Source organism: Syngnathus acus, chromosome 21 (genome assembly GCF_901709675.1).
Source record: "Syngnathus acus chromosome 21, fSynAcu1.2, whole genome shotgun sequence".
Classification (NCBI taxonomy): domain Eukaryota; kingdom Metazoa; phylum Chordata; class Actinopteri; order Syngnathiformes; family Syngnathidae; genus Syngnathus; species Syngnathus acus.
The window spans coordinates 10,039,013-10,156,070 of record NC_051105.1 but is presented as its reverse complement, the minus strand read 5'-3'; the positions used below and the strand labels follow the sequence as shown (position 1 = coordinate 10,156,070).

General features: G+C 42.0%; 8 protein-coding genes and 1 long non-coding RNA gene across 9 annotated transcripts; 6 read left to right on the top strand and 3 right to left on the bottom strand.

The window, feature by feature from the left end:
- Positions 1 to 27,108: 27,108 nt before the first annotated feature.
- lnpa (limb and neural patterns a) lies at positions 27,109 to 32,903 on the bottom strand. Its single transcript, XM_037240480.1, has 13 exons — positions 32,640 to 32,903; positions 32,083 to 32,168; positions 31,964 to 32,005; positions 30,993 to 31,180; positions 30,853 to 30,911; positions 30,730 to 30,770; positions 30,096 to 30,179; positions 29,947 to 29,998; positions 29,653 to 29,862; positions 28,608 to 28,713; positions 28,406 to 28,476; positions 27,966 to 28,121; positions 27,109 to 27,825 (listed from the first exon to the last, which is right to left on the bottom strand). The coding sequence occupies exons 2-13, from the start codon at positions 32,107 to 32,109 to the stop codon at positions 27,686 to 27,688; spliced, it is 1,176 nt and encodes a 391-aa protein (XP_037096375.1). The 5' UTR covers positions 32,110 to 32,168; positions 32,640 to 32,903; the 3' UTR covers positions 27,109 to 27,685.
- A 5,447-nt stretch (positions 32,904 to 38,350) lies between these two features.
- On the bottom strand, positions 38,351 to 40,559 carry evx2 (even-skipped homeobox 2). The gene is made up of 3 exons (XM_037240470.1): positions 39,998 to 40,559; positions 39,645 to 39,880; positions 38,351 to 38,995 (listed from the first exon to the last, which is right to left on the bottom strand). The coding sequence occupies exons 1-3, from the start codon at positions 40,389 to 40,391 to the stop codon at positions 38,375 to 38,377; spliced, it is 1,251 nt and encodes a 416-aa protein (XP_037096365.1). The 5' UTR covers positions 40,392 to 40,559; the 3' UTR covers positions 38,351 to 38,374.
- A 6,551-nt stretch (positions 40,560 to 47,110) lies between these two features.
- On the top strand, positions 47,111 to 50,242 carry hoxd12a (homeobox D12a). The gene is made up of 2 exons (XM_037240526.1): positions 47,111 to 47,713; positions 48,789 to 50,242. Exons 1-2 carry the CDS (start codon positions 47,161 to 47,163, stop codon positions 49,028 to 49,030), a joined length of 795 nt encoding a protein of 264 aa, XP_037096421.1. The 5' UTR covers positions 47,111 to 47,160; the 3' UTR covers positions 49,031 to 50,242.
- A 2,775-nt stretch (positions 50,243 to 53,017) lies between these two features.
- On the top strand, positions 53,018 to 56,371 carry hoxd11a (homeobox D11a). The gene is made up of 2 exons (XM_037240527.1): positions 53,018 to 53,964; positions 55,710 to 56,371. The coding sequence occupies exons 1-2, from the start codon at positions 53,418 to 53,420 to the stop codon at positions 55,943 to 55,945; spliced, it is 783 nt and encodes a 260-aa protein (XP_037096422.1). The 5' UTR covers positions 53,018 to 53,417; the 3' UTR covers positions 55,946 to 56,371.
- Positions 56,372 to 56,901: 530 nt separating this feature from the next.
- Positions 56,902 to 61,781, top strand: hoxd10a (homeobox D10a). Its single transcript, XM_037240518.1, has 2 exons — positions 56,902 to 59,107; positions 61,375 to 61,781. The coding sequence occupies exons 1-2, from the start codon at positions 58,450 to 58,452 to the stop codon at positions 61,647 to 61,649; spliced, it is 933 nt and encodes a 310-aa protein (XP_037096413.1). The 5' UTR covers positions 56,902 to 58,449; the 3' UTR covers positions 61,650 to 61,781.
- A 2,166-nt stretch (positions 61,782 to 63,947) lies between these two features.
- Positions 63,948 to 65,408, top strand: hoxd9a (homeobox D9a). Its single transcript, XM_037240524.1, has 2 exons — positions 63,948 to 64,572; positions 64,905 to 65,408. The coding sequence occupies exons 1-2, from the start codon at positions 63,978 to 63,980 to the stop codon at positions 65,147 to 65,149; spliced, it is 840 nt and encodes a 279-aa protein (XP_037096419.1). The 5' UTR covers positions 63,948 to 63,977; the 3' UTR covers positions 65,150 to 65,408.
- Positions 65,409 to 71,616: 6,208 nt separating this feature from the next.
- Positions 71,617 to 82,921, top strand: hoxd4a (homeobox D4a). The gene is made up of 4 exons (XM_037240530.1): positions 71,617 to 75,569; positions 75,810 to 79,329; positions 81,505 to 81,564; positions 82,876 to 82,921. The coding sequence occupies exons 1-2, from the start codon at positions 75,161 to 75,163 to the stop codon at positions 76,106 to 76,108; spliced, it is 708 nt and encodes a 235-aa protein (XP_037096425.1). The 5' UTR covers positions 71,617 to 75,160; the 3' UTR covers positions 76,109 to 79,329; positions 81,505 to 81,564; positions 82,876 to 82,921.
- On the bottom strand, positions 79,873 to 81,091 carry LOC119115722. The gene is made up of 2 exons (XR_005096189.1): positions 80,999 to 81,091; positions 79,873 to 80,148 (listed from the first exon to the last, which is right to left on the bottom strand). It is a non-coding gene; the product is annotated as an uncharacterized LOC119115722 (long non-coding RNA).
- Positions 82,922 to 82,970: 49 nt separating the features above from the next.
- Positions 82,971 to 85,912, top strand: hoxd3a (homeobox D3a). Its single transcript, XM_037240472.1, has 2 exons — positions 82,971 to 83,493; positions 84,368 to 85,912. Exons 1-2 carry the CDS (start codon positions 83,001 to 83,003, stop codon positions 85,108 to 85,110), a joined length of 1,236 nt encoding a protein of 411 aa, XP_037096367.1. The 5' UTR covers positions 82,971 to 83,000; the 3' UTR covers positions 85,111 to 85,912.
- The last annotated feature ends 31,146 nt before the right edge of the window (positions 85,913 to 117,058 follow it).

Sequence of the window (117,058 nt, the reverse complement as noted above, 5' to 3'; positions counted from 1 at the left end):
CATAAGATGACAAAAAAAAAAAAAAGATTTCTTGCGGTTTCTTGCGGCAAAAGCTACATCTAAGCACTACTATTATCACTCCCTCTTTGTCCGCATTTTGTTTTGAAAGACTTTTATAAAATAACGCCGGCGTTACGTCACCGAGGTTAAAATAGGTTGAAGGTGTGAACTCTTGCGTAAATGTTATCACAGTTGTAAAAGTTAAATGACACCGCCGTGTAATGATCAGTCGGCGGCGGACCGCTGACATTATCAGGAAGGAAGCGACATTCCATTACAAAGGTTCCTCGGCTTGAAACAGCAGTAAAGTGACTTTCCATTCTCCCTTATTTCCAATCCCGCCACCCGAACGCGACTTTGCCAAATCAAACCGACGCGACGTGCGAGCGGCTTTATGCAGATTAATTGAAAGTCTTTGTGGCGCGATTTCAGTTGAGTACAGTTTGACTAACATCTTAACCTACTTAGTGCAATTAGTGCTTCATTAGAGGGGCTAACTAACTATTGCTTCTCTCCATAATGATGTGCAAGAGTGTAGACATAAAAGTACATAATCAATGGTTTCCAATTACTCCGTGAGCGCAACCACTATTTCAAATAAACTGGATAATAATATAATAATATAGAGCCATTACAGCGTCCAAGGTAGCAGAACCATTTAATTGCAGCGCCGTTCTTCTCAGCTCTGAGATTTTTTCACACTAATGAAGTGTCATACAAAGAGGCTGTATTGATTTTTTTTTCCAGCGCACAGCCTCCACCACAAATATGTAATTATCCTTTTTATATCTGGCAGGGGATTAAAGTAATCTATAGCATCTAGCCTTTGTGCCTCGCTGACAGCGTGCAGCTTTTACCCTTTTCAAAAAAAAAAAAAAAATAAAATATGCAGCTTCTGATGAATGAACTTTCAACAAAACGCTGCTTCTGTTCTTTATTGTTTTGTCTGAAAAGCCGCAGTCTGAAGACATCACGCCGCATGTCCGGCCGCCCGAGCCTTCAGTACACAATCATGGCATTTCAAGCCCCGTCATCCGTGAGCCGACCCCCCCCGTTAGCGCCTAGCCGAGGCTCGGCAATCAAAGGAAAACACGTGGCGTTTCTTTGCGGATCTTTTCCGAGCTCGATAGGATTCATCACAGCTGGTTAATAAGGTTAATTTAATCCAATAATGTGGCCATGAAAATCACTACTTCCTCCAGAGCGCCGCACAAAAGCACCCCGCTGTTCCCTGTCAAACATCCTCGGGCTCCACATAATAACGAGGCAGTCCATTTCAAGTCGGAGCCCGGCTACGCCTCTCATCTCTCGCTCGCCTCATCCGCCCCTCCCTTCCTCCGGCCGTCTCCAGACCTGAGATGGACGAGCAACCTTAAGACTACCCCACGCTGGGCTGCCCTTCACGATAATAAAAAGCCATTACCTTGACCACTGACACAAGGCCAAGTGTGAGGGTCAGAGTGATATTTATTGATGAAACTCTGAGCTCCCAATCTGCTGCACTCAGTGCGCATCATACAGCTGTCAGCACAGACAGGGATCAGGCAGCATGATGGCCCTCGACATGGCCCATCTATAATTTATGAACTACACAGAAAACAACCGGGAGACAACAGAGAAGCCCCGGCTGCCCGGGGATTACCCGGCAGCCCGGCTAAAGACACCAGAGCGAGCGGCAAGCGTCCCAGGGCCGCTGACCAACGGCGAGAAGCCTGCCTGGCTGGCTGGCTGGCTGGCTGGCTGGCTGGCTGGCTGGCGTTCCATATTCACGAGGGGGTCCCTGCCTCTCTCTCGGGAGGACGCCGGTGTGAATAATATAATAGACAGTGTTTACAGGAGGGATGTAAAGCGAGCGAGCGAGTGAGAGCGCTGGTGCATCACACAGCCCAGCGCACTTCAGCTGAGCCCAGTAAATGAGCAAACAAGAGGGGTCGACAGATGAAAACTTTCACACTTATTTCACCCCGGCGACCCCGAAACGGGCAGGATTCGCTTCGTTCATCGTTGTTTGTTATTTAAGCAAAAATCGGTTCTTGTGTTTGCATGGGCGAGAGCCAAGCAGCTACCAGTATGAAAAGGGATATCTATTAATATTTAAATATATTTATATATTTATTTATTTTTAATTGCTTACATTCTGAAACTCTTTTTTTTGCCTAAGTGACAAAGTGCGCCCCTACGACGATGCATAAAGGGTCGCCTGAATTTGGATTAAGCAAATAAACTGGAAAAGGGAGTTACACAAATATGTAAAAAAATAATTTCAATTACATTAATATATTTCAAGACTAACATTTGTTGCCTATCCTGCTTTCCAAAAGTATTTCTTAAATTTATTTCTGAATTATTGCTCTAAAATTTTCTTTTTTGGGGACAAGGACATGATATTTTTTTTAATTAAAAAAACATTCTACAGTTCATTAATATAGATATTTGATTTCCTGGGCATTGATTTGACAAAACCACCAAAATCTACATTTTAGGACTAAAATGTAAGTTACTATATTTTTAAATTGGTTGTGTTGGTGGTCATTTTTAAGGTGGTACTTGATGTGAAAAGTTTGAGAATCTCATTATTTAATTCACCGCGTCAACTACGTGCCCACTCGGTTGCATTACCGTCTGACATCCAGCAATGCAAAACATTTGTTTTCAGTTCAACTTTAATAACTGTCACTTCTCAAAAAAAAAAAAAAAAGTGGACTTTGCATTGTTATGCGTTTTCACTTTCTATTGTGAACCCCGCTTGACAGTTCTTTGTGGAAACCTTTAATTGCAAATTCACCTCTGCTCCATTTTTTAACACAGGGGCATTCTGTCTCCATTCTTGAATTCCCACTCAGATCAAATGCAATCCTTCATCAGCCAATTTCCCTGACACTTTATTTTACCCCCCCAACCAAATTCATCTTTACACACAGCAGACAGACACACGTCGTTTCTGATCAATAAATAACCATATAATTGAATACGGCTGCATCCCAAATGAAGCCCTCATTTACCAAGCTTCAGTAAACAGGCTCCATTCTTCGCTGACATTTCACAATTCGGGCCAGCGGGTGCACCGAGCCTCCGTAGCCCACTTAGGCTCCCTTTTCAATATGGAACTACTATACCGCCACCCAATAAATTATCCCGAGTCATCACGCATTTATTTGGATCCGCCGTCATAATTCAAAGCGTGGCACGCGATGCATTTTCTCAAAATACGTGGTAATTCCTCGCCGCCGAGCAAAGTTAGGATTCATTTATAGTCGAGTGACAGTATAATGCGGGGACGTCAAAATGCATTTAACTGTTCAACGTCTTGGGATTCCGTTTGAGATCCAATTGAGATTTAACTGATGGTGAAAAATATACAGTCAGGTGTGTTTACCTCACCTTTAAGGAATGTGTTATGGTTCCAATTAATCTGTTCTTCCTGTCACTAAAGCCGGTGTTGATGTCAAAACTGTCACGACGCTCCGGGCACTGTTTTCCCCGAGAATGGCATTTAATTTCGCAAGCGGTACTTTCGTCACCGTAGTCATTTAAAACGGTTTTATTTGGAGACTTAAGATAAATACGCATCAAATGTCTCTGTTGCTTTGGCCGCTAAACGATCATCCACGCATTCAATTATATTACGCGTTCCCCCAGAGAGCGAAGTGGATGCGAAATTACATTACCGTGGACATAATGCTATCATTTAGCATAGTTAGCATTGTAAATGGACTCCGATGTAAAACAGCAGAGGCCTTATTGGAGCATTTTAGTGGTGTGATGCCCAACAGACACACTTAAACAATTCTCATGGAAATATTTTATATAGTTGAGGTTTGTTAAATATTAAAGTGATTTAAACATGAGACATTATCAGACTGTAGCGCTACAGCGCTACCGTTGCTAGCCAAAGGTGGGTCTCACTGCTCACTGTCTGAGATAAGGAAGGGCAGGCAGGAGGGATTTTTCCCCCCCCCCTTTCTTGTACAAGGATTTTTTTTTTTGTGCGCGCAGTTATGGTCCATCATTATTAAATGTCTCTCACTGGATGGGAGAAGCGCTTTATCAAAAACAGCCATTCATCAGGCGGCGAGCAAGACAGCTCACATCTGACCTCTGCGGCAATAATGCCGCATCAAGTAGGCCAACTACCTAGTTTAGTGGCAGAGCAGGGAGCAGGGGCCGGCTCCAAGATTAAGTGCGCTGTTTCAGGTTTTCATTCCCAGGGGCTCGGCCGGCTGATGTTGTATTGATTGCAAAAGTTTACCAGTAAGTATCACAAACAACAATAGCCAGGTCAACGATCGGTGATGCCTGAACCACTATTCCCGCCGGCGAGGCAGGAAGGGAGGGAGGGGCGGGGCTACATGTTGAGGACTAAAGCGCTGGCATCATCATAGCTGTGTGTACGGTGCACGGAGGGCTCGCGTGAGCCGGGGGAAGCCAAGTGCACTACTGACATTTAGGAAAAGCGATATGTCAGTGTGAAATGAGCAGGCGTGAGATAATTGCGAGCCGTTGCATTATAAAAGGCTGCATCGACAACCTGTCCGAAGGGCTGGATCGTGCCCCTTTCATATGCTACATTAAACGCTTTGCTAATTCTTTCAACGGGAAAGCGGAAACAGTCTTTGAAATTATAAAGACAAGTAATATTATTAATGTGAGTCAGCAGCCTGTTTTGCTCATTTCTTTCTATTTACCCAAACGCAAACAGAGTTGAGATTATTTTCCGAGGGCCGCAACACTATCCATACATGAAAGTTGCGAGTGAAACAAGATTCACCCTGAGGCCATTTACGGCAGGCTTGAATGATGGCGCATCCTTGGCCCCGCACGGAGGACAGCACACAACGCTCCATCACGGCGCTACCGCACCATTAGCCGGCAACAGCTAGCCGCGCCAAAGCCCGCCTACACCGCTGCCCCTGAAGCTAATCGTGTGATTTGATGCAATGACAAGGTAATGACACAGATTGGTGGCGTGTTGGATGGCGGAGCCGGTAGACACGGGAGGATGGCGAGGCCCAGAGATGCAACATTAGCAAAAAGGTTAAGGTGGGTACCCAAGTACTCTCACAAGTGAAATCAGGATGAATGGGACTGCTGAGGGCTTCTTTTATGTCCTTGAGTAACTATATCTCACTTAATGAGGGACATTAGCCGCCATAAAACTACTCAGAAGTACAAGCCGTTAATTAATGCATCCGCATTACTACTGAATGAGAAAAACTGAGTTGTTGGACCCATTGGACCAAATATTAAAGATGCAATCTGTGGGCCTGAAATATTCAATGCCAAGCAACACCATAGTGTGCTACTAAAATTCCAAAGACGTTACTGGGGGAAACTTTGAATGAAAGACACTTTTAATTCAGGGTGGTGTTAAATACAATACTGTATAGTAAAAAATATATATATATATACACTATATATATATATATATATATATATACATATATATGATCATTTCTATCTTTCATCCAGTTTTGTCTACTGAAAAACTGATAGCTTAATGCTAACATATAGTGTGATACGCCATAGACAGGCTAAAGAAATAAAAAAAAAATAACTGCTACCAAATATTTATTCTTATTATCCATTTTTTCTGTAAAAATATCTTTTTAGATGGCACCACCACAGCTTAAAATGCCTCACACTAACCTGTCGTTATATGGACCGACTATAATCCTGGCTGTAATGTGTCCTCGTTAGCAAAGCACTGCTGGCCCACACCAGTCGCAACACCAGCAAGGCCTCAGGCACCACTGGAATTAATTATAGACAAAAGTGATGGTGTTTGCAATTGTCATGCCAAATTTATCACTCGCCACTTAACGCGCCTCATCTGAACTGATGCACACTCGCTGAATTGCCCCAGGGCATCTTATTCTTCCTCAGAGGGGTGGGGTGGATTCATTCCAGTGTGTGTATGTGTGTGTGTACGGAGGGGTCTACATCTGCTGGGGGCCTGGCCAAATCCTGGGCTGGAGGCGGTGTGTTAACAATGCCCCGAGCAAATACAGCGCGGAGAAGTCTATGACAAATGGTAACACCCCCTCCCTTGTTCTCAACTGGGTTCGCGAGGTCTCCGGGGGGAAGTAGAAAGCCGATCTTGACAACTTTAATTCTGACATTTTTGTGATGATAATCCCTGATATGTTGGGATGAGATGTCTGTGGTTATTTGCCGCACACCAAAGTACGGCTGAATCGAAATCTTACTGACATTTGTCAATAGGACAGACTGCATAATATAAAATGTATGGTAATGTAGTACAATATTATGTACGTCAGGTTTATAATGATGTTTATTTATAAATTACGTGTGGTAACATTTATATTGCGCAAGGGTTTAAATGCCAAACTATTATATATTATTATATAAACTATTATACTACTGTAAACTACTTCAAATTAGTTTTTGATTCTTGTTATTATAATTTATTAATCCATCTACAATTAAATTCAGTTGCGTTTTTTTCCAAAGTATTATATAAAACATGTTTTGACATGTTCACATTCCTCAGTGGATCACCCTGAGTGAAATCTAAATTTACGATTACTCTTATTCAATGTTAATTTTTGCTCTTGCTGTTGTTACAATTACCGTATATTTCAGACGACAAGGTGCACTTAAATCCTTTAATTTTTTGAAAAATATAATTAGCTGCGCCTTATATTGAAGTGAAGATGAATAAAGTTTGACTCATTTGCTGCGCTGGTTTGTTTCGTGGACTAAAAACTTGTAGTCCGAAAAAGTAAATATGAATAAGATAACTAAGCAATACTCATCTGCTTATTTTGATACAAATCATTGCAATACATCAAGTCATGTCATCCAACATTTTTCTAATGTTTTGATTTTCCTCCAGAAATAACAGCAAAGGTGCCATTTCCGACGGGTTCTTTTTAATGCTGCTGTTGATTTCCAAAAGTGTCCCACATGCGCACTTGAGCATAAGCCACTATTATCTTTCTGCTTGTGTAGCTAGAAAGCAAACAGCTCAGCTCAATAATAATGCATCTCAACAACAGAATAATGGCGGCGCCGGAGGACTCCTGCTTCCCTTTAAACAAATTTGCAGGTGCTTCCCGTTCAACGTACACATCGGCAACAACCTTGTATCCACAAGTGCATAATGCCTCATCAGCACTGATCGGTTATCAATTAAAGCAAAAAGCATCTCGTTATATTAACGAATGGCTTCAGCCTGTAATGGCCCCGGTCTTATTGACGTGCCAAGCTGAGGGAGAGCAGAGCGCCTTTCGCAGCCGTGGAGAAAACTAAACAGGCAAAAAGGGAAGCTGAAGGACACGGCGGGCAAACGGGCGAGCTTACTCTCAGAGGGACTGCATTCATTGCGCCAATTGTCATGCAAGCCTTGTTGTAAGTAATAATGTGGCCTTTAATGACGGAATGATGGACCTGCCAAACACTGCTTATGCCTTTCTGCTGTCCCCGCCGCCGCCGCTTCTCACGTACCCATCTGGGACAAATTAGCATATCCTCATCAATTCACAGGCCACTTTAACATAATCCATATTTGTTGGATAAATTCTGCAGCAAGCAGCGGTCATATGACACTATGACACACTTCCAAGGGCCTGAGTCGTGGAAAGCATGCTTGGCCAGCTGAGCAATTCAGGAATGTAAAATAGCGAGGCATGGCGCCCCCCCTACTCCTTCCCCCTCCCCCACCTGAAGGGGACAAATCCCTTTTGGCCAGACATCTCCAGACTGTTACCTGGCTATTCCTCCACAACAGCACTTTGGTTTTTAGTCTAAGCATTCTGAAGAAAAAAAAAGAAAAGCCGATCTGCTGTCATGACTGACTTCACTTATCAGAATCTAATATTGTATTTTGATTTACATTTGTATTGCTCGCAATCAAACACTTGTCCGTTTTGTACTCATTACATATAATTATCTGTTTATTTTACGGCAGGTTATATGAATAGTTGCAAAAGCTTGCATCACCGCTTCCCGATTCAAATTGTTTGTTGAAATGGCGAGTCGTAAATGGAGTCGAGGGGAATATACTCCTGATTGCTTGTGTATGGCTCAACTAATGAGACGTTCCTCAAGAGCTACACAATCTTTATTTAAATGACTTTTCCCCAGGACAAATATCGTGACATTTATTCGTCCGGTCATGTGTCGCAAACGGTTTATGACAAAATAAAGCAAAAGTTGAATCAATCAGCGAAGCCAATATGGCCAAAACAAATATTAATCCTTGTTAAACATTTTATTGATGGAGTAGTTGGAATTCTAGCGTGTCCTTATAGATCCTTCAGCCACTGAAAGCCTTCATCACACTGACGCCTTCTGAGATATAATCGCGCAGAATTGTTTTTTTTTCTTCCATTTCAGGCCATCCTGTCAAGGAGAAAGTAAAGCTCTCGGGATCATGGCAGGCAGCAGTCACACAGCTCGCAGTGGGCCTGATGCTTCTCAACGAGGCTGGATTCTACAAAACGCGGTTAAATACAAATCCTCGCGGTAGCCGAGGATGCGGGAGGCCGCTGCATGAATTCATCAAGGCGTGCTGACTTCTTGTATGTAAACACAAACGTCTGGTATGTTGATCTGGAATCTGGCTTGATATAGTTTCTTGAGCTACAAGGATTCACAGGCCAGCCAAGTCACAGACAAAAATACTATCTGACCTCACGTTCCATTTTTGTTGTTTGAAAATGGAAAAACTAGATTTGCATACAATTATTCGATTAATCGGAAGATTAATCGGAAGAATAATCGGCTGTGAAAATTTGGTTAATTTAGAGGGGCACATTGATTTCAGAGTTTAATTTGTTACATGACCAAAGTCGTAAGTCAATTTACTTGTATATGAAATCAATATTTTGAAACATGGCCGATTCGTCGAATGTGATTGTCCAGGCTTGAGGATTCTTTTTTTTTTTTTCGGTAGTTGCCTGCAATTGTGCATATTTTGTGTTTGTCTGTTCACCTTGTTCAATAAATAGCTGAAAAATAACAACAATCGTGGTTCTCATTTTTTTTTCTCGACGGCACTATTGGGCTTGTATAAATAAAAGAATAAATGTATAAATTAATTTATCAAGCGTTGGCTAGCAACTTTAAAAATTAAAAAAAAAAAAAAAAAAAGAGTCCAAAAATTGATGGTGCTGGAAAATAGTCCTTCCACATCATCAGCTCGTTTGAACTCCATCAACTATGACCAAGCAGCGGGTTCACATGGACTCCAACATGGAACACATGTCCGCCCGCAACACAACGAGGGGCGAAGTAACGACTCCCAAACATCCCGATGATGGAGGGGCAGGTGTCACGCGAGCGCTGCGAATATAACACAACGTTCAGCTGTGCGCCAAAACCTCACAAAGGGCTGTAAAGCGCCGCTTGATCGCCCAAGCAAAATCAATAGGACATTACTGTGTCAATCTATCTAGATTTAGGAAAATGTTTGTCTTCAGCTCTCATTTAAGGAAGAATTAAATCAGCGAGCCTTTCAAGCAACACACACACAGGCACATTTGCGTGTTTTGGGAGCAAGTCCAAGCCTTTGCCCTTGTAAACACAAAGCCCTCATGTGACTCGGAGAGAGGCCTCAGTTGGGCAGACAGCAGAGGGACTTAACAAAGCTAATTAGAAGAGGCTGACATGTTCAAGTGAGCTGCTGCTCGCGCGTCAGCTCCATCACATATGTTTCCTTTGTGGCGGCTCAAGTGGCTCCTTTGTTTGGGGAATTGATAGCGTTTCGCTCCACCATCCCTTTGGGCGGAGGCACTGACCTACGGAGGCCCCGGCAGTGAGACGAGGCTCTTTCTCGCCTGCCCGTTGCCGGCCCGCCGACGGCTCCAGCTGTCCCGTTCCTTCTCAAATCGTACCGGACGCGCGGCAAGATGGGCAACACCTGTATAAAGAGTGAACCCCCCCCCCCCCCCCCTTCCTCCCCCCTTTGCCCAGACACCTCCGAGCAGCCTGCCCACCTGCTTCCGAGCTCTCTGGGCCCTGCGGCTTAAACGCTCATTTTGTGCCTCTCAGCACGGGACTTATTGATATAAATAGCTGTGCACAAAGTGCAGACTCTGTTTTCTCTTGGTCTGATGCAGAGGGTGTGTGCGAGTGTGTGTGTGTGTGTGTGTGTGTGTGTGTGTGTGTGTGTGTGTGTGTGTGTGTGTGTGTGATTATACTCTATGGAGGCCTCTTTCAGGTGGGGATGAAATATGAGCAGTTTGGACACTGGTTAAATGTCAATCTCTGCTAGACTTACTGAAAATGATTATTGTACATTTCACACAGATTGAAAGGGACAACAATACTCCGGCGCTGGTCTTAAACAAGGATTCGATAACTAATATGTCGCCGCAATATGCTGCGCATTAAGCATTACAGATGCTACAATAGATTTAATGATGACCTTACCATTTGTCTTGATTTAGCGTGTCCTTCCTCTCTGCCCAAGGCAAGGTTTGTCCTTGAATAAGATCTCCAATAGAAGCTCTTAAAAAAAAAAAAAAAGCAAAGAAATGCATGTTAATCGTAATTTGACAAATAACACTTCACTCAGATGAATTATTTGTGTTTACTAGACGTAAACGGCACGGTGGCACATTTAAACCCGAAACAAAGTTTGGGGGGGAAAATAAAGTCCATCTCTTTCATTCACCTCGGCCTGCTTGGCAACAGATTAATTGTCACCCATTAAGATGACAAGACAATTTGTGGAGTAGCTGAGTGTAAATAAATACGCTGAGGAGAAGATAATACATCAGGCTGCTGACCGGGCTTTTCCATTACAGCAGCACATTTGTTTCCATACACGGTAGAAGCGAGCGAGCGGGCGAATGGCGCCTTTCCTTCATGAGGTACAAGCGTAACTATCTTGAGGAAAATAAGGACTCCGTGACATTAACTTTCATTACAAAAGTCATCTCGCCTGCCAGACGAGAAAGGGGGGGCCTGCTCACTTTGCAGGAGAAGACGTAATACAGAACCTCGCGCAGGTAACAATCGTCTTGTCTCCATTATAGCGCGATAAAACTGCAGCAATAATAAGACCCTCACGGCTCCAGACGCTAGCACGGTAAAACTTCAGCCTGCATTGATTTTCCAGCAAAACATAACCATTACAAATATTATACAGCGTGAGTTTTGGGTGAGACTTAAGATATATTCTGAATCCATATGGATTCTCCAAGTGTGGTTTGCAAAACACTTAATACCACAAAAGCAAGTACGGTACCAAAACAATCACTAAATTCGATTTGAATAATGTTAGAGTGGATTAGTGAAGAGAAGAATATATTTGAAAGTATTTTTTCGGGGTTAACTTCCACAAATCTAGACACTATAACAATATCCACAAGCATATATTCTTTATCCTAAGCAAAGAATGACTAAGGAGCATTTCTGGGCTGTACTGCCCCCTGGAGGCCAATGCATACACACCACAAGGATCACCACAATGTCCATTGAACTGAAGCAAAAATTGCAGTAAAAGTTATTTACATTCAATTATGTATCATGTTACAGTAGTTTAAAGTAATATTAACTGTAATTTTTTAAAAAAAACATCTTTTTGATGAAAAAAAAGGTATTTCTGGGTAAAAAGCTCCTCCTCAATATAAAAGTTTGAGAACCGCAGCACTAAAACGATTTCCAGGGGGTGATGAAGGGAAGGAAAGAAAAGCACACCCAGTGCGGCCGCATTGATTCGGCAGTAATTGATCTGATGGGTCCTTGTGATAATTGACAATTATCCCTGATTACCAGACAGGGGCTTAAAATCCGTTGAAGAAAATGACCGGCATTACGCGACGCTGTACGACAGGCTGAACAAAGATAAATCAATAAAGCTCAGAAAGAACAAGGAGACAAGACTCACATATGGTGCTCTGTCAATAAAGGCCACGCAGTTCATAGTCAACATAATCCAACGCACAACAAGAGGCTGTAATGAGCGCGCTAATCATTTAAGATTAGAACACAAGCCAGTTTGTTGCAAATGGAAGCCAGGGCAATCATCCGCCGCAAAAGTGCCACGTCTGCACGCGTGTCCCTGAGTGTCTATATTTCTCCATTACTACATTGACCCCCGGCTGATTGCTCCTCTTGATTCCATCAGACAGATGCAACTCATTGCGGCTTAATAAATATAAAGGCCCCGGGGATCTCAGCTAAACAGTTCTATTAAGTTGAAAACATGTCGGCCAATATATAAGCAGCCTGACCCCGGGCAGAAAGGTCAAGTGTGACACGCGTGTTTACCCGGAGAAAACAAAAAGCAGGTCTCGTTTTATCCGACGTGGTCGTACGTGAGCGATGGATAGCGAAAAGCGCTAATCTGCCTCTACAATGTTTAATAAGCACATCAAAAGATGGAGGCGGAAAAATTTCCATGCTTGCCGAGCATATTAAAGAGTCACGGCATTAAACAGCATTGATGAACTGTTTGCTTATGCCGTAATAATTAACTTACATTACATTACTTTGTGTGATTACTTTCTTAATTGGCTGAATTATGCATCAATTTAATATCTAATAAGCAGTCTCAGACAGTGTTGAGACACAAATTGCACGTAGTTTCCCCAGCTTTAATTAAACACTCCAGAATAAATGAAACGATGTGGGATGGATGTCTGGCGGTGATTTCCTGGGTGCTTAAATATGCTATTTATTACGAAGGCGTATAAAAATTCACTTTCTCCTCAGGAAAGCAAACCACAAGATGCTAATTCTGGGGATGCAAGTTGCGTTTTACAGAAACGGAGACTAATAAATTTGCTGCGTGGGACTCGTTATTATATAATACAAATACATTACTATGCCATTTTTCAAGTTTCAAATTTGGTGTGCAGAGCAAAACAAGGCCCCTGAAGATTAGTTTAATTACATAGCACAGCGTGATTTTTGTTGTTGTTATTATGTTGAGTTGAGGAATGAGTGTGCTGGCACAATAAGTGAGGGTTCTTTGCAAGTATTCAAATTACTCAATTAAACACAGCGATTAAATATGGCCAACTTGGGCAAGTGCTGAAAGAGAGACCTTGTCATGAATATCAATTTTAGTGGGATGATTAACCGTATGTTTGTATTATTTTTTGCTTGGCGTGCAGATACTGTACATGGCACTTCAATACTAGCCAGTCATAAAGCAATTTACTATTCTGTCCAAAACATGTACGAAAACAACATTGTGTGGCATTTTTCTTTTCACAATATGTGTCAGTTAAAAATAAAAATAGTAATATCAAAAAACAGTAAATTGTATAATGTAAAGAGATGAGCATTGATTGATTGATTGATACATCTTTATTTCAAACATATTTAAAACATGAAAAATAGGGAAAAAAATAAATAAAACAATTAACACTTTAAAGTGTCATATCTAAGTCCATGAAAAAAACAAATAAACAAAAAAACTGAAAAAGAAAGAAAATATTTATTGGCCTGTGAAAATTATTTTATTTGTTGAAAATGTTGTTGACTTTAAAAAAGGGTGGCTGGAACACGGTTCGCAAACAACGCAAATCTGGCAGAATCGTTAAGTTCGCTTCTGAAATGATCAAGAATGGACGGAAATTGACGGCAGCTTGAGGATGCTTCGCAGACCTCGTGATCACTTCCGTCTGTCACTTCCATTTTACTTTTTTATGTCTGACCTGACTTGTCATGTCCACTATCGTTCCTCTAATTTTTCTGGCATGCGGTTGTGGGAACGCGTTAATTCTTTACTCGCCCTCCCATCAACGAGACATCACTTCACCGACTTGATATTATACGAGCTGGTGTACGGGATCTTCATAACACAGTCAATTCTGCATCTCATTTGACTAACCGCATTAAAAACAAGCACTTGAGGATTTGCGACTCTACAAGATCGGCTACTGAATAATCGCATGATGAATATTTGAAATGTTTTCTTGTTACCTTGAAGTATTCGACATGTGTCAGGATTAGTTAACCCGGGCGCACTTAATAATGTTTCAGGACTAATCAACGAACGAAACGCCGAAAGCAAAGCCAGAAGGCACCTCTGGTGAATTTTCACACATAACATACAAATTCATTTCGAAAGAGTTAGCCTCAAAGCGGGAAGACGGTCATTTATCATAGCGCGAGCCATGAATCAAGTCACACGGTAAAAATCGAACATCGATTCACCTTATTCCCTTGTTCTTCCATCTGAGCCACATAATGATCATTAAACTGACCACAGCGTGTCCAAAAAATGGATTTAGAATACACTGAGCTCAGCTTGAAACAAGACTGGAGGTGGCGCAGATGCGACTTTAACCCAAAAAAAAAAACAATTATTTTGTGTTATCTCAGTACCGAGACAGGACGGGCTCCGGACCTCTTGGCTCGAGCCCATCTCGATGCCACGTGCACGTGGTCCTAGCCTAGATGAGCGTGCTTTAATGGGACTGCTTAGCCCCATCATGACCCAATGAGTGCTGGCTGTGGAGCGGACGTGCTGGGGTGGATGTGTTCCCAGCAGGGAGAGCGTGTCTTATGAAGGTCACAACTGCGGCAGTCGGGGCGAACTCTGGAGAGGATAACAAGCCACATGGTTGCGACCCGCTTAAGCTCAAAGCCGGAATCCCCCAAACACACAAAAATAAAAAAAAATCTGCCACTTCCAATTACAAAGCAGGGTCAACGTCATCAAGATGGATTCTAATTGAGAAGCGGAGTATTTTGAAAAGCAATTCGGAGCGTGGCGCAAAATGGAAAATTAGCCTCGATGGAATTTGAGTCCAGAGAGTGTGTGTGTTGTGTGTGTGACGGTGACAGCGTCGGCTAGCATTGCGCTCGCCTAATGGACAATGTAGCATTAATTCAGCTTCAGATGAACAGGCAGGGCGGCCGAATCACAAATGAGGAGGGGGCCCAAGGTGTATGAATTATGCATATTACATTACCATAACCCGACTACACACTACACAGCTAAACAATGGCGTGTAAATTGGACTTCGGCCGAGATATTGAACAATTTCCGACATGCTTCCAGCTCTACCTTGCTCGTGAAATTGTATTTCGCTTTCCCCCCGTACGAGATTTGTACGTGCGGCCGTAACGCTATGTAAACAAGTCAGCGATAATTGAAAAGAAAGTCTCTTGACTGCTTTCCTTTCGAGCTATCATTCAAAGAGAAAGAAGGGAATTTGCTTCAATGGAAAGCCAGGAATTACTTTTTCCATTGATTTTCCTTCAGACATTAAAGGCACATAAATGAAACGGAGCAATTTCCTTTGGCGGCTGGTGAAATTGTGCTCAAGCAAAACATGTCAGAAACTATTATATGTAATCATGCTGCACTTATTAATCCCGAGGAAATCCGATGAATGAAATTTCACCGCTACGCTACGATGCAGTTTTTTAGTTTCGCCGGCGACACATTCACACTTGCAATCAATGGACCTGCAACATTTATTTACAAAAATTTGTACGCTAACCAAATATGAAAACAGAGCAATGCGCTCAAATGTTGTACACAAGCAGTATGGTGAAGGGAATTATACAAGAGGGATGATGGATATTTTTTAAATTTTGGTTTCTTTACGCAATTGTTCAAATGCCATGTTTTTATAATGATGGAAAAATTGACATTTATGTATATATTTGGGAGGATGTTTCAAAACTGAAAAAAGAGTGATTGCATAAGTCTGCACACACTCTTATAACTGTGATCTGATTGTATTCTGAACGAAATCAGTCAAACTACTTTTCATGTGAGTCACAAAATGGCTGCTGATTAACCCCCCCAAAAAACTTCAAATGTTCTGGTCTGCTTTTCCTGTTTTTTGCTTCCTTTGAGAATCCTTACAATGTCTTTTTTTTTTTATCACAAAAACCTGACATTTGAGCAGGGATTAAGTAGACTTTAGTGGCATATATACATGAATGTTTTTTTCTTGTACAAAGTTCAAGGTATTGACCTTTTGTTTTTCTGCATCCAGCAGTACTTTGGAAGAACAAGAACACTTCTTCGACACCACTTAAAAGTAAAAGCGGCTCCCTAAAACAAGATGACGGCATAAAAGTATTCCTTTGTATTTTTTCCTTGGCAATACATTTAATGCTGAAAGTGCAACTCTTATTTGGAGATGATATCTACAGCTCGGCTAGCGCCTCACTATAAAACAGTAAGCGGCGTCGCTAACCGCCTCTCGTAATCATTAGCTAGCATCTTATTGCCACTGTGGCTTTTAAAGCCTCCTCGGAAAACAGCAGATCTTTTATTAAAACTTTAGGAGTGCCTCACCCAGCCCTTCTTTTCCAGCGAAGGTTGGTTAGGGGGGGCAAAGGAGGAGTGGGACAAATTAGTGTTGACAGTAGACACTTAAAGCAGGAAAATCACAGGCCCACTGGGAGGCGGGAGCCACATGGGGCTCGGCGCTTGTGTAAAGCACACTCCAGATTTCACTTGAGATGCAGTCACCTTTTAACAGAGCGGGGGGGAATGTCAAAAGAGCCTCTTGAATGAGCCAATAAAGCCACTAAAAGGGGAGGATTAACCAGCTGATATCAAGGACAGCGGTTTGTTTGGGAAGCGGACGCCCCCTTTTCAACACACTGGGCGGAGGAGGAACATTTGCTTTTCTAAGCACGCCACTGCCCCGGCCAAAATTGTATTGACGTCTTAATTCCTATTGTGCTCGCAGCAGTGTTATCCAAATGCCGCTCGTGTTAACATGGAAGTGACGAGCTGAATTGCTTTCTCCCGACCTCGGCTTTTGACGGAGCAGGAGCCCCCCTTTGGCCTCCTTTGCTATGGTTGCCTTTATGGCCCATTCATCCGAGCGCGCCGCCGGTCCAAGTGAAACGCCGGCGCGCAATATGAAACACTTAATTACAAGACATCAGGGGCTTTCAATCTCCTCTTAATTTCCCAGCAGCTGTGATGAAAAAGCCTTTATCCAATTAAAGTGTCAAAACACGACCCGACAATGTCACGGCCTACTCGCGAGCCCGTCGACGGCAGATAAAAGGCAAGGCTTAAAATAGATGTATGTGAGCTAATGGACGCCATTGGATTTTGACTCGCAAGCCTGGGCAGGGCACTTTTGCCTTGTTATTTTGGTACCTGGTTTCTTTAAGAAAATTAAATCAATGAAAATTTAATTTTGCTCAATTTTTCTTCAAAAAAACCCCAAAAACATTTCATATTCAAACCACATATTTATTTTACTTTCCTTCCACGGAGATGATAAAAATGGTTAAAACTCAAGCAAAAATGCTGGAGAGTACTTTTGTCAAATCTCCATAAACAGGACACAATTTCAAATATGCAAATCTTACAAATCAACAACAAAGGGTCACGCCATATAAAATCTTGCCAAGGTGCCACATCAAGTCCACGGTATTATTTGCTCCTGATGCATTCTCAACGTGTCCTGGTGTAGTTACAAGGCATTCAAGGTGAAACTTTGATCTAGCAAGAGAGATTTATTCAGCGCTGTCAGCTACTAAGAATTGTTAGTTTATCAGCGCCGGGCGTCACGTGACGTCCGACGGCTTCCCATGTAAGTTATCGTAGCGTCGAGACGGCAGCAGGTAGTTTTCGGAACGCTTTATTTTGTCGTCTGATGTAGTGCTGCCTCGGTTACGGCGACGCTAAACCCCTGGTGATAAATCAAACAAGAGGCGGCTGCCTCTGATAACTCAATAAGCACCTGGACTCCTCCTAACATCTCACACCTGCACTTCTCCGAAGAGCGTCTTGCTTCTCGGGCTGCACTTGGGGGCTTGATGCACCTGCCTGGTGGATTCCAGAAGCAAAGGCAGCTGGGAGAGGAGCGTCATGCATGCTTAATTAGGACGAAGGTAAACTAGGCACAGTGTCGAGGATTGGATCGTAAAAAAATCGTGCATTTGTTTGGCAATGCAGAATTATTATTTTTTTCATATTATTAACTTGATTTAATGAGCATATTTAACAAGAGGTTGGTGAGAAAGAGGTTTTTTTTTGGTCAATATAGTACACTCGAGCCAATCGATGACATATATTCCGAGGAGCCAGTGTCAAGTGTTTAGTTTAAAAAAAATAAATAAATCATATCCTGATTCTTAAAACCCAAAGGCATTTATTAAATGATAGAAAGGAAGGGATTCCTGATTTTCCAACATCAGCATTTTTGTTAAAGCGTTTTATTTGCAGCTTTTGCTAAGCGGCTGGTTTCGGCGCATGTTTTAAATCTATACTAGTGATTTTGCAAGTCTTTGCCACTGTAGTAGTTGATAATTGAAAAAAGGCTGTGGATAAACTCCAAAGTTGAAAGAGCACATTTTACTGGAATTAAAGAAAAATGGTGAGAGGCAACTTTTTTTTTTAGTTTAAAATAAATCCTGGACGTTTGTATTTTTTGGTCCTATTTTAAATCCATCAAGCAGGAGGATAATGTGTTATAGGCCTTTCAAAATAAAGCTCTTCTGCTTCATTTTTGGCAGATGAGAGTGATGCTCAACAAATGTGGCCATAACATAACACTATTTTTTTTTGTTGTTAACAGTTCAACCTTGGTGAAGGACTACCCGCTTTACATCCAATTGTGAGTCGAGGTCTTCCATTGCCAAGGAGGCTCCAAAGCCCATAACAAAGTAAGAAGCGGCATGAGAACTCAAAAATGTCCTTCTATAATGAAAGTATTCACGGAAAGATGAAATTTGAGCGCTGACTAAATGTGTAGCTCCGGGCAAAATCAACAGCGTCTGACCCCTTGACAGCTAACAACAAGCCAAACTTTTGCCGCTTCTCTTTTTCAGTCAGCACTGAGGGAATGAATTGCATCGATTGCTGGCGATTATTAACTAGACTGAGATAAGCCCTCTCCTTATTATGCAGATTACCGAGGCTCCCCGCTCCAGCATGTTGTACAGATGCACGGGAGCAGATGCTCTTACAGATGGCGGGTACACGGATCCATCATTGTCTCCACTTCAATTGTTTGAGGGACAACAGAACTGCATCAAAGCGCGATCCGACTGCAATGAATGAAAGGAAAACAATCAGGCAAATTTATACACCCGAGGCCGCCGAATGGAAAGGAGCGTGAAGCCGAAGTTGCTTCATCCATACGAGCGTGGTGTGGCCCAGTCATGTATACTGCGCCCAAATCTGTTGGATGCAGCGCCGTGCGCCAGACATATGTTGCTCGTTCGTTAACAACTGCAAATTAATTCTGTATTAATTCAAATGCAAGAGTGAATGGTGAAATTAACAATGTTGGTCAACCCCCACTCTTTACTTTCTTTTTCTTTTTTAAATTAACAGCTGGAGTTTGGAGTTTTTCACATGTCCTGAGTGTTGTTAGTCACCTAAATGTTGAACAGAGGCTGTGATTTACCGAAGTCAAATTCCTTGTTTGGCACGCTCAAACATGGCGAATAAAAACTCTTGAATCTTGAATATATATATATATTTTTTTCCCCCTCAATTTTTTTTTTTTTTTTTTTCAACTGATGCTTACGACAGGATGGACATGTTAAACTACACTCCAGAGAAATTACACACCCGCTTTACAAAACGAGAAGGTCACACGCAGACTTGTAAATCACGATGGAAGTCGAGCACTTGCAAGAGGGAACAATGCACAAATCTGGTGGACAAGATAAGAAGCTGAGGAGGCTAAATGCTAAACGTACAGTACGCAAGACAAAGGTTTTTTTTTTTTTTTGCTTTCAGGCAGCAGGAACAATCGCAACACCGGCTCGCTTTGGCTTTTGCTGCATTTATTTAGCTTGAAGTCAACCATTGATTACAAGGCGTCAACTCCCTGAGCAACACAATAAATATTTCTCTTGCCGTATTGAAATCAAAAATTCTATTCTCGGGTCATGTGTCATGGGTGGATACATTGAGCTCTTGTCAGAGCACAAAGCTCCCCTCAGAAGTCCACGTTGGCCTGTCTGTTGTTAGGACCCGGCGGGTCCACATGGGGCCGCGTTTGATTGGAAAGCCCAAAGGGAGGCGTTCCACCAGTCACTAGGGCATTGTTAGTGCCTGCAAAATGGCCAGAGAAGAATGACTGATTATGCAACCACGGCCAGGGTTACTAATAGGAATTCTATTTGAATTGCTAACATAACAGATGTTTGCTGGGCACCTCCGTGGAGCACGCAGACGCAGTTATGCTAATTCGCCAGCGTTTCCCCTCAAGTTAGCTCGCAGTCATTAGAGCACACAACTAGCTGGGATCCCTCTGTCAAACTAATAATTGGCCATTATTGATATTAATTAACATCTTTGCTCTCTATGTCCTTTTTGACCCACTATCTGTTAGTACATCCGGTTACTGGGGCCTATTAGGGCAATAAAAACCACAGGACTCTGTGGTAGTGGCAAGCCATTTATCAGAAAGAGAACATAAAGCCAATTAGGAAAGGGAGCAGACAGTTGTCTTCATTCTGCACTGACTACTTCTTGATCTCCATTATAAATTGCTAATAGGACAGAGAGCAGTTTGCAAGGGAAGATGAGGAAGGGGTTGTTACCGTTGCGCACTCCTCCACCCCCCCCCGTGATGACGGGAGAGAGACCGGTCAAGGTATCCTCGTTTGATGAGGCTAAACCATTAGCTGCTGCCGTTTTTGGTCTTTTGTGATTCGGGAGGCGTAGCTTCAAAGATATCGTAATGGGCAAAGATGACCAAAAACGTAAGTAAAATGTGCCTCCAAATCAGTTTGGGTGTTTTTTTTTTTTTTTGTAATTAAGTGAGTCGACCTAAGAAAAAGGTTTGTAAATATGGCGGCCATTTTGCTAGCATGTACGCAATTTTGAAGCCATGTTACGTAAACAATTCCGTAAATATATTCTAACAAACTACTTTTATATGAAGCTTACTAACTGTTTTAGCTAGCATACTTGATACATGATAGCATAGCAGTATAAAGTCATTAAAATACAATAATAAATGTCAGTGGATAAATCACATTATCACATAATTTAGGTCTAAATTTAATGAGTTCAACTTCAATCATTTTGAATCCGTTCACACAATCCAGCTTCCAACGGATCATGTTCGACCTTCAAGGTTGTAGCGTATCTCTAGTGAAACGCAGGTCAATTGCATCGATTGTTCTAAAACAACGCTATTTCAGCAAGCGGCTCAAATGTCGGTGGTTCATCTTCTAAAAGTAATAGCCGCCGCTCTGCTTGCTATTATGATGCAATGAGCATCGGAAACACCGTACAGCGCGGCTTTATGGGCTCAGATCAAGAAATCCTAATAGGTGTATATTGACTGCTTTATTTTCCACAAAAGTCCAAGGGGACTAGCGCTCGCTGGAAAATATATCAAAGAGGCTATCAACAACACACAGGTCTTGGGTGTAAAAAATCAATAGTGAGCCATAGATGGCTTGAGTTTTCACACTTCTCTCTCGTCATTTAAAAAAAAACGACTATTATAGGCGCTATGATGCCCGTGAGATTGTTGTACGTTTTTGTGCTCTTATTTCATACCGACCTAACGTGAGCTGACGTTGGCGAATACGTATTATTTGTTGGTGGTAGTTTTATACAACAAAGAGTCGAGACGCGAAACTGGTAGCCAATTGTAACCTCAGCAAATTACAACTTTGGTTAGTACTCCCTAAATCCAGACGCTCCCGCGATGGCGAGGGTTTATGACGAGAGGTATCGCAGCAGTACCGTAAACGAGCAACTACTTAACAACCTGGATTCCAGTGTAAAGGCTTTTTCCCAAGTGAATTACACCAAAACCTAATTACCACTTTCATCATCAATCATGAGCATTATTTATTCAGTGAAATGAATTTCTAATTAATAACTGATGAGCATTATGGCCTTGAAGACTGTAAAGCAATTCATTATTGCTGGCAATGGGGAATATTCCAGTAAAGCACTATCTGGCACAGAGTTGCAGTACCAACAGGCTAATAATGTCTACCAAAATGAAGCTTTCGTTTATTTTTGTATATTTACTGAGATAATTACGTTCATTAATGCTGTTTCAGGTATGTCATGTTGTTAGCGGTTTCCTAAACCTCATCTTTCTTTTTCTTTTTTTGTGATTTTGGAGATTGTTTTACTTTGCAGACTACAGGAGGGCCCAGAGAGTTGTTAAGGCCTAAATATAGCGATAAATCCTGCACACTATACACTGGCTTTGACTTTTATGTGACGAGCATCACACGTTAAAACATCAAGGACACTAGCAAGATTGCCACTTGGATGGTTTGTGAAGAAATTTCTCCTTGCAACCTAAAAAAAAGTGAACTGAGTGGATTGTCTGCTACATGTCAGTCTTACAGGTAAAATTCAGCATTTTTGGCATTCGAATTTTTTTAATATAAGTGTGACTGTGTGACGTCATTTAGCATTGATTTGACAATTTATACAAATTTGCACGAACAACATCTTGTCAAGGTTTAAAAATGATAACAAATCTAGCTGGTGCTTATCTATACACAGCTAAATGACAACAATACAGAATAAAACAAAAATTTAGCCCAAGTGATGGGCGCTTTCATTTTTTTTTTAGCAATACAGGACAGCACTGTCTGAAGTTAGCATCTGCAAATGACATAACGCTAGCATCCACCTGTGCTCTACTTCCAGGGGCTGTCGTCCCCAAAGAGAGCGCTTATTCCTTAAATAATAAAAGTCCATAAAAGGAAATTCATTAAATAATAAAAGTCCATAAAAGGAAATGCGGTCCAAAATTAAGTGCGATATGAAACGTCCCTTCTTACCTGCTCCAGTCGTCGTTTATGTTGTCGCACCTGGGCCATCTTTGCTGTTGCTTGACAGATCGTGACGTCACGCAAACGGAAGCGAATACCTTAACTTCTTTTATTGATTTATTTTGGGTATCGCTGATTTAACCATTCGTTTGTTTGTTTATTATTTACTTTTATTCTTTATGTTTTATATTATGAATAAACATGAATAATCTATTCAAGAGCTTGCAAAATATTTCGTTTTTTTCTATCCTTTCTTTGGATTGGATCGATTACAGCTCTCATATATGTGATATTCTGACGTGTGTATTGTGAAATGTTCAGACAAAGTTGAATACACAATTAAAAGTTTGTTTTTAATTATTTTTAATTAAATTAATAATTTAAAAGCAGCCATATTTTGCAATAATGGTTATAATGTGTCCGTTGATAATATCATCAAATTATTATATTTCATCTTTTTTTTTGTTTTTTAGGTCTTAGACAAACTAAATTGAGTTAGCCAGAGAAGAAAAGAAGTCCTCCAAAGTCAGCGGGTTAGCTTAATATGCATTATTTCTCCCTTTTTTTTTTATGGTGGCAGCTCACCACCAAAGCATACCGCGTGTCATCATTCAGCAAAGATGTGGCCCATCCTATCAGCGTCCTTGTGTGCACATCTTCAACGTTATACACACGCACGCACACAAAACGCTCTCATCTCTCCATGTGCTAAAGTGTTGTGATTGATTTGTGTTACAGGCTCCCCTCTCTTTTCCCTCCCCTTTCCATTTAAGTGAAATAATGTATGGAAGCAATCTGCCAAGAGACATTTTGGAAAATCTATTTGAAATCATTTCAGCTGAAGCCCGGGCACTTTGTCTTCTTATGGCGAGAGGAGCAACGTATAATTGTCTGCAGTCTAGTAAAAACACAGTATAACTGCCATCACACTTGACTGAGCTTATGGCCCGCTCGTCCCGTGGCCTCTAGAAGATAGAGCAGTTAATGTTGCCTTTTATTTTAGAGGATATGTCACTTGTATGCCAGATTTATACCATGATACAGCAATTTTGTACAAACAGATGGATAATGGTGTCACTGACGGAAAAAAAAATCTCTCTCTCTCTCTCTCTCTATATATATATATATATATATACACCGGGAGTTTTTTATTTTTTTTACATTGAGTTTAGAACATATTGAGCAGCTCCCTCTGCCTTTTCTCTCTTTATCTCTTTAATCTCACCCATATTAGATTTGATTATTTTTGTTTGAGAGAGCAAAATGTGCTTGTAATGGCTCCCTAATAGCAAATGGCGGGGATACAAATCCAGGAAAGGCTGTTGTGCGGCGCTTCCATGAGCACCGCTGATTTATCGAGGTCTTTATGACAGAAAGGAAAATGATGTGCTGCAGGTATAAATCAGGTGAGGAGTAGGAAATTGAACTTAGATATCATCTTGTCAGATGCTTAATGCTCTTCCTCCTGTCACATTCGATAGGACCAATTTGGAGAATCCTGCAGAGGTAAAAAGAAGACAATTAACGATGACAGAGTGGTAATAGATGGAGCCATAAAATGAACCTGCTGCCTGCGGGATGCTTTGTATGATTTCCACATGAGCACCGGATCGCAACTCTTCTCTTCCTTATCCCGCTTGCTTGTGCAACTCTACACAGGACGCGGAACCGGAATGGGGAAGCTCGACTTGTGTCTTCTGCCAGCCAATCAATGGAGGCGGCTAATAATAATAATAATAATAATAATAATAATAATGACAAAGCTTAAGTAGAATGACAGAAATTAATTTTACTTTTGCATTCACTAAGCCAAATCTGGACAACTAACAAATCAGGCATTTCTAAAATATGGCCTGGGGGCCATTCGTGGCCCACCTTCCATTCCTTTTAGCGGCCCACTCACATTTGTCTCGGTCGCCATCACTATTTTGATTTTTTTCTAAACAAAATAAAAATGCTTAGCAGAGTAGTTGCCCATATTTTATGAATTAAAAGTGAAACAAATATTTTTTTTCTTTATGCAGTCTATGAAGAAAAAATGTGGACACTTCGTAACACCAAGCCTAAACTCCAAAATGAATCGAAACAATGTTGCTTTTACAAATCTCTAAAATGTGAACACACTCGAACAACTCATTTCAGGCAGCAACGCGTCGAGATTAGTTTGCGAAACGAGAGCATCCTCGCAGTTCAGTACATAATTACAATGCGGTGACATATTGTTTACAGTAATAATTGTCAAACAGAGACGTCATCGCTCTTGCATCGTAATGACCTCGAGACAGGCCAGACAATAACAATGTGCTCTGATCCCTAAATGTCATTCTGCTATCTAAACACTGTTTCATCATGCGTTTGTTATTTGACCAATAGATTTTTTTTTCCAAACCAATCAAATCTGCGCATCAAACATTCAAATGGCTTGACTTTCTCGAGCTAATTTCTCGGAAGAGGCTGATGACCTTTCGCGTCTTTTTTTCCAGTGGCAATGGAGGAGCGAGCACCAGTCAGCACAATAATGGGCCCGGCTGCTCGGAACCATTACCCCTTCAGTGCTCATCAAGGCCAGCTCTTGTGTACTCTAATGTGATTTTAATGCCGCTCTCAAGGAGATGCTGCTCTTATTACGGTGTAATGATGCTGTTGTCGAGAGCCCGTCGTTACGTCTGATACCGTCGGCTCGCTAACTGCGTCTGTGACACTCATCTCGGCATTTAGCAACACCGCCTCCATCATGGCTTTTGTTGTTTGCTACTTAATGATTGGGAGAATCAAGGCAAATCTTTAAAAGGCTCCTTTGCTTGATATGATTTTTTTTTTTGTATTCAGTACAGTAGATAGAGCATAACGATAAAGGTCTCTGCTGAGATGAGGGGGGAATTTTTGAAGCGCTCTCACTCGGGGGCAGCAAATGGAAAAGTGACAAGCTTGGTGCACTTGTCTGTTTTACTTATTCGAGGGGCCTCTGTTTCATATTCCACTTCACACGGCAGGCTTATTTTCCTCCGGGGTTCAGGAGGGCACGCTCTTTCATTTCTTCAGAAAATTGTTTCGCAGGATTTCAATCTTTGGCTGCAACTTATGACAGAACACAATATCAAGAACGCTTATGTTTCTTATCTGCCATTTTTTCTGGGTATAAATAAAAGATAAGTATAAATTTGACTCAAGTGGCCTCGATGGCGCGTGTGAGAGATGGGAATGAAATGGAACTATGAACCTTGGGACAGTTCCACTGCGGCTTTTCATTGCTTGTACAAAATTACCTCGGCACCGGGGCTTCGTATTTCATCAGTCATTTGATTCCAGTGTGAGAATGTTCGCGTTGACGTGACAGAAATGTTGATTCAAGAAGTTTTGAGTGCATCTTTTTTTTAATCATCTCACAATCACAGATGATTTGAATATCCTTCATTTCTAATGACTTCATGTCCAGAGCATTACGACCACCTATGATCCAACACAAGAGCTGTATCAAATATTCTGCCTCTACAAAGATTCTAAATGTTTTTAAGTAGTTTTAAATATATATTTCGCCTCATTATGCGCATGATGACATTTTTGTAATATTGTTTTTAGTTGAAAACTGATTTTTGGATTGAGGCACGAACATCTTCACCCTAAGACAAATGTAACACCAAGTCCAAAACAGACAATAATTTCGGTCACTGTCACAGAGCACTAAAGAAGACACGCATGCACATGTGCAGCCTGCGCATGGCGGAACAAGCTCCCAGTGGTGTGAAAACATCCAAACATTGTCCTATTGATGTCCCATTTTTTTCACCCCCGTTCAACTCTTGTCAGAGGTCAACCCCAAACAGCATGCGGTGGAATCAGGCGTTACTGTGGATGTCACATTGATGCATTACAAGGCCCCGGAGGTCACGTCTCTGTAAACATACATTATCAAAACCCATAGAAGATGCGGCGCGTTGACCTCTCCCGTAGTTTACAGTGCGTGTTGAGGGAAAGCGGGTCAGGCGGTGGCAGCAGAGCAACTTTGGAGCTGCAATGACTTTCTGGTTGCAAATGAAGAGGGTCAAGCAATCAAGAGTGGTCGGGCTCCATGTCAATGCTATTATGCTACGCTGTCTGAAATGATCAATGAGCAAAAATAAAATGATCACAAGATAAAATTGGCCAGCTAATGAAAATGGACTGTTTAAACATTGGCGGTGGGGAACCTAAACAGGTCGGCAATTTGTAACGCCTGACACACATGCGGAATACACAAGAGTTGATGTGATCACGGCCATTTAATCTTTCTCGGAGCCAAAAAGTCTTGGTAGCAAGAAGCGCCTCAATATGGTAAACTATGACGAGTTCCACAACTAAATGACTCGGTAATCTGTGAGATTGTTGGTTTTTTTCCACATGGGCCTTTGTTAGAATGCATTTTGAGAAGAATGCTTAAAACCTCCACATGTTCTCAAAAATTTATTTTCATATTATTTACACTTAAACTGACACATTCACAGCAAACACACATCCATTCACTTGAGTGAAAACATTTAAAGAGATTGTCAAAATGTAAATAGGTTACATCACAAAATACACAAGAGGAAGCCATTTAAAATGTAAAAGGCACGTCCAGCGGGTGCGCAGTACCAACGATAGTCTCCCTTCCCTCTTTGTGGAAATAAATACATATTGCTAGTGCTTTCTATTGTACCGTCGCGTGTAAACATGTTGGTTGCACCACTTTGCTACAAAGTCAACATGGCTAAGGCACAGCAGTAAATAGACTTTATAAATAAAAATGCATTCCAGAAACTGTTTTCTATTAAGACATGACATCAATGACAGAGGTAAACATGTATAAATCCAGCTTGACAAAACTACAGAGGATCCGACAACTGCTTGGTGAGGAGTTTCCTACCACACGCGCTACGATAAAAAGGCTCGCCAAAGCAAAAGGCCGAATACAGTCAAACCCGACGGGTACGACAGCCTTTCCTCGGTTTCGACAAAGTTCCAGATGATGTGAAATGCGCTTTCTTTACTCCACATCCATGGCAGACAAATCCTGCTCTCCATCTGATTTCTCAGAGGGCTCCTCTTGTGACTTGGGAGTGCTTTCGGGCTCTGACTCAGGACTGGACCCCGGCGGGGTCGGGGGGGTTGCATGTTGTATGTCCCCTGCTCATGAAACATTTGCAGAAAAAGTATCTTTTAGAATTTATCCATTGTGGCAAATTCGTATTATGATATTACAATGTCTGAATTTAATTGTTTTACCCGTGATTTTGGTTTGAGTCATATGTGCATTGCATCGTTACCTTTAAGAGGTTGTGGGGAGTCTTCATCGGCAGTGGATGATGAGGAGGGTGCCTCCGAAGACATCTTGAGCTCACCAGTGACCTCGGGAAGTCTGGGTGCTTGAGGTCTGCTCTTCCTTGCAGGGTTGAGGAAATAACAATATGCGCATCGGAAGGCTGAGACAAATAAAACAACACGTGAATGTCATCTCACAAACAGACAGATACATGAATATGAGCCAATTTAGTGGGGTTTTTTTTTTAAAGGCCTGAGATGCATAAACGCACAAGATTGATGCGCAGCGTTGGTTTGCATATTCAATCTTGGTGCGAATTTGCTCGCAGGGGTCGGCGGTGGTGGAAGCGTTTAAAAGCCGCATGATATACTGCGCTGCCAAGTTCTAGAGGGCAAATGGAGGCACAACATTTGAGGGGGAGACTGACGAAGAGCTCAGGCTTACCGACGTATTCAAATTCCTCTTTTAACGCCATGCCATTGTGGGACACACACTGCTGGCATATCAGAGCGAATCTGAGGGAGGAATAGAAGAAATAAAGAAAAAGTCAGTAATAGAAAACAGTCCAAAAAATAGTTTATAAATAACACAAGAAAAAAATAATAACGTATGTAATGCCAACATATACAACATTTATGACATTTACCTGTTTTGTGGGCCATCTCCAACAAGGTACTCCAGGACTCTGTCCATAGCCCCCCTGTTTCTTGGTAGTACTGGTCTGGCCAGGGGCGGGCCCGGCGGGTGCATCCCTTTACAAACAAACCATTTATGCCATCACGGACATCAAACGTGAGCTTCGGAAAAGAAGACGAAACATTTTGCAAAACTCCTTGCCGTTAATGACTCGCATCTCCCTCGCAACGCACGTCCGGATCGCCCACGGCGTCGGAGAGTAGTAATTAATATAATCTAACATCAAGAGCAATCATAGGAAGATGACTGGTCATTTCGGTGAGACTTGGCAGCATCTCAGTACCCCGCTGCTTATTAATTCGTCGACATATGGAAACTCTGCGGCGACTCTGTGTATCAAATTGCTTTTCACTTTCAATTTTCGGCAGAAGCAGGTGATAGCGAGTGGTGTAAAGCGTTTGTGAGGTTGTTGCCGATGCCAAAGGCAATTTTGCCAAGAAGACATTTAACTGAGATTCCGTCGCCATTGCCCAGAGAACAAACGGCGCTCCGGCTAATTAATCATAGTTAATGTAATCCTGCTTCGTGCATTGCTCACAGTTGGCATTCCACATGGCAATTACGGCTCGCGGCTCCCTCTAGGAGCACATTTCCTTTACTGTTTGCACCCATTTGCTTCTTCCATTGAGTGTTTATAGGCCAGAAATAATTTATATTGAATAGTCAGCGCCTCTATACGGGATACACAGATGTCTCCTGCACAGGACAACTGTTCTATAGAAAGTTTTATTTTTGTTTAATCTTTAAAAAAGAAAAAAAAAAAAAAAAAAAAAAAAAGCAGCCAACTAATGAGCCACCACTTTCTACACACAAAAGCACTTTTTAAAATTTCAGTTTGTATGAGAAATGTTTACTCTGAGTAATGATTTAAGACAGTAAGATATGGAACCTGAGCAACTGGGGAGTGAGAACCAGGAAGAGTAAATCGGGCTTTAATCGACCACATTATGATGTGGTTTCCATCCCCCCCTCCCTCACCCATGGAGGTAACTCACCAAATCCTGGAGCAGGTGTTCCAGGGGTCATGGTCTTTCTCATCAAGCTCTCCTGAGCAGCCGCGGCCGACAGGAACCTCTCTGGGGGTCCTCCCGGAGCCGAGTGGGACGATCGTCCAGGCCCGCTGGAAAGAGGTGGGCGGCCCGCTACGCCGCTGGCGGGATTGGCCGCCGCCGGGGTTTTTGGGATGACATTGCGCTGGCGGAGCTCTGACAAAAAGGAGAAGGTCTCTGAGGTTAAGCGAAGGAGAGAAGCGCAGCAGAGGAAAGTGAGTTGTTATTACTCGTTATTACCTTGGCCTGCTTTTGGCGTCATCTGGGGTCCGAGTGGAGTCGATTCAAGTTCCTTTGTAAAAAAGAAAAAAAAAACTGTCAGTTGGGCGCATGAAACAATTCGACCCCTATTAGGATTGACTTTGCTCAAAACAAAATAGTTTGCTCACAATTCTCCGCTTGGAATCGGGATCAAATCTTTCCAGAATCATCTTTGCATTCTTATATGTCTCTGTTTCCATAACTTCTGCAAGCTGAAATGAGAAGTGCACGGTGAAAAATGCTGTATACTCATTTAATGATCATCTAATATCTAATTATCTAGCTGTAATAAACTGCACCTACCGTGACATTAGAAGTGACGCAAAGCGCATATCTTCATTTACAGCAAATACCAAACATTTCTACATGTTTACACGTAATATGAAGAATAATTACATTCACTACTTCGATAATGGAGATGGTGAAAATCCATCAGCCCTAATTATTGAAAGTTATTAGACCCGACAGAGGATGACAAGTCATTTCTCAGATTTATTTCGTTGCGGCACCGCATGCTATTAATTACTGTGACATTAGCGGAGTAGTTTACTGGGTTAAGTCCAATGCAATGCCATCTGCACACAACCCTTGATTAACAAATACAAAGCACTGATAGGATCGATAAGAGTGATAATGAAAGGTTCCGACATGAGAAGTTGTTCAAGTCATTCAAAAGCGCTGCGATGTGAAATGCGCGTGTCTTTGAGAAGGTTAAAAAAAGACAATAAACAACAATATAGAGCAGCTCAATTGATAACTTACTATTTTCTTCTTTTGCACTTTAAGCGTCTCCAGTTTTTCATCTGAAAGAAAAAAAAAAGAGGAATCAATAGATCTAATTTCATGTAAAATGTACCAAGGAATAAAAAAAGAAAATTCTCATACTATTCTTTTCAAATCTTCGTGAGAATATTATTATCAGGAGTTTTCGAAGCAACCACACTCTGAAAAACAAATAGGAAGACGTTGATTGGCTTGGCGTCAGCGACATTTCATTCAAGGTTGATTGTGTGTACTATACTTACAATAAAGGAAAGATAACAAAGGGAAGAGCGAGAATAAAGCGCCCCATGAGCTGTTCTGGTAGGTACCAGCAGTACACCACTGCGCAGGTGATGAGGTAGAGAACCGCAGAGTACATAAGCAGTCGGCCAAGCCAGATCTTCAGCTGCCTTTGGTATTTTTCACCGTGCTCCTCATAAAGATGAATGTCCTGGAAGAAGACAATGCTGATTTTAAGTAAAAAAAATAATATATCGAAGAATATTTTTGGGATTAATTCTCATTGTCTTTATTTACCGAATAGTTTAAATGAGGTCATGGGTATTAATTTTATTGCCAAAGCCAAGCTGACTTATTCGACATTGTGTTATAAGACATCAACTGAAGCCAGCGTCTTTTATAGACCCACACGGTATTCCTTCGTGCACGCCTTTAAAGTTTCGGTTATCCAATCCACAAATAGCTAATGGCATAAATGTACTCCACTCTAACATGTGCGTCTGTCACTCTCGAACTAGCATATGACATCCTCCCAATCTGATGTTGTAACAGGACGAGAACGTTGTGTAACAATGGACCGCAAATTAAAAAACAACAACTAAATAATCTTTTTGCAGTAGGAGATAGGATGTTTTTCTAAGGAGATGTTTTGCTGCTACTTGACCTGAGCAATGTCAAGTGCTCCAAGGAGAGAGGGCTGAAAATAGCCTCCCAGCTTAACTGTAGTGGCGCACTAAAGCCCCGTCAGTCCTCAAACGAGGAAGTCTTTTCGATACACAAGGATTTATTCGGACTACATGTCTATTACTCATTTCAGCTTTCTTTTGACAGCACCTGAAGCTTTACAATTGTCATAAAAACTGTCACACCTGATCGCTTGCGTGGATCCCACTGAGCCAATTATACGATACACTGAATCTTAAAGTATATGTGGAAAATAAGTAATGCATTCTATACAATTAAAATGCATCGTGATGCTTTTTTTTAAGGATACCTTGTCTAGTCCCTCCAAAATCTCCACAGTGGAAGGTTTGGCCTGCAAGGGAGAATAAAATGAATTAATTTCAGTGGGTAAAATGAACTTAAAACATTCAGTTTGAAACAAAAACACACCCTCCACCGAGAGATGGCAGCCCCCATAGTGGTGAAAGGAGATTGGACCCTCTTTAGAAATGTTTTCACTGTTTGACGTCTTCCACCTGTGGAAAAAAAGCGGCAATGTTTCACTCAACAAGAAATGGGGAAGCTTAAAGCCAGTCACTCGAAATGAATAGCTTCGAACTCCTTAACGCCTGAAAATAGTCGAAAGGTACAACTTTCAACAGGAGCCCCCCTGGCTAGCGTCTTGCTAACGACGGCTAGCATAAAAAGTGCACATCGCGTGTGGCGTTTCACTTATTTTCCAAAGCAGGACATCAAGTACATTGCTCCTACGGTAAACCTCGAATAAGACGTCAGTTGTGCTCTTAAATAACTTTAATCCACTTTTCCAACAAGTGTTAGCTGCTCGAGCTAACTTTGGCTAGCGAGCGAGTCAATGCTAACATAACGTGTTTCGTTGATGCTACATCTTCCAAGCTATTCAACCGCCGGACACCTTGTAATGGGAGCAAACATGTAGCAGCCGAATTGAGGGATTAAAAAAAAAAAAAAAAAAAAAAAGTACATACCTTGCGTGGATCTGACTGGTTGGACTTTCCTGTGTCTTGTACTGACTCGACAGCTCTCCTGGTTTAGATGGTGTCAAACTTAGGGGGCGTGTCCCGTTTCAACACCCCAAAACATCGAACATTTGTTCTGTGATGGAGTTAGATCAACTAAACACAACCAGAAGCACTGACCTACATTTACAATCTTAACATTGTTGAGCAACTTTGTCCATTTTGCATAGCATGTCAAATCCATAAACAAATATTGAGCCCACTCAAGTTGTAGTATGGGGCATGTGTACCCACAACAAAGACATGTCTGCCGAGTGGCGATTGGTGATATTACAACTTAAAGTAACAGTTAACCTTACATGTTCAAATCAAATTTTTAAAATGACAAACATGATCGGATTAAGGTATAGTATTTACAAGAAATGCTTTTTTGAAACATTTCGTTTCAATTCAATAGTTTGTGCAACGTTTTGCATGGCACTGTGATAAATCTGTTGTTTGAGTTCTTCATTATTCTTTATTTGAATATACTGTATATTCAGTATGTCAGTGTGTATTAAGAATACACCACATCTGTTACAGTTAATGACACACTATGTCGCTTTTTTTTTTTTTGCTTCAAAGATGTCGGCAGTTCCATAAGAAATTGCCTGTTCATGTCTTTTCAAATCGCCAAGCATAACACTACATAATTTATATGTACCAAAAAAAAAAGAAAATCTAAAGCATATAGACCTCATCTCAGGAATATTAATTTGTTGCACCACCATAACCATATGCACAGCAAAGAAACTCTGGAAGAATTAATCGTTAACCCAATAAAAGCAATTTCCAAAGATAATTGAGAACACGTTTCGATACATATGCATGAAAAAATCCCGTGCGCAACACGCTCGCAGCCTCCAGTAATTGATTGAGGGGATGACCCGTTATATTAAATGTTATTTGAGAACCATCAAAAGGCACAAAATTGCAATTTGCCCAGCTTGTATCAGAATTAAAAGCCCATTCATCATGATTATGACTTGATAAGCTAATTTAACCGTTTCGCTCCGTCTTAATGAGCTATAGTTGAATTAATGCCATGTAATATATGAAGGTAACATTTGAACAGAAGCAATGATTTGAGACAAACAGAGCAGAAACTACTTTAGGAGCGTAATGGCGGCATAAATCTCATTAAGCTCTCGTCTTCCGCTCACGTTTGGGGAACATTTGAAAGCATTAAATGAGATCTTATAGGTGTTGGAAGCTACCTGATCGTCTGAGGCTGTAACAGCTGCGCCGTGTGATGCAAATATTGCACCAAATGAGAGGAAAATACGATCGGCTTTACTTGGCTTTGGATGGAATAATAAGGAAGAAGACAACTAAATTGGTCCTCATTTACCATCTGTATTTATGAACTCATTTGTTTTGAAGTCTCTTTAACAGCATTTTGAAGAATAATCTACTGATGTGTGTTTTCTTAACAGCAAAAGATCGGCTTAAAGCCACTTTCACACTTAGTGACGTTGTGATCTATTTTCTCTTAACCCTGCTGAAGAAAAAACAGTCTTAAACTTTACACGTGGATAAAGGTACAAACAATTCTGCAGTTGAAGAACTTTTCACAGGCCAAAATACACGTTTCTTAAGACAGAATAGAGTGAATCAAAAACATGAATACACGGCGCTATTGTCTCTAGCCTGTCTATGGTGTTTTGCATTGTGTGCTAGCATTAAGCTATAGAGCTATTTTTTCTACAGCAAAGTTTGAAAGTTTGGTTTGATGGGAAACTTCAATTAGGGGTGGCAATAAAAACATCGTAGTCGGTTTTGTTTTTTGTTTTTTTAAATATATGTATATAATTCTGGTCTATCTGCCAAACCTCTGCTTTTGGAAGCGAGCTGAGTTGTGCAAGGTACGCGCTTAAAACTGCAGCGTTGGAATTTTTGGGGCCGGGGTCTCAAAAATTGCACTGACCTGCTACTACTGTTTTGGTTTGGTTGTGTTTTGGCTTTGTTTTGGAATTTTAAGCGTGTATCCAGTGGATGAGTTTGGAAACAAGCCAACACATTTTTTAGTGCATAATTAATGAAGAAAATATGATCTAGTGGGGCACTGCCCCTCCTGTCCCCCATACAGCCACTATGTGGCATGCCGACTTCCACAGGTGTCAACTTCCATTTCCGAAAAAGGAACCACAGTCATATTTAATTTTTGGCCACAATAACACTTGCTCATGTTGCGGTTCCACCTTCAACGCGTTTTGGCCCCGCTTGCTCCCTGTAGTTTACCCTCCACTCCATACCCCCCTCCCTCTTTTTTTTTTTTTGTCCTCCCGCAGCAGCTGTCACCCCGCATTACTCGCAGTCAGCTAAATGAAACATTATTCTAAACATATGCATCGTAATCAGTCCGGTCACACTTACAAGAACACGCGTTAATAAGGCAATCAATCACAGTGGAACAAGCGAGTTGTGCAGTAACAGCTCATAAACAGTGTGTAATGAAGAATTGGAGGTGAGCGTGACACGGCGCTGATCAGATAATCAATGTCAAAGACACGATGAATGTCAGTAAACGCACTTTTCATGTGCTTTCTATAAAATCCCCTCAATTTACAACAAGCCGTTCAATTACCCTGAAAATACAGGCAATTACGTGGCGGCCTGATTGGACAGTAGGGGCCGCATCATCGATCCTCGCCTCTCTATATCTCGGCTGTGTGGACATTTAATTTGGGTTTTCTATTAGCACCCAAATAAAGCCGAATATAGCAGAATATTAAACAAGCAAGAGATTTATCCCCGTGGCAAAAAAAACATTCAGTGAAGGTGACAGGCACTCCACGTTGTTATGACGCCCCCCCCCCCCCCCCCCACTTCTCGGTGGATGCAGAACTAATGGCGTTATTGTGGCCAGTGTTGCCCCCCTCTCCAATCTATCATAATGCAAGGCTCGCTTTAAAGCGCCAGGAAACACGGCGATACATCACGCCCATGTTCGCAGCCCCCTAATCTTGCTTCTTTAATGGCCACGTTTGAAAAAAAAATATATTTTTCAAATCCCCGGGGGCCATTCTGGTGCATGTTGTGCGTATATTTGAACCCAGTGCAATTAACGACAGGATCAGCCAGTTTCATTTAGAGGTAATGTACGAATAATGGTAAATGATAGTGCTGGAGTGACCTCTCATAGAAGCCCCCCCCCCAAGCCCCCCAACATTTGCATGCATTTTTAATTAACAGCGCGATGGAACTGTGTCACAACATGCAAACACACCGAGAGCTGTAAATAAAATATTTTATGCAGTCTATCGTAAAGACGTGGAAGTGTGTCAACATTTTCTATTTATTTTTCCCCCAAGAACAAACACGATCAATAAATAACAGGATTTACATTTCATATTGCACTTTTTTTTTTCCAAGTTAAAATATTTAAATCCATACAGTCAGTTATTTTAAATACAATGATAGTTAGACCCCAGAAAGTAAAAAGGTCGATATTATAGTCAGTGCTCGTTTACCAATCCTTGACTGGACTGTGAAAGTAAAAAATATAATACAAATAAAAATAACAAATTATCGAGTCTTTTTGTAATTTTGCACAAAAATGCTGATTTTCGGGGACAATTGGTGTGGTTGGCTCACATCCAGTGTTTTCAACATTAACAACATTCAGAAAGTCACACATAAAAAAACAAAAAACATCCACATTAAGGAAGCATTTCTCTTCCTCAATAACTTAACCATTCGCAAAATAGTCCATAATTTACAATTCACATGTTTTCAAATCAATAAATCGATGATGTCCCACATATAGGAACGAAGATGAATTTGTCGCAATTGTGTGAGTGTGCTGAGGATCTCCCCGATATGAAAAAGTGTGTTTGATGCCTCGTCTGTAAATAAACAATGAATCGTTTGGTTTCCATTTTTGCAAAAACAACCGTGGGGCTTCCTTTCTGCTTGTATTTTGGCCATCATATTTGCAAGCCTTCATCGGTGACTTATTAACCATATATACAGAGTTTCCTTTGTCTTCGCCTTGGCTCTTTTGTATGTCTAATGACTTCCCTGCGCGGGTTGTTAGGACTTGACAGCGGGTCTCCAAACGAGCCCGTTGCCTCGCAGCCGCCTATTCAAAAAGAAGCTCCCATCTAGGGTGCATGATTGGCAATTTTTGTCATCATGCTCGCATTATTAAGAGAGGAATTGACAAGAAAGAGGCGATGCAAAATGACGCGCCTGCCTGCAAGCTGATTAGGAGGGTCCCCGCAGAGCAGAGGTGCCGCTGCTGCCGCTGCTGCAAACATGCTGCCTGCTGCCAAACATCGCCGCCTACCCGCGTCCGCCTTTTGTGTAGTCGAGAAAGATGTTTTGGACAGTTATGGAAAATGCAGAATTGTCGAAGTATTGCAAAAACAGCATCACGGTTCCGATGCAACTGGTGAGTTGGCAAATAGGTTGGATCGATATAAAATAATATCGGACTGTGAATGAAGTCTCTAAATGAAAAGGCTTGACAGTTGATGGCTTATAGACATTTGTCTTTTTTTTTTCAACGTAAAATAAACAACAGCCGTAGTTGACCATAAAATGTGCGTGTTAATTTGCAGTTTGTACCATTTTGGGGAATTTTATAAATGCAAAAAGGGGTCAAAAACGATTGTAACGAAAGACACAAAAATATGTGTTTTTTGAATTTGAATTTTAAAATATATTGGCCCTAAAATACAAGGTGGCTCAAATTTAATGACATTAAGAGATTAATACAAAAATGGTCTTAAACATATATTAAATCATTACCCAAAATGGACTTTAAATTTTGCAAAGTTAAATCTTACTAAATGGCCAAAAAGTGTCACATAATGCAAAGAGACAGGAACATTTAGAAAACTGCATCGAAATGTATTTAATACAACGATTGAGTCTTAGTATTATTTTCTGATTGGTCGAAATTTTGAAATAAAATCTAACATTGTGTAAAAATGACTCTTAACTGGGGGATGTTGTCACCTGCAAGAATGACTGACACCATCTATTGGGGGCTTTTTAGGTGTGACAAAAAAATAGTGGCAAGCTATTATTTTTTTCTTAAGGTTTGATCCCGGAAGTGTCTTTAAATGACTGCGATTGGTCCGTTATAAAATGCTTTGGAACAACTTCTACACTTGATCAGACTCAAAAAATTAGATGAAATGAAAAAAAATGAGCCTGTGTGACTTAAGCTGGGCAAAGAATCAAATATCGGTTTCGACTGAGGAAATGTAGATTTTGAAAACTATTCAGAGTTTAGACTGTGTGTCTTTTTTAAGGTTTGCATCTTAAAATCATTGTTAATTGGCTGAAATTGGTCCATTAGGGGAAAAAAGCTTTTTAACGACATGCAGGTTTAATAAATTAGACGTTCAGTGCAATGAATCTGTTGAATTTGAACTTAAAAATATTGGAAGGTTTTTTTTAAGAATTGTTGGGATCTAGACATTGGCTCTGCTTCAAATTTTAAAAATAGGGGGCATCACTTAATTGGTAATTTGTGGAGTTTTGGGGGAGTGGAAATTGTTCTGGGTTTTTTTACGTTTAGAAAGTGAATTTGCCATTATTGTAATTGCCTAACGTTGGTCGTTTAGCTTTTTAACGAGTTCCAGGAACGATCATCCGATTTTCAAAACAATCAAATAAACAGAAGGTGTCGATGTGTTGAAAATAAAGCTGCGGTGGGGTTGGGGGGGGGGGGCATTGAGGGCTGCTGACAGTTATCTGTTGAGTGACGTCTCTTCTCGTTGGTCCGGCGAGGGCACGGAGGTTTTGCTCAGCACAGCCGCCGAGTAGGGCAAAAATCCACTCTCGGACCTCTGTCCCGAGGCCGTGCACGTGAAATCGGCGCCGGCTCCGGCGGCCCTGGAGCCGAGCGCACCGGCCGCCTGGCTGCTGTGGCAGCTGAGACACGAGCAGGGCGCGCCGGCCGACGGAGCGCCGACAGCCGCCGCGGCAGCCGCTGCAGCTGCCGCCGCCGACGCGGCCGCCGAGCTGTTGAGGCCCGCCGGCGACTGGTAAAGTCCCGGGTGGCGGAAGCTGCACAGGAGCTCCGGCCGGGAGTAGGGATGCGAGAGGGCGCGGAAGGTGTCGAGGGGCCGGATGGAGGTGGCGAAGGGTGATGAAGCGGCGCTCGAGGCGGCTGCGGCCGCCGCTGCCGCCGTCACACCGACGTGCGGGTAGTAGTGCAGGGGCATGTGCGAGTGGAACGGGTAAGGGAGGCTCCCCGTGGCCGCTGCGTGGGTCATCATGTAGGTGTAGAAGCTGGGGTCCGCCGGGTGGGGCCACGACATGGCCAACCGTTGACGCTTATCCTTCATGCGGCGGTTCTGGAACCACACCTGCCACCAAGAACCACCAAATCTTAGGTTACTTCTCTTCACATTTTTTTTATAAACCATCGTGAATTGTCTATTTTTAAATAACACACCGCCCAGAAATTGTTTGTGTAAAAAATATGGACATGTTATTTTTAAATTCAGCAAGAAATGACAGTTTTTGCTAACTAAATAATAACAATGATAATAATAATAATAATAATAATAATAATATATTTCTTAATTTTGTTTATAAAATCATGATGAATCGACTATAAAGCATGCAAAAAGAATAATGGCAAAATGCAGGAATACAATGCGTGCAACAATTTTTTTTTATTTCATTCTATATTTGTCTATTAATGCAACCCTTAAAAATATCTTCAAGGAATACCACGCACTCTATACATTAATTTGTACATTGTTTTTGTGATAATGATTAATTGACATAAAAACTGCAACCAGGTAGATAACAATTACTTTTGACTTGGAAATTCATCTCGAATTTACTGTTCATGCAATAGGCCTTTTTCCAAAAGGAAAAACAAATTACTGCCTAAACGCGGGGATAGTCACAACGTATTTGGTGATTCATTAAAGTAAAAAAAAAATCAGCAAAGTCAACAGAAAAAAATAATTGCAGCAATTTCTTCATGCACGTGATTTGCTTTACCTTGATGGTGGTTTCAGGGAGATTGAGAGCGGCGGCCAGTTCGCATCTTCTCGGCCTAGAGACGTAATTTTCCCGGTAAAACTCCTTCTCCAGCCGGCCAATTTGCTCCCTGGTGAAGGCTGTGCGGTACCTCCTGACTTGATCAGCGTTAGAGTTGTTGGACGTCCCCGAGGAGTTTCCGTTTAAACCAGACAAGGAGCTCGAACTTGTGTTAGACGAGCCAGAATCGGAATAACCTGAAAAAAAAGAAGAAAATATTGATTTGCATGTTGGGCCAATTTCACAGCCTTATTGTTATCATTAAATGAAAACGTGACAATTTTCACACTCATTTTAAATTATTGTCTTCCTACCTTTGTTGTTTTCCTTATGCTGACTTGGCGAGCGATGCGTGGGGCAGCCCACTTCCACATCACTGTTGATGTCCGATTCCTGGGACACTTCCGAGTAAAGGCTCATCTTTTTCCGGCTCTCCGACGACGAAATGTCCGCCGAGGGACTGTGCTCGTTGCCCTGGTGTGACCCGAAGAGGCTGTCGATCTCGAACTTGCCTTTACTCGGCATGTCCACGAGGCTCCCGTGCAGGGACGCCGACGTGATTCTCGGGCTGAGGCGTCCTCCGTGCTGTGAGTTTTCCAGGGCCTCCAGCACGGAATTGCCGGCCGAATCGGCGAGCCTCTTGGCGGCCACCGGACTGTGCAGACCCCTCTCCATCAGTATCATCTCCTTTCTTATCCTCTCCATCATCAAAGCGTGTGGGGAGGAGGAGGAGGAGGAGAATGAGGAGGAGGGAGAAAAGTGGTCCTGCGTGGGGCTGGCTGCGGGAGCTCAATCCGCGTGCAAGTGTCTCTGCGATGTCTCTAAAGCTTTTTATAAGCAACACGCAATAAATGGAAGAAATGGAGGAGAGGGCGCTCAAAATGTTCCTGGCATCCTCCCCGTGGACGCCGACAATATGTCATTTATGCCCCCCCCCTAAAAAAATTTTTCTCTGTGCAGACTGACGCGGCTCCAATGATCATTTATTGTAACAGGTTTATAAGCAAATGAATAGGAGAGGGCTGTCAGTTGATGATGGAGGCGGCCTTCGGTCAGACGAATAATATCCAAGAGGAGAGCACGAGAGAAGAGGAGTGAGTGAGGAGGAGGAGTGAGGGCGCCCCTCACAGCTCTTTGGCCTCCCGGCTGCTCACACTGACAGTCTGATTAATAAAATGAGCGCTACAACATTTCCCCCCTTCATTTAGGAATATTATTATGCTTTGATTCTCTATTGTTTCCCTCCCCTCGCAGCTCCGTCGGCCCTCCCCTCCTCTTGCGAGCCTTTATTGCCCCCCCTAGTTTATTTAGCTTCATTTTTTGGGGCTGTGCCAGTTTCTTGCATCTAAGTTTTATGCTAATTTTGTTCCTGTAAATCGTCTTTTTTTAAGCCTTTTTAACGTCCTTACGTGTTATTGCACATTTTGACAACAAATGTGACAATCCTCGCAGCATTTTTTTTTAAATCTCATTTTACATAAACTGTAATTGAATATTTTAAATATCGCTGGTTCATCCTGCGGTCGCGTCTTGCAGTGTTTATACAGTAGTTGCCTTCTAAGGCATCGTAAAGAACTCTTGTTTCTCCCAAAGAATGTGAGGGAATCATTACAGTCGCCTCGGCGTGCTCTGGCGTCCCCTGCCGGATTTGAAACACCTTGTAAGCGTTTCAGATAAGCATATCATGGAGGGGAGGGGGTTCCGTGACAATGTTAAGTACAATTATCTTTCTAGTTCTTTGCAGCTGCTTTTGAATAATAAAAAAATAGGACTTTACCGTTGTTTCATAATAATGTGCAAAATATGTACATGTCTGATTTTTTAATTGAATCAATGTACAGAAAAGTATCTTAGCAGACATCAAAGCAAACTAAGAGTCCACACTTCTACTCAAATAATGTTTAAACTGTAGTTAACTATCTAAGAAAAGTATTGAGAAAGTGTTGAGTAACTTTTAAGCACCTAATAATGTGCATTTATGTTAATTTCGGTGTGAGCAGAGGAGGCGAGCAGAGCAAGATAGACTAGATGTGGACTTATTGCCATCTAGTGACCATTAAAAGAATTGCAAGCTTGAAACGCGTTGGAACGTGTTGGTCATCAAATTCATGAGTTAATATTTGCAAAAAAATAAAAAACTATGCATTATGTAACTTGTCTTCATTTGAAAATGTTGAAAGGAAATTGCACATCGTTATATTTTATTGTTTACATTTCACACAACTTTATTGGGATTGAGGTTTGCGTCATATAATAATAACATGAAGACTGTTTCGTTTCGTTTTTTAAGACACTGCGGGAGTAGGTCTTGATTTTTTTTTTCAAAACATTATTTACAATTGCTTTCTTGCAGGGCGTCTGTGGTCCTGATTGCTAGCGTTAGCTTGCCATCTAGTGTACATTTGTTGCAATTACAGTTACCATCCAATAAATACACCAGCAGCCTGAAGTGTTGTTTCAAAGAATTGTCCCAAGTTACAATTAGTAATCCCAAATGGAACATTGTTGTTGTTGTTGTTGTTGTTGTTTCAACTAAGAGTTAAAACATGCTCGACGGCGTGTTGAGTCTTACAAATATTCCACCACGCCCAAGTACATAATGTATGGAGAGAGCGACAGACAGACGGACGGACAGACGGGCAGACTGACAGACAGACAGACGGATAAACTTGTCGAGCTGCATAGCTGGATAGAAGAATAAACGGATAAATGGCCAGATATGGCCAGATAGAATGATGGATAGAATGATTTCACTTTGCCATGGCTATTATGCAGCTTTCTTCTGGATTGACTATTAAAAGTGTGAATTACTAGCACCTTTGATGGAATACAGTTCAGGGGATACTAAACTGTTATTAATTTAATATGCGCAGAAGCTACTTATGCACTGTGCGGAATACAAAAGAATAGCGGCGAGAGAATTGCAGATTGCCTATTGGTTGTAATAATCAAGTGCTGACAGGGCAGTATGGGAGCCAGTTAGTAATTTGTGCTAGCGGGAGCACAGAGAGGCTTCTTCTTTTTCTTCCTCTTTTTATTCATGCAGTTGCTCACTCACCAGAGTTGTGGACAATAATAATGTGTGCATGCACATAATCCATCCATCCATTTTCTGAACCGCTTAGTCCCCACGGGGGTCGCGGTCGTGCTGGAGCCTTTCCCAGCCGTCATTGGGCAGTAGGCGGGGGACACCCTGAACCGGTTGCCAGCCAATCGCAGGGCACACAGAGACAAACAACCATTTGCACTCGCACTCACACCTAGGGACAATTTGGAGTCTTCAATCGACCTACCAAGCATGTTTTTGGGACGTGGGAGGAAACCGAAGTGCCCGGAGAAAACCCACGCGGGCCCGGGGAGAACATGCAAACTCCGCACAGGGAGGGCCGGAGGTGGAATCGAACCCGCACCCTCCTAACTGTGAGGCGGACGCGCTACCCAGTGCGTCACCGAGCCGCCTGCATGCACATAATATGTACTACTACTACTAATAATAATATATATATATATGACCAAGGTAATTGGGTCAATTATTTCACCCAAACTGGGATGTTTTTAACCCAACATTTTTAAGGATTTATGAAACGGTTTTTGTTCGTCTTACTTTGGCTTAGCTGAATCCCTGATTTAAAAAGCTAAAACATTCTACTAGTTGGGATCATTCAATGGCCATTATAACATTATCACAACTCATTTTTAAGACACCGCAGAAGGGACTAATAATTATTCAAGAGGTATTTTGAACTATTTAGACTAAAAAAAATAAAAGAAAAATAGTTTTACATTAATAGCGCATTTGGTTGCAGTTTTGCACCCATTAGTGCTTCCACCAATAGCGCCAGTGCGAACAAAATGGTTCCTGCATTAATTCTAAACTATCTGAAGAATACTATTGCGTTTCTCATGAACGACAAACGAAAGAACGTCGATGTGCAGAGGTGTGCCACAGTGTAGTAGCGGGATTTTAGATTGTTTTCTTTCTATGATAACTATTTATCCTTTAACACAATCAAATTGAATCAGGACGATGTGATTCAAAACAATTCAATAGCTTTATTGAAAAAAAAAAAAGCTTTGTAAAACTCAATCTATGAGCTAGAATAAAGCCAAAAAGGGTAAATATATTATTTAGTGTTATCTTGCTTTAAATAAAACTAATATTTTGTAGAACAGGCCGGAGCAAGAAAATAAAATACAATTACGCAATTAGATTGTGGTCCACTGCTATATTCGTACAAATATGTGTTTAAGGAATGTAGATCGTAATATCTTTAATCGTAACGGGACGCCTTGAAAGGAAAATAATCAGAATGATATCAAGTAACGCAGCTCTTTGTTCTGCAACAAAATGTCCGGAGTCGTTAGCTTACCGTATTTGGCTGTACGTATATGGTCATACTGTCACAATATCACGTGCTTGCTTAAAAAAAAAAAGTTTCGCTTCTTTGTTTATATCTTCCCAGTAATTCAGGTCAATGTAATCCTCAAAGGAATAATCGGGACAATTCTGATCTTCATGTATTGTTGATTTTTTTTGTATGCGTGTTTTTCCCCCCATTTCGTTTATCAAAAAACGTAAAAAAATAAACACTTGGGGAAGTTTTGACTGAAGATAAGTGAAGCTACCATTCTAACTATTTGCTCGATTTTGAACGAATAAGGAGTGCGCGCATGTGTGTATAGATTTTTAACAATACTTTGGACTTTACAGTCTGTTGACAGCGTGAATCTCATTTAAATGCGTCACCCTTGTAAGGTTAGCCCTTTAAACAAGCCTCAAGTTGGCATTTGTAAACATTTGCAGCCCCCCCACACACACAAGTCTGTAAAAACTCTCTGTAAACCCTTACAATCATATTAAACCCATACAAAAGTTAGTTATGAGGAGGCTAATGTCATTGTTCCATACACAGCAAAAGATTATTTGACAACGATTGGCGCCAACGGGGACACTTGAAGAGTCTGCCACTTTGAGTATGTGTGTGTGTGCGTGTGCGTGTGTGTTGTAGACAGACGTGCAGAGCAGCAGAGAACTTGAACGAGAGAAGCAGCATGCATGCAGCACAGGCGGCAAGTTTATTACCAAGGACAATAGTGCAGGGGAGAGTTCCCTTGGCAGGAAACGACATTGCAGCGAAGCGCTTCACACAAAGAGCCGTAAAACAACACAACACTTCTTTACGTGTTTTCCAGCAAATTTACCTTCATTTAAAAAGACCTTTCCTTAATCCAAACTGTTTTTTTCTTCCGTTTGATTGTGAATTCCCCTGATGCTAAAACATCAAATAACATATTTCTTTTCAAGAAGAGTATTTTTGTCGTGTAATGTTTAAGCCTGTCCAGGGTCGCACGAGACGTTAATTTATTCTCATTGAAAAACAACGTGTGCATCTGTTTTTCTTATTGACCTCCCCCACCCCCCCTCTGCATTTCTTGGCCCTATCAAGACTTTTATGCCTTTAACCGGAATGTTGATTGAAAAAGACTAATTTAGCTTCGCATATTGGTGATTTTAAAAAAAATGAATAGGCTGATTATGTAGTTGTTTGCTTTGTTTACAAGTATTTCCCCTTGTTTTGTGACTGCAACACTCCGCATGCGCGTCTTGTTTTGTATTCTCGATTTGCACAAACAAGCATAGAGTTACACACATTTTTCTTGACTTTATTTCAAATAGGACAAGAACAATCAAGTCCAGTGTGTCCGGAGCAAATTACGCAACGTTCCTGGTTTACAGTGAAGCAAAGCAACACATTTTCTGCGCTAAATTCTTCATTTATTCTGGTTGTGCGTCATGCAAGCATCGAAATGGTGCGTGACAAGCGAAAGGCTGGAAGCGGAGTATTGCTGCAGAATAACTTCATTGTTGGGGACTCAGGGTGCACAACTACAGAGATGAAAATCATGATAAGAATAGGCAGAAACTGTCTTAAGATGGCACAAACCATATTTTATAATGAGGTCGACACTCTAAATTAATAAAAAGACAACAACATTACTGGTGTGTTCCAATTGCTCGGACGTTTTGGATTTAGTTTGAATTATTTTAGATCCAATCACTGGACAAAATGCGTATGTATTAGTTTTCAATGTGCCTTTTTAACTGAACCTAAGTATTGTAGATGTCGTTTTAGGTTGATTATTATTTTTTTACTAAATGAAATAGTATTCAGGCGCCAATTGATAATCTTGATATTCGTACAAGACAATTGCGTGGTATTAAGGAAGGATGATGCCTCGTGGGGGATTCGGCATTAATAAAGATTTTTGTGGAATGCAGTTTTGTCTAAAAACAAATGAATACGCAGGTTTAAGGGAAATGTATTAATGTGGGATATGCGCAAAGTTACTTTTATTTCCTTTTAGCTTTTAAAATGATGTATGCGTGACCTTTAGATTGCTTTTCGTGGCGAGAATTCACACATCACGTGTGTGGTTTTGTGGAAAAAAATGTTTGGAGGGTTCGGAATGACTTTTGATGTCATTGAAGCCTATTTAAAAATACACAATTGAGTATTACGCCCAAATTAAACATGCGAAGTATGTAACTAAGTATATATGTAGGTCCCACTCCAAAAAGAAAAACCTCACGGTGCTTTGCACGCGGTTTTAAGGAAAAATATGGAGATTTGGAATTATTTTTTTTAGCAATCGTATGATGTAGTTTGAAAAACTGCGTACAAAGAACGACTCACGAAGTGCTTCTCATACGTGGTTTTAGGAAATAATGTAGAAAATCCAGTCGTACACTTTACATTAAAACACACAAATAATCAAGTCATATGAATTCTTGAACAAGTGAAAAGCTCGACGTGGAACATACTAAATATGGAAGGCGTGAGTCAAAATGTGTTATTTTGACCTTTGCATATTTTTCTGTATTTTCTTAAAACTGCTGGGTCACAAAAAACACAATTTGGATATAAGAAAATGACCGATCCGCTCCTTGTGTCAATCTGATCCAATTTTCTGGATCATTTTGTACCAAACAATATTTTTTTTATATACAAACCAAACCAAAATGTAGTTGTTTTGTCAAAACAAGCCAAAATTGGATGCATATAACTTCTGTCCAATTTCGACCTATATCGGAATTTTGTTTGTTTTGTTTTACCCAGCTGGTTTGAGGGACATTCGCTTTTTTTTTTTGAGCGGCCAAAAAAGACGTCCTCGTGTGCATCTCCCAAAGTAAAAGCTCTTGCTCCTGTCATAGAAGCTTTACGGTCATTTTATGGCCATAAATCAATTGAAAGGTGAAAATGGATGAATTCAGGCACGCACGCACACACTCACACGCACACAACGAGCATCGTGGACTGATCCGTCTCGCTCTATTTGGAGCGTCCGCGCAGGGTGGGGCCCCCGTGCGCACTTTGCATATCACGTGAGCACCCGTTGACAAATCACCAATTAGCTAGCCGTTAGTCTTGAGAAGTTGCTAAGGCGCTTCGGGAGCAGCGTGCGCGCGGCCAGCTCCATGGCAATGTGCGAACGGAACCCTCTGAGCCCACCGGGCTATGTCGGACCTCTGCTCAATTTGGCCCCGACCCCCGAGACGCTGTACTTGTCCAACTTGCGGGGCGCCAGCGGCGGGGCGCACCACATGCCCCCGCTACACCACCACCATCACCACCACCATCACCTCCCTTACAACAGGAGGGCAGAGCTGTGCACGCTCCCGTGGTCAAGTTCGTGCGCGTCCGGGTCGCCCGCGCAGAGCCGCGCCTTCGGAACCTATTGCCCGACGTTTCGCTCCAACTCGACCGCGCCCGGAACCAACAACAACGGGGATTCGGCCAAGTCTCCCTTGCAGGATGAGTCGGCTGCGCGGTGCCCGCCTGGTTCAGACCACAAGGTGCCGCAGTCGGGGGTACCTCACGAGGTTTACGCCGAGGAGCTGCGGGGATACTTGGACGGGCACAGTTCGGCTGCTGGCCATCTGGAGCAGGAGTGCGCGCGACGACTGCATGTAAACAGCAAGCAGCAAGACCCAGCTCGGCCTTCGTCCACTCTCACGTGTTTTGCCGAAGGTCAAGTAGCCCCCTTTTTATCGTTATTTTTTAAAATTATTATTATTTTTATTTTCATGATTGTTTTTGTTGTTAAAGAAACTCACTGTTGAAAATATCCTGCACTCATGTCTATTTGTAACATTTTATGGCTGGTTTTATATCTGTCGATTATTATCAACGACTGTTCAGCTTCAGCAAATAGTGGATCACTCAATCTGTCCAGGACCCTTTTCAAGATCAAATTCAAGCACTTTTCAAACACTACCAAGGTCATGGACAGACACAGATAGAAACATCAATACACTGGGTTCATTTTAACTGCTTAAAACTTAAAACTATTGTCTGACTCCTTGTTTCTAATACACAGCTGTTAGAAATGTATCAGTTGCAGCAGTCATACAAATGCATTTTTATAGACACGTTTTGAAAAAAATGTCAAATTAAATTTGGGTGAAGTGGAGCAATTGCTGATTTGAATAGCCGTCACCATGTCTTTTTGATATGCACACTGTAATTTCTTAAATTATATATATTTTTAATAGAAAACCTTCCAAAAATGGTATTCAAATACATTTGATCGTGTATCTTAAACTCCACCATTCGCTCTCAACTAAATCATGTATTTGTGTTTATATAGTTGCTATAATAGCACGGAATGCAAAGACTTCCCATGTTTTCTCATTGCATAGATCCAAACAACATAATAAGTCACATCTGCAAGTCTGCGTCATAAGAAATCTAAAACACAGACGAGAATGGTTTATACCGCTACCCGCAAACAATAGAAAATCACGCCTTTATAAACATTACGGTATATCGATAATATCGCGGCTTTAAAGCGGAAAGAAAGGCGGTATTACGCATGTCTTTGTTATCGTAATATGTAGATCGACACAGTCATGTGATCTTATTTCAGATCGATAAATATGAAATAGTTCAAATTAAAAAATATGCTGCCTTTCTGACACCCACGTGTCACTCGACTTCCATAGATGGATGGATGTATTTCATGCAACATGAAGGCTTTATCAGAAGCTTTTCGCGTCCGCAGCTACGCTGTTAATTGTGCGTGTATGCGTGGGCGTGCGTGCAGGTGGTCCCTGGTGCTCGTCCCAGCAGGTGAGGAACAGAAAGAAGAGGAAGCCTTACTCCAAGCCTCAGCTGGCTGAGCTGGAGAGCGAGTTCCTTCTCAACGAATTCATCAACAGGCAGAAGCGCAAAGAGCTATCGGACAGATTGGATCTGAGCGACCAGCAAGTGAAAATTTGGTTCCAGAACCGCAGGATGAAGAAGAAGAGACTCATGATGCGGGAGCAGGTCTTTGCTCCTTACTAAGTGGACTAAAAAAAAAGAAAAAAAGCCAAGAAAAAGAAGGAAAGACAAGAAAAGAAAGAAGACGCTCCTGGCTTGTGGACCACCACGGCAGCGCCACGTCACGTCTCGACTGGCTGGCGTGGGCTTTTATTTATAAACGTGTGAAATGCTTGCAATCCCCATCACGGCAAGCATTTCACACTTGGCGTTGGCTGCTTTGGAGGCGGCCCAAGATCCACATGTGCGTTTTTCACTCTCTGTCTTATGTGTCGAGAAGCTCAAGTTCACGTTGACGCCCATTTAATTATACATATTATACATACGCATGCTTGTCTATTATTTGATTTGATACATTTCATTGTAAATAAATGCGCCTTTATTTCCAAAAACACGCGTTGTGGATGTCAACATTGCTGGAATGTGAATTATTTCGAAGTCTGTATACATATAGCTAAACTAGCCGAGTCATGTTTCAACATTTTTAGAAAACAATTAAATAACAACAAACGAGCGGAGTCGATTTGCCTTGTGACTTAGAATCCCCTCAAACATTAAGAGATTTTTTTTTTGCAAGCAAATCATTGTTTTAGCGATGCCGTAAGCGTAATAGCATAGTTGCTTACGTCATATTTCAACGTTTACGGAAACCGAGAAGGGATTGGGCGACATATTTAGCAAGCCCGCGCGCTGCTATTTTTTTTTCTTTTGACACTAAAATAAAATGAATGTCAAATATGTTATCAGGTTTACCATAAAAAAATAATGTTGCCTTATTTTCCACCCTCTGTTTCCAAACACATTGAAATGTGCTATTGGGCTAACACATGTGACAGTAAGTTTTCCAATTATGCTATTAAGCAAAAATGCTTGCTAAATCTTGTTCTCAGTTTCTGGAAAAATTTAACTATGACTCATGATAATGATTGTGGTAGCAAGTTAAAAAAAAGACTTAGGAAATTGTGCTATTATGCTACAGAATATGGTCGCATTTTTAAGTGTATTTAAACCGTGATTTCTGATGGAAATGCATTCTTAGTATTTGTCCATGACATGTAGAAATAAAATTGAATGTTATATTTAGGCATACCATTTTTTAAAGAAATACCTCATGTGTTTTGGCGAACCTGTTCTCATAAGCTGATCCAACAAAAATGTACAATTTGTTTGACCTAACACAAATGTATGGAGCAGGATGACGTCATGTTTATAATAAATACTAGTACCCATCAAGTATTCACGTTGTGTGTTGTTTTTGAACAAGTTTCCTTTTTTTTTTATTGGGAGAGGAAAATTTAACGGCAGCTTGCTTTATAAGTGTAACTCAACCAAACTATTTCTTTTACACAACCCTCACGCCACAAAACGACGGGCTAGTGAGCAACTCATGTCACTTTCAAGGGGAAAAAAAGCGTTACAAAATCAGAGCTTTTGTTTTGTTGCACCCCCAACACACACACTATGGTTGCAGCTGCACTGTTGCAAAGTCACTTGAAGGTGACTGCAGTTCCATTTAGGTAAGTAAGTCATTTTTATTTATATAGAGAGCACTCACAAAATGCTCCATGTCGTTAAAACACAGTATACAGAATTATAGCACATGATATAACGCAAATAAATGCAATGACAATAAATAAAATAGTCTGACTGACTTTTAACTCTTTTTTTTCCCTTTTAATTGTATGAATCCGAACGTGCTAATTCATTTTGGAGCCCCAAATATGAAAAATAATAATTCATGGGCACAAATTTGGGTTAACTATACACGTCTACAAGGCTCTGTAAGTTCACAACACAAAAATCCAACACCACAAATTGCAAAGTTCCCTATTGCTTACACATCAACGTGACTATAATTCCACTCTCATACAACAATTGATGCGTTTTATATTTCAAAAGCTATCACTCTTACAAAATTGTATTTAAAATGCGCAGCATTGTGTTGTCTTCTCCGCATGTTTCCCCCAAGATCCCAAAGAAGACGTTTGAGCAGGAATCTTTTTTTTTTTTTCAAGGGGGGTATTTTTACTGCTGCGGCAAAGGCTCGCTTCCTCTGTGCGACGTTTCCGCCCCCATTTTGTGACTTTATTGCTTTATTGCGGCAAAACGCAGCCAGACAGCGTCATTTAGCTCATGGGCCCTAAAGACAGTGGGGGTGCCATAACAAAGTTAAGGTCAAGTTAGTGGACTGAGCATTGCAACTTCCCACGCATTCTCATTTTGTCACGTCCTATAACATTTGGGTATTTATTTTATATTTTTGGGGTGGACAATATTATATATAAAAAAATGAAGTAAAATGATCAACTTTAAAACCACATCGGTCTTTCCCCTTGGTGAACAAACGACAATACGTCCTCATTTTATTATTTGTGTGAGCAGACACTGATAAACTGACTTTTAGAAATGATGCCAGGTCATAGGCTAACTGTGCTTAAAAATACAGGCGCAGTAGATTTTTTAAACACTGCAACATACACTTTATATTTCTTACAACTTCATTGCCGAGCTTTATTACAAATAACAAACAACTAAAATTGTGGGTCGACAAATAAAGCAGACAATGACTAAACACAGTTCACGACAAAGTAACTAAAATAAAAATGACACTGTTGGAAACAATTACTGGATTCTATAGACTGAGTTTAATATTGGGATTAATAAAAGGCAAGTAAATATGATTGGAAGATAACAGAATAATACAAATGGATTATTAATTTCATGGATTTTATATAGTAAGAAATACAGCACAAAGATTTGTCTGTGTGGCTGGCAAAAAGGAGCAAAAAAAATAAAAGAATCATTAAGATAAATATCTCTATTAGTTGGAAATCTAGTTATCTATATCTACTCTAAGATACACAAAAAAACGTATGAAAATAAGTCTTCCTATATATTATGCCATTAAAATGTATTTTTTAGGATTTGAATTGATGCACAGTATTATAGTGAAGCACATTTCCTATACAACTTATTTGCAAGCTTGTTAGCTTTTGTATTTGTCCATCAATCTGTCTGATATAAGAAAAGAAGGGAGCCAATGGTTTTAAATGAGCTAAAGTGAATAAGTAACGAAATAAAAATGGAACATTTCTTGGAAACAACTGATCTTATAGTCTTTAGCTATTGTAATTTAACGCTACGACTTAAAAGTGCGTGTGTGTGTGCGTGTGTGTGTGCGTGTGTGTGCGTGGGTGTGTGTGTGTGCGTGTGTGTGTGCGTGTGTGTGTGTCACAGTTTAAGGTGAAAGCATTTCAAATCACCCGATGCATTTATTTCAACCCAATATAACAAAAATATTGTTTACTATATTATTGTTTATTGTCTAACAGATTAACTTATTGCTTATGATTGAAAAAAAAAACATGGGAACGGAAATTTGAAAAAAACAATCACATATTTAATCGGAATCGCAATATTGAGGCAAACAAATTATAATTGCAATATTTTTCAAAGTCGTTCAAGCTTAACAACTGACATGAATTTGGGATCATATTCAATAACGCACGCGTTGCTGTTGTTTAACTCCACCATTGTGATTTGTGAGCATCTCTCTTCACCATCTTCATCCCTATTTGAACAATCATCAAGCCTCTTAATTGCATTTTAAGTGCATATTCCTCAAGTTAATTTCTTGTGTGATTGCTTATCTCTCTCCTCACGAGGGGCGGGAATGGAAAGTGGGGGTCGGGGGGATGGGGGTGCGTGTTGTATTTATGCAAGCGTCTGTTTTATTGCACGCGGGACAATAAAGAATGTCGAATTAGAAGCCATCATGCGTTTGTTTAAGTGCGCCAAGCATCATATCGCCTCGGCGCAATGAGGCTTCAAGTGCGTAATGACATGCGCGTCTTTGTGCTGCTCGCTGTTCCAACATGGACGTGCATGTGGCCTTGGCGTTTTTGCTGCCGCCTCGTACGCCCTTCATTAATAAGGCTGGAGGTCAACGTCAATGCTTCCACGTCTGTGGACGTGCGTGGGGGGGAAGAGAGAATGGGGGGGGGGGGGTGCATGCGCGCGGATGGCAACTTGTCAACTTGCTGTCAATGAGTGAGACTGAATGAAAATATTGCAGTTCCTCTTTTTCGTCTTGGTCTCCCTCGTTCATGATGGCGCAAGAGAGGAGTTCCCCCCCAGCATCCAGGGAGCCAATGGAGGCTCTCCCACGGCCTCACATGAGTTTCTCAGGACGGCTTTTTTTTTTTTTTTTAATGACCGATATTGATGTATGGTAATTTCTTGGCCGGCGGATCACATGACACAATTACCTCAAGAATCGATCAAGATGTATAGCGAGCCCGCTCGCGGCTCTTTGCGCGCGTCTGGGCTGCCGAGCCAGATGGGCCAAGTTTAACGGGCACAAGCCGCGGAGAAGCCTCCTCCTCCGCCTCCTGGTCCCGCCGCCGCAGACATGACGGACTACGACGAGCGCTCTTCCAACATGTATCTGCCGAGCTGCACTTACTACGTCTCCACGCCCGATTTCACCTCCGTCTCGTCCTTTTTGCCGCAAAGCACCTCGTGCCAGGTGAATTTCCCCTACTCGGCCAACATCGGACAACCTGTCCGTGAGGTCTCCTTCAGGGATTACGGACTGGAGCACCCCAGCAAATGGCACTACCGGGGCAACTACGCGTCCTACTACTCCTCGGAGGAGATCATGCACCGGGATTTGATCCAGTCGTCCTTCAAGAGCGAGCCCCTCTACGGCGGCGGCCCCCACGCGGGCGCCGCCTCGCCCTGCAACCTCTTCCCCGGCGTGGGACGCAACGGGGTCCTGCCGCAGGGCTTCGACCAGTTCTTCGACGGTTCCAACTCGGACAAGAGCGCCGCCGAGCCGCCGCCTCCTCCTCCGCCGCCGCAGCCCAGACAGAAAAGCGGCGAGGACACGGCCGGTGACGAGCCCAGCGTGGACGACGACTCGTCGTCCAACTGTGGCGACAAGAGCAGCCAGCAGAGTGGGTTGTATAGTCCTCCTTTATTGGGGGAAGAGTCCAGCGTGGACAATAGCGTGTCCTTCGCCGTGGCCGCGCGCGCTCGTGTGCGCCTTTATAAGCATGCAAAAGCGTTTTATATCCCAATAAGATGTTCTTTACGGCTGTAAAGGTATTTACAATGGGAAACTGTTAAGCCGTACGCGCTCGCTCGCCCTGCAGTACGTGGCAAGCCTGCTGCATATAGTAAACACACCATAGAGCTTTATTTACATCTTTCCAGCTATGATTTCACTCTGCAAAGCAGCGGCATCACAAATAAAACTAGCAACGTTATTTTAAAAAAATCTATAGACTATTTTTTTGACCGATTACAATCGCTAATGGGGAATATTTTGTATTACTAATCTCACAGAAACAATAAATACACATTTAATGCACGTGTATCGTTTTAGTGAAATTTTTAAGTTTAATTTTTTTATTTACTTGTCCGCAAACAGTGTGTACCATCATAGTGTAAACACCTCAAATATTAGTTTTCTGACATAGGTGGGAAATGCGATTTACATTAAAGTTACCAAGCAGAAAACAAGCGTTTTAGTGCTAATTTAATTATTGACATGCAATATAGCTTAATGAAAGTATACTTTCTCGTATCTCAAAACTATATTGGGCGCTCAATTGTTTTTCTTAATTTAGAAACGTTTTTTTTTTACTTATTGGATTTTGACAAATATTTTCTATGATTTTTAAATATATATATATATATATATATGTATATATATTGTGCAAAACGCCTTTTAGTTTACTTTAAATCCACTTCATGCGTTTTGCCTTATCTTCTAATAATCAAGACTTTGCATTCTACCATCTTTTCCCGTGGCGATCTTGGGTTTGCGAAAAAAAAAAAATTAGTACCCCTTATGGTCTTATGACGTAAACGCCTGCAAACAACCAACGCCATAAGCGTTTAACTGGAGACGACGTATAAGTGGATTGTGGTTGAATCCGAAGACATAAACTCATTACTGGGGTGCGCTTTTATCGAGTAATGCTGTTTGCGCATGCTTGTAAACAGTCACGTGCGCCACAACAAGGGCAGAGATGTACGGCCATTTGTTGATAATAACTTTATTTAAGTGTCCCATTTGCCCAGTGAACATTCCTCCGTCGACAACAAAAGTGTAACACGTCATCCTAAAAAGTTTTTTTGTGCAGTTCCCAGTGGTGATTTTATACCTTTTGGCAATTTGTGCATACAAATAACTCTATTTTACTGGGACTCATTGAGAAAGGGAACTCTTTAGAAATTTAAATTCCATCTTACAGGCGTCCTATTTAAAAGCGTCAAACTGCGCAGGTTTCTATTTAATTTCCAGTGCGATAGTGAAATATTTTGATCAGGATAAGGATCTCTGAAAACAGCTTCGCGTGCAAAATAGAGACCAAAAAAAAAAAATAGATTACTGCTGGTATGAGATGGAAAACCAATGCGAAACAGCCTCACTTATTTACATCTGGCGGCCATGTTGAATATGCATGGTTCTCTGCAAAAACAATATCTTGGACTTTGGAGAATTTAAGTGCGCATTGATCAATGCGATGATAGGGCGCATGTACGACTACTGTGTTTTGCAAAAATATGGAAATTATAATGAAATGCGTTCAAATGAAATCGCTAATCGTTATGTGCGTAAATTTCCATTTTGATAACTAAATCTACTAAAGATCTGTTGCCTCTTTCTAACTAAATTCTCGTTTGCGTCCAGCCTCGACAAGCAAGTCACGAAAGAAAAGATGTCCCTACTCCAAGTACCAGATCCGAGAACTTGAGCGAGAGTTCTTCTTCAACGTGTACATCAACAAGGAGAAACGCCTGCAGCTCTCCAGGATGCTCAACCTGTCCGACCGCCAAGTCAAGATTTGGTTCCAGAACAGACGGATGAAGGAGAAGAAGCTCAACCGTGACCGTCTACAGTACTTCACTGGCAACCCGCTCTTCTGATACACACAACACACAAACAAAATACACACACTAATATATATACAAACACACGCCAAAGACTGAGCCCTTATGCATATGTCAGCCGCCATGTATTCGAAACGGCAGCGTGACGTCACGTGTGTCCAATTCATTTATTTAAGTTAATCACACCTATGAAAACAAACTATATTTTAGCCGACATTATTTATTCGTGTGTATGAGCATTTAAAGGATGCATGTCATGTGGTGTCAATGTGTCAAAGCAAAAATGTTCAACTAAATGACAAGCGGCTGACGGAGAATCTTTTTAGCCTGGGGAGAAATGCGACTCCTCGCCTTTATTTCCCCTCCTTTCACACACTGGATTGTTTACTAAACCTTGAACCGTCTAGACACAATCATAAAAGCAGCTGTAAACGGCTAAATAAGGGGCTATTGGACTTTGGATACATCTACTTCTTCCAATGCAGACCTCCTTTCCTGCCTCAAAGTACAGTTGCAAATGTCCAAGGAGCTGGAGATCTATTTTGAGGGACTAATGTTGGACATTCAACATGGAGCAACGTGGACGTGGACTTGAGTTTTCTCAATGTACGTGAGTGTGACTGCCTTATTCTGCTTAATCCATGTGCTCAAATGTGGTAATGCATTTTTAATTTGAATCGACTGGGTGATGAGGGGTGTGGGGGCGGGGGTTGCATTAAATAACAAGTTTGACGAAGCGTTTAATAACATCGCTATCAAAATCCAGCAGTGAAATGGTATTAACGGTATTAGCGACTGTGCACGTCGTTCAGCAAAATGTCCACAAGAGGGCAGCCTTGTTGTTTTGGTGAAGGGGATGAAGCAGGAGAATTTAAACCAGTTGAATTATTTCTCCTCGTGTGTGTGTGTGTGTGTGTGTGTGTGTGTGTGTGTGTGTGTGTGTGTGTGTGTGTGTGTGTGTGTGCGTGCGTGTGTGTGCGTGCGTGTGTGTGCGTGCGTGTGTGTGTGCGCACACACACATCTATATAAACTACATACTACTTTATTTGATCATATTCCATCATTCTTTTGGGCGTCAGCTAAGAGTGCATAACACGTCACAAAAACACAGAGAAATAATACCATAAAAAGTATAATAAAATTTCAAATGTACGTACAATCTTTTTTTTTTTTTTTTTTTACTTGAACGCACAAATATTCTTGATGCTGGGATTTCAAGAGGATTTTTTTAAGCGAACCTCTCATTTAATGTCTACTGGAAATGTAACATAGACTACACTAAAACGGTCGCCCTCGCCCCAAATGTATTTTGCTTTATTTAAAATTGTGCAATTATATTCGCGTATTCTTTTTTTCAATGGTTTGTCGTTGAGACATATTATGTACATAATGTGCGTGTGTGTTTGCGTGTGTGTGTGCGTGTGTGTGTCTGTGTGTATGTCTCTGGGTGTGTGTTGGCGCATGTATAATGAAAATAAAAACTATACCTAACAGTATTTCGCATCATTGACGAAAACGGTGTATAATTTAATAATCGATCTCAATGTGTAATATTAAAGTATACGTTATTAGCTGTATACTTTAAATAAAAAAAAGTCAGTTATTTCAGCAAATGTTCAGAAAAGGCGCGCAAAAATACGTGCGCAAATTTAACCTGAAATTTAAAGATTAAAGACTACGAATGGGCAGGGACAAAATATAAGTCAATTTGACTGCTTTGTCAATTTTAAATGCGACAAAAAAAGATTTATTTTTTCGCCCCTATAATTTGTTTAGTTTTTTTTTTTTTACACAATCGCCACATGAAGTCAAAACAACGCCTGGGATAAAACAAACTTCATTGTATCCACATGCACTTCTTCATCTTTCAAAACCCATTTAACAAATTGTCCATCCCTGTCATTTGCGCTATAATTATGCCCCATCAAAAAAAAATGTAACAAAATACATTTTAAATTAAGTGGATGCCATGATGATGAGAAAAAAACATGGAAAATACTGTTAAGTATTTAAATGTAATTAAACCTCACGTGGTTGACCACAAAACACGATACGAACATTGGGTACATTGTTTATTGTTGTGGGCGTTGGACTGGAATGTGTGTGCGCGTATGTATGTGTGCGCACGCCCGTGCGCTTGCATGCCTGTGCGTAACAATTTGAAGTGAAAACATTTTCACCTATAATACCGGCAGACCAAAATATTTGAACAAAATACAAACCGGTTATTGCAATACAGATTACATGTATTTCACTTTGTTACTTGTATGTGTGTGAAGGATTTTTCTCAACTAAGGTGACATATTTTCAGTTTTTAAACAATAATGCAGTCTCTGCTGCATGCCAGCAACCCCCCCAAACAGTGCTTGGTATGAACCAATTTCAAGTGCTGGTTCTAGGTGTCGCTGCAGACTGCGCCTTGGAGCTGCTCTGCAGTGCGTGTCAAGGCCACTTTCAAAGCTCATTGGTGGGCTCGTCATGTGGTCGGCGCGCACGCTGACTCGAGGCGCAGATATGTCAGCTTCCATAGGACGGCCAAAATGTCCTTCCCCGGCAACTCAGCTGCGGCAAACCCCTTCCTAATGGACGCTTTCGCTTACGCGCCGTCCGCGCCCGACTACGCGATGCAAACTTGTGGGTTGGTGCCACCTTTGGCTAAAAAAGGCGAGCACGGCCACCACGGCGCGGCCATGTACTTCGCCCATCACCAATGGGGCGAACCGGGCAGGGCGTGCAGACTGGCGGAGGCGTCCGTCAGTCCCAACTCTACGTACGCACAGAGCATCAAGGAGGAGGGCAACTGCTGCATGTTCACCGAGAAACGCCTGCAAGCAGTCAGCCAGCAGGCAGACGGCCATCTCCACGCGTACTCGCCCCTTGCGGCCGAACCGAACCGAGCCGACGCGCCCGAGGTTCCAGTTCCGGGCTATTTCAGACTAAGCCAAACGTACGCCAACGGGAGGCAGGAGTGCCACCAGCAGCCCAGCCCGACGTTGATGCAGCTGGAGCGCATCGGCCCGCAACCGCAGCCCGCACAAAAGGACGCCCCACCGCGCAGCCCCGGGGTCGCGGGGAGCCCGGCGGAGCGCTACGCATCCAGTGTGGAGGAGGAAGAAGAAGACGAAGATGAGGAGGACGAGGAGGAAGAAGAGAAGAGACAGTCGAGTCCCGAGGTGCTGGTGCCACGGGATAGCAAAGGTGGGTTTGGCCTCGAGCATCGTAAAAGCGAGAATAAAACACAAACAAGCCTCCGCAATCGTAATGTTTAATGAGAGGCTTTGGAGCGCGCGCACACGCGCGTACGCGATACCTTTTACTGATTTTACAACGCCTATTGAACTTTTTACCAGTTAAATACTGAATGCAGTGCCGCAATAGTAAGTAGTGAACTTTTCTCCCACCCCAAAAAAACCAAACAAAAACAAAAAAAAAACTATGAGGGTCCCGGTTTTGTTGTCAAATTTAACAGTTTTAGTTTCAACAATGAACACATTTTTATTTGCAAATGATGTCAGACGCGAGGTGAAATAAACGCATTTTGGAAACCAGCAATGTATGCACAGAGTAAGATGAGGATTATTACCCCCCAAGGAACTATTAATCTTTTTCTCAAAACGTGGCCAAATGTTTGCAATGTTCATATAAAGTTACACAGCAGAAAAATCTTCAGGGCTCCATTTGACACTTTGCAACGGAAAATAAATATTTCATTTGAAAACATTACAAATGTGGTGAAAACTGAGATGGTGTGTGAATAGGAATATCCCGTGTGTGATTTTTTTGTGTTTTCATCAATGAATTTACGTGACCCCTAAATAGAATTATATGAGCAGGAGAGGGACTATATAGTCAAAACTCCCAAATAGGAAGTGAGAACATTAAAATGAAAGAAAAAAAGTAAAAGTCAGTCAAAGGGCTAATATTGGTGTCCGACAACAACATTTGGCATTGTGCCTTTATTTTTGTAAACACTCCAAACAAAGTGATGATGTTGTCATTGAAGTAATTAAAAGTGTTTATTTTTTCATAAAACTTTTCCCCACCCGTTTGGGCCTTAATTAGAAAAACATTCAAACAGTGTAAAGTTGTTATTATGTTCATAATTTTTTTATTTAAAACCTGAAATGACCAGATTTTTTTTAACTCTCTTTTTCACCCATAACATTTGATTGTGACACTTTATGGTCTTGGAAAATGTACAAAGATAATGCCTCCTGCATGACATTATGCTTTGTTTCCTCTCCTTTGGGCATAATAAGGTACAAATATTCAACATTATTTTCAGTGCCTTAGTATCTTTTCTTAAAACATTAGTTTCGATGACTCGCCTGGCACCCTCAAATGTTGTAATGTGGTTTTGTCATTGGATTTTTTCTAAACAATCGTTTACAATGTAACTTGCACTTAAGTACTGTCCTACTTTCATGATCTTTATCCAATTTTTTTTTTTTTACCCCTCAACATGTGACTAATTTTGCCCTCAGTACAAGGTACAGATGTGTCCCAGTTTTCGCACGGGTTTAGCTGGAAGCACAGAAATGGACTTGTTGACTGTACTGTACATCTATTTTTGTGAGTGTAAATGTATTTGTAAATACATTTCTTGTCCCTATGGATGGGATCACCTCAAAGGTTTTACGGTTTGGGGGAACATAAATTTTTTGCTGCTGATTAATGAGGTGTTTCAGAAAGATTCCCGGCCTGGATTCGCAAAAGATTTCAAATGCAATCAAAGTACAAGTTTTTGAAGTCATTTCCCTCTTTGCAATGACACCTTCATGTGCTGCCGGAAACATTTTTGGCCAGGAAGTGTCAGATGCTCAGGGCAACTCAGATTTCTTTTCATGGCCTGAACAAAGCTAATGTCATAGGATCACTTGTAGACTTGATTGTTTGAGGGAAAGCCATAGTTTGAAACAAATCATCTGTGATACTAGTCCTGGAACATTTCTGACAAACTACATTAAAAGACAGAAACAAACTCCCATATGGTGCTAGTTTTGCTTACACACTAAATGCAGGGTTCTTTTGCCAAGCTACTTGCTGGATTGGGTTACTTTCAAGTTTGGGTAAATTATTTTTGATCCATCATATTGGGTTGGATTTTGGATTTGGCCGAGCTGGCAGGCTGAAGCTGGTCGCCGTTTTGCATGGCAAAGTTGAAGAAAATGTTTGGGTTGGGTCAGGATGGGCATCCGTTTTAAAAACTGCCAAACATGCTAATGACTCACTGGGGAGACCCCTGACGGGAAAGTTGAAAATGTTGGAAATCAAATATGTATTATTTTTAACCACAGCTATATTAAGAACCTTTTAATCCATTTCTTGATAGCATGTTTGTTTGGTCAAAAATCTGACCTCAAGTACTTGGTAAAATCCTCAACCCAATGTGTGACTTTCAACCCAATAATATGTGCATGTGACATCCTGTCTCAAATCCGCCATGTTGTTGTTTCCCCATGCAGAGCACAAGCCCAACCCCCAAAGTGGTAGCTGGTTAACAGCCAAGAGCGGCCGCAAGAAGCGCTGTCCCTACACCAAGCACCAGACCCTGGAGTTGGAGAAGGAGTTCCTCTTCAACATGTATTTGAGCCGGGAGCGCCGCCTGGAGATCAGCCGGAGTGTCAACCTGAGCGACAGGCAGGTCAAGATCTGGTTCCAGAACCGTAGGATGAAGCTCAAGAAGATGAATCGGGAAGGTCGAGTGCGAGAACTGAACTGCAATCTCACTTTCTCCTGAAGTATCATGTGGATTCCCTCCAGTTGTATTGATGCAGCCATCATGTTAGCATTACACAGCTTCCAAATCTAAATAATTGTTCTGATATGCCCACTTTGGCCACCAGGGGTCAGCGTTATAAAACAGACAAACGAAAAATTGATTTCCTCTACTTCCACTGAGTAAGTCTGCCTTATAATTAGACATTTTTCGTAGAGAATAAAAAAATACATGCCTGTGAGTATTGGTATATTATCTGTCTATGTGTGTTGTGCCACCTTTTGTGTTCAAATATCCGTTTCTTCAAGGGTTGTAAAATTGTGACTATTGATGCTAACTGTTAGCATTTCTTTTACTTCACTGGTTCTTCTATATCAAACAATTTGTTTTAGGTTCATTTATCTGACATGTTTCGGCGGGTTCTTCCGCCTTCATCAGAGTGTCACTGATGTGATTGTGACGCGTCTTTATCAGCTGATGGATGAAGGCGTGGCTCACCTGTCACTACTACTGTTAGCATTTCTGTGGGGTTTTCTACTTATGTTAATGAGTTGAGGGCGTTCGTAACGCAACAGTGCTTGCTTATTTGAAATTCAGAAGAAATTCTCTTTTATGTTTAGTTTGACACTAAACATCAACTGAGCGTGGCAAATAAACTTTTGGGATGAAAAGTTTGATATTTGTCAAAGTGCTGCATTTGTGAACTGAGTTGATTGACTGAACTGTCGCATCGCTTCTATGTGCAAAAAAAAAGTCAAGTCACTTGTATCTCAAGGGATCATGTTCGCTTTCTGTTTATTGTGGTTTTGGACATTTTTTGGTGTTGTCAAACTTTTTGAATCTTAAATTATTGGACACTCACTGTCACTTTATTAGACCCCCCCCCCCCCCGCAATCTAAGTCTTTCACAACTTGTCTTGAGCCAAGGCATATCCACATTTTACAGTAAAAAAAATAAAGTCTCACACAAAAATAATACCAAAAGAGGATACGCGGGTTTTTATCTGCCATCTAGTGGAAGCGAATTCAATTACTCTGCGTGTCAGTATACATCACTGGCATAGATAGATGTAGTATTTTTTAGGGGGGGCAAAATATGGTTATTACTGAAGTGGTGTCCCATCACACTGCAGCATACTAAGAGTTGTTCATAATATTTTTGCCTCTCGAGAGAGGCTAAATAAACATACCAAACATGATGCCACAAAAATAAACTACATATTAATAATAACCTTCTGAAAAGGATTTTGGGGGAGTACCTAATAAAGTGGCCTGGTTTTGTTCTATTTGAGCTGTCAATGTCGTCCACCATGTGTTTGCGTGTGAAACATTAGCTCACCAGAAACGTGTTCCACACTCACCTGTGAACGGGCTCCAAAACAAGGTTCACGTGTGCTTATGATGTGTTGCATGTGTGTGGCATGTACAGTCTCTTGCAATAAAATGATCAACAGTGCTTGTTTCTAGTTGTTTTTTTAATGTCATGAAATAAGAATAAAGTGGTTGCTGTGAAGGCTACATTCAACACAAAACACATTCATTATAAAGCTTCCAGTGGCAAAGCGAGATAGTTGGGCGGGGGGGGGGGGACTACAAACGAGGCCAAAGAAACTCAAATGACATTAAATTAAAGTATACGGAGAAGAGGCGCACAAAAGGGGGATATTTTTGTGGATGTTTTTCTTGACTCAAGAATTTATCGTGAAATTCACTTCGGTAAGGTCCAAAGTTTTTTGCACATAAGTTTCAAAACAAAAATCAATGCGACATTTAAATTGCAACGTGCGTGTTTCCTCGAGTCCGTTCTTTCTTTATAGGTGGCATGTATAATCACACGCACACCATAAAACATTTATTGTGAATATATATTAAGCCGGTAGCGCTATTATTATTATTCTCTTCCCAATGAATATTTTACTGCCGCCTTTTCCAACTGTGTGTGAAATAAAACAGAAAGAAAGAAAATATGAATCCAGGTTGATTAGGAAAAACGGCGTCTGTTTTTTCTTTCTTTCCTTTTACAACGTGTCATTACATCAATTTTACGAGGATTTGCCAAGTCTATAAAGCTTATTTTACTGAGTGCATGAGTAACGGAACGAGCGCTGTAGTCAGTGTGAGTGCGCGGGATGCGCGCGCACACGCGAATGTGCACGTTTATAGTTTTCTAATTGGTCACCCAACATCGAATCTTGTTTATTTTCCCCATTGAAACTATATAGAAAAAAAGAAAAAGCAAAAAAAGCAAAGGGGTGCTCAAGGGTAGGCTTGATTTACTGGCAGAATTAGTAAATATGATCACGTGATCTGTGTAACCAATCCGTGCTGACGCAGGCCAGCAAAAATACTATGATTGTTCATAGAGGGGAGCTTCCCCTTAACTGCGAGCCATTTTATTTTGAGTGCTCGCATCAAAACAAAAAAATGTCTTCCAGCGGCGCACTCGCCAGCTGCTACGCGGACGCGGTTCTGGGTCCGGACGCGGAGGACGTGTACGGCGCCCGCTTCATGCAGCCACCCCCGCACACGATGGCCCCAACCAGGCCGCCAGGCGCCGGCGATCACCACGCCGATTTCTCTTCTTGCAACTTCGCCCCCAAATCCGCCGTCTTTCCTGCGTCGTGGCCGCCCGTTCATCCGCCGGGGCTCTACCACCACCACCCTTACGCCCACCAATCGGACCCGAGATGCGTTGGGGCGCGACCCTGGATGGACCCAGTCCCCGACCTCGTCCCCCGCTTCGCCGGGTTCCCCCCAGGCCGACGCGCGCCGTGCGCCCCGAAGCCGGAGCTCTCGCCGGCGAAGATCCGCGACACCAAGCCGGGCCAGGAGACTCGAAGTCGGGCTTTTGCCGAGGACCTCCCCGATGGTCCGGAAAGGGCGCAGAGTGGAAGTGAGCTTTCCAACCACAGCGAGCCCAAAGAGGAGAAACAAGTTGACCCAAGTAAGTATAAGCACATGCAAATAGCCCCCAGTGCTGATTTATAACTGTGTGAGCTGACTGCGTAAAACGGGATGTTTTACTGACCCATAAAAGTGTCCTGGAGACCACTACTACACCGCGGCCCAGTGCGGACGCACCCGCTTTTTTTTTTTTTTAATGTTATTACCCTGGATTTTGCACTTTTTTTGCACGCATGGGGGGGTCAATCACAACACTCCTGAAATAGATGCTAGTAAGGAAAAATCTGGATCGGAATGCTGGCTTCTCCTGAGTTTCCAAAGCCAAACAGGAGCTTTTTGTGGCTGCTAATTTGTGCTCTGTTGTGCATGCAGGCAACCCGGCAGCAAACTGGATCCACGCGCGGTCCAGTCGGAAAAAGCGCTGCCCCTACACCAAATATCAGACTCTGGAGCTGGAGAAGGAGTTCTTGTACAATATGTACCTAAGTCGAGACCGCCGCTACGAGGTGGCCCGCATCCTGAGCCTCAGCGAGCGGCAAGTCAAAATTTGGTTCCAGAACCGCAGGATGAAAATGAAGAAGATGAACCGAGAAAGAGGCGGAAAGGAGCAGCTCTGATTGCACTGAGGACGACTTTGACTTTTTTTTGGAAGCACTATTTTGGTTTAATTTGGAAGCACCCTGAGAAACATTGTGGATCACGTTGCAAGTGAAACCGTTATTTTCTCACTTATTTTATTATTTTATTTTTTTTGTAACTGGATTAGGTGACAAAAAGGGAAGCGAGAGAGAGAAAGAGAGTGTGCGTGTGTGTGTGTGTGTGTGTGCATGTGTGTGTGTTGCTTTTAATTGTTGAATATAAAAACTTTTCACTGTTTCATTTGTTTGACTTTTCTGTTGAAATACACACATTTATTTACAGGACAATTTAGATATAAATTGTGTGTGTATGCACAAAACATATTTTAAATATATATATATATATATATATATATATATATATATATATATATATATATATATATATATATATATATATATATATAGTGGTTGGCTGGCAACCGGTTCAGGGTGTCCCCCGCCTACTGCCCGATGACGGCTGGGATAGGCTCCAGCACTCCCGCGACCCCCGTGGAGACTAAGCGGTTCAGAAAATGGATGGATGGATATATATATAGTGTGCGTGTGCGTGCGTGTATGCGCGTACACAAACACACACACACACACAAACGGATATATTGTATTTAAATGATAATTTGTGTCACCTCTGAGGATAGTGCGTGATTCAGTCTTAATGTCGACTACACGTGCTGCAAACGAGACAAATGTTGGCGTTCTTATCGAATCCCAGGTAAATTTCATTTGAGACTTTTAGTGGGGGTGTTTATGATCAGGCGATATCATTGTGGGCTTATAATGACTTTAGAGCAGGAAGAAATAAAGCCATAGAGATGGCTAGACGTCTGGCCTAAATGAGTTTATTGGCCCTGGCAGTCAGTAATTACAACGAGCCCCTTTGAAAGCTCCTTTTCCCTCTCTGGGCACTTCTTTTCTTTGTGCGTGTGTTGCTGACAATCAAAATGTGGACACAGGGGTGTCTGGCCGATGGATTGGTGCACAGGAAATCACTCCCACATCTTAATGGTCACGTTAATTCATCAACTCTGCTTCTCACTGATGGGAAGCTAAACTTCAATTGGAGTGCCTTGGTTTTTTTTTTTGAGAGTTTTTTTTAAATTTTGCCTTGTATCCGATAGTAAAGTACTTTTTTTTTAGAGGTAGGGTCACAATCGTGCATTATAGTGTAGTTACACTATAACTATGGAACACTGTATTTAAAAAAAAGAGTCGTCGTAGGGCGCTAGAGGGCGCTGTGGTATCAAACACAATGGAAACAAAAAGGAGCCATCGTGTATCGATTAAAATTATAGTAATCGTAATAATAATAATAATAATAATAACAGAAACGCACTTTGGTATTTGTACCCCTTTACATAATTGTAAGACTGTAAATATCCCAAATGTTCTTTGTATAAATACCTGCAAAAAGATTTTAAAAAAATAAAATAATTTCCTTTGTGTGTGCGCGCACTCGTGTGTTGCGAGGTCAACAGTTGTTTAGTCGTTGCCATAAAATAGAGGACTGCCACGAGGATGAATGTTGGGCTGTTCCAGGAAATATAAACTAATGGAGCAGTACTGTGATCATCGATGTTGATGCTATGTTAAGACTAGCAGATTAGTCGCTTCAAATACAACTGTCAAAAATTAACTCATGCACTTTTCATTCCCTAGCTTCCGCATTAATATTGGGATGAGCTATTTTCACATTTCTAATTTAGCACAGCTCTAATGTGGTATTCGGATGTGCTAAAACAAATATGATGACCACAAGACTCCTGGACCCGTGATAGCATTCGATGCACTCAGCCACCCAAAACAAAATAAAGCCTCAGAGGAACTGCACCACACCGTTTACCCACAAAAGTTCCAAATATATAAAGATAAACTTGATGCTATTCTTTTCACAAATTTATTATGGCCCTCGGAAGACTATAGAAAAACTGTAACGGCTTCTGAGAAGAAAAACAGTTCCCCCAAATGTTCCACAGAATAATACATTTCATGTGAAAGGTACAATACACTCAAATATATAATAATCAGAATCATAACTTTATAATTTCAACATCATGGCTACTGGGAAGTTAAGTTAGGCAAATAATTATAATATGCGGGATTATAAATAGTAACTATATGATTACTATGATGTACATTACTTTTATTATTATTTTATTGTATCTATATTGGCTAACACGTTTAAAATAAAAACCAAAATTAAACGTTAGGTCAAGTAAAGGTGCGCTATCAATGAACCGTGTTTACTATTTTCGGATTGTCAACATGCGCTAATTTATTAGTTCTTTTTTTAAGACTACTTGTCACGAGCTAATATTTTTTGTTGCCTCCTGGCTTGAGTCTGGTTTTGATAGGATGATAAGCCAAGCAGAGCTGATTGAAGCTGGTTATAAAACCATAAATTAACTTCAAATAGAATACAAACAAGAAGAGCAGACTTCTATGGTAACTGAACAAAAGAGTAATCTTTCTTTGAAATATAAATTTACAAAAATCCCGTATTATAGTTTAAAAGGTAAATATGCGCCTCTTCGCTATACAAGGCCCTCGAACCACGTGATTCCTTCCAGCCAATCAGCGCCGAAATCATATAGGCGAGAACCAAAGACATCGTGTACAACTATAATATAAATTATCATAAATAAAATAAAACATACAAAATATATGAAAAGATTCCTAAAATACAACAGTCGTGTAGAATTTAATTTCCTATTGTTTTATTATTTTCCACATTGTTTGCAAAAAGCTATTTCAAAAAAAGAGATAAAATCGATACTAAACACAACACAGTGGTGAAAAGATAACAAAATGAGACTATAAATTAAGTGCAATTCGCCAGCCTGGGTCCTTGTAAATAATCTTCTAGTCCACCATCTCACCACCAACATGGCGTGTCCTTACCACCACACACACACACACACACACACACCACACAAACACAAACACAAAAACACGCGCCACTGCACGTTCAGTTCAAATGATAGCCGAGTCTATTCTTTTACTTTAAACGTTTTCAATCGCGTCTACTTCCAATCCACTGGTTTTATTCCAATTTGAGGGGAAATAAAATGAAACACACGCGCACACATACGCGCGTTCGCACACGGTCCGTAGTGCGAAAAAAAAGATACAGCCAACAAAGACGGGTATGCGCACCAGCACCGCTTAGACATGAGCGACACAAATATTTTCATTTTATTTTACTATCATTTTAAATCCTGATGTGGCAATCTGCTTGGTTATTCAGACAAAGCACGAGGGTGAAAAATACAATTTCAAGTGTTTTTTGTTTTGTTTTGCATTGTAAATATTGCCTAATCTTTTGCGTCATTAATAAAATTCATTATTATTTAGCTTGAATAGCACAATTGCCAGAGCCCTCTTGAACTTAATGGCGCAACATAAACAAAATGTATATGCTCACTAAAGACTTTGGGGGTTTGATGTACGGTAGAATCGAGGCGATTGGACCTTTTGTCGACTTTTGCGCCTAAAAGTAAATTAACCAATAATCAAATAATAAATACAGAAATAAACAAAGTTTAGAATGTACCAATACTAGTTGGCTATAGCTGATTAGGTCATTCTTAAGGGCGAAAAGGAGCTTGCTGGGGCCCCTCGCCTTTAAGCGCCCCCCAAAAAAACAGGACGAGTTACTGCAGTGGAAATTCCTTTTTTTGTGAGCGGACAATTTACAACTTGGCACTAAACGGCTTTTGTGAGCGTCTATGGCCTGTCATTGGATGCCACTGGTCATGTGTGCGAGGTAGCAAACGTCTTCATGGCTCTTTTGCTCATTTCCCATGCAGGCAGGCAGGCGGACCCCCGCCCACCCTTCCCCTCCCCCCTGCCATCGCAAATCCCCCTCCTCTCTCCATCACCTCATTCTGCGTCTAAATGCGCTCCAAAGCGATACGATGTCAAAATTGCCAGTCGTCTCCTCGCTTCATCGAAGTCAACTTCAAATCCGACAGCATCCAGCGCCAAAGAGACAACGTCGACGATTAAACATGGATTATCCGACATCGATTTGTAAGTTGTTGTGTACGTGTGTCTGCGATGTGAAAATGACAGCATCCTGTTGCCTCTGCCGAACAGAACAGTGCATGGCAATTCGTTTCACTCTGTGCAGAGGAGCTAATAATAATCCTATTGTTGGTATAATGAGAAAATGTCATTTTCTAAGAAACAAGGAGATTTTTTGATTGTGCATGAAATACAGCTTAGCAATCGATTGCTTCTGTCTGAGAGGGCTCCTTTCCATGTAAGGGATTTATTCTGTCATTAGAAATAAACAACAAGCATTTCAAATGATTTTGTGTGATTAGAGTGTAAAAAAATTGGGAAAGCATTTTCTTGCAAGTTCTGTCATATTGACATCAAAATGGTGCCACTAGCTTCATAATGCAAGCCGGGGTTGTTTTTTTGTGTGCGTGTGTGGATGTTTTGCCCGCTGCTTTTCAGCTGTTGGAGATGGGGCCGAGTGAACAAAGACAGTATTTCAGTGAGGCCTGACAGGCAGCTGCGAAAGTATTTACAACCTCACTGCAATGCGGCAAAATGGAGGCTGCGTACAGCACCAACAGCAGCAGTAGACTAGCCTCAATCCACGCAGTCACGTCATTTTTTCTGGACTCCAATAAGCATTTTGATTCTAGATTTTTACTACACTTGGATTAAGTTCAAAAGCTGTACAAAGGACTTGCAAATACCCACACAGATTGCATTTTGCTTATATTGAATGAAGCCAATATTTGTAATGTATTAAGTCATATTTTTAATATATTCTATCACAGCTTTTCGTTTAATGTTCAATTGGACATATTTTACCCACAAAGGCCTGGAAAGGCTTCAGACGAACACTGCAGGAAACAGACGACTCAAGTTAGCCACTCAAACAGCAGCAAAGAAAACCTAACGAAATTAAGATCAAATTCATGTAAATATTGACCAGATGTCTCCTTTAAAATGTTTCTCGCATCAGTACAATGTTCATTTAGATGTGCAGAGGGCGTGAAAGGTGAAAAGGGAGGGGGTGCAATACCCCAGTATCCAGCAGGAGGCAATGTTGCCCAACAGTCAGCCTCTGATTGCCCATGAAGCTGCGCTCTGATTGGCTAGAGGCACAGTCACATGACTACTTTTGCTTGGCTTTTCTCAAAGGAGCTTTGGGGCAGTCCGTGACTGTAATCTCGGACAATTGTGGCCGAACTTAGCTTTAGAATTGCTTAGTGATAAATAGACGGAGATGTATTTATTCAACCATATTGAGGTTGAACTGAAAGCAATTTACGTTTGGTGAGGTGCAGGAGACGTCATCATCATGACGTTCCACACGGGGAGGAGGAATGGCTGCACATTTGACTGACGTCACTATGAGGGCGGCACTAAACATGGCTTGAGTCACGTGATTCCCAAACGCGATGAGTGAGCATCAAGTGTGCTGATCCAATTTGACTTAATTGGTCCGAAAATGATGATCGAATTACAGCTATTCATACCAGCGACGTATAGTGACAGGCAGAACACTTAAATGTTCTTCCACTAGATGGCAGATGGTACAACGAACGTGTCCACCTGTTGTCACGCGTGTGTTCACCTAAACAGGCTCCAATTTCACATTAAGTACATTTTTGATTGAAACAAAACAAGATCAGCATGACTTGAGTATTATATGTACTTTTTGAGTACGTTTACTTATGGTGACATTTAGCTCAAGTGAAAGCGCAACACTAAAATCAGTTTGGAGCAATATACTACTAGTACTACTAGTACTACTAGTGCTAATAACAATGGTAATGATCAGTGCCACGGCTATACTATCACCACCATGCATACTCCTCCTCCTACTATTGCTACCACTACGAATAATAATAGTCAATAGCACTGATACTACTACTATTACTTTTCCTACTACTATAGTAGTACTACTAACTAATAAAATAGTAATGAATGGTGAAGATGGTGATGATGACAATGATAAAATAAGAATGAATGCCAATTCGAATAAAAAAAAAATTATAGGACATTGTTAATATTAAACTTAGGCCAGCTTATATGAGGTGTCCATTTCTTGATGCATATTTGTATTATTGTACTACTACCACCACTCAGCCATCATTATTATTACTGTAACTTATTATTACTTAAATATGAAGACTATTATTAGAATTATGAGAGTTAATAAATATACATTAAAATCAGAATAAGTACAAAACAATACAATAAAATAATACGTTCAAAATTAATTGGAAAAAAATCTCATTACATTATTACTATTATTTTTAGGGGTAATTAAATGAAATAGCCATTTATATTTGTATTTATTTTTATTTATATTTGGACCCTACAACTACTATACTACTACTATAATCAATAGTGATGATTATTATTATGATAATAATGTATTACTATTATTATTACTATTATCGTTATTATTATTATTATTATTATTATTATTGTTATTAATATAAATTAAGCAACAATACATTTATAAATATTTGAAGGGAAATTATCCTTGGGTGCTTAAATGAGAGGTGTCTATTTCAGTGCACGCGTGTTCCAGTGGTGTCACGACAATTGTGACCTTCCTCCCTCCATCCATCCATCCATCCATCCATCCATCCATCCATCCTTCCTTCCTTCCTTCCTTCCTTCCTTGCTCGCATGCTCCGCAGCCTCACAGCCATTACCGAGGAAGTGCAACTTTGGAGGGTTATTTATGGGCCCGCGCGGTCTCGTGAGTGGCTGCCAGGAAACACGTGACGCCATTAAAGTTTGCTTTATGGCCCGTGGCTTGACAAGACAAAATATAATTCGCATTGTGTATCGGCGAGCGGCTCCAGATGGGCCGGAGAGGAGCGTCCGTCCGGCCGGCCGGCCGGGTGGCCAGCCAGCCGGCCGCGTGGGGCTGCGCGTCCGCCGCGGAGTTGGAGGGAGCTGGCGGTGGTGCTGATGTGTGCGCGCGCGCGCGCGCGTGTGTGTGTGTTGGCTGGCACTGCGGTAAGACGGCGTTTTATCATTTGCTGCTTGGGCGTATGATGTCACGAACACATACCTAACGCTGTTTCCTGCGTGGAAAAGGAAAATGGGGGCGGTTGAATTGGGGAGTTGGGAGGGGTTCGGGAGATGACGTTCTATACGTGATTCACATAGTGATTTTTTTGTTTGTTTGTTTGTTTGTTTCAAATGTGATTTAAATCCAACGTGTATTTAATTGTGTTAGTGTAGCGTCTCTAATCAGGACTTGAGTTGCATTCCAGCTTTGTTTATCCGCTACTCTTTAACCCATTGTTATTTTGGTGCGTGAATGTTCTGCGTTCTAACGAGAATAATCACATTATTGTATAAAAATAAAATAATATTTGTCACATGTGGCCTACAGCCCTAAGGGCCCGATGTGCCTAACATTAGTTCTAAAAAAAAAAAAAAAAAAAAAGAGATCTAATGCTTAAAAGCGTGTTTACTGCTCATTTTAAAAGTGTGCTATGGTGTCTAAATGTGGCATAAGAAAATCCGCCTTCTGTTTGGAGCTCTTGAAAGGGAGAAATCCGTGCAAGAGTGCTGAGTGAAAAGAGGCCAAGAACACTGGCTTTGAGCGTTTAGTTGAAAAACGCTGACTGTATGATTCTTTTGTGCTGCATTTCGGCTTTGACCCGTCTCAAGTGCTGGCTGGCCTTGGCAAGGTGAAAGACAGGTCAGCCTGTCTCAGGACTTAATAACACATGTGTGCTATTTCTGCTGCATTTCTTTTTTTTATGTTTATATTTCAAAGAATTTGAAACAAATTTTGCCAAGTTAAAAACATAGGGTCTTTTTTTTTTATATTCACATTCACACTTCAAATGGATGTTCTTTTTTATCATTGGAGCAACGTGACGAGAAAATCGAAGAAAAATGATCAACGCTGTTTGATATGCACAATAATTAATCAGTAAGAGTGAAAGCTTGGATGCCGAACTGTGTAAGTAGCTGCCACTGAGCTTATAGTTAATGGCTAAAAAGGGGATTGCTCAACTTGTGCCCCCTTTGAGTTGTCAGAGGGCCTGAAAAAAAATAATTTTGGGGGGCCAATGGGTTAACTAGCCCGTGTGGAGATAAACTATAGATTTAGATGACAAAGAATTTGTTTACACTGAAAAATAAAGGTGCTTCAGAGGCAATGTTTTCCTATGGGTTAATTTTTGGCTGCCTATTGTTTAATAGTTATTTCGATTAAAAAAATAGGGCTAATAATTAAGGATGGTATTTATAACCATTAGTTGGTTCCATATTTAGAACCTTTATTTTTTTTATTTCAAACCTGAAGGAAATGTGCCACTATTCCATAATTTCAATGCTAAATTTGAGGTGAAATAATTCATGCAAGTTGGATAAAGATTGAGTTAATCTTGAAGGATTTATTGGCATCATGTGGATAGTTTCAGGACTAAAAAGATAAAATATGACTTAAATTAACTCCAGAAAATTGACTGTAATGCTAATATGAAGTTAAAGAGATTTGATTGATTTTTGCATTCTTAAGATGGCTAGAGACTTGTTTTCTCCACCAATTTAAAGATTCATAAAAGGAACCAAAGTAAAAAGTGAAAGAAACTGACAAACTGTTGCATAAACTTTTCATGAAATTAGATATATTCGTAGAAAATACTCTAACTGCAGGGAGAATAGACCAACCATTTGTTTCCCTCACTTGACAATTCTAATTGTGAGGAATGCCAAAAAGAAGCCAAAATAACCGAGCCATTATCAAACATGCAGGCAAATGGTGGAAATTGCAGGAAAACACACACACACACGTACACACACAGAACACACACACAGAACACACACACACACACACACACGGGAAGGAAGTCTTTGGGGGGGGGGGGGGGGTCCAAATGAAGTAGTTGACATGACTCGTCTCTTGGATCGTTTCACCCATGTTGATTTGCTCTTTAGGAAGGCCTGCCGTCGTCTATATATACCCTGTAGAACCGAATTTGTGTGATGCAAGCCCAGTCACAGATTCGATTCTAGGGGAGTATATGGTCGATGAAAAGACTTCGATCTATTGACTTCCTTGCATCCTCTGACATTTTGAGCATCATGCCTGCATGAACATTTTGGAATTGAAAGCAAACGTGGAAGTTCAAATTTCAAAGCAACAAACTGATAAGATTTGAAGTCGGACGATTAAATTGAATGTTGTAAGTTTTGTTTTTATGGCAGGTGCCTGTCTCGCCTTTTCACAACAAATGATTTACTGCACTGTTGTCATATATTGACCCCGCCCCAACTCAAAACAACTTGTTTTTGAGTGAACTAACTTAAAAGATGTCAATAAATGATATTTTCAAGTTTTCCCAGCATTATTTACTGCCTTAGACCAAAATGACACAAATAGTTTTTGGGACAGTTTTTGGACGCACACGCCTTCCCTGCTCTTGTTTGTGCACCTAATGAATGATTCCCAGAGGCGGCCAATTGTTTGCGAGACGTGGCAGCAGATGAAGGGATGAGATTGGTGTAACTTTTGGATGACCCCCCCCCCCCCCCCCCCCCCCTTGACAAAGACAGTCGCCATCAATTGTCCTCACTCCGCTTGGGGCTTCTTCTTTGTCGCTTTTCAACACCACAGCACAAGCACATGAGAGCTTGGAGGCGCAGGCTTTTACATTTTTTGTATTTATCTTCCTTTTTGAGCATAATTCGAGATATAAAGTGTTTTTGTTCTATCCAGAGTGGACCTTCATTTTCGAGACGTGCACGCAAGCAGATGTTTGGAGGTTTATTTTTCCTGCAGGAGTCTAATTAGGGGCATATTTGGAGAGGATGAAATTGCTCTTTACTTGTCTGTTTACCCGTGCGAGCAGCAGCGTCACCTCCATTGGCCCGCACAGTCACATGGTCCGCTAACTTTATTCAGTTGACACCAAAGTAGGAGGGCTTTATGGAGGCAGGAAAAAAGACAACTGGAGAAAAATTAGTATTTTCTACCTTCACAAATTAATGGCCATGAGTTCGTATATGGTCAACTCCAAGTATGTGGACCCCAAATTTCCTCCCTGCGAGGAATATTCGCAGAATAATTACATCCCTGAGCAGGGCTCGGACTACTTCAACCCCTCGCAGGACGCTGACTTTCAGCACCCGGCCATCTACCCACGCGCCAACTACACGGAGCAAGCGTTCGGATGCACCACAGTGCAAGAGTCTCCGCTGGAGCCGCGGGGTCACGTCCAAGACAGAGCCGGACAACCGAGCCCGTACGGCGCGCAGACGGAGCCGGGCGACTCGGTTCATGTGGCCGGAGCCAGGACGTGTTCAGGCCAGCAGAACCCCAAGAGTCCAAACGGGATCCAAGCGAAGCAGCCCGCGGTAGTTTATCCCTGGATGAAGAAAGTGCACGTCACCACGGGTAAGCGCGCTTTGGAAATCACCCGGTGTGATGTTTATGGGAGCGTTTGAAAGGCCTTGCCAATTACACGAGTCGTAAATTTGATAGCTGGGGGGGGGGGCGAAACAGGCCGCGAAACAAGAGAGCCTAAAAACCCCAAGGGTGGTTGCAAGTGCGTTATTTTTGCGCGCAAAATAATACAAATATGATCCCACTTTTCACACTTCTTAAATAATATATATATTTTTTAATTCCTTGCAGTCAATCCGGATTACACCGGTTCCGAGCCCAAACGCTCAAGGACGGCTTACACGCGCCAGCAAGTTCTGGAGCTGGAAAAAGAGTTCCACTTTAATCGCTACCTGACCAGAAGGCGCCGGATCGAGATCGCTCACACGCTTTGTCTGTCAGAGAGACAGATCAAAATTTGGTTCCAGAACCGAAGGATGAAATGGAAGAAGGACCACAAACTGCCCAACACCAAAGGCAGGTCGGTGCCGACCCACGGCCACCTGCAAAGCCTCCACAAGGACAACAGTACTGAAATCACGTCCTTATAAATCACGACAAATTCACTTTCATCTGACTTTTTTTGTTGTTGTTGCATGGACTGAAGTCGTTTTTTGAGCTTTTTTAATTTAACAACAACAAAAATCAGTGTTGTCCTGAGCCTGAGACTTAAAAAAAAAAAAAAAAAAAAAAAAAAGCAAATCAATCAGTATTTTGCCGGAGAGGTTCGACACACTTCCTGCATATGGCGCCACGAATTCAAGCATTTTTTAAAAAATATTTTTTATTTTTTTGGGTTGGGGTGGGGGGCTCTGTGGATTTAAGAATGTCGTCTCTCGTGAGTTCACGCTGGCTTGAAGTCTTAAGTAGCTCTATTTCGCACAGGGAGCCCATTCGTTCAAATTACACACGCAAGGAAAAAAAACACAGCGCCTCTCACAAACGCGCAATATACTTGAAGGAAAATCGCAAGCAGGAAAACAAATCTCGTTTTTATATATATCGCTAGTCTTCGTTGCTTGTTTGTTTTAACTTATTTTGTACTATAAACGTTTTGTTTTCTTTGAAAAGAACATTCCTTTATTATAGCCATTGTTACGTTTCTTTGTTCATATTTTCCTATCTGCCAAGCCAATTTCTTTTTCAAAATCGTCCCGCATGACATCGAGTTTGTTTGAAATTTAGGAGAATGTTGAATTTTATTTATTTGCGGTTTTAAGTGGACGTTTTCGTATAGCGCACACACGATGAAATGAATGATATGTAATCTTTTACAAATTACACATTTGTGCATGGCTTTATGTCGTCTTAGTTTAATGTGAGAATGTATTTTGTCTTTAGTTACACAAAGAAGTGGGGGTGTCAAGCCAGATTTAAAAAAAAAAAAAAAAAAGACCGTTTTTTTTTCCTTCTTGGTTTTGTTTTAAACCCGTCATTGTCTGAAGACAAGAGAAGGCCTAGAAGCTGTCCCAGCTCATGGAGGTCTTGCCGGGGAGGTATTTGAGGCGAAGGTCGGTTGGCAGGTTCATCCAGGGGACACGCTCAAGCCGCAAGGGATGACCCCGACACCCCCTGACCCGGCAGGACGAGCTGCATTTTCTCCCTTTTCGCCCTCACAAACAACTCCGCGAAGCATCCAAAGCAAATCGGTGCGTGATTTCTACAACGGAGTTCTTAACTACCCCTAAAAAAAAAAAAAGACCTCCGATGTTCTCTTGTAGGCGTCATTGTTAATGCAATGTCTTTTACTGGTCTTATTTTTGTACATGCTTTCTACTTTGTATTTGTGCACCGGGATGTGAGATGTATATTGGAAACAAATAAAGATTTCTACTGATTATGCATTTAAATGATGGCAGAGGGACACAAGTGTCTGATTTCAGTCAACCGCGATTCAATCATTCAAATGAGAAAACTGTATTTAAAAAAAAAAAAAAAGAAAAGAAAATAAGAATAACAACGATGAGTAAAATGCGTTTCGGCACTGCTGAAAAAACAATATTTAGTGTTTTTCTTTTATTATTTTTCTTACATTTTGACGCCCGAGGTGTCACATGCAGGGGCGCTTTTGGAAAACATCGGCCAAATGTGCGCCTTTTGGCTCGTCTTCTTTTACGCATCAATTTACGCGTAACGTTGTCGGTTTCACGAAAAGCACAGAATGCACATATTGTATAGAATAAATACTCGTACATTTAACACAATATGGACGTATTTTTTTCTTTTGTTTACGCGGGTCAATAGTCTTAACTTCTCTACTGTTCCTAAATTATTGCCATTGTCCTCATTTCTCTATTGTCTCCTTTCTTTTTTTTTTTTCTAAATGCAAACGCAGTCTTGTAAGGCAGTCAGCACACACACAAAAATCACAATACAAAACTTCAATGGCAGAAAATGTCAGGTGGCAGGGACACGTTCGTCTGAAGTGAAAATATCAGATTCGGTTTGTGGGGGCTGAAATTTAAATTTTACCCAGCGAATTGCATTTAAAAATACATGACTTGTATTTTTTTTTCCATGAGAGGGAGGGGGTTGAACAATAATTTAAGTTGGAACAAGTTCAAAATATAAATTATTGATATTCATAACGACAAGTATAACAAAACAAGTTGTTTGCTCCAAAACAATTTACTATTTTTTTTACTAATATTTTAACGTCAGGGGTGGAATACAAGACAATTATCACATTGAAATAAATTGAAATATTTTTTTAAACCGCCCAACTCAAAATTGTATCAAAGTTTACTGCCTTGAAATTTTGGGAAAAATCAACAACAAAGAACGTGCGCGGAAACCCCTATTTTCAAGTTTACGCATGCATGTGCACTCTAATGAAGGCATCCATTGCATGCCAGGTTGGGAGTTGAAGAAAAATCTATAATTAAAAATAAATGTATTACTATCAATTGATTGCTATGTGCTTTTATCGAAGCGGTGGTTTTTGAAACACGTTTTGATTTGATTTTAAGTGGGACACGAGTATTTGCTTCAGCGAAATCCTCAGCATGATTTCAAATGGCACCACTAGGAAAAGACCTCACACCTTGTTGAAGCTCATATCACACAAAAGGCCTCGAATAAGACATGTGGAATCTCCACTACCCCCCCCCCCCCCCCCACACACACACACACACTCCCGTATGTCTCCAAATCAAATCAAATTGTTGTCCTTGAACGCATCACACCATCTATGCGATAGTCGGATGGATGCAAGACCCCCCCCCCCCCACCCCCCTTAGTATTCGCATATGATTGTATGGGAAAAGTGTGTGATTGGACTACACATGTTGGGGTGAGCTTCCGCGCTGACCTACATGTGCGAGCACCAATAAATGGCAGCCATAGGCGCCGTGCCACTTCCAATGACAGCCGCATGCGCCAAGGCTGCTTCCCCGCTGCCGCTTCTCCCCATCCGGCCATATTTGAGTCTTCTCCCCTCTCCCTCCGCCTTCCTTCCTTCTTGACAACAACAGCACGTCGTCTTTTTTGGGGGGTAGCATTTGCAGAAAAATCCACGCCGACAGCATCTCTCCGGAAGCTTGCTTCCCCCCCTTTCTGGTCTCAGATCACGTGACCGGCCCGATAATTAATGCAGCTCCCCGTTGCCCCCCTCGAAGCTCGGCGTCGTCATTAATCGCGAGGACTCTATCTAGACTTGAAAAACTGAAAAGATCTTTCTAAGGAGAAAGTGGGGTGCATGGGGGGAACAATAATAGCTTCTAAGCAGCACAGCAGCGTCAGGAGCGACACATCCGAACCGATGGATGCTCGGGTAGGTCCGATTATTTACTGCATCTTGCCTGGCCACTTATTTCGCATTTGTGGATGTGCATGCTCACCGCGGATGCTCAAATTCATTTGCCACGAATTCAATTTTAAAAATGTGTATAAATGGAACTTTGACACTTGTGCATGTGTTGTAAATCACCCCCCAGTAATTCCTGAAAGGTTGCGAAGGAGGGAGGGGAGGAGGGGAGTAGGTGTGTGGGGGACGCGAAAACTGTAAATCTTTCACTTTTATGACCCTGTGAACATATGCTGAATCTTTTTCTTCACAGCAAGCACAAAAGCCTTCCGAACCTTTCTCGTGACAAATGCTCGCTCATTGCTTGTGTTATTGAAAGACGCGCTTGCCTGTCAATGCTGAAGAACAATGGCCTTATACCTTGCCTAATGCCATACGTGTAAAATTAGTCGTGTGGCAAGAAATGTTTGCAAGATTTTTCTGAATGGAACCAATCTGAACGCAGCCCTTTTGTCCAAATGGATCGGTGAGGTGGAGGAAGAACAAATCACGTGGACAAATATGCTCGCATCTTGCAGGGCAGTGCCTTTATTTGTCATCATAAAGCTCCCCCCTCCTCCCCAAACCAAATATTCTACTGTTTAGCTCCCAAATCTACACGGGGGCCTTACACTCGAATTCCTCCTATTTCATTTGCTGATTGATTGCTAGCAAGGTTTTTTTTTCCCTTCTCTCCTCTCCTTGCCGTGCAGAAATAAGGATATACCCTATGTTGGCTTTTTATTGGTAGCTGAGTCCTCGCTGCACTCTTTCGGGAATACTGTCTCCACCGGTGTATGGAAATGTCTGCAAAAGAGCAAGATCGGGTTTAGGACAGCATTGTGTGCACACAAAAGGCGAGCTGAAGGATTTATTCGACAAGGAGTCGCGGAAAGCGAACTCGCGTTGGCTTTTTTTTTTTTTTTGTTACTGTAAATGATGAATTGACGCGCAGGTAAGCAGCTGCATGGCGCAAAGCAACCTTTAAGCAGGTTAATTTGATGCAAGCGTGATTTATTCCACGCGGAGGCGGAGGACGCTCGTTAAAGCGCTCGCGGATGCAGCGGATGCAGAGCCCCACTAAAAAAAAGGAAGCTTCTGATTTTTTGGAAGAGGAAAAGCCAAATATGATGGAGACGGAACCCGGTGCACTTTTCAGCTCATTTCCACGCGAGCCAGCGCGAAGGGAAAAGTAGAAGGCACTTTTCTTCTTTTTGACTCCTGGATCGTAAATCACATTAATTTGTTGTCTTATCGTCACAATGGCGTTCGGTGTGATTTATGTGGTTTGAGCCGCGCGGCTTTGTTAAAAAAAAAACTCAAATTGTGTGTGAGGATTCGCAGACAAAGGAAAAGCATTTCGATTTTTGCGCCGTTTTCACATTTTCTGTCGTCTTTTTATTTTAAAATGTCCATATTATAATTTGTTAATTCTTATTCCCGCATTAAGGACATCTTAAACGTCTTAATAATCATTTATTTTAACAGTAGCTTCATATTCCAAATTAAAAGGAAATATTTAATTTCACCAAATGTATTGTAATTCACCAAAACACTCGGACTAATTTCAATATTTTTTCCTTTTCTTCTCGCAACTCCATCATGGAGATAATAAGTGTCTACATGGAGTCGGCTCCATTGTGTGGAGCAAACTTACCGTAGCAGCGCGTAGGCGAGGAACACTGCGCCTTGAATAGGCGAGCATGTCTGCTACTCGTCGCCCAGTGGGCCCCGAGCACTCGAGTGGCTCTATATCGACCCGCTTTTACAAATAATTCCACATTCGAGCCGTCTTTTAGCCGTTCCTTCCCATAGCAAGGTCGAATTTCTTGACATCAGTGTGCGCTTGTGGAGCGACGTTGGAGTTTGCGGCATTTTGGGCTTCTACTTCAAGCTTTTAAAACCGTTCCTCGTTGTTCATTAAACGTCGACTTAAAAGCCGCATGACCTAAAAGGTCAGGTAAAAACTGCTTATGACTGCTAAAAATCGTCTTTGTTTAAAGTGCACATGTAGGACTTTTTGGGGGGTCTTAAAGGCATCACGTGACACACTGCTTTTTGAAAAAGAAAGAGGTTTTAAAAAAAAATGTAATTGCGCGTCCAGTTTTTTAGATTATACAATATGCAATATTGAGACAGTGAGAAAATATTTATATTTTGCAGGTGGAGTTGCGTACGATGCTGAATGTTTAAAGGACGTCACACACATTTGCGCAGATTTTGGTGAGTAACACACACACACACACACAGCAAACAAAGCCTTTTGTTGTTGTTGTTTTTGCCCCAACATAAAGTGAACCTTCAGTGACCTAAACAGACACGAGGCATGGAAATGTCATTATATTCACCTCCTAAATCCGAAGAGCTGCAACGCACAAAATGTACAATAAAAATGTAAAAATTGAACGATGAGTAGTCCATTTAATATATATATATATATTTGCGTAAATCTTCTCGCTGGCGAACAGGACTAATTGTGCAGCACTGCAAGCAACGGGCCCGCTTTTATCAGAGCAGCTCGGCACCATATGAAATTCTTTCGCTTGCCTTCCACCTACGCTTGGTTGTTTTGCACTTGTAGTGGAGTGCAAAGTGTGTGTGCGAGCGTGTGCGGTGTGTTTTTGCTCTGCGTGTACGACGCGCACATTTGCGCTCATAAATTTTGCCGCGGCGCTCTCACAGTGACAGGTGCAATTGTTATGCAGCACGACGAGCGGCACCACCAACGTACACTATACACAGTCTGCTTTTGATATTTACGAGGTGATTTCTAGGACGTCGATTATGACCTGAACGCCTGTGCAAAGTGTTGCTTAATTCTTTACAATATTTGGACATTAAAATGTACTTAAATATAAACACAGAGTTTATATTCGCAGGGAAATTTGTAGGCAAGGCAAAAAAATATGTTAACGTGCAGGAGAAAGGGAAGGCAGTACAAAAAATATTATTTTATGGGTTAGTGCAATATATTATAACGAAGACGCTAAAATTGAAATAAAGCTCTGCACTGCTTCGACTGTTATGTATTCAATTGTATTAGATTATGCAAGGTGTGTAGAGACAAGACAGATGATCATATGAAATTGTGCCAACCACGCCCACATGAACGACCTATTATACCCTCCCACGCACATACATTTCATTTATTAATATTAACAGATTATTTGGGTGATCCATGTGAGTGTGAGCGTCTCTCCATCTTCTCCACGACGCGCTTTGTCAGAGCTTGTGATTAGTGAAAAGGCTATTGTGTGTTGCCGTGTCAAATGCTGATTCAGCGTCACACCAAAGCCCCACAGAGAGTCTTTTTGAGTCCAAGTTAAATTTTAACTGTTTTGTGTGTGTGTGTGTGTGTGTGTGTGTGTGTGTGTGTGTGTGTGTGTGTGTGTGTGTGTGTGTGTGTGTGTGTGTGTGTGTGTGTGTGTGTAAGAGGGTGGGGGGGGGTCAACTGGTGCTGCAATGTGCATCAGAGAGATTGGGAACTATATGTTTTTTAACCTTAAAATGCGTTTCATATTTTGGGATGTGTAGGTGACAGACTGGAGGCAAAGTGGGGGAGGCCAATCACGTGAAAAAATAAATAAATCACAAGCACCGCCACTGATGCCATTGGAGAGACGCTGCCTGCTTGATTGTCTTTGAGCGAGCCAACAAAAATGCAGAAAGCAACATACTACGACAACTCGGGACTCTTCGGGGGTTACACGTACCCCAAGGCTGACTCGTACAACTACGCGCACCAGTCCTACCCCGCGGCAAACATCGACGCGGACTACCAGGGCTCCGTGTGTCCCATCCAGACCCCCTCCGGCAGGCCGCTGACCCTCAAGGAGAGTGACTTAAATGGGGACTGCATGCGGCAAAGCAGCAGCAGTGCTGGCAGCAGCCAAAGCAACAATAGCACCAATAGCAACAGCAGCAGCCAAGCGTCCAATGCCGGGGAGCAGCAGCAGCAACAGCAGCAGCCACAGCAGGCCGGAGCCCCGCTGCCACCCTCGCCCGGATCCAACGGCAACGCGCCCCAGAAGAAGAAGCCTCCGGCGGGGAGCAACAACGCGTCACCCGTCCTGACCAAGCAGATTTTCCCGTGGATGAAGGAGACCCGGCAGAACGCCAAGCAGAAGACGAATAACAACTGCTCAGCTGCTGGTATGATGGAAATGCTTGTGCATATTGTGGCACTCTCGCCAAGTGATAATGCAGGCGAGAGGTGTCAAACGTAATGTAACGGGGGTGGAGGGGGTGGGGGCTGGTGGGCGGATAAGGCCCGTGGCATCATCATCTGGGTCTAATTCATGTTATTTTTTTGCTATACAAATGTGTGCCAAACGTTAACTCCACTTTTAATAACATTGAGATACTAAAAACATTTAACCCCTTTTTCTAATTAAATGAACAATATTCCTTGCATGGAGTGATTGATTTGTTGTCTATCTACTTTTTTTCCAGACAGATACTTTTGCCAGTACCCAATTGTTGACTTATAGATACTGATACCAAGTACCGATACTACTAGTACTTTTTATCTTTTCAAAAAACAGTGAAGAATTATTTTGAATAAAGACGTATATTTCCCACTATAGCGTTGTACCTCAAAAGAAATTAATGACAGTTTTCTTTTATTCTCATTTCTAATTTCTACACTGAAATAAGGCTGGTAGGTAATGAATTTGTTAATAGTTATATTGTTTTTATTTCCATCCCATTCTAAAAGAAAACAGGGCAATATTTCAAATTGACAAAGAAAACCAAGCTTAGTTGATTCTGATTCAGTTACTGGTTTGGTCAGTTACATATCAGGTAATAGGCAAAAGTATTTTCCAAAGAGCAGGTGCTTGCTCATTTGATTTATGTTGATTCATTGTTGCACTCATTTAACCGCACCTATTCACCTATATTGCTATAGAACCTCTACAGCACCTTTATTTTCGCAATAGTGGACTTATTAATACAATGAATTGATTTATGCTTTCACAATCTCCGACTTGGACACACGGTAAAAAATTCATTCTGTTTTTCCCAGGCGAGGTGAGCGACGAAAAGAGTCCGACTGGGCCGGCATCCAAGCGGGTCCGAACTGCGTACACCAGCGCGCAGCTCGTGGAACTGGAGAAGGAGTTCCACTTTAACCGCTACCTCTGCCGCCCACGCAGAGTGGAGATGGCCAACCTGCTGAACCTGACCGAGCGCCAGATCAAGATCTGGTTCCAGAACAGGAGGATGAAGTACAAAAAGGACCAAAAGTCCAAAGGGATCGCGCACTCGCCCCTGGGGCACTCCCCGGACAGAAGCCCGCCGCTCACCGGCGCTAATCACATGGGCTACTCCGGCCAACTGGGTAACTCGCTGGGCTACGACGCACCGTCTCCTCCGCCCTTCGCCAAGCCCCAGCAGAACATGTACGGCTTGGCCGCTTACACGGCCCCGCTGGGCGGCTGCATGCCGCAGCAGAAGCGCTACCAGAACGCCGAGTACGAGCACCACGGCATGCAGAGCGGCGGCACCTTCGCCGGCGCTAACCTGCAGGGCAGCCCCGTGTACGTGGGAGGGAATTTTGTGGATTCCATGCCGGCGTCGGGTCCCGTGTTCAACCTGGGCCACCTTCCCCACCCGTCGTCCACCAGCGTGGACTACAGCTGCGCCGCCCAGATCCCGGGGAACCACCACCACGGACCCTGTGACCCCCACCCCACCTACACGGACCTCACCTCGCACCAAGCCACTCAGGGAAGGATTCAGGAAGCGCCCAAACTCACGCACTTGTAATAGAAGTGTGGATCTGTCTGAGTGTTTGCCAATATTACGTCGCGCTCTTTTTATTACCTCATTCTTCGAATAAGTCCGAGCGAGTCGTTGTGCATTATTATCATCACAGTATTGATATGACGATTATTGTGTATTTTTTTTTCGTTAAGTAATCCTCTCACGTTATTGGACACGTGGGGGTGGATGTCTGAGAGGTCTCGTTTTTTTCCCTAAATATATACATATATAAAGTGCAATGCGCATTTTGGACTGAATATTTGACTTGAAGTAGATGATGAACGTAGAAACTCATCAGTAGTGAGAAGGACTTTTAGTCCCGTTTTTTGTCTCTTTTGTCAGGATCTCATCCTCATCATCGAATTTATTTATTTTCATGATTATTGAATAATCGTTTTCGGGCTCTTATCTATTTATTATTTAATGATTGCACATTATTTATCGTTTATAAGCGAGTATTTATACGTGTTTTTCTTTTTGTAACATTGGACAGATCAGTGCACTTGATGGCAAAACAGGGTTGTTGAAAAAAAAAATCTAATTGTATATCGGGGACAAATGGGGCATTTTATAGTGTATAAGCACCATTACGTGTCCATGGTTAATCTTGTGTGGAATCTTAAGCAAAATCGTAGACTATCGAAGTATCAAATATTGTACACACCAGCATGTCATTTTGGTTTTTCTACTCATTGTCTCCTGTCGTTACTCATCAAATTACCAGACCCCAACGATATTGAAATGTTCTATTTTATTGTGTTGGACATTTTGTAAATAAAGTGCTCAAACTTGACGGTTTTATTTCCACGAGGCGTCGTGTGTTGTTTTCATTGTGAATATGAATAGAATGTCCATGCCTTGTTGAGTTTGCCGACTACCAGGAGGCCAATTGAGCGCCACTGGACTTTGCAAACAAGGAGAAGCGGATCGATACATTAGACACCAGCGTAGCCAACGTATAAAGTGCATTTCTGCGAAATAGAAAAGGCCCCGGAGATTATTGGCGTTTTATTATTTTTTACGACACCGAGCGTCTGATTATTACTAAGAAGAGAATCAGCTCCATCCTTTTATTGATTGGGTGGATTTAAAAAAAAAAATCCAATGTATCGACGCGCAAGAAAGGGAAAGTGCATGCGTGTGCGTGTTTTAATGTGTATGCACGCGTGCACGAAGGGGAAAGAGAGAGGGAGGGAGGGAGCGAGCGAGCAGTTCATCCTTTATTGCTCCTGGAGAGCCATTTCAAAGCTCATTAATCAAAAACTCGTCGCTTTCGACTCCTCGCTGATTCCTCCTCCTCGCCAACAAAGCATCTGCATTCCAAATCCAAGAAACACACTTCAAACCGTGCGGGCTAATCTTGAATGGGGGGAGGCCATAAACACCCTGCGTGCAAGTTGTCCTCTCAAATGTTGCTTTGAATTCATCTACAAATCCGTTCCACCAAGACTAAACATTTGGTTACTGAAGCCACAACTATAGTCATGCTGGGAAATTATCTAAAAGTAAAACAAAAAGTATTATGTATAGTCCATTAAAAAGATATCGTGCAGTGGTTTGCAAACTTTTTTTCACCAAGTGCGACCTCCAAAATATCTTAATGATTAACATAAAACAGTAGTGTAGCAGGCACCAGTCCAGTGTTGATTAAAAAGAAGATAGAATTATACCTAAATAATAATTCTGAAAGATTAAATGCAAAGAAAAGTGATGGCCTACATTTGCAGTCAAATGGATATATATATTTTTTTTTAAAAAAACCAAAAGGCTTAAAGTGAACTTTTAGAGTGTGTACTGTCAGTTATATATGATTCAAAATTCAAAACCAGTATAAATGCGCCATCTAAACAAATCAAAATCTATAAATATAAACCCATCTCGAGGAAAGTGAAGCGCGCCCCGGGCTGGTGCTGTGACCCTGATTGGAGCTCAAGTCGCGCATGCGCAGTGGCTGGAAACTGACACGGTCCTCAGTGCTGTGGCGGCGCCGACATGTCCACGAGCACCCACGAGTAACGTTTGTGTTGATATTCCACGGACTCCAATGATCTCAAGGAGAAATTAAAAGCGACAAAGATGAAATTTGAAGGAGAGAGGAACGCTCAATTGGTCTGCAGGAAGATCTCGCGATACTTCCGGCTACATCCATCTCCATCCAGTCAGGAGGAATCATGTTTGTTTCGCTGAGTGGAATATGGACATACTGCAGAAGTACTTTTAAAACAAACAGTTGCTTGAAAAAATCCTCCATTGACCTTTTTTAATAGACAAAGGCAGTCTTACACTTTTATTTTGCTGCTGGTGACAACGGGAGTTGCGGGTAAGGTTGCTCAAGAACTAATTTACGACTGAAAATGGGACTCGCGGAATGACGCCCCCCCCCCCCCCCCATCGCCACCGCATCAACAAAAGCGACATTGTTTAGGTTTAAAGTAAAGCCCTCTGAAAGTCTTCTTTGCTTTTGGGACTGATGCTGTGCACGAGATTTGAAGCTGAAATCTGAAGCAGGATGGACAAAATGTTCTTGTTTACTCAAATCGTTCATTTTCTTTGAAACATTACCACCCTTACAGTCAAAATGCAATTTAAATGTGAATAATCTAAGATGACCTCAAATCAACTTAAATTCTGTGGCGAAAGTTGTATTATGTATTATATCTCTGGTTGCAATAAAATACTTGAAATACTTGTGTTTTCCATCAGCACTAAAATTGGATACCACAGATGTGATGTACTGATTTGAAAAGCATACATTTATGATGTTGTCAGACTGGAAAGACTGCATACTATAAAAAGAAAACAAGCTTTGAGACACCTGACTACAGCAGCTAACAGTCCAATATTCTGTATCGTGATAACAATAAAAACTGTCATGAAACAAAAACTACTCTATTGGTTTAATCATTCCCATGTGGGCAATATGAAGAGGTTTAGGATCAGACAGTAAGACAAGCATAATATGTTTGTAAAAGGTGAAATTATGGTCTTCCATAAAACCACTTTCCTCCCACATTCCAAAGGTATACAAGATAGATAGACTGATAGAAATAGATTTTTTTTTCTTTTATCTACAATCAACATTTGTACTCTTTGCTGCTTTAGCCATTTTGCACTGAGTTCCCTGAACAGAGATGTGTACTGCTTTCATCATACATTTTGTTCTCTTCCATTACAGGTGGCATGATCCAAAAGCCAAAGGAAAACAAATCCTGTTGGTGAGGATGGTCCCTTCCATCATCTCACTTGAATGAATCTCTTTTCAAATCTTAAGAACCTCACACACAGGCTTGCCCATTCACAAGAAGCTTACACCAAGAGTGGCTGAAGAGTAACTAGCCGAGAAACCTGAACTGATGTCTGCGAGCCTGAAGTGTGGGGATTTACGGCAGCTCTTACGTGCGGCTGATAGATATAATTGTAAGTGAAATAAATGACTCTCTCCCGTGGCTATGATTTAGGAGGGCCTGACCAAGACGCTCCTCTCCTCCTCCCCGGTGAGAGATAACTCGCTGATGGGAGGAAACCCGAAGTAACTCACACATTAGCCACGCCTGTCCTACAAAAGCCTCGCTAGACGCCTTTGCCTAGAATTAGCGCTTGCACTCTTTTGGTGAGGCTCATCCAGATTTCCCTTCCGTATGAAATTATGAGTGAATAAATTGCATCTTCATTTATCTTTGGAAATCCCCTCCTGTGCTCGGTGCGATACTCGGCCGGCTCTCCACGCTTCCCGTAATGACATTAGTCTTCTGCTACACAGCAAAATTGATTGCCCAGGAAAATGAACTTGGCTTCGCTATAAATTACACCTATGGATCATAAGAAATGTGTTATTTTGTTTAAAATAGTAGCTAATATAATTAGAGCTCTAATTCATGGCAAGCTACAAGTGTGCCTATTACAGTAACAGGCTTTGGAATTTAATCTGTCTTCTGGATAAAGAATGATCTCAGGCCGTTTTCATTTGTAATCTAAGACACATTATTTCAATAAAGTAGCCTGCAACTTGACGATACGAGGATGATTGCGGAATGAATAACAATGGTCTTACGTTTCACTCTCAGAGTTAAGAATTCAACCGAGGCAAGAAGTTGAGGGAACTTTTTAAGTGAAGATCAACACTGGATCTGACTTCAGCGGAGACAAAGGGAGAAAAGACTAGAATGAGCAATCCATATTCTAGAAAAAAATGATATGTCGTCAAAGGTGCCATCACCGGATTTCTACACAAGACACTTTTACTATATGCAATTTTTCCCCCTCCACTACATTTTTGTCTTTACCATGTAAAACGAGAGCACAGCAGCATCTTGCAGGGTTAAGTAATTCCGCACCACTGAGGAAGACATTTGATTTCATTTGTAGAGTGTCTAGCAGCGGGCGGAGGTGAGTCCACCTTTGGCTGCGGGAGGAGCAAAGCGGCGCACATATCTAGTGTTTGGAGACACAAAATTGACAATGCATTCATCTTTGAATAATGTAGACGCCCCGAGAATACGGTGGCAGCGGTCCGAGCGCGTCCGCCGAGGGCGTGGGGGCTGTCAGCCGCTGTGGTCGCCATGGCCCTCGCCGCCACAGCATAATGTGGACTCCGGCTCCCCTGGAGTATCAGGGGCTGCCTCGGGCCCCGCATTCCTACCGCGGCGCTCCACTTAATTTACTTTCAGGGAGGAGAGGGTATCATTGCAGAAAAAGGCTGCCAAGTGGGGATCTTGTCGACTGGCTCTCTTGAAAAAATGGACCCAGTGAAAGTGCAGTTTCGAAATGTGGAGGGGCCACACAACAGGAAGTCACATGAATGCTAGATGTGTCATTAGCTAGAAGCAAAGTTGTTGGAAGAAAAACGCTACTTCTTCGATTTCTGGTTGGCTAATTTGCGCGTGAGCGTGAGGTTGAGAACTGTGGCCAACAACAGCTTGTGCATAGATGTGCTCAACTACCGAAAATTGCAACAGTGACTCTCCTTTCCTACATGGGGCAACATCCCGAATGATGAAGGATGGTTAAGACACTATACATTTGTGGGTATCTTTTATATTGCGCCATTCTGATCATTCACTGTAGTCAAACTGCCAATAAAAAATAAAATACATTCACTATACTGCATCATTAGCTGGAACTGCGCAACAACTGAATGTAGAAGCTCTGGGATAATCTTGCTTGCTCGTTTCTATGCGGCAATCAATCAATACGCAACCTGACATAACTCATAATAATAAACCCAATCTAAATTTCAGTGTGTGAAAAGTAATAATAATAACAATAAGTACATCATTTCCATGTAGGCTATTTATTGAACGCGGTGAGTTATTGCGGCAGCCGGAGACGCAAAGATGTATGGTTTGAAAATGGATGCTTGCTGGCAGGCTGACAGTGCTGCTCAGTGAGGCAAAGTGCTAGTAAATTATTTGTCTTCTGCAGTTCTGCCCTAATTCCTCTGGGAAGCGCTGCTATTGTGTTTGCCAAAGAGAATAATGATTAATGGGCTAACAATCAAACTTGAGCATTTTTTTGGGGATGCACTCAAGCCACCGGCCGCAATCTGAATGCGGTCCCCTGAAAGAACTGCACCAATTGTTATCCTTACAGTCCTCAGGGGCCACTTACACATTTTTCTTTTTTTTTTAAACTGAAAATAGTATCACTTAAGCCTTTTCCAACATGAACATTTTTGAGTGTGGAAACACTATGCCCTAACACTAACCCATAGTGGTTTTAATCAATTATGTGTATTTGTCTATCCGGTATATTTCCACTGCTAACCCTCTGGCTTTCACTTCTGATGCATAAAAGTACAATCATCTTTTTCTCAACTTCAGTTGGCTCATTCACAAGCACTCGTCGTCCCCATCTGTTCCCTCTCGGGAGTGTGACACAATGCGTTTCTCTGGCCAAAAGCTTCTCTACGCTGGAGCAGAGGTTCTCCTCAGCCATATTTAAAGGTTACAAGCGGGGTAAATGCCAGCGCCGTTTGCTCACAGTTAATCAGGTCTGGTTTTGCAGATAAAGCAGAGGCAAAACTTTTGGTGTAATGCTCCAAACGCGCCGTCTTAGCTTCCAGGCCTTTTGTCGAGGCGGCTGCATTTCCGCAGGATGCGAGGTAAAGAGCGCGCCTGTCAGAGGACTGTGATTTGTGGCACGGCCGCCCTCGCCAACTGTGAGGCACCGAGGTGTGACCGCAGAGATGGCCGACACCTCCGGCTGCCTCAGGGCCAGGCAGTCAATTATACAATACTGTGCATGGCGAGCGATGACGTGGGCTCGGTAGAGCAAGGGCAAAGAGGGAATGCATTTCAGAGTGGTTTATAGCCACAGTAGCATGTTCATCACAGTCATTTTATTTACATACTATTGTGTCTGACAAAATTGGTTAGCATCATTGCTAATGCACTCCTACAGCTGACAGATTTTCGAAATCAGACAAATAATAGTGCCCCAAAAGTGACAGTTCAACATTTAGACTATTGTTATTGTATAGTTAGCGCTAAAATAATATGAGACGCAAGTACAAGGTATAAAAAGTCCAAAACAAGTTGACCAAAGGTCACATGACCTTCTGGCATTTTGCAACGTCATGCGTGTTTATTGCGACTTAAGAGGCATACATTTTCCCAAAATATTCTAATTCCCGATTGTAGAACTGTTTGATACTAGCATATAGAAAGTGTTTTGAAAAAAAGTGCACCATAAAAGTCTACCTCAGACCAGTGATATTTTGGTCTCCTGAGGATCTCAACTGTTTATGAGGACCATGTGTGGACATCTCCAAGAGGGTCCTTGTTCAAAGCGAGCCGCCACTCCTTTGTGAAACACGTTATCGTGCGCATGCAGATGTGCTTTTTGTTAGAGCCTTGCACCTCATCCATTACCCCGGGCCTGCCAGGGAGATAGCGCAGAATGAATCTATTCAAAAAAGGACCATGACAGAGCAGGCTGCTCAGCTGAACTTTCCATGAACTAGGCTCAACAGCGGGATCCATGCATCACACCATGAAAAAAAAAAAAATGTAATTTCTTGTTGCTGCTCTGGCCCACGTTCCATACAGATTGCTACTATCAACATAGTCTGGCGTCCCCATGTATCAATCTGTCATTGTGATATTTACTTTGAGTACTGACGATCCTTCCTGTGAGAAGCGGGAACTGGCAAGTTTGTGATGGTCTTATCTTGCTGAATCAATGTGTCACTGTGTGGCCCGCTCAGATAGAAGTTAAACCGATCGACTCGCTCGCCAAAGAAATTGCATTTAAAAACACCTCAGTGTGATACATCTATGCCACTGTCAACTACAGTTTAAATACGCTACTTGTTAAAGTTACTGGATGTGAATCATAAATTTGCAGTTGTTTTTGTAAATGGTGTTAAGATGGCTAGCTAGTTATCTAGCCATCTTAATACCATTTACAAAAGCTAGCTAGCTAGATATCTAGATAGCTAGCTAGCTCGGAGATAGTCCATTGCAAGAAATAAGATAGATGAGTCTGCGCAAGTTAAAAAAATTAATTGATTCTACAATTTTGTTATACTACTTACACATTGCATCATAAAAAGAAAGCAATTCTAGAGATGTTCCCAAAACCTTTCTGAATGACAACATTAAATGACAAAATGCATTTCTAGGTCAGCTGGCCGTGTTAAAACAACCTGTACAAAAAATGCACATCAAAAACAAACCATCAACTCAGTGACTATATTTACACTCAAGAACTTCAGAGAAAAGCAATGCTGACAATGCATGACAAGTCCTGCTGCCATTCTGCACTGCAAGTGCTCCAGGCCACAACTGGGACAAAAGCAACAACACATCAGACGCGAAAAGACTGGAGGGATGCTCATTGCTCACTTGTAAACACAAGCAACTATTTGTTTACTCCAATTACAAAAGGATGCATTCAAGACTTTTGGAAAACTTCTAATATAGAGGTCGTCAAAGCTTTTAAAACCGACAGCTACTTTCTTGGTCCTGAATAATACCAAATGTAACCAGTTATGCACACACATACGAAATAACAAATTTTGCTCCAACTACTTATAAATTTAGTCAGAAAAATCAGAAAAGTCAGTTGCATTCAAAATACATTACTATGGACACCACGGCGGGTGAAGGTATTCATTTCTGTCATCATCCATCATGTGAGTGAAGGATTTTACATGCTACATTCCAAAACAGTGCCTGATTCAAACCAGCAATCAACAAGTTTCATACAAACATTTTACAAAACATTTGCTGTCACATCTCAATGAACGATCTCAACAATAAGCACAATAAATCAACAACCAACAAGCAAACAAACAAATGAAAATGAGCAAACTCACCAAAAAAGACACTTCATGTCGGAAAAGGAAATGCATCTTGGCTGAAGCCCAAGAAGGTAGAATTCATAGGAAATATAAAAATAAGTCCATAAAAAAAAAGCATTAAAGATTGCATTCACATAATGAAGTCACCAGTTATAGAACATATTTAAAAAAAAAAAGAAGTCAGCAGGTTGTTCCTGCCTCTTTTACTTTTGGTTCACAGGTGAGTTTGACGTCATTAGATCAACCAATCAAAGCTCCTTATTCGACGATCAGAGAAATTGCTGCACTACTCTTGACTTGTGTTTGCTTTGCCGTTCTCGAAGGTGAAAGTCACTCTAAATGGGCCACTTTCTCCGAAAATGAACCTTATACAGACCTCGGAACTTTATTTTGAAGTAACTGGTCTTATTGAGTGTAAATGCTAAGTCTGATTTCACTGACTGTAATTGAGAATGAAGTGTTGTGTCATTAAAAAACGCTCATTTGCATAAAAATAAATCCAGTGGCTGTGGAGAGAAATGGAACTTTTCATGCAACAAACCAGGGAGTGGTGTCACATCCTCGCAATGTGCTGAGCCAGCAAAACGCTCGCTTTATTTGCACTGCAAATGTCACCTTTTCACTTTCCCTTTTCGTTCACCTCCAAAGGCAGCAAAGCAATAATGCAAAAAGTATTACATTTCATTAATAAAAATGTCACATTTAAAAGCAAACGGAATTCCGTGTTTATTTGCGTGAACTAATTGCTGAATTTGACGCTCTATGAACCTATTTTAAAGGTTTGAAAGTAAGTGTGTATATATATATATATATATATATATATATATATATATATATATATATATATAGTTTATATATATATATAGTTAAAAAAAAAAAACACGACAGGTCAACGTCATTTGGTCAATACGGGGTGACAGAAATGGTCCAATAGGAAAAGAGAGTTCACCTGCAAACCGGAAGTGGAAGACGTCTTTTCTATTCGTTCTGTGTGTGGGCTTTTAAAGTATTTAAAAGTATATTTCACGGTTTATATGTTACATTTTGGACCTTGGCCCACTTTGGTATTTCTATTTCAACTATGAACGTGTCTTCACGGGTAAGTTTGCTCCGTTTTATCTGTTTGTTGCCTGGTTATTTCGAGAGAAACGGCTAATTGAAATCGTTATTGATGTCTTGTAATAGTTGTTTTTGTAATGTATTGTATTCAGAAGGGGGTTCTATTTACATTTAACGTCACTTTTATTCAGCCATCTGTTAAGTGACTGAATCTGTCGCTGCTCTTTACTAAATGCACATTTTGATTGGATGAAAGTGACGTAGGTGCTTAAGTAAGACAAAAACTCTTATTCAAACCGAAAATGTCTATTAAAATGACTCTGTCAAATTTCATGTGATTGTTGATTACAAGAAATGCAAGTGGAAAATGTATAGAAAATGTGGTAGCGTTTGTACATTGGTGTGCCTTTAAGAGGCGGGCCTTGCTGGGCTGGCATACGACATAGGTGAGTTTTTGTGTGAGTTTATGTGTTTCAATAAACAGCAGAAAAGTTTAAAATAATACGATATAACAGGTCAAACAACGAAATTTTCTTGTAGCTTTCCTCCTAGCTAAGCGTTATTGTTTGGAGTGAATCTAATTTTAGTTATTTTTCTCCAGGTCGAGACAGACCACTGTGTCTTTCTGCAAGAGACATTTAAGATTACGCCGTAGGCCAGAGATGACAAGGAAATATGATCACGTAGAAGTTTCTTCTTCTTGCTCGTTTTAAGACACAAGAGGGTCAACGTGTGCGCACGGTTGAAGGGCACGGATTTGCTGCAAGTGGTTGAAGAAGCTAGTAGGAGTTGACATGATGAATTGGGAGATGCTGTTGGTTGTGGTGTCCTTTTGAAGTGCATCACTTGTGTCTGAGTGCTTTGTTATGCACAGTAGCTCCAGGCTAGCCCGCTTCCTTCATTTTCATTTAGTCCCGGGAAGAAGAAGAAAGCGGGTGGAATGTCGGAACACGGCTGTCCGGCTCTCCGTGTTTCGAAGGGACGCCCGCATGCGTTCTCGTTTCTCTTTAACTCAGAGCACATGGGGGGGAAATTATAATTAATCTGTTAATGACAGTCGGTGCTGTCATAAGCTCGGGGAGTGCATAATAAATTGCCGTAATAAAAATTAAGATTGCATGCATCATTGAGGCCTTCGGAGGGTTTGTTTAATGTAGTTGGGAAGAAAAAAAAAAAAAAAAACGGTCACAGCCGACGTGACGTCCAGCGCTTCGGCGGGAGAATGCTAATTTCTGAATGACACTTAACCTGCTGCAGCTCAAGCACAGCTGAGGGAGGTTCACGGGGAACCTAATGAGTTTTTCTGCATCCCATTTTGAAACTCACTCAACTGGATGGCCTGCTTTGTATCCAGAAGGCAAGAAGGATAATAAGAAAAACTTTGCTTGGGCGATACTGATGACTTGGTCCTTTAAAATAACCTGTTCCCGTTTTTATTGAAGGTGAATATATTTTCCAGTTACTGGACTGGCGCAATCTATTTTTATTAGCGCTATGTTGCCCAGCCCTTTGAAAATTTAATAGTTGCTGATGTTTTTGGGGACACAAGAGTTGTCGCTTTGGAGTTGAGCCTGAAGGCAGGCTGCTTGCTATATTTCAATTGTAGCCTGACACCAGTTGACACAAAATAGTTGGCCAGGTCACCTTACAAAAACATCTCTCTCTCTCGCGCTGGGTGAACAATGACAGATAGACAGATAGATATTTTGTTGACAGACAGTCCACAGCACGCTAAATGAGTCCAAGCTTGGCGAGGAAGATTTAGTCGTGAACTTTCAAATGACAACATCCCCTTCCTGTCTCGCAGTTCAACTTGGCAAGAGTCTCTTTTGTGTCAGACAGATTGCAGTCGGGTATAAATCAAGAACAATGTCCGATCAAGCTTTGAACAGGGATTTGTTTTGCATTACACTTGAAGATTGGCTAACCTAAAAAAAAATAAAAAGCAACACACATTGATCGGTGTTGAGTGGCTTGAAGTTCAGCGATCTACTTTGATGAGCTACGTCTTATATTGTGACTCACCCGCATTCCATAAAAGACTGCGACGGGGCTCTGGTATTTCAAATGCCGCGAAACATAATATGAATGTTGGACATACAAGGCGGCAGTGATGAATGGGTGTGGGTAGAAAAGGTGTCAGTGTTGCTTACAGGTCAACTGCCTTGTGTGATGGCCTGACAGCGCTTTGCACTTCTTCAAAATAATTTCAAGTAAAAGGCTGCAAAGGTATTAATTGAAGAAAAAAAAAATGGGGCAAAAATTCAACAAAACACCTACCAAGTTTATTTAAAACAACTACATAGCTTCTTTTAGCCAAGTCCATTTAGCTCCTTTTCAGCATCAAAAGTTTCCACAAAGGACACAAATAGGCAACGTACATTAAACATTAGAGCAAAACAGCTTTTCACCGCCCCAATGGACCGTTCACTTTTTCATACATTTAGGGAAAATATAATCATTCTTTTTAATTACTGCTCCTAGGCACTCTATTAAAATTGTAATTCACCTCATCCACCTCGATTGATCTGTTCACAGTGGGTGGCTGTGGTGAAATGCACTGTATAATATTCACGCCGCTCCGCCCCGGTTGTGCTGCGTGTCAGAAGGCATCTCGCGGCGAATCCCTCAGCCACCTCGCGGCGCAGCCTGTGGAACTGATGAGGTGAAGAGCATCGCTCTGCGGCTCCGTGCTAGTAATCACGGGACTGAAGAAACACATACATCATCTGCCACACGGTTTGGCGTGGCGAGAGAAAGGCCTTCGCATCACCTAAGATGTCGGACAAATGACGGCCACGCGTGTTTTGTCTCCTCGCCGAGTGGAGGAGGGAGAAAGGGGGGAGGAGAAAAAAAAGCTGAGCCTGGCACTTCTTCCCCTCCCCCAGCACAATCGCTCTTCTTTGCTCCCTCCATCCGTCTTGTTGTTGCACATCCGCGGCTTCGCCTTCAGCCCTGCAGGAGCTTCGATATTGGCAACACGGTTAGCGCCCCTCCACGGAAATAACAGTGGAAAAGATGACATAAATTATTTGCCAATTGTTTGACACATGCAGGGCATTGTCCTCGCTACGATCATCAACACTTTGTCACCTGAAGCTACGAGTGCTGCCACTGCGGCTTTGTGTCTCACTCCTGAGCTTCCGTGCTAAAAAGCAAAATGGAATATCTCCACATGACAGGGGATGTGCAAATATTTACTTTTGAGAAACTTTTGATGATATATGTTGATATTATGATTGGGTGCTATTATTTATAATTCTTGTTCGGAACGGATTAATGGCATTTCTATTCATTTCAATGGAGAAATGTGTTTTGAGAGTTGCAGCCCTCAAGGTGCTGCTGTTTTTTCTCTTACTGTCAGAGAACGTCTAACCAAAGCTGTCAGACATTGTATTCTTTTTTTTTTAACATACAACACAGCCGTAGCTGAAAACAAAAACTTCTTCTGTTTTATTTCTCCAGAAGACTAAATTATAGCCTGCAGTTCTCATCTGCCTGCACGCGAGTGACTAAGAGAGACAGGAAAAAGAAAAAAAACAAAACAATATTAGCTCATCTTATAACTATTTGCCTTATTTCTTGAAGCGCTTCAAACTCATTTGAGTCATCTCCTTTGTAGTCTGTTATTAAATTGCGGCCGATGATGCATTGCAGCGCATATGTTGCGTCTTGGGGAAACAAAATGATCTGACACGTTGCATGCACGGTACAATTATTGCGCATGGATATGAGACGTAGTGCTGCTGGATCAATACTTGATTCGGTTGGATGAAGAATGATGTGCAGGAAGAAATTACACACACTGAAAACTGTTCATGATCTGTGGGGGAGGTGTTCTGTCTCCGTGTAATGAGCTTGTTGTCGTGCTGAGGTACAGAGTGGAGCAAGCAGAGCCGCCGACCCTATGCGGCGTGTACCGTTCCATAATGTCCTTGCCCTTGATCACTTCCCGCTGCCTTCAATTGCACTGAAACGCATTATGAATTAATCACCTCGCCTGGCAATTTGCATAAAACCTACACGCGTGTGCAAAGCACATGCTTGAAAAGAAGCTGCGTTCGACGAAGCAGTGTTGTGATATTTGCGATATTGTTTTGGTTAATGTGGTTTATTTGGTGGGAGCGCTCTGTGATTTTTTTGCATAATACATTATGAGGGGTGACATTTTTAGTTATTTGTATTCTGACAAAACCACGTCAGTACCTGTTGTGCTTTCTGACGTGAGAAGAGATTTGTTGTGCGGCGTTCAGGGGAATCTTTGTGGCTACTGCAGTAAACCGAACAGAGGAGCTTGAAGATTGATTACAGAGTTTCTTATTTTGACAAATTACAAGTTCGACAGAAAAACGATCCATCTGATAGGTTTGGGTTTAATTTCCCTTGGAAATGGCACAGATCGAGAAGCTGTCACTATTCATATTTTTGATTTTCAGTTTTTACTCAACTTTGTTATGGTGCAAAACTAGGGCTAAAAAAAATATTGTCGCGGGACTGAAATGTGAGTCACGCTGCTTTAACAAGGTGACTGACATCAACCTCCAATTTGCTTTGGCACTGAGCGTCTGCATTAGCAACACGGCCGCAGTCTTTCTCCCCACTGCTATTCCTAAATGCCTTCATTTGCATTTGTCACATTGCGATGTATCACTTGGAGAGAGGGGGGGTGTTGATGTGATGGGAAACCCTCCAAGAGTTGAACGGCAGCCAGTCGCCACGTGACCGGCGTCCGTCTGTCCGATACGTGCTGGCTCTACAGTGTATTTAAAAAACACGCCGGCCGGTACCCGAGAGGCGGAGCACCCGACCCCTCGGAAAAAAGATACCCTCACAAGCAAGGGAGAGGGGAAATTATTTAATGAAGATGGATCACAGTGATGGCTTTTCATTTCATTTCTTAACAGTGGGCATACGGCTTTATTACAGCCGCTCTCACCTTTATCCTCCCTGGCGAGCCACTCCACTGCGCTCACTTTATACAGCTTTTTGTGAGTTTCCAAAAAAAAAAAAAAAATATGCCCACATTGTCGAACTGGCTTTGCCGGTTGGTCTTTGGGGAAATGTTGACAATTTAACCGAGTTCCATCTGGCCACATTCTGCCTGCCTTGTATGGTTGCTGCAAGGTCTCCAGTGAAGCGATGTCCTCTATCGCAAGTGAATGTCACAAGCCCTTCACCGTTTGTGCACATTGGTTCCCCCCGCAGGCGGCGCTTATACAAGGGAAGGGGCTCAACCCGCTCTGTTGCTGAAACAATTCAAACATGTTATTTTCTAGATCCGATTAATCAAACAAAATAATTGACAGATGAATTGATTATTAATAATCATTAGTTGCAGCCCTCATGAATATTGATTCCACGTCCAACCAGGTAATCACATCTATCCCATTTCATTTTGGAAAGACTTTTTAATTCAGCTACCTGTGAGTGAGCCGTTTGACCTGAGTGCCAAAGTATCGTCTGCACCTCTGAACTTTTGGACCAAGGGTCAGGGGTTCAAATGGACAATGACCGGCCCCTCTGGCTGCAAATCTGAACCCTTGAGATAAAGACTCGGCGAGCATTTCGGGGTCACCCTGAAACTGAAGCTGGAGTCATGTATGTTTGACAGCCCGCTTAGATTTTAATCATGAATGCAACATTAAACGTTCCGAAGGACTGATGCCTTAATTAGATTGGAATAGATTCATTTATTGTCATTGCATAAATGTACCACGCAATTAAAAGCTCAAGGTGACGATGGCGCGCGCACCAATTAACGCAAGAAAAGCAAAAGACAATCACCGATTCAATTTGGTAGCACAGAGGATTCATTTCAACGCATCATTTCGAGATGTATGTCGATAAACATGGAGGTGTTTTAGTGCCGCCGAATCGATGAATGTAAAATGAAAGATAATGAAAGTTGGAGTCATCATAAAACTCTGAACTTGCTCTGGTCGTGAACCGGGAGGAGTCGGGACGAATTTGTCTGATGTAACACAGATTTATGAGTCTTACAGTGCACAGCTCGCTAGTCCTAATTAGGTAGTTACCGTAAAATGGGATTTGTATCATCGCATTGGTTGGCGAGTGTAGCCTGGAATGCTCGCCTCCGTTAACCTTATACATTTATGAATTTCAATATCGTCAGGGGCATAGAATACTTAGAGGAATAATTAATGCGGGACGAAATTGAGTTTGAAAAGCCTGCGGTTGGTCGGCCGTCAGCCGTTTGCAACGACTGAGGGATGGGGAGGGTCAACGTGTAACGTCTGTTGCTCGAGCAGCGCCGCTTTACGACTTCCATTTGCCCGAGTGCGCGCCGCCTGGCCCGGCCGCTTGCTTCTCCCTAATGACGCCTCCCTAATGCCGCATGGACCAGCAGAGGATTGCAATATAAGTAGAGATAGGGGAGGCCATTGGGTAGAAATTAAAACGCCATAATTGATCATATTTCAGTCAAACTACACTTGCGCCATATGATGTTAGAGCTTTTAATTCGTGCATAGTTAATGTATTGGATGTGATTCAGAAGGAAAGGATTCCTGCAGATTCAGGGAGGGAATAGTCAAATTTGAATTTGGCAAAATCAATAGTAAACAGATGCACTGTGATATCTTTTTGTTAGATGTGTGCCTTTAAGGGGCGTGGCCTACTGAGTGATGTCAGAATCTGGAGATGATCTGTGTGTGAATGTCTGGCTGTGAGGTGTGGCCTACAGCAGTTTCTTCAATGTTTTCATTTTCTGTGGATTTTACTGCTTCATTCATATTCCACAATGTTAATCCGAACAGAAGTACCGTAATTTTCGGACTATAAGTCGCACCGGAGTATAAGTCGCACCAGCCATAAAATGCCCAAAAAAGTGAAAAAAAACATATATATGTATATAAGTCGCTCCTGAGTATAAGTCGCCCCCCCACCCAAACTATGAAAAAAACCGCGACTTATAGTCCGAAAATTACGGTAGTTCTGCAAAGAACATATTATTGTGAAGAACATTTATGACTTGACCTGAATCATTTGTTTTTATTTGTGTCTATGCTAGCCTGTCAAAATGTTTGTTTGAGAATGTTTGGCGCCATAAAAGTTGCGGGCCACTCTACTGTGCAGAAACAATCTAATATAAAAATGACCTCACTTACATCACAGTATTGTCAACTACAACTAACCTTTAGTCATTCAACCCCATATTGGTATGCAATTTTTTTTGTAGGTGCACCACAGGGAGCAGAACGGATTAATGGCCACCCACGCACGGACGAACTGAAAGAGTCATTAGAGCCGAGCCCACGATGTCGCGACGCTACAGGCTCTGCTCATGTTGTGCTTCGGAAGTCAAATAATTGCAGGAAGCGAGGGGACGTGGCTAAACCATGCCAGTCTGGGACGAGAGGGCAGCAGACAGAAGCTGGACTATTCATGCGGGATGCCTCTAAGTGCACTTCCCGTGCCGCCCCCCACCCCTGACGGTCCCCCTTATATCAAAGATGCTCTGTTTATGTTTTGTAATCAATTGATATTGCGCATGATGGATGAGCCGTTGCCGGAGCTGCCCTCTCTATTGGAGCCCGAGTCAGAGGTGGCCCAATGTAATGGATAGCTTGTCCGCTCCAAAACTAAATGTGCAACTATCCCGCAACATGAAATATAAAGCCGGCGGATGGCGTCGTTAGCCGACTATGTCACCGCGGCGAACAAGAGTATGATGAGTGGTGCGACGTGGTCTCCTCTTCAATTCAACATCCTCTCGCAGGGGATATATTTCATTTCGCGTCTTGGCGAGTGTCTCGGCGCCGCGCTACAGATGTTAGATTTAGATGTGAAGGGAGGGGGCGGGCGTAAATCCCTTTTGAAAAGACACAATGTGACTCGAGTTATTCTGCCACACGTTATAAATGCAGACACTATCGTGCCGCCTGCTACCGAAATCGTGTATTCAGTTCATTATGAGGTGCTGGCTTGCTTTTTGTTGGACTTGCTTGTACTTCTTCAGTCAGATCGTGTGGGAAATACAAGATGGATAGGTTGCCTAGATTAGATAAAGATGTGTGTGTCTGTGTGTCTCTGTGTGTGTGTGTGCGCGTCCCAGTCCTAGGATGGCCGTGGTCTGAACGTGCACTTTCATCCTGGTGCTTTTTCTTGCCTCCAGCGATGGGAGTGGATGACCTTTTACTGTCAGCTCCTAACATGACAAATTACAGAGGCTGGATGACCGTGTTTTTTAGGAATGCAAGAGTTCACTGCCTGGTCAGGCCACTGGCAGGGCACAGGACCTCTACACTAGAGGCCAAGTGATTAATTCATCAAAAAGCTGCATAAAGTGGGTATCAAACGTGTGCGCGCTTCTGTTCAATCGGCAGAATTTGGTGATGTAAAAAAAAAAAAACAGAGACCAAGATAAATAATTTTAAAACTTTTTCTACCATCCATGTCGCCGATAACACATACAACTCAATTGAACAAAAAAAAATCATAAATAATTTCGAGAGCCTTTTGGAAAAAAAGTTCAAATTTGGAATCAGATACATGTTGGAGTTGTGTAAAAAAAAAAAAGAAAATTAAGAGTCAGTGTTGCCTTAGCGACCTCAACCAAAACAAAGCAAAACTATTGTTTTGTTTTTATACTCATGAGATTATTTTCGTGCTTTCTTCTTAGCATTTGCATGTTGACGGTGCTCATGAAATATCTCGACTCCGCCACTTGATGCCAATGCCCTCCTTAATTAGAGATCATCCGGGCCAAGTGCGGGCCAAGGCATTTCTTTCCGACCCCACAGGCCCGATGCGCGCCATCCGCTCGGCCCTCTTGCATCGGCATCACTCAGACCTGTCAGTTTGCACGAGTGGCCGGTGAGTAATCATTGTGCTGATTATACGCCTTCCAGAGGCCTCGTTGCAGAAGTTGCACACTTGAGATCGCTCGCCTCGTGAATTTCAGCCTTTAAGCCGGTTGTGCTCAGCAGCCGGACTGACAACCGGTAGTCGTCTAATTTGCGTCAGTACAAAGTTGTGCAGCCATTTACAAATCACGACATATTTACTCACGGCGCTCATTCTCCCAGATTGCTTCATTTCATATTCCTAATTTGCTCAATGACGGAATTATATTATGCAAATGTTGATTCGAATGGCTTTAGTTCCACACAGCTAATATTACTGGTGTAGTTATCCCGATCCGCCGTGTAGCCGACAGTTAGTGAGGTGGGAAAATTAAATGGAGAATAGCCCCGTCCACTTTTTACAGAGCGGAGCGTTCGGCATAGTGAGAAAAATGATGATTTCCTCCCGGCGGGGTTTTGAAACACTCGTAAACAGCTGTCCGTGCACGCGGAAACTCGTGTAGCCGACAGTATTAGTCTGTCTTCAGTGCTAATTCTATGACAATCAATTATGCTCAGTACGATGTCTGCTGTGCCAGGCCGCACATTTTAATTGGCCATATCCTTCATCATAAGATGCTTTAGACCAAAAAAAAAAAACAAAAACAGCCAAAGGTAGTGCATGGGGTGCACTTATGCTGCAGTAACACTGATATGCAGAGGATGTTTGAATACAAACAATCATCTGCTTCCTGGAACTGTTTTTTTTAGAGAAGAGAAACAAATACTTTGAGTAGCAATGACGACTCCACCGATTCATGGCCACTCCTCTATAAAAATAAACCGCCGGGAAAATATCAGGTTCCCTTGATGTCACTTAAACATCATTACGCTTTCAACAGCCTTCCAATGAAAATGACTATATCGTTAGCCTAATAGCAATGTGCGTACGTGTGACGTTTGTTGGTTACGATTGAATTATCACTGTTGTTTTATGTCATTTTTAAACTAGCTTTAGTTTCTCCTAAGCCTAAAGACAAACTGTTGCAACCCTTCTCTGGCTTTTCTCCCTTTAGCATCAGATCACTTTCTGTGAGGTCAATCCCTTTGACCTTTGCCGTGACTACAGTATTTGACCTGGTGTGTATACAAGAGGATTACAGAGGTCCTTAATAAGGGATGAGTCAAATCCCTTTGTGTTATTTGTCCAAAGTTGTGTGACAATGAAGGATTAGATGACCCACTGTGGCCAAAACGAATGGGGCGGCTGATTTTGCAACACACTACTTGCATATATCATTTATTGCACAGTAAATCATTGCCTTTAAATCCTGCTGGCGACATTACATAAACAAAGTTGACCTATAATTCCACAAAGCTGTTAGAAAGCGTTTCATCACGTTCTGTTATACTAATGCCTGCTGTTTGAATGTGCATTTCTAGCAAGATCAATGTGTTGACTTCTCTCTCTCTCTTTCTCTCTCACTTGCTCTCTTCTCTCTCTCTCTTTTTTTCCTGAGGTGTGGCCAAATTAAATAGTGTTTCTCAATCCTCAGGGTCTCTGAAAGGAAGTCGGGGCAGGGCCCTGATACTGTGCTGGCGGCCAAAGGAAACAAGACCCCCGAAATCATTCCAGCATCCACAGGGGAATAAAAGTATGTGCTCTCACACTCCAGCATTGACGTAAATATTTGCATGACATGCGAGATTCTATCAGAAGTACAATGTCACCATGGGCCATACAGTGAGGGCGTACTTTACAGTGGCTAAGTTGAGAGTAATGGAGCACTCCAGGCCAGAGTGCAGCTACACTTACACAGTCATGGGATCATTCTGTCATCACGCCGTTAAATGAAATGTCATCTCGGTTCTCGGATTGTCATTTCTAGCTGCTCTGTCATGACCCCCGCAGAAGGAAAAAAAAAAAACTCCGCCACTGACTGATCATTCTCGATGCCTGGCGGCGTTTTCGCGCTCGTTTCCCACGTATGTTAACCTTCGCAAGAAGTGCGCTTGGCTTGCCCACGTGAGGAAGAGCCTCTCTGTTACTTTGGAAGCACGAATGTGTCCGCGAGCTACGCCGTGTGACGTAAGCCCATTCATTCCAATCATGTCCATCATCGCTTACTGTAGTGAGAGGAAGCCGGTTGCCATGCAAGCAAGCATTTCCTCCATTCAAAAAAAAAAAAAAAATATGTGCATCCTACAAACCCTCCGAATATTCAACCCCACTGACCATCAAGTTCTGCTCGTACGCTTCTCCTCCGCGAGATCAAGACTGAGATTATTTGCGTGAATTCACGCTGCGACTCTTTGGAGAACGATCACTGTCATCCCCAAACAATGGCGATGATTTATGAAATGTGACGGAGCCGAGACGTTCGCCGTTATTGATTGGTATTGTTAGCGGCCTTAAAAGAGCCATATGTCTTCATCTAGCGTAATGGCATACGCGCTACAAATAAGTTTAGCACACTGTGTGAGCTCAAGACCCAAAACGAACATTTGAGTGTTGCGATACACGCCACATGGTTCGTTTTATTACATCTCCCGCCATCATAGGGCGGTTTTTGCATGAATTAGCCAAATAAATGAATATAAAGCTCAATCTTGACAAGCGCATCAATAAAAACCTATTAGACAGGTGCGCGCCGCTTTTTACAATATCATCATACACTTTTATAGCGCCGCTAAGTGAAAGAAACAAAGTGTGTGCTTTTTTTTTTTGGAGCCACATGCATCTTAGTCAAGCATCATTCCTCTCGGAGATGCCTTTATGAAAATGATCTAGTCGCTATTTGTTTTGGGTTGTCACCGGTAGGAGGCTGTTGCATCAACATCCTCTCAAGGTTAGCGCCGCAGACAAATGCTTGCCGTAGACGGCGCTCGTGCGTCAACGTTTCGCCCATTCGTGACGGCTCGTCGAACGCCCGGCTACTTAATACCGCACGAGTTGTCCCCCGAAAGCTGAGGTCAAGAGTTCGGCCACTTCCTCCGGGGTCTCGCCACATCTTGATTTTTAAAGGCGCCACCTGTCAGAGACACTACAAAAAAAAAAAAAAAAGCTCATGATGGAACGCAGGTTGAGAGCTAGAAGCTCTGTCACTTGACGCCGCCTCCTGGCTCACCCCGCACGATAAAACTCAGATTAAAGCAGTTGTGGTCCAGCTCCCGGCGGCTCCAGCCGGCGGGCGTGCGGATCGTTGTGGATGCTAATGAAGCCCAAGCGCCGAGGTGAGAGAAGCTGACTGATGGCAAAATAATAGCAGAGGCGTATTAACCGCAGAGTTCACCCACATGTAAAAGGTTGGCCCAAGAAGCCTCGCTCTTTATTCCTTTCCAATACGACTTGTGATGTGGAAAGATTGTTTTCCATTGTGCCTGTAAGCGCTTTCTTGTGTGCTTAAGCATTTCTCTTCCATCCTCAAAGAAATAGATACATTTCCTTGTATGTTTCCTCACATAACACTCATGGCGCCCAATAACCCGGTAGAGTTAATCATATTCGTAGAGTTCAAGATAAATATCCACTTTCAGGAACTGTCAGGGAGCCTAATCAGCCAAATAAACGGCACGAGCCCGAAGAGGTGAACTAATCATCGACTAGGCTTTTGCAGGATTGAATGACTTTGAAAAACTAATTGTTACCGCCCTCCCAACATTACCATTGATATTCAATATAAAGTTCTCTTTGCGTGAATTCCTTAACAAACGCAAGCACTAAATTAAATGGATGGCAACAGGTGGGACACACAGATCAATTTGACTTTCTGCCTTCTAGTGCAAGAACATTCAATCATTCTGTCTGTCACTATACATCACTTGCATAGATAGAAACAAAAGAAAACCATACCAATTAAATGAAATTGACCCGGCGCAACTTTCTAACTCATGTCAATCAAAACTTAGCAACATGTGACCCCCCAGTAATAAAGTTACCTCATTCAAGTACTTCGATTAGTAAGACTAAACGAGCCAAACAGTCAATATTAGTTTCCCTTCACCGCGTTTCCAAAACAATTCCCTCCTCTTGCTCAAAGTGTATAATCCTACCCGGTCATTTGTTAGCCGCCGCATCTCCCACGCGGAGGCGAGGCCGCCGGCGGAGCGTCGGGGAGCACGGGAGGTGAAAGCTTATAGTACCGTATCAGAGCCGGGGAGATTTACGCTCATTTATCTCCATTTCACCGCACACGGTGTCGAGTAATAAATGCTCAAGCGAAAGTGGTGTTTATCACTGGAATGACAACATCTCCCAGATGCTGCAGGAGAAATCTGGGAAATAGATAAGGCATTACTGTGCGGAGAATCCAATTAGAGGAGCCTTACATCATGATAATCAAGCAGAGGTGAGCCACTTTGTTTAGGCTGCTGGATAACGGCGAAGAGGGGAGGTCCGCTGGGCGAGATCAGGGTGACTTGCAGTTAGGACCTGCAGCCATCTACTGTTTACTGTGCTGTGGGGAGCTTTACCCCCTAGTGGTTAAGGGGAGAACTACAAGACCGATAAATGGACCATATTTTGCTTTTTCCCGACGGACCAAGATATTTTATTCATCATGTAGATTTTTTGGAATGAATCGGTTGATTAATCGATGAATTGACATCGGGAATGAAAAAAAAACATGGGTACAGATTTAGACTGGAGAAGCGAGAACGGCCATTATGGTTGCTTGTTGTTGCATTGCGGTGGAGTGGGAGCACCCCAGGGTCTGTCATTTCTGCTGTGCTGCTTTCCTGCTGCTCAGCATTTCCCGGGGCCTCTGGAGGGAGGGAGGGGGGAAACACAGGAGACCAGCCATGTGAAGTGTAAAGTCATTTACATTTCCTGCAATGGATACGCATCCATTTGGGCATTCCTATTTTGTCTTCATCAACTCAGTGTTTCTCAGTAAAAGCTAGAAACATGCCTGATATTTTTTCTGATGTTGAATCCTGTCAGATGCGTCACCTTCAAAGCTGGCGAACGCACAGCAGGTGCACATGTGGCCGCAAGGACAAAATGGACATTTCTGCACTCAGCGAAAGCTCTCTGCTGACTTCACATCGTCACAACAACCTCGATAGGGCAATGCTATGTTTAGCTTACTCTTTAACATCAATATAAGTAGGCATGGACATGTGTTTGTGTTTTGTGTATAGTGAGGACCAACTCACAAGTATTTTCTGTTCGCCGTAGGTCTCGGCCCCCCCGCAAATTGTAGACTTGACTGAACTGTAAAAATAAGCTTTGGTGTCATGTGAGCATTCTCGTCTGTGTAGTTGTTTGCGATGAGCATGCATTCTGACCTTCCGCCCCTCCAGGACCCTCGTAACCTCACAGAAAGTTCACCAGAGGGTCAAAAAGTCCCTCGGCCTGCTTAGACACTGTGTTGATGGAAGTGCTCTACAACCCCCCCCCCTGCTCTGTAAAAATGTGTGACACACACACACACAAAACAAGCACAAGACAAGCCTAATGTGGCCATCATGTGATCATACAGGTTGAGGAAAAATATTTAAGGTCTTGACAGCTTTGTATCTACATTTCATTGCTAGCAATGAGTTTTACATTCCTCATATGGGGGGGTCACATGATGCTTCTAGGAGAGCTTACAGCTTCCCTCTGTAGATTATTTTATGCACATTGACTTGAATGCGATAGTTTGTTTCCAGATCAGATTAGTCTCGGTGCGATTTTATGGCAGAGATGATAATAATGGCCGCCAGTGCCGAGATGCGTGTTGACACCATTACTCATGCCTTTTGCCACGCGCATCAATCTTCGCATGCTGTACAGGCGCTCCTGAGGTGAATGAATTTTTCACTTTGGAGTTCAGAGCGAGGTCAGGCAGAAACACACGTAAGGGGGAGCGCAGCAGGTAAAACGCAGGATATGCGCCACTCATTTTTCTTTCCTTTTCAATCTTTTCCTTCCTTCTCGTTACACTTCTGGCATTTGCTTGATCTTCTCACTGAGCGGGCTGATGTGTTTATGTGATGACATCTGATCTTGGATGTAGGATGCTGGCAAGTTGCAGATGTTTGACATCGGTTGTGATGCCAATAAGGAACTTTTTGTTAATTAAGAACGTTCAAACTAATACAAATAAAGTAAATAATAATCGTGCTGCCGTCTTTGTAAAGTACCGTATGTGCAATGGGTGTGAAAGGAATCATTAGTTGTGTAGCAGCGGAAGCGAGCACGTTGTCAGCTACCTGCTATTTACTTTCCCTCATTATTGTAACATGGCTGACGCTGGTGGGAGTGTCAACATCATTAACACCGCTGTCATTAGTACAAGTTGGTACAGAACTGTCGAAACCATTGCCCCGTAAACAGCTTTCACTTTGGCTTGATGGACAATTTGTTGACATGGAAATAAAATGCAGAAGCTCAGCATACTGTAGATATATGGGATGTTCGTGCGGGTTATATAAGAGAGACAATTTATAGTTTGATGGAACGATATTGTTTAAACAATTAAGAACTGGATTACTTTTCAGTCTTAGGAACGTCTCTGACCATCATAGCAAAATGCTCCCAAACTTTAGTCATTGTTGATATTTTTATTATAATGTAATGTAATAGAATAATGTAATATAATTTAATAAAATAAAAATAAAATGAAAATTGATTTTTTTTTATTTATATATATTTTTTCCGATGGTTTTTAGTGACATTTGGTTGACCTTAGTGATGCAACTGATGGAAAAAGTGTTTGTATTAGGCTGCTTTTCCAGTGTTGCATCAAGTCGAGAGTTGTCACCTACAGCGAGGTTTAAACAAACAAGCCTCCTCGCACCTTGTCATCTGTCTGACTTGGCTGGATGTTATTGAAGCCAACTTCAAGGCCTCCAGCTCACAGCAGCTGCAATCACTTATGTCAGTCGGCCTGAGTTCTCAGACCCTCCGTGCCCTCGGCCGGCATCCCGTCACCCTCCGGGGGGGGGGGGGGTCACAGCTTCTCGCACTCTGTTTCAACCCTCTACGCTGGCCGAGCTGCCCCTCTGAAATCCGCTCGACCTTGGCGGAGGCGAACGGCAAACGGCACGAGAACGTTGGGAGCGTAGAACGTGCGGGTCCTCTTTATGCCAAGTGATTCCAAGTGGATCAGCTTTCTTTGTTTCCACACACAGAGCTCAAGTTCATAGTGGGCTGGGCTTTGGGAAACACTGAGCTGCCCAATGGCAGGCCGGCATCCATGTGTGGCTCCTCTGATTTACGGCGCATCATTAAGTCTGTGCATTCCTTCTCCCACTTGGCCCTGGTGCTGGTGGGACCCGCTGGAACACGGCCGAGCACCAGCTACGATACTGTACATTATATTTTATTTACAAGCCGCTTGTCAATCCATTTCTAACCATGAACGCATACTAATTTGGCACAACCACAATGTACTTTCTAAAAGGTCCTCAAAATGCTGTTGGCTTGCTCTGTAACACAACATATAGAAAGGTCAAGTCAATATGCAGTCGAGCTAATGCTAACTAGCTAGCTAGTTCTTAACATACAACATGAACATAATTAACAGCATAAGTTGTGTTTGATTAATTAAAGAATGAATTTTGTGTGTAGATAAGGTTTTCCAAATTGGTGTACACTAAAAATATATTTTGTACTTGAGAACATTCTATACTTTTCTTAGAAACATGAGTTCTATTATTATAGTTCTCTTTTTTTTAGCACGAGTATGTGTACTTTTGCCAGCTCTCATTATTATTAATGTGTTGTATCATATCTTGATAGCCTTTGTGACTGAGGTCATCTTCCACGGCTCAACATGAGTCACTGGAGATTTTTGGAGCTGCTTTGCCCTCTAGTGGCAAGGCAACACACTGGAGTCATCCAGACCACCATCAGCACCCCCCCTCAACCTCCCTCCCTCCTGCAATACTCGAGCCCAGCAGCCATCCAGTGCGCAGGCCACATGCCTCCACTTTGAACATTGCAAGAAAATCATCTGCGTTTTATTCCAGAGTTGCGTTCGATTTCCTCATTTTCCAAGTACTTAAATATGAACAAGGCTGCAATGTAAAAAAAATATATACTAGCACGTCTTGCCGCCACCGTAGATGAGTGACACTTTGTGGTTGCTGTTGACAAAAGAGGCCGCCCACAGAAAGTGAGTGTTGAGCTTGATTTATCGTTTTTATCTTCCATCATATTTACACTCACTTGAACAGGAAGAATTAAGACCTGCAGGCTGTGCAGTATCAACAACCCCTTTTTGGTGGTGAAATATCTTCTGGTGGACTTGTATGACGTTTATATTACATAGTTCACTTCTGCGCTTTCCATTGTGAGTCTTGAGGAGACGAGAAAGTTGGAGCAGCTCTTGGACGCAGCACAGTGTTGTGATGAGGTACTTCCTGCTGTGTGTGTGTGTGTGTGTGTAATTGTTGTTGGTGTTGCTGAGAAGCTCCTCTGACAGAGGTAACGTGAGACTTGAGTAACAGAGCCATTTGCTCGCGTTTGACCGCAGATGTCTTGACCCGGTCAACTGGACGGGTCCAACTTGGAACTCTGGCTTATCTCCATCGCACAGCATTGGTCAGTTCACACCCGGTCGGTTAAGCGGCACATTCATTTGCCTTGAGTCAGTAGGAAATATAAAATTCAGAATTACAGATAAAACATTTTTCATTTTAAAAAGTTTTTTTTCTCATTGCAGCATGTGTCAAAGATTAAATAACGCAACAGCGCATTTTAAAGCAGGTCCATTTGCAACAGTAATATGCAGACCCGTTCGACTGAGCGTGACTTGAACATCACCAACTAAACGCTATTTAAATAGTTAGCCAATTTGTTTGCACTACAGCTAACATAAAAATTCATCTCACATTTTGACGACATAAACAAATTGCATTCTGAATAATTCATCCTGCAACAACATCTTTGAGCACTTATGTACAACTAATATTGTAATACATTTTGATTGTGATGAAATACAGGACCGCTTTTTGGTTTGATTTGCGGAAAAAACGGACTAAACTCAATTTATTATACCCCTTGCTTTACTTTCCACGTGTGAGTAAAGCCTGAAACAATTATTTACTTTTATGCCATAATGGGCCCCATTATAATGATGAGTCCGGACCACCAGAAAGTGTCTGACCAACTAATATAACTCCTGCAGAAAACAGCACACACACACACCCCAGATGATTCCTGCCTTCTGCTGACACAGTAAACCAACAGCCGTCACCCAAAATAAATGTTCCGGCCAATCGGAAAGCAATATCGCAATGCATCATTTTAAGTGAGTGGACCTCTGTGCCACAACGCTCGTCTCTTAACCTTTCCTTGATTTGTCTTGCAGTATTAGCTCTCAGCAACAGCAGTACTTAAAGTTCAGCCGCTCGTAGATTTGTAACCTGGACCTTCAGTGGGAGTATAAAAGGACTTAATCCATGTCTTAATGCCACCACTATCACATCATACTTTAATTCTTTACTGTAGAAAACACAACAGCATGCAATTTTGTCACGTATTTAGGACTTTGACCTTACTTTGTTAAAAAAAATACACAGTACAGATTAACACTGCATAAAGAAGGAATGATTTCAACTTTCACTTCTTGCTTTCAAGATCAAATGGTTCATGTCAGCAGAAAGCTGATAAGATGGGGTCATCTCAGGGTCACGAAGGAGCCAGTAAGCTCCCCTAAATACCAAAAGCTAAGCTCGGCATTAAAGTCTTCGGAAAGCCAAACATGCACATTCCTAGAGAAAACGATAAGTTTCCCATATGGCTCCTCATTGTGGCAGTGACCTCAAAAATACGACATGCAGCATTTGGGCACCGCCTTGTGGTCTCTTGTTTTGCTTATTTTGGAGCATTAGTGTAGAAATCAGTGTTTTTTTTTTTTTTGCTTTGTATTGTGAGCCAAAATTACGTAGCTTTGGAATATTGGCCAATTGCGATGACGCTTATTGATGATGTCATCATATTTGCCTCAATCGTCTGACCACAGAGTTGGATGAGCTGCCCGCTGCTTGCAAACTACTTGCGGAATGCTAGATGCTAAGCTAACTTGACCTGCAATTGAACACGGCAGAAGCCACCCGATGACATTACAGTGCCTAAGGGCTCAGATAACCAATCACAGCTCACCTGGGTTTGGTCATGTGACGTTAGCAAGCATCGTATTTATATCACGAAACACATCGTTACCGTGAAGGGATCTAATTCATACTGCGATAACAATTTAAGTCCATATCGCACCAGAACTAGTTACAAGCTCAGAACAAATTCAAGTCGTTAAGACGGGATACCAATGTACGCTGGCAGCTTTTCTTTTTGATTGATATCAATGTATAATCAAGACAAACGTCGCAGTCGCTCTCCTGTCGTAGTCCACACCCGGACACTTATTTTGATTGGATTGTCGCCACAAGAGGGAAGTTGTAAACTAGACAGACTCCCTGTGCAGGAAGTGTCCCATCATTGTCACCTTAAGGTTCTCATTGCAGCTTTTACAACCACGATACGTGTTTTATACTTACAGGCCGTTAAACAACACTATCGTTTACGATTTCACAAACTATCCACGGTGCCGAGAACAGTTCAATTCTTTCGGATTGGCAAGTTTAAATTTTAGGACTCGTTTATGTTGTGTTTATTCCCCTTCATGCCCCGGACACTTTGCTAAGTCCAACCCTTCATTAAGCCTTATTACACCCAACACTCGCTCAACATCTGGCTCGGGGGGGCTCACAGAATGCCTCATTTGCCCGGTTTTTTATTGCCGCCATATAGTTGGAGCTGTAAATGCCGATTGCCTCTGTATTGTTGTCTGGAGTGGTGACCACGCGCAGGCATGCTAATATTCATGCTAGCATCTTCTGCTTTAGCGACTTGTTGCGGATCTTGAAAGAAAGAACGTAACATAATGTGTGTTTGTTCGGAGTGATTCTTTTTTCACAGCCAACCTTGACTTGCAAAACACATTTTTAACAATCTGCACACATAAATACATCTTTTTCTTGGTTATTTTATTTTTAGATCGTTCAGCCTTGGTAGAAGTTTGCACTCAACTGATTGCATACTTGTTGAAGTAGAATGAGAGTATCGGGTGTGGGCTGCGAGCAGGCCGTTCACTTCAGTCCGTGGCCTGTGATTGGGTGAAGGTCAGGTGACGAGGTAGCGTGCAGAGGGGGAGACTGGCAGCTCTATAACTCCTTCAGACAGCTTTGTCATCTGTGCCAATGACCCACCGGGGAGCCGGCCCTAATATCAAGACCAATGCTGACGGATGACCTCGGCTCCAGCTGTTAAGACGCTGTCACGGACACACGCACCGCCCTGGCCTCTCTGCCAAGTGTGTGTGTGCGTTGTGTGTGTTGGGTTACGTGATTGCAAGTGTGTGCTCTTGCATGACGGGATGTCGATCAACCTTGACGGTACTCAGTCGGCAAGTACAGGTGAAGGAAGCCGTACCCTCTCAAGGGGCTGCAATTCTTTTTGGATTAATGGTGGTAAAAGGACTCACATTCTGGAATACCTTAGCACCTAACACACTGATTCAAAGTAAAATAGTATTGATGTTTTGCGTTGTTTGTTAGCATGAAGCTAAACTGATTTAAAGCAAAGCAACGTGCCTTCTTTTGGTGAGTCATATTCTTACAAAATGGAATAAGATTTGCCCAAGCATAACCTAATGTTGTGTCCAGTGCGTGTATTGACTTGCCCACCTGGCTCAAGCACACCTCCCGGCGAAGGATGTGAGGTGTGAATCACCCCTAGTGAGATGAATTCCGATTTCTTGCGCTCTACCCGCCCTGCCGCCGCCGCTCTCGTATTGTTTCATTGTTCTGCCTGGCTTCTTTCAACACGTGCTGTTTCATAGCGGCCCAAGTGTACACTACACTAGAGTACATGGCAGGAAGGAAGAGGGACCTGGCGGTGGGGGGAGGTTGGGAGCAGGATCTCAAACCATAAAACCTGGCAGCCACCCCACTGTATTGTTCACGCCACCATTCCCGCCCAGGTCTCAGTGTTCTCTCTCGCCGTTCTCAGTGTATCCTGTCCTTTCAGGGGCTGTAAATGTTGTTGTTGTTGTTTGTCAGACACACATGATTGCAGTCCAGGCTACCTCATTTGTCTTTGTTCTGTCCACTGGTGGTGGACTGGTGGCAGGAAGGCGGCTCAGCCAAAAGGAGAAATAAATGAATGATCAGGTTATTGAGGTTGAATGCAGCATGCCATTCACTATTGGTGCAATAAAATAAATGCATAATATAAATGAAGCCTCTCATTGGACTCGTTTGAACACGTTCAAGTGTCACCCTACAGCACCACCATGTGGCTGCATGTTTGGAAGCAGGAAGCGCTGCGTCGACAGGGTGACACTTACGGATCACATGTTTCAAATTGGGCTACAAAATACTCATAGAAAATCTTCCCTGACGCTTTGCAAATAGAATTTGGATTTTTAAATGATTATATTTACGTCTTTCAGTCAATATCCAACCTTGCCATTTGGTTTTAATTCCACTAAAGCTTCTCTGACGCGGCGTCAATGTTGTGGAAGCGCCCTCTGCTGGCAGGGCACAGACACGGCGAAAAAAATGCTCATTGAAAAAAAAGAATTTTGCTTTAATGCTTCAGAAGCCTTCAACGAGAATGCAATCCTTCAAAAATAAAATAAATAGCCATCTACAATATTTATCAATGTAAATAACATTACGAGATTGTGTACAGGTCAATCTTTGGGTTATATTCTGCGAGCTCCTGTCAATGATGAGCCCAAATTGCTTTCCTGGCTGTCTCTAAGTTGGCCGCAGTGCCACTGGAAGTCATGTGGGTCGCACGCTCCACTCCGCAGTCGCTCGCCAGCAGCCTTCCAGCTGAAAAATGGACCGCAGGGCTACATGAGGCGAGATAGCTTGACACCGCCATTTGTTCGGCTCAGGTGAACTCAGGCAGACAGCGGCAGGGCCAGAAGCTACACGAGACACTCATTCTTCAAAGCACGCTCAATACAGATACACTCAACTATCTGTACTGTACTGCCGACAAGGAGACACTTTCTCTTAGCGGAGAATGCAGCTTGTAGGCAGAGATGCAGACAGGAGCGTTTAATTCATTGCGATGTAAACTTCCAGAGTTGACAGCACAAATATAACTCATGCCAGTTTTGTCATTTCAAACATGATGAATTAATTCTTCTTAATTACTTATAAAGAGTGTCTGAACTTAATTTCAACTATCTAACTAAACTACCTTTAAAGTTAAGCAACTTAATTTTAAGTTGCAGCAAAAATAGCCACTTTATTAGGTCCACCCAGACCTAAAGTACTTTGGCAAAGATAATGCTCGGTTGTAATTGACACCATCAGAGAGCTGTTTATTTAACAACGTGTTTATGATTGTGGTGGGAATAGAACTGCATCATACTGAGACTTTTCTTATACAGGGTTCTCCTGCTTGTTTGTATTTTTTCGGTTAACCGAGCCCGTATTATTTCTTGAGAAACCTTTTGACACAAATATTGATTATACTGGGTGGTGCTCTATTGTACAAAAGTAGTGCTTTGGTGCCATTTTGTTGACATGTTGTAGTGAGGGAAGCAAGGGGCCAAGGTTGTGTTTAATAGAATAGTAGTGCTTTGGCGCCATATTGTATCATCTTTAGGCAATTATAAACCTTTTGGGGGCGCCATCGAGTACACTTGTTTTTCTTTAACTATTCGTGGCAGGCCTCAGTTCCTATTCATTCACGCATCAGATATTAGAAACAAATTAGTTCAACGACTCAAGAATAAATATGTCAAATAAGATGAATAGACTTTCTTTGTAAATG

What these genes read in the sequence shown, in the direction of transcription:
- lnpa (XM_037240480.1), bottom strand. Translation starts at nt 32,109, where the DNA reads ATGGGGGCTGCCATCTCTCGGTGGAGG. An exon ending in CTGCCATCTCTCGGTGGAGG is followed by an intron (nt 32,006 to 32,082) that starts GTGTGTTTTTGT and finishes TCTCCCTTGCAG; the next exon opens with GCCAAACCTTCCACTGTGGA. An exon ending in GGAGATGGCCCACAAAACAG is followed by an intron (nt 28,477 to 28,607) that starts GTAAATGTCATA and finishes TTCCTCCCTCAG; the next exon opens with ATTCGCTCTGATATGCCAGC.
- evx2 (XM_037240470.1), bottom strand. Translation starts at nt 40,391, where the DNA reads ATGATGGAGAGGATAAGAAAGGAGATGATACTGATGGAGAGGGGTCTG. An exon ending in GCATAAGGAAAACAACAAAG is followed by an intron (nt 39,881 to 39,997) that starts GTAGGAAGACAA and finishes CTTTTTTTTCAG; the next exon opens with GTTATTCCGATTCTGGCTCG. An exon ending in TCCCTGAAACCACCATCAAG is followed by an intron (nt 38,996 to 39,644) that starts GTAAAGCAAATC and finishes TCTTGGTGGCAG; the next exon opens with GTGTGGTTCCAGAACCGCCG.
- hoxd12a (XM_037240526.1), top strand. Translation starts at nt 47,161, where the DNA reads ATGGCAATGTGCGAACGGAACCCTCTGAGCCCACCGGGCTATGTCGGA. An exon ending in TCTCACGTGTTTTGCCGAAG is followed by an intron (nt 47,714 to 48,788) that starts GTCAAGTAGCCC and finishes GCGTGCGTGCAG; the next exon opens with GTGGTCCCTGGTGCTCGTCC.
- hoxd11a (XM_037240527.1), top strand. Translation starts at nt 53,418, where the DNA reads ATGACGGACTACGACGAGCGCTCTTCCAACATGTATCTGCCGAGCTGC. An exon ending in CGACAAGAGCAGCCAGCAGA is followed by an intron (nt 53,965 to 55,709) that starts GTGGGTTGTATA and finishes GTTTGCGTCCAG; the next exon opens with CCTCGACAAGCAAGTCACGA.
- hoxd10a (XM_037240518.1), top strand. Translation starts at nt 58,450, where the DNA reads ATGTCCTTCCCCGGCAACTCAGCTGCGGCAAACCCCTTCCTAATGGAC. An exon ending in GGTGCCACGGGATAGCAAAG is followed by an intron (nt 59,108 to 61,374) that starts GTGGGTTTGGCC and finishes TTCCCCATGCAG; the next exon opens with AGCACAAGCCCAACCCCCAA.
- hoxd9a (XM_037240524.1), top strand. Translation starts at nt 63,978, where the DNA reads ATGATTGTTCATAGAGGGGAGCTTCCCCTTAACTGCGAGCCATTTTAT. An exon ending in GGAGAAACAAGTTGACCCAA is followed by an intron (nt 64,573 to 64,904) that starts GTAAGTATAAGC and finishes TTGTGCATGCAG; the next exon opens with GCAACCCGGCAGCAAACTGG.
- hoxd4a (XM_037240530.1), top strand. Translation starts at nt 75,161, where the DNA reads ATGGCCATGAGTTCGTATATGGTCAACTCCAAGTATGTGGACCCCAAA. An exon ending in GAAAGTGCACGTCACCACGG is followed by an intron (nt 75,570 to 75,809) that starts GTAAGCGCGCTT and finishes AATTCCTTGCAG; the next exon opens with TCAATCCGGATTACACCGGT.
- hoxd3a (XM_037240472.1), top strand. Translation starts at nt 83,001, where the DNA reads ATGCAGAAAGCAACATACTACGACAACTCGGGACTCTTCGGGGGTTAC. An exon ending in TAACAACTGCTCAGCTGCTG is followed by an intron (nt 83,494 to 84,367) that starts GTATGATGGAAA and finishes TGTTTTTCCCAG; the next exon opens with GCGAGGTGAGCGACGAAAAG.